Here is a 144,179-nt window from a genome sequence, read left to right as displayed (position 1 = left end):
ACTCTGTATGAGAGACAGCAAAAGAGACACAGATGTAAAGGACAGACTTTTGGACTCTGTGGGAGAAGGCGAGGGTGGGATGATTTGAGAAAATAGCATTGAAACATGTATATTATCATATGTGAAATAGGTCACCAATCCAGGTTCAATGCATGAGACAGGGTGTTCAGGGCTGGTGCACTGGAATGACTGAGGGATGGGATGGGGAGGGAGGTGAGAGGGAGGATCAGGATGGGGAACACACGTACACCCATGGCTGATTCATGCGAATGTATGGCAAAAACCAGTACAATATTATAAAATAATTAGCCTCCAATTAAAATTTAAAAAATAAATAAAATAAAGAAATTCCAGGGACCTCCCTGGTGGGTCCAGTGGTTAAGAATCCACCTTCCAATGTAGGAGGAATGGGTTCAGTCTTTGGTCAGGGAACTAAGATCCCACATGCCTTGCAATAAAATAAAAACAACAAAAAAAGATAAAACAGAAGTGATATTGTAACAAATTCAATAAAGACTTTAAAAATAGTCCACATTAAAAAATTTTTTAAGGAATTCTCTTGTAAAATATTTCTGAAAAGCAGTAAAGGGGACCTACTTTATCTCAAAATAAATAAAAATTTTAAAAAAAATAAAATTCAACATTCAAGAAACAAAGATCAGGGCATCCAGTCCTATCACTTCATCACAAATAAATGGGGAAACAATGGAAACAGTGACAAATTTTATTTTCTTGGGCTCCAAAATCACTGTAGATGATGATGACAGCCACAAAATTAAAAGATGCTTGCCCCTTGGAAGAAAAGTTATGACAAACCTAGACAGTACATTAAAAAGCAGAGACATTGCTTTGCCGACAAAGGTCTGTATAGTCAAAGCTATGGTTTTTTCCAGTACTCATGTGCTGATGTGAGAGTTGTACCTTAAAGAAGGCTGAGTGCTGAAGAACTGATGCTTTCAAATTGTGGTGCTGGAGAAGACTCTTGAGAGTCCCTTGGACAGCAAGGAGATCAAACCAGTCAATCCTAAAGGAAATCAACCCTGAATATTCATTAGAAGGACCGATGCTGAAGCTGAAGCTCCAATACTCTGGTCACCTGATGTGAAGAGCTGATTCATTTGAAAAGAGCCTGATGCTGGGAAAGATTGAAGGCAGGAGGAGAAGGGAACGATAAAGGATGAGATGGTTGGATGGTATCACTGATTCGATGAACATGAGTTTGAGCAGGTTCTGGGAGACGGTAAAGGACAGGGATGCAGTCTGTGGGGTCACAAAGAGTCAGACACGACTGAGTGACTGAGCAACAACAACAAAGTAAAAGATATAAGGAAAATTCTCTATATTGTTTTTGCAACTTTTCTATAAATCTAAAATTATTCCAGAATAAAAAGTTTAGCTTTTAGCGTAGAAGTAAAATTGAGAAATATCAGTAAGGGGATATGCTGAGCCAATAAAAGCAATCTTAATTGAACAGGAGAATGATGAAAGATAATAATTGCAAAGAAATAAAAGAACAAAGTCAGGAGAGAAAGAAGGAAGTGGGGAGGGAGGAAGAAAGAAGGAAGGAAGGGGAAAAGGAAGCAAATTTTTCTAGTTCCTCCTAACCATAGAAATATAGGGACATATTTTCCCTAAAACCACAAACTGTCCAGGTCCTACCGTATGAAGTGTTATTGTTCAGTCGTGTCTGACTCTTTGCGATGTCCATGTCCTAAATTTACTCATTTAATCCTAAAAATACAATGAAGTAGTTGTTTTATTACCCCCATTCTAGAGATGATTGAGCTGAGCCACAGAAAATTTAATTACTTGCCTAAGCTCCTAGGATTTAAACTAGGCTCTAATAAATACCAGTCTTTGCAGCAAAAGAATGACTGGCTTTCCTTTCTATGAAACTCTGATGGACTTGTGCCCTTTAATGATTTACAAAGTGAAGCAATACTTTTCTTTCAGTTTTTGCTTGCAGCCGTTTTAGTTTCCCTACTTATGCAGGAGGCTGAACCCAGAATGGACTTCCTTTAAAATTATTAAGTTTTACTCACAAGTATAGCTTTGAGTGTTGCCTAAGATGAAGTTAGGTTGCTCCAGGCAGAAACTGAGAGACTACCCCACTCTGCATATTTTACCACTTAGGACTTCAAGTAAAATCTCACAAAACCCTCCCAAGGAAAGATCTCTTAAGTTTTTTCATTACAGCTCTCTTTCTCTAAAGCTCAGATTTAGTCAAAGAGGCAGGACCAGGTGATAGATACACTACTTTGTAATTAATCCTTTCCATCTTACTGCTTGCTTCATCATTTTCCATTTTCCTGTCTCTCCTACTTCTATCTCTGGATTTTTCAGTTTCTTTCCTAGAGGCCACCTGATCCTCCCCACATCAACAAAAGCAAAATGGGAGTTGTGGGAGCCAACATGTCAACTGACCAGCCTCTCCAAATCTAGGAGTCACTCAGCTGGGACATCCTCCTTTGTAAGCTAATATGTGGGCAAGCATAAGGTAAAGCAGAAAGGGTAATATTCTTGTGAATTTAAATAACTGTGGTTTCCTAAGAGGCTAAATATCTATGAATAGAAGCATCTTTCTGTACACCTGGAAAAAAATTCAATAAATATCCATTGCTATTTAGCAATTTCAAATTTACAAATAAAGAAGAATGATGTTTGAAAAGGGGCAGTATTTTCCCTAGGGGCTTCAGCTACATAGATACCTGTATTTCCTAACCCTGCTAAAGTAACAAACCCAGAAGACATAGCTCATTAAGTGGTGAAATATATTCACACTTCCACAGCTGCACATGAGCTCAACCCCAGAAGGTCACTGTGAGAATTAAATGAGATGATGTGAAAATACTTGAAAACACTGAAAAGTCTTATCATTGTAAACCATTATTGTTGTTAAAGTACATTTTCTTATCTCCTAGGATTAGTGAGATGGGATGCTACAATGAGATATTAATTGGCAAGTTTTTCTCTACCTTCTTTTTTGCCTTGTGTTCATCTTTCCTTAGGGTACTTTATTACCCCAAAGGTCTCCCCCATTGCAGGCAGATTCTTTACCAACTGAACTATCAGGGGAGACCTGGGTTCAATACTCAGGCTGGGAAGATCTCCTGGAGAAGGGAATGGCAATCAACTCCAGTATTCTTGCCTGGAGAATCCCACAGACAGAGGAGCCTGGAGCGCTCCAGTCCATGGGGTCGCAAAGGGTTAGACACGATGGAGCGACTACACTTTCACTTTCAAGGCCCATGAAGTGGTTTGAACAACTTGCTGGATATCAGAATAAGGCAGGACTGCTGTCCACTGACACTGCAGCAGCTGATCACTGCCCCAGGACTGAAAATTATAACCAAGGAGAAGAAAGACAAGGGGGGGTGGGGGGGGAACCAACTTTAATTTCCTTTTAGTTTAAACTTGAAATGACCTTCAAATAAATCCCTGAGTTGGACTGAATTTCCCCACAAGCATAAGGAGGAAAATAAAAACCTTCTCTGCCTTCAGATGGAATGCAGCTTGAAATAGAAATTAAAATCAGTTATAAAAAAAGGTAGGGAATTCGCTGGTGGTCCAGTGGCTAGGATTCTGTGCTCTCATCCCTTATCAGAGAACTAGATCCTGCATGCCTCAATTACCACTAAATTTAAAAACGAAAAAGAAAAAGTAGTTATATTCTGTATGAAAGATATTATGTGAAAATTAATATTTGCTATGTGTTGGATCATAGAAAAAGCAAGAGAATTCCAGAAAAACATCTATTTCTGCTTTAATGACTATGCCAAAGCCTTTGACTGTGTGGATCACAATAAACTGTGGAAAATTCTGAAAGGGAATACCAGACTACTTGACCTGCCTCTTGAGAAACCTATATGCAGGTCTGGAAGCAACAGTTAGAACTGGACATGGAACCACAGACTGGTTCCAAATAGGAAAAGGAGTGCGTCAAGGCTGTATATTGTCACCCTGCTTATTTAACTTATATGCAGAGTACATCATGAGAAACACTGGAGTGGAAGAAACACAAGCTGGAATCAAGATTGCTGGAAGAAATATTAATAACCTCAAATATGCAGATGACACCACCCTTATGGCAGAAAGTGAAGAGGAACTAAAAAGCCTCTTAATGAAAGTGAAAGCGGAGAGTGAAAATGTTGGCTTAAAGCTCAACATTCAGAAAATGAAGATCATGGCATCCGGTCCCATCACTTCATGGCAAATAGGTGGGCAAACAGTGGAAACAGTGTCAGACTTTATTTTTCTGGGCTCCAAAATCACTGCAGATGGTGATTGCAGCCATGAAATTAAAAGACACTTAGTTCTTGGAAGAAAAGTTATAATCAACCTAGATAGCATATTCAAAAGCAGAGACATTACTTTGCAGACTAAGGTCCATCTAGTCAAGGCTATGGTTTTTCCAGTGGTCATGTATGGATGTGAGAGTTGGACTGTGAAGAAAGCTGAGTGCCAAAGAATTGATGCTTTTGAACTATGGTGTTGGAGAAGACTCTTGAGAGTCCCTTGGACTGCAATGAGATCCAACCAGTCCATTCTGAAGGTCAGCCCTGGGATTTCTTTGGAAGGAATGATGCTAAAGCTGAAACTCCAGTACTTTGGCCACCTCATGCAAAGAGTTGACTCATTGGAAAAGACTCTGCTGCTGAGGTATTGGGGGCAGGAGGAAAAGGGGATGACAGAGGATGAGATGGCTGGATGGCATCACCACTCGATGGATGTGAGTCTGGGTGAACTCCGGGAGTTGTTGATGGACAGGGAGGCCTGGTGTGCTGCAGTTCATGGGGTCGCCAATAGTCAGACACGACTGAGTGACTGAACGGAACTGATGTGCTATTTCTGGTAAGACAATGTTAAAAATGGAATAATAATCTTTCACTCAAAAATTCTGCTTCACATCTCTTGCATGCGTTTCTGTTCTGGACATACTAGCACTACTTTAGCTCATATGGTAAAGAATCTGCCTGCAATACAGGAGACCCGGGTTCAATCCCTGAGTCAGGAAGATCTCCTGGAGAAGAGAATGGCAATTCACTCTAGTATTCTTGCCAGGAGAACTCCACGGACAGACCACAGTGTCCCAAAGAGTTGCATACAACTGAGAGACTAACACAACTGATGTTTTACCTAGTATGTAAGTATTATCAAATCAGTAGATGAAATTTTAAAAAGGAACAATAAAACGATTACAGGGAATTTTCCATGATGTTTATTTAACTAATATTTTGAAAGCCTTGTTCTTCATTTAGTCTCAGCACCCCATCTCCATAATTTTAAAAATTCTCCCCTAAATGTATTCTACTGAAGCCCTCCTTTCTGGAGGCACCAATATATAAAATGGAAACATAAATATCTAGAGAAATTTAATTCTGCATTTAATCTCATTGGTATCAAGTAGTTATTTTTCTTCCCTGCCCCACTTCAGGAAAAGCCACACAGGATGGCTTTGGGCCAACAGGATGTTAGCAAATGTGACACAGAATGAGGCTGGATGGGACCTTGGGTAACTGGTTTTACTCACTTGTGCTTCTGATATCAACACAAGAAGAGCCTCCCCAGAGTACCTACTGCCCCTTCAGCCTGGGCCCAGAATAAACACAAATGGAGCAGATATGGGTTCAACTCTCCAAAAGAGCCAGCTCCAGCTTCATCCACAGCTCAAACTAGAGCCACCCCGTTTCTCTCACCCTCATCTGTTCCTTCCCAGGCCACCCATGTGCTCAGTCACTCAGTTGTGTCCAACTCTGTGCGACCCCATGAACTATATAGCCCACCAGACTCCTCTGTCCTTAGAATTTTCCAAGCAAGACTACTGGAGTGGGTTTCCTCCTCCAGGGGATCTTCCTGATCCAGGGATCAAACCCATGTCTCTGCACTGGCAGGTGGATTCTTTACCACTAGCACCACCTGGGAAGTCCATGGGCAGGAATAAATTGTTTGGCACCTAAATTTTGGATTAGTTTGTTAAATAACAATAACTGATAACATAAGACCTTAGAGTCACTTGATTCTTAACCCTTTTCTTGTAATAATAGTAAATTTGCCCAAAATAGTTGGGTAACTTGTCCATAGTCATTGTTGAGACAGTGGCAGAGTTGAGCTCTATGTACACCTGCACTGCTAATGTTCATAAAGCCACATTTCCCAGAACTGAATGGACAGTTTTATTTTAGAAAATCATAAATAACCAAGGGAGAACTATGTTTCATTTCCCCCAGCACTGTGCATGGGCCTGGAGCCAGCACCACTCCTAAAGGTAAAATCCACATCCAACTCTATTTCCCAGGATCATCTCACATGATGCTCAGTAAGCAATAGAGAGGGGTGCTGCCTCCCACAGTGAAGATTACTCATGCCTTTGCTTTAATTGAAAGGTACAAGTGTACAGTCCTCCCAATAGTGAGCATCAAGTCTTTATCAGGGGGAGAAAGAAAGAAGGAATAGGGAGGAAGAGAGAGACATAAAGAGAGAGGGAGGGAAGAATGAGAAGGGGGAAAAAAAGGAAAGGAGAGGGAAAAGGGGGGAGACATAAAGAATACTGACAAGAATATGTTACGGAATTTCCCTGGCAATCCAGTGGTTAAGCAGTGGGTGTGGATTCCAACACAGGGTGTGTGGGTTCAATCCCTGGTTGAGAAGCTAAGATTCACATATGCCTCACGGCCAGAAAAAAAAGACAGACATAATATAGAAGCAGTACTGCAATAAAATCAATCAAATCCTTAAAAATGGTCCACATCAAGAACATCTTTAAAATATATATATATTTTTTAAATATATATATATATATATACACACAAATATAACGTTACCTTTCTCCAGCTCTACTGCTTTGATGGCAAATAAAATGGATGAAAAGCATGGCAGTCATTATTGTATTTTTGGCAACATACTTGTGATTGTGCCCATGTAACAGAAGGCACCTAGGTGCAAGAATCTGTGTGTCTCAAGAGGAGCCAGGAGTGGGGCTGCTCTGGAAACATGGCTAGCTGGAATAGTGAGTGAGTAGGTTGAGAAGGAAGGAGAAGGCAATAGCACCCCACTCCAGTACTCTTGCCTGGAAAATCCCATGGATGGAGGAGCTTGGTGGGCTGCAGTCCATGGGGTCGCTGAGAGTCGAACACGACTGAGTGACTTCACTTTCACTTTTCACCTTCATGCATTGGAGAAGGCAATGGCAATCACTCCAGTATTCTTGCCTGGAGAATTCCAGGGACAGGGGAGCCTGGTGGGCTGCCATCTATGGGGTCACGCAGAGTCAGACATGACTGAAGCGACTTAGCAGCAGCAGCAGGTTGAGAAGGAAAAGGGAATTTGCATTCTAACATGTCTCATGTCCCATGTAAACATAACCCTGAAAGTTCACAGACTTCAGACATTATCAACATACACACAGACATATGCACAAATAAAATAACAATAAAACAGGGTGAAACATATCATGAAATTGGGAGATGGGAGTCTGTAGGTTCTGTGAAGATTGTTCTCTTGAACTTAAATCTATCTTTAAACAGATGCAAGCTGTATCACTATTCTCTTAGGAATATGATCCTATACTAACTTTTTTCAAAAATAACAAAGATTCTAAGGTGACTAGTAGCAACCTTATATATATTTTGTAACATAAAATATAAAGAATAGGATGAAAATTTGCCTGATATGGCATCCAATCATACCACAAAAAATGAGTTTTAGAAACATTCAAGGAAATAACAAAGGCCATATTTTCCCTTTGCCATGTGTAAGGGATTCCCATTGAAGTCAATGGGATTTTACATAAAAATCAATGGCAAATTATGGTCCTTAATGAAAGAGGAAATTATAATTATAGAGCTGCTAGTAGCATGACTAGAGTTAAGGCTGAGCAGTCTTTTCCATTATCACTTATCAGGATTTAATAGCTCAGCTGTTTTGAGTTCTACTTGGCTGAAATGTGACATTCAACTCATCAGGCTGGGTGTAATTAGTTAATATTATTGTTATTACACAAACAAATATTTTAGTTAGTAAAGCATTTTTTAAATTATGAAGCTTAAAAGGAATGTTTTTTCTAGTGACAGGTGCAAGGGTGGAGAAAGAGAGAGAAAGGAGACATTCTTCAAAGAAGGTAACATGTTGGCATATCCCTCAACTGGAATAACTCACTTTCTTTTGATTGCGGCTTCAGTGTGATCTTCTAGGAAACAGTATCTCCTGGGGGAAGGGGCAGCACTTCCCAGAAGGCTCAGGGAAGACCGTTCGCTGGTTTCTTTCCACCCATTTTTCTATTATGGGGATAAGTTCATGTGCAGCTTCCCTGGTGGTCCAGGGGTGAAGAATCTGCCTACAAATGCAGGAAACACAGATTCGATCCCTGGGTCAGGAAGATCCCCTGGAGAAGGAAATGGCCACCCACACCAGTATGCTCGCCTGGGAAATCCCACGGACAGAGGAGCCTGGCAGGCTATAGACCTTGGAGTCGTAAAAGAGTCGGACACAACTTAGTGACTGAACGACGAAGTGCTTAAAAGAGCAACACACTACGAGGCGCCTAGAAATTCTCAGATCCCCACTTGGCAAGGCCAGTCCTGCTTTGCTGCTTAAAAGTACATCTCCCTTGGCTTATACGTGTTCTCCTGTTGCTCACAGGCTGTAGGAATGTCCATCTGAGATGTGGACAGACCTTAGACCAGAACCTTTTAATAGATCCCAAGCAGAGTTGTCAGCATATGTGGCCAGTATCCTCTCACTCTCCCAGGTGGGTGGCCTTCAGAGACCAAGTTACAGACTCTAAATCAAGCCCAGTGAGGAAACTAGAGCAGCAAACTCTCTCTTTTTTCTTTTTAAAGTAGTTTTTGTATTCACAACCCCAGAGTTTCTGGGCACTTACAAAGGCCACCTGTGGATCCTTACATGGAAATGTTCACAACCTATAGAAGGGGTGGATCAAGGGAATAGAATGTGAAAGGAAAAAAAAAAATCTTATGTCTATTATATGCATAATGCACTTTCCGTGCATTGTTTAATTGAATCCCATAACTACTGTAGTGTGTAGCCTTTCATCCCCAAATGTGTAGCATTTTATTTACAGAAAAGCAAAATGAAATTCAGAGAAATTAAGTGATTTTTCCCAGATGGTTCAGTTAGTCCATGGCAGGGATGAATGTCAGTCTCAAATCTTAGAAGGCAAATCCAGTACTTATCCTATTTCCTTCCTAACTTCCAAATCCAAACCTCTACTCTCTCTTCAACACGGTCCACTGGGGGTTTCCATCCTGTTCTCTTAGACAAGTGGCTCTTGTCAGGTCTACTGACCACCTGCATTGCCAAATCCAGCGGTCGGCATCCATCTTCATTCTTCACAACTTCTTGTCCACACAAAGCAATTGGAAATCCTCTCTGACTCTCTTTTCCAAAATGGCTGCTATCCTGTGGTAAGTTTTCTTCCTGCCTCCCTGAAAGCTTTTTCTCGGTGTCTTTTGATGGCACCTCCTCCCTTGCTCAGTCTATAAATGCCCCCAGCCTCAACCCTCGGGCCTTTTCTTCTCTTTTGTCTTGCTCACTCCTGCCCTAGGGGCTTCCACTCAAACTCTTCTTTTATCTCCGTATAGAAGATAATACCATTCTACACTGAGATGTAGACTTGTATATATAACTCCCTATTCAATAATTCCATGCATTTCTAATAAGCATCTTACATGCAACATTTCCAAAATAAACTCTTACCTCCCGCACCCATTGGAAAAGACTCTATCCCTTCTCTATTTTTCCCATCTGAGTGAATAGCGCTGCCCCTTTTGTTGCTATTGAAACCACAAAAAAAAAAACAGTGTGTCATCCTGTCTTTCTCTTGCCCTCTATTATGACTCTATCAATAAATCTAGATGATTCCGCATCTAAATAATGCCAGAGACTTACCCATGCTTTCCAGCATCGATATTCCAGGTCTGCAATTACCTACTAACTAGGCTCCCAGCTTCCACTCCATTAGGTAGCCAAAGTGACTTTTTCAGCAGGAATCAGATGAAGTTACTTTCAGCCTTTAAAGTGTTCCAAAAAGAAATACAAAGTTAAACACACACACCAAAACTACCCTACAACCTTCAGACTATAATCCAAGTTCCTTTCCAAAATCTAACCAGGACCTCACCCTCCTCATTAGCCTGCCTTATTTCATACATCTCACACTCTTATGACAGACTGTAAGCCAGACACTGGTCCTATTGTTGTCCCTATTCTCTTGTTCCCCCACAAGCAGGATGCCACTTCCACTACCTTGAGGACTTTGCACTTAATGTTTACACTGTCAGGAACACCTTGAGTTTTGCATAATTGGATCCTGCTTGTGATTGATTTCTAAGCCAACTGTCAGCCTCTTAGAAAGGCATTCCAGAATAAGCCTTGTAATGTTGGTCCTGGCACACAAGCCTAAAATATTTATTATCTGCACCTTTGCATTAGTCAGCCCGGGCTGCCATAATAAAACATCATAGACTGAGTGGCTTAAACAACAGAAACATTTTCTCACAGTTCTGGAGGCTGGAAGTCTGAGATCAGGGTACCACTAGGTCACATGCTGGTGAGGGCCCTCCTCCTGGCTTGCAGAAGGCTGACTTCCTGCCAGGTCCTCATGTGGTAGAGAGCACACTCTGGTGTCTCCTCCTATTATGAAAGAGTACTGGTGCTAGAGAATTGGGATTCTACCTTTATGCCATCATGTAACTTAAATTGCCTCCTTAAATGTCCTATCTCCAACACAGTCACATGGAGAGTTAGGACTTCAACACAAATTTGGAGGAGCACAATTCAATTTGTTGCATCAAAGACATGTAGTATTGCCCATCTATCTGAGAAGGGAAGTTTACCAATACTTCATGCTGCAGAATGCATTTGCATTTTCCATTAAAACATTTTATAGATGTAGAGCAGAGTAAGATTAGGAATAGTCATGATGTTGGTTATAAAGCTTGAGCCAGTTATTTTAATTTCCTAAAATTCTCATTTTCGTTCTTTTTTTAAAGCACATTGTTTGAACAAGAGAAAACAAACTTAAGAGTAGAATGAACATAAATATCTCCTTGGTTTTTAAACTTGTGCTTGACAAAAAAAAAAAAAAATGTAAAAAATAGTAATAATGAGAATCAGAAAGCCCTTCTAGAAGGCTTAAAGAAACAGAGCAAAGAACTGAAAATGTTTTTCCTAACAACTGTTTCCTCAGTTTCATTCACTGTTTATCACATTTTTGGAAGCCACTTTACAAAGTGTGTTTTTTCTAAAGTCTGACCATGCACTAAGAGAAGAAAAGAGAAAAACAGAAGATTACCCCCAAACAACCAAGATCTAGTTTTGTCCATCACTAAAAGAATAACCAAGTAATATATAATAGGTATATACTGTGAAGAAAGTTGAGCACTGAAGAATTGATGCTTTTGAACTGTGGTGTTGAACAAGACACCTGAGAGTCCCTTGGACTGCAAGGAGATCCAATCAGTCCATTCTGAAGGAGATCAGCCCTGGGATTTTTTGGAAGGAATGATGGTAAAGCTGAAACTCCAGTACTTTGGCCACCTCATGCGAAGAGTTGACTCATTGGAAAAGACTCTGATGCTGGGAGGGATTGGGGGCAGGAGGAGAAGGGGACGACAGAGGATGAGATGGCTGGATGGCATCACTGACTCGATGGACGCAAGTCTGAGTGAACTCTGGGAGTTGGTGATGGACAGGGAGGCCTGATGTGCTGCAATTCATGGGGCCACAAAGAGTCAGACACGACTGAGCGACTGAACTGAACTGATACTATGGCATAATAATAGCTAGCAGTCAGAAATAATAGCAGCTTGAACATTTCTTAGAAATGGAGTGTTGAGTGAAAACAAGAAACGAAGATCAATGAAATATTACTATTCATAAAAATTAAAAATATATGCACATGCATCAAACACATAGTTTATATGTGTGCATATACTGTCAAGGGTAGGTGTCAACTACACTCCTTGTATACCTATGCGGAGATCTATCTGGAAGTCCAGGGAAAGAAGGAAAATGAGAAAAAGAGACAGATTTTCATCCTGTGATGATGGTAAGCATAAAGTAATTCACTCAGATATTTGCACCTGAGGTTCAGAAGAAGGGATGAAGGGAGAGGAGGAGGGAAGGAGGCAAGAAGGAAGGGGAAGATGAAGGAAGGGAAGGAGGAAGAAAGGGAAATGAGCATAGGGACAGAAGCAGGGAAATTATAATGGTAAATCCGACTCTCTTCTGATCACATCATTTCATTGAGGTCCCAAGTCCCCCGGGATGTGCTCATGGACCCTTCCTGAGTGTGGAATAAAATTGAAGCCATAACTCAGAGGGTCAGATAGGATCAGAGAGGCAAACAGTACAAGCTTAGATCGTGAAAGCAAGGGGTTGCCAAATTACCCTTTTTCTTTCCTTGAGCCTTGAGTCTATCCTGACATATTGATGCCATCTACTGGTCCTTTCAATTAATAGCCTTTGCAAAATTCTTGCTTGACTTGGACATCTTTATATTTATTTGGGAGCCAGTAGTGAGTCTTTTCACTTAAATACTCCATTTCTTGCTAAAGATATCTTCTCTGAAGCAACCTCTTGACCTCATACTGGTATGTTTCATCTTAAGCCTTTTCTTTGTTAAAGAAACTCTGCAGAATTCTTTTGTTAGAAGTACTCTTTCAGGGAAGAAACAGAGTGTAGTTTCAGATAGGGGCAAGAAAATCCATTTCCCAAATTTGCTATAAACATCAGATTTGATTTTCCTTTTCCAAAGCTAGAAACATGTCTTGGAACTTAGATGTCCTTAGGTGTCCTTATAGTCACCTAAAATGTATGTGTAATACTTTCCTGTCTGAATTTAAAAGATTTGCATGAACATTATAATCTTGGGGATGAATTTCTGGGTTTTTTAAATTTAATATAAATTTCTGAACTATAACAATCTTACAGTTGAAAGTGTATTATCAAATGTCTTATTATTTTATAGTCATTCCCCCATCTTTCTTTTAATTTATTATTTCAGACCATTCTCTGGTTCAACTCATAGAGCAAGGATAAACGTCAGTTTCTATAATGCTGTTTCAGCCAACCAGCCAGTCACTTACTTCAATACTGATGGTCCCCCTGAACATGTGGAAGAATCTAGTCCAGTCTTAGACTTGTTCATGAATAGAAGTTATTTATTGTTGTTGTTCAGTCGCTAAGTTGTATCTGATTCTTTGCGACCCCATGGACTACAATTGTAAAATTTCAACCAAAAAATCCTGTCTCATTCCACCTTCCCTTCTTAATGGAATAGCGTATCATATTAAATCATTCCTCATTCATGTTTCAGTTCAGTTCAGTCCAGTTCAGTTCAGTCACTCAGTCGTGTCTGACTCTTTGCGACCCCATGAATCGCAGCGTGCCAGGCCTCCCAGTCCATCACCAACTCCCGGAGTTCACTCAGACTCACATCCATTGTGGCAGTGATGCCATCCAGCCATCTCATCCTCTGTCATCCCCTTCTCCTCCTGCCCCCAATCCCTCCCAGCATCAGAGTTTTTTCCAATGAGTCAACTCTTCGCATGAGATGGCCAAAGTATTGGAGTTTCAGCTTTAGCATCATTCCCTCCAAAGAAATCCTAGGGCTGATCTCCTTCAGAATGGACTGGTTGGATCTCCTTGCAGTCCAAGGGACTCTTAAGAGTCTTCTCCAACACCACAGTTCAAAAGCATCAATTCTTCAGCACTCAGGTTTCTTCACAGTCCAACTCTCACATCCATACATGACCACTGGAAAAACCATAGCCTTAACTAGACGGATCTTTGTTGGCAAAGTAATGTCTCTGCTTTTGAATATATTATCTAGGTTGGTCATAACTTTCCTTCCAAGGAGTAAGCGTCTTTTAATTTCTTGGCTGCAGTCACTATCTGCAGTGATTTTGGAGCCTCCCAAAATAAAGTCTGACACTGTTTCCACTGTTTCCGCATCTATTTCCCATGAAGTGATGGGACCAGATGCCATGATCTTCATTTTCTGAATGTTGAGCTTTAAGCCAACTTTTTCACTCTCCTCTTTCACTTTCATCAAGAGGCTTTTTAGTTCCTCTTCACTTTCTGCCATAAGGGTGGTGTCATCTGCATATCTGAGGTTATTGATATTTTAGAGTCTGCCAGTTAAAGAAGGAGAAAAATCAAATGAATTATTTCTGGAGCATACACTGAGAATAACCACAAAACTCACTAGCCTTCATGTCTTCCTTGATGGTGTGGCTATTAAGTGGCTGAAACTGATTCCAGGAACAGATTGTCCTCAGGATATTTCCTTATATGATCCATAATGCTGTTGTTATGGGAAAACAGTACTGAGTCTCCTGAGGATTCAGAATATCAGGAAGGACCTGAAGCCCTAAGATGTTAGCATGTTAACGTTAATGTGTTAGTCACTTAGTCGTGTCTGACTCTGTGTGACCCCATTGATTGTATCCCACCAGGCTCCTCTGTCCATGGAATTCTCCAGACAAGAATATTGGAGTGGGTTTCCATGCCCTTCTCAAGGGTATCTTCCCAACCCAGGGATCAAACCCAGATTTCCCATATTGCAGACATATTCATTGCCATCTGAGCCACCAGGGAAACCCTGAAGCTCTAAGACAAGGATCAGCAAGCAGCAGCCATGGGCCAATTTTGTACAGTTTGCAAGTGAAGAATGTTTCTTACATTTTAAATGGCGGAAGAAAATATCAAAATAAGAATAATATTTCCTGATGCATGAAACTATGTGAAATTTAATTATCAGTGTCCATGAATAAAATGTTACTTGAACACGGCCATCCCCGCTTACTTACCTTCTGTCTTTGGCTGCTTTAACAATACACCAGCAGAGTTCAGTAACTGCAGCAGAGAGAACATCATCCATTAAGCTGCAAATATTTACTAACTGGCCTCTGTGGGAAAAGGTTGCTGACTCCTGCCTGAAGGTCACAACTGGTGAAAGTGAGGTACGGTGCTAAGAAGTCCTAGGTAGTGTCTCCAACCTGAGACATCAGTGAAAGGGTTTTCAGGGAAAACAAGAGAACCAATGCAGCCAGCCTCTCACTTTCAAAATCTATTGTTCTTTATTCCTCATACCTTTAGTCTCTTCATCATCAGAAACTGGTCTCAAGCATCTTGAGGGTCCTTTACTGCTGTTCCCTTGGTGTGTTAGTTCATCTTAAACTACAAATATGAAAAAAGAAGGGCTTATATTATGTATTTCCCTTACTAATCTCAACTCTGGTGGTCTGTGGAGGTTAGGACCAAACAAAGAATTGAAAAGCTCCAGGTGTATACACAGAAAACAAGCTAAGATTCTTCAAAGTAGTGTTGTTCTTCATTGTATAATGATATGAGGGCAAAAGCCAAGCATATAGATGGTTTTACTTCTCCATGGTTCTGTTTTCTGCAGGACTTTTCCCATGAAGTGATGAGTTCCTTGGTATCTCTGAACTCCTCTATTTTACATCACTAGCCCAGTGAGACTAAAACAAGCTTTAAGCCTTTGCTTTTATTTGGCCTTTGATTTTCAAAACTGTTAATTATCAAGGCCCTCCCTCAAGGTGTAAAAGGTGCAGAGAAAGAAGAGCTCACCTTGCTGTATTTTTTCTTATTTTTGGCTGACTTGGTTTCTCTCCAATAGCTGTTTTTACCTATTTATTCTTCTCTTATTGTATCCGACTTTTATTACTTTTTGTTCCAAGACAGGAAGCTTGTTCTGATGCAAGATACTCTCTTAAAACCAGAGGTAGAACTATTATTTTCTCTCTTTTTAAAGGAAATAATGGTCTCAAGTCTCTTTCTACTAGGATTGCCAAATGATAAAGCTGTCTGCTTTGTTCCAACAAAAAAGTGACTTAAGGCTGGAAATCCCAGGAGATGTCTTCCTAGTATAAAGTATATTTTCACTGAATGTTCAAACAGTGCACTTTACAGTAGCAGATATAATTAATTGTGTGCCGCAGAAGAGGCCAAACTGTAACCTACATAAGAACAGAATTTTGTCCCAAGGACATCTTTAGAAAGTAAAATGCCATTGGGAGACTATAAATCTATGACAACTACTCTGTCAGAATTGCCACTGAGAATCAGAATTGCAGTTGAGTACCATCAACTGCCCCATTCTATCAGGTATTTACGCAAATACTGAGCCCCAAACAAAGTACTCAGAACTGAATTACCTCCACCTTTCTCTCTTCATTATTTCCTCCTGCTTTTCAGTAACCATAGCATGTTTATTGCCCAAAAACATGGAAGTAGAAAATGTCAACATGTGATTAGCTGGTTTCTTAAAGGCAGACCTTGCTGTAAGCAAGTCATAGTCAATGAATGTTTTGATACATGGAAATTCTAGAAACTCTTTAACCTCGTTAAAAGCCTGTTAACTTGAAACAGATTCCAAGAAAAGTAATACTTTCATAGATAAAATAGACCTATCACTATTTCAAGAAAGGAGTAGGCTCACATATGGTGAGGTAAAAGGAAAGAAATAATAATGGTAAAAGCAGAAATCAGTTAAATAGGACACAAAAATATAATGGATGAGATCAATAAAATCAAAATCTGATTTTTAACAATGACTAATAAAATTAACAAGATCCTAGTGGTAAGCACCAAGAAAAGGCAGCATAAAGTAAACTCAAAGTAAAAATAAATAACTAACAAAAGATTAGAGAAAATAATCAATTAAATAGAAATAGAAAAGCAAAGAAGAAAATCAGTAGAACCAAAGCTTATTGTTTGTAATGATTAAATTTATAAAATTAATCAAAATCTAGCTATAATGACCAAAAAGAAAAGAAAAATCAAAAAAGAGATGCATCACTATAGATTTTGGTTCTATTTTAAAAGAATAATAAGGAAATATTATGAATAGCTTGATGCCAATAAAGCTGGCCTATGGACAATATGCTTGAAAGGTATGACTTATGAAAAGATATCCAAAATGAAATAGAAAACATAAATAAACCTATAGCAATTACAGAATTAAAATTATAATCAAAATCGTTATCACAAAGAGAGGCCCAGAAGGATTTAATGATAAATTCTATCAAACATTTAAGGAAAAATAATACCAATCCTACAAAAACCATTCCAGAAAATTGAAGAGAGAACATATTCCAATTCATGTAATGGAGCCAAAATCAGACAAAGACATCTCCAGAAAAAAAGAATTACACACCAAAATCCCATAAACACATACACAAATTTATAAATATACAAACAGAAAAATGTATAATGGCCAAGAATGGCTTATACTGATAATGAATGATCAGTTGGACAATCAAAAATAAATAAATCACCATATAAGTAAAGTAAAGGGAAGAATCCATGTGATCATTGCAATAGATGCAGGGAGAAAACAAGAAAAACTTTAACTCCCATCTATGACAAAAATTTTGAAAACTAGGAATAAGAGGGAATTTCTTTAACATGATAAAAGTCATATTTGAAAATCTTGCAGCTAATATCAATTTTGAAAGGCTCAAATCTTCCTAGCTAAGATCATAACTTAGGGAAGGATGTCTATCTCACTTCTGTTCAACTTTGTGATGGAGGTTTTAACTAGCCAATTTAATCAGGCAAAGAGATAGATGTTAGATAGATAGATAGACATACAAACAAAGAGGGGATTGATTGATAAAGGCAAAGCATAAATATTGGAAAGAAAGACTAAAAATTGCCTTTACTTGTCAAGGACATTATCAACCATGTACACAGAAAATCCCATTGAATTTATACAAAAGCTACAAGAACTAAAAATAAATTTAGCAAGATCACAGGACATAGTCAATAATATAAAGATCAATTTTATTGCTGTAATAATCACAATTAAAAATATTAAAGTAAAATTAGAAACTACCATCATTTACTAGAACATCAAAATATGAAACAGGAGTAAATTTAGCAAAAAAAAAGGAGGGGCCCAAATTTGTACAATGAAAACTACAATATATTGCAAAATTAAAGCACATATAAATAGATATACTGTGATATTGACAAAATATTGGCTTTTGTTTTACTGTTTTATCTTTGACATATTTGGAAATTAATTTGATGATGAAGTATGTAAGATACTTTGATGAATTCATCTAGGAATGGGGTTTTATTTGTGGATAGGTTTACTTTTCAAAATTTAAATGTTTAATAGCTTAATTAAGAATTTAGTTAGGCAGACAGGGCAAATCACCCCTTCCTCCACCTTTATATCCTATTGAAACCCTCAACAGATTGAAAGATGACAACCCATATTGGGGAGGGCAATGCACCTCATTCAGTTTATCAATTCAAATGCCAGTCTCTTCTGGAAATAGCACAGACTTAACCATAAATAGTGCCTAATTGCCCAGGTGGCACAGTTGTTAAGAATCTGCCTGCCATTGCGGGATATGCAAGAGGACATGGGCTCAATCCCTGGGTTTTTAAGATCCCCTGGAGATGGAAATGGCAACCCACTGCAGAACTCTTGCCTGGAAAATTCTATGAACAGAGGGTGTCGCAAGGAGTTGGACATGACTGAGCACACACACAACCACACACAGAGAGACATCCGGACATTCCATGATAAGGTCAGGTCATAAGATAAACTATCATATAGGATATACTACATATAACACAATTTGTCCACTCATCAGTTGAGGGGTATTACTATTATAAACAATGTTGCAATAAACATGAATTTACAAGTCTTTGTATGGACATATGTTTTCATTTCCATTAGATAAATACCTAGAATGGGATTGCTGTATCAGATCATAAAATATGTTTAATTTCATAAGAAGGGGCTTCCCTGTTGGCTCAGAAGGTGAAGAATCTGCCTGCAACGTACAAGACCCGGGTTTGATCCTTGGGTTCGGAAGATCCCCAGGAAGAGGAAATGGCAACCCACTCCAGTATTCTTGCCTGGAGAATTCCATGGACAGAGAAGCCTGATAGACTTCAGTTCATGGGATCACAAAGAGTTGGACATGACTAAGTAACTTACACTTACTTACTTACACCATATTATCTTCCTAAGTTAATGTGCTATTTTGAATTTCCATATCAAGGTATGATAGTTTCAGTTGCTTCACATCTTTTGTGAGAAGTATTGTACATCTTCTTGACTTGAGCCGTTCAGATGAGTGTATAAGGATATCTCACCAACATTTTCATTTGGATCTTCTTGATGACTACTGATGTTGATCATCCTCTGTGATTATTGGCCATTTTTGTGAAATATGCCACACTTTTTGCCTATTTAAAAACTTTTTCTTCTCTTTGAGTAAGAGTCCTTTATATGTTCTGGATAAAGTCTTTGTTTACTTTCCTGATATCAGCACTTTATTGATATAGTTTCATTTTTTCCCTCTCAGTGCTTTTCTTAACAAGGTGCTTCAAAGAGAAAACGTTTTTAATTTTGATCTAATCAATTTTGAATTTTTTTTCTTTTATGTGGCTTTTAGAGTCTATTAAGAAATCTGCCTTGCTCAATGTCATAAAGATTTTGTCTTAAAGCTTTCTTCTAGAAATTTAATAATTTTAGCTCTAGCAATTAATTTTGTAACTCATTTTGAGTTAATGTTTGCATATGGGGTGAGGTCAGGGTTAGAGTTTCTTTTCCTCATTCGTTTATTTATCCATGTGTTCTGGCATAGGTTTTTAAAAGGCTATCTTTTCCCATTAAATAATTTTGGAACTTTGACTGGAAAATCAATTGAACATTTAAGTGTGAGTGCCCTTTATGATGCATTTTCATAGCTCCTGCAAAGAAACACCACATTAGAACAGTGGGTCACCCATTTGAACCAAGGTGGAAACACTCAGGGATTCCCAGGTAGCTGAAGGGTAAAGAATCCACCTTCTACTGCAGGAGACACAAGAGACATGGGTTTAGTCCCTGGGTTGGGAAGATCCCCTGGAGAAAGAAAAGGCAACCCACCCCAGCATTCTTACTGAGAAAATCCCATGGACAGAAAAGCCTGGTGGGCTATAGTCTTTGGGGTTGCAAAGAGCCAGACACAGCTGAGTGAGCACACATGCACACAAACCCTCTTAATGATTCATTTTTAGGAAGAACTCTCAGGCAGTTTTTGTTGATGACATATAGTGCCAAGATCCTACCTGTTCTCCACTGTTTGCATATTCATGTACTTCTTGGCAGGCACCTGAGACAACAAAGTGAAAAATGTTTTTATTCAGATGCTTCAAACTTAGTTTTACTGTGCGCTGATGACTTTCCTTATCTTTGATTTTGGCGAGGGTATTTGATCACCCTTAAAAAATCACTGCAGATGGTGACTGCAGCCATGAAATTAAAAGACGCTTACTTCTTGGAAGAAAAGTTATGACCAACCTAGATAATATATTCAAAAGCAGAGACATTACTTTGCCAACTAAGGTCCGTCTAGTCAAGGCTATGGTTTCTCCAGTAGTCATGTATGGATGTGAGAGTTGAACTGTGAAGAAGGCTGAGCGCCAAAGAATTGATGCTTTTGAACTGTGGTGTTGGAGAAGACTCTTGAGAGTCCCTTGGACTGCAAGGAGATCCAACCAATCCATTCTGAAGGAGATGAGCTCTGGGATTTCTTTGGAAGGAATGATGCTAAAGCTGAAACTCCAGTACTTTGGCCACCTCATGCAAAGAGTTGACTCATTGGAAAAGGCTCTGATGCTGGGAGGGATTGGGGGCAGGAAGAGAAGGGGACGACAGAGGATGAGATGGCTGGATGGCATCACTGCCGCGATGGATGTGAGTCTGAGTGAACTCCGGGAGCTGGTGATGGACAGGGAGGCCTGGCATGCTGCTATTCATGGGGTCGCAAAGAGTCAGACATGACTGAGTGACTGAACTGAACTGAAGTGTCAAGAAACACCTGGAGTAACAGTGAAATTTGACCTTGGAGTACAGAATGAAGCAGGGCAAAGGCTAACAGAGTTCTGCCAAGAGAAAGCACTGGTCATAGCAAACACCCTCTTCCAACAACACAGAAGAGTCTACATATGGACATCACCAGATGGTCAACACTGAAATCAGACTGATCATTCCCTTTGCAGCCAAAGATGGAGAAGCTATATACAGTCAGCAAAAACAAGACCAGGAGCGGACTGTGGCTCAGATCATGAGCTCCTTATTGCCAAATTCAGATTTAAGTTGAAGAAAGTGGGGGAAACCACTGGACCATTCAGGTATGACCTAAATCAAATCCCTTATGATTATACAGTGGAAGTGAGAAATAGATTTAAGGGACTAGATCTGATAACCTGATGAACTATGGACGGAGGTTCATGACATTGTACAGGAGACAGGGAAGCAAGACCATCTCCCAAAAAAAGAAATGCAAAAAAGCAAAATGGCTCTCTGAGGAGGCCTTACAAATAGCTGTGAAAAGAAGAGGAGTGAAAAGCAAAGGAGAAAAGGAAAGATATACCCATTTGAATGCAGAGTTCCAAAGAAGAGCAAGGAGAGATAAGAAAGGCTTCCTCAGCGATCAATGCAAAGAAATAGAGGAAAAGAACAGAATGGGAAAGACTAGAGATCTCTTCAAGAAAATTAGACATACCAAGGTAACATTTCATGCAAAGATGGGCTCAATAAAGGACAGAAATGGTAGGGACCTAACAGAAGCAGAAGATGTTAAGAAGAAGTGGGAAGAATACACAGAAGAACTGTACAAAAAAGATCTTCACAACCCAGATTATCATGAAGGTGTGATCGCTCTCACTCACCTAGAGCTGGGCATCCTGGAATGTGAAGTCAGGTGGGTCTTAGGAAGCATCACTACGAACAAAGCTAGTGGAGGCAATGGAATTCCAGTTGAGCTGTTTCAAATCCTGAAAGATGATGCTGTGAAAGTGCTGCACTCAATATGCCAGCAAATTTGGAAAACTCAGCACTAGCCACAGGACTGGAAAAGTCAGTTTTCATTCCAATCTCAAAGAAAGGCAATGCCAAAGAATGCTCAAACTACTGCACAATTGTACTCATTTCACATGCTAGTAAAGTAATGCTCAAAATTCTCCAAGCCAGGCTTCAGCAATATGTGAACCGTGAACTTCCAGATGTTCAAGATGGTTTTAGAAAATGCAGAGGAACCAGAGATCAAATTGCCAACATCTGCTGGATCATGGAAAAAGCAAGAGAGTTCCAGAAAAACATCTATTTCTGCTTTAGTGACTATGCCAAAACATTTGACTGTGTGGATCACAATATACTGGAAAATTCTTCAAGAGATGGGAATACCAGACCACCCGACCTGCCTCTTGAGAAACCTGTATGCAGGTCAGGAAGCAACAGTTAGAACTGGACATGGAACAGACTGGTTCCAAATAGGAAAAGGAGTGAGTCAAGGCTGTATATTGTCACCCTGCTTATTTAACTTATATGCAGAGTACATCATGAGAAACACTGGGCTGGAAGAAGCACAAGCTGGAATCAAGATTGCTGGGAGAAATATCAGTAACCTCAGATATGCAGATGACACCACCCTTATGGCAGAAAGTGAAGAAGAACTAAAGAGCCTCTTGATGAAAGTGAAAGAGGAGAGTGAAAAAGTTGGCTTAAAGCTCAACATTCAGAAAACGCAGATCATGGCATCTGGCCCCATCACTTCATGGCAAGTAGATGGGGAAACAGTGGCAACAGTGGCTGACTTTATTTTTCTGGGTCCCAAAATCACTGCAGATGGTGACTGCAGCCATGAAATTAAAAGACACTTGCTCCTTGGAAGGAAAGTTATGACCAACCTAGATTAGCATATTCAAAAGCAGAGACATTATTTTGCCAACAAAGGTCTTTCTGATCAAGAATATGGTTTTTCCAGTATGGATGTATGTCATGTATGGATGTGAGAGTTCGACTGTAAAGAAAGCTGAGCACAGAAAAATTGATGCTTTTGAACTGTGGTGTTGGAGAAGACTCTTGAGAGTCACTTGGCCTGCAAGGAGATCCAACCAGTCCATCCTAAAGATCAGTCCTGGTTGTTTATTGAAGGGACTGATGTTGAAGCTGAAACTCCAATACTTTGGCCACCTGATGCGGAGAACTGACTCATTTGAAAAGACCCTAAAGAAGATTGAGGGCAGGAGGAGAAGGGGAAAACAGAGGATTAGATGGTTGGATGGCATCACTGACACAATGGACATGGGTTTGGGTGGACTCTGAGTTGGTGATGGACAGGGAGGCCTAGCATACTGCAGTTCATGGGGTCGCAAAGAGTCAGACACGACTGAGAGACTGAACTGAACTGAAGTATCATATAAATTAATGTGATGATTCAAAGAGTGAATGGGTTACAGTTAGCCCTTGTGAGTTTTTGCTTCATAACCCTGTGCATGCATGCATGCTTAGTTGCTTCAGTTGTGTCCAACTCTTTGCAACCCCATGGACTGTAGCTTGCCAGGCTCTTCTGTCCATGGAATTTTCCAGGCAAGAATACTGGAGTGGGTTGCCATGCCCTTCTCCAGGAGATCTTCCCAATCCAGGGATTAAACCCATCTTCCACAGCTCCTGCACTGGTGGCAGATTCTTTACCTATTGAGCCACCTGGAAAGCCTCTTAATCCCGTATATTATTCTAAATTTCTGCAATAACTGACATTAAGGGGAAATAGCAATAATAAATGTTGTACAGGGAAAATAAAATGGGTATTGTGGCTTTATGACTGATACTAGCTCTAACTCAACCAATTTATTTTGTGACTAACAGCAACAAAGAGAAAACATGAAATGAGCAGCTGAACAGAGGGACCCAGCCAACACACTGATCAGCGATCCAGGTGGGAGCTTCCAGAGACCTGGGAGATCATTCCTTCTAAGCGCAGTCAGATTCTCAGCTTCCCCAGTTCTCTCTCCCACTCTCTGCCTTTTTCTCACTCTCCCCATGGACTGTCATTCTCCTCTCCGCCCCCTTCCCAGCTCTCATTGCCAACTATGAACTTATCTCTTCAGTCACGGACTTAACCTGGTTGAAGTAATGAAGATATTCTCACTTCTCTGGACATACAGTGTTGTCATTTGAGCCCATAAATGAGAAACTGGAACCAATTACAGATATTTGGTGCATCATGTGGTAATCTTAAATGATGTATGAAAATGGTATAAACATGGATCGATTTTTATAACCTACTTTGATTCTACTTGGCTGCAAATGGTGATAAAACTTGTTTTGAATAGAAAACTATGAAAAGGTGAGAGAAAAGTCACAGAAAAAGACTTTGAAACTTATAGGGGCCAATGGCTTTATTTAAAGATTTTTCCCACCACTCGTACAATGAAGATACTTTCAAAATCAAGTTTAATTGCTTAGAATTTCATGTGTCAGAGGGATATCCTTTATAGAGTTTTAACTGCCTGTCCCATATATGCAAATATTTACATCAGGATTTTTATCATTATAATATCATAGAATTTCAGACCTGGAAAAGGGCTTAGAATTAATCTTGCTAAGCCCAAGCTTTTAATTTACAAATGAAAAACCTAAGTCTTACAGAAGTAAAGAAATTAAACTCAAATCTTAGAGCTACTTAACCACAAAGCAAAATGTTGACTGTATGCTTCCAGAGTCCTGTTTTAATGCTACACTCCCCAAACTCTAGAATTGGGGAAAATACAGTACACAATGGGGATTCTCATGAATAACAACCATGAAGGTTGTAAGGAATCAATTTTCTTGAATACAGCTAAGAGCCCATTCTTTTAACACAATTTACATGATTTTCAGGATAAGCATGCTTTCCGTGCATATGGAATGGAGAGAAAATGTAGCCCAGATGACTGCTAAGTTTTAAAAGCAAAATATGCATGGAGAAGGAGCAAAATTAGAACAGTAAAGGAGTAAATCTAAAAAACTCATAGCTTGAGACTTGAAGAATATCTCAAGTTTGCAGAGACTACAAAATATTTGCAAGCTTCTAGATATTGAGATCTTGGAATGACTGAGCATGATACATTGAAATGCATGTTTTTGGCATTGCTATGATGCAGTTAAATTGTGTCATTTTAAATCAAGAGCCCTCAGTAGCCCCAGTCCACATCCCTGAAAAGAACTGCCTCGCCATCTAGCTATCGTTGTGCCCAAACTTTGTGCAGAATGACCCTTCTCAAGACATTTGCATAGTTTACAGTACATAGATATTCAATAAAGAATGGTGTTAAACAGGTGAACTTATCTCCTTCCACAGTGCTGGGAAAGTTGTTATTTGATGCACTGGAAAATATGTGGTTTGACATACAGATACAGCAGATACTGACCAAGCCTCACATTTGTGTTAATAAATCATAACCACTGGTAAAGGAAAAGCATCTCACCCTCTGCAGGCTTATCTTGAAAAAGAGGTAGAAACCTTTCTGTCTTTAGGATAAAAATGATCTTGCAAAAGAAACTCAATGCACTTTTCTCCTCTAAGCAAATTAGAATCATGCTAGGATAGTGAATTCTCCAGAGACAGTGAAGACAAAATCTTGACATCCATTGCAGTTTGAAATTCTCCATGCCTCAGGAAGAAAGTCCTTTTCCTCCCATTTCTGAGTTAACAAAAGTCCTCCCTGGTGTCTAGAGAGAGAGACTATATACCGGGGTCCTTGAGCTGTTAGTAGAGGTAGGACCATATTAGGCAATGTTTTCACACTAATTTGAGCACTAAAGGAAGTGTTGAGCCCATGGGGACTTTTCATCAAACAATAGCCAAATTTGTTTTCAATATTGAGAGAAAAGGACCTACACATGAAACACTTTGTGTGTTAGTTGTTCAGTCATGTCTGACTCTTTGCGACCCCATGGACAGTATCCCACCAGGCTTCTCTGTCCCTGGAATTCTCCAGGCAAGAATACTGGAGCAGGTTGCCATTCCCTTCTCCAGAGGATCTTCCTGATCCAAAGACTGAACCCAGGTCTCCTGAATTGTAGGCAGATTCTTTACCATCTGAGCTACCAGGGAAGCCCTACTGTAAGGCAAAAATTACTGCTGCCACAGAAGCAGAAGCAGAACCAACAGAATTTAATATTGAACTGACAGTATGAGAAATGTTTTTAAATGGTGTGGTATACCAGTTGGACTTTGAACAATTGGTTACATTTTAATAGGACAAAAAGCATAGAGATTTTGTTGTGTGCTGCTGGAATAGTAGTAAAGGCATGAATATGCATCCTGTGTTTAGGAATAACCAGAAAACCAGAGATAGGAATGTAATTTGTGGGAAAGAAAAGAAGTTAGAGAAGGGTCAGCTGCACTTCTGCCTCCAGATCTGTTCCTCAGGCTTGCATCCCATTCCACTCCACTTCGCAGACAAGCCCATTCCTACAGACTGTTTCATCCAGGCTTCCACCTCATCTGATTTATGGCTAAGTTTGGCCAGTGGGAGTTACCAGCTAGAGACTAGAAGGCAGCTGGTAGTGCAGAGATGGGGGCTCTGTCAGCTCCTTTCTTGCCCTTGGGCTTGACCTCCAGCAGCAACTAAGTCCTTATGGCTCCAGCTTCCATGGGACAGTCCACCCTGTGCAGTTTCACTTCTCATCAGGAAGCTCCCACTGTAGTTACAGTTTCCTCCAGAAAGCTTTGGCTTCTTGGTTCTGGTATCACCATCTCACCACATTGTCCTCTCTGCCTGTGTAGGGAGGTAGCAGCTTCCTCTTTCAACAGAAGGAAATCAGGATATGTCACCCCAAAATATGCCTCTCTGATATAAAAATTATTTTGAGGAATTAACAGAATATGAACACTTAGGTGACAATGATGATGACACAAAAATATCTCCTATGGTTCTTGTCCTACAGTTGTTAGGTTTTCACATGAACATACACAACAGATAAGTTTATGAACTGTATAGCATGATGACCATTTACTGTTCATTAAGTGGAAGTAGATCATCATAAAGGTCTTCATGCTTGCCACCTCCGTGTTGAGCAGGCTGCAGAGGAGGGTTGGTCTCACTGTCTCAGGAGTGGCAGGGACCGAAGAGGGAGAGGAGGTGGAAAGGGCAGCAGGAGGGGCAGGCACACGTAGTGTAACTATGGAAATATATCATAACTTCTGTCTGATTCCACTTTTCATTTCTCTCAAAATGTTTCTACACAGACTCAATCCTCCTACCATTCACTTCAGTGCCCAAAATCATAGAAGGGGTCATCCATGTCATAAAAGAATGCAAAAGCAGTCTTGCAAAGTCAGAACCCTTCTGACTTTTGATTAACGTTAGTTTTTCGCTTTTGTTTTTTTCTGGCACTGCTTCTTGTACATCTTCTCCATTGTCTGGCACTGGTTCAGAAGCACTCAGTCATCTTCTGGTAATTCCTCTGGTGTGGTGTCTATTAGCTCTTGAATTTCTCCAAGATCCATATTCTGAAACCCTTCACAACCACCACCCTATCTTTTTTTGCCACATCCACAGTCTCTTTCATAATTTCCTTGGCGAGCTCTGTCATAAATCCTGAGAAGTCATGCACAACATCTGGAAACAGTTTCCTCCACAGGAACTTATTGTTTCAGGCTTTACGTTTTTCGCAGGTAGTTTTTACAATAACGATGGCATCTTTCGTGGTGTAATCTTCCAGACTCTCATAATGTTGTTTCCATCGAGGTTCTGTTCCACAGCATTGACCATCCTTTCCATAGAGTACTGTGTGTAACGAGCTTTAAAGTCCCTAAGAGCCCTAATCTGGAATCTGAATCTGAGACACTGTGTTTGGGAGCAAGTAGACCACTCCAGCACCTGTGGTGCTGAACTCATGAGGTTCTGGGTAGCTAGGGACATTGTCCAATATCAAAAGATCTTTTTAAAAGGCAGTGCCTTATGGGAGAGGTATTTCCTGATGTCAAGGACAAAGCATCAGTGGAACCAGTCCAGAAAAAGACTTCTCATTGTCTGGGACTTCTTGCTGTACAACCAGAAGACTAATAGCTGCTGTATATTCTTTCCTGTCAAGGCTCAGATGTTAGCAGCTTTATAGATACGGGCAGTTGTGATCATAAACCCAACTGCATTTGCACAAAATGGGAGAGCTAGGCTATCCATTCCTGCCTTAAATCCTGGTGCTCATTTCCCTTCTGTATTAATAAATGTTAATAATCCCTGGAGATGCTTTTTCCAGGAAATTGTCTGCTGCCTCTTGGTCAGTGGAAGTTGCCTCTCCTGTTATCTTGACATTTTTAAAGTCAACATCTTTCTAAAACTATCAAACCATCCTTCACTGTTAAATTCTACAGCTTTAGATCCTTTGCCTTCCTTTGGCTTTCCATTGTCATATAATAACTTCACTTTTTTGGAAACATATTAGTCTATAGATATGCCTGCACCCGCATAAAAGCTGCATTTTCAATACAGGATTAAAAGATATTTTGCAAAAAGTGCGAAGTTTTCCTGCTTGCTAATGTAGATGCAGTTATACCTTCATGGATTTCCTTTTTGGGGTTTTTGTTGTTGTTTCATTTGTTTGTTTTTATAATGGTCCTTATGCTGGATTTGTTTATCTTGAAATGGCAGGCAACAGAAGCTGCAGACCTCCAGCTAGGGTACATATCCAGCAATTAAACTTCCTCTTGTAATACCGTCATGACTTTTCTCTGCTTCTTGGGAGCACTTCCAACCTCACTAGCGGCACTTCATATGGGTCCCATGGTGTTAGCCAAGGTTTATAGTATAGAACTAAACATGATGAAAACTACGCAAGAACTGAGAAAGAGCCTTTCTACTGTGATGCGCAATTTACTGGAGAGAGGAACTGCACATACGGAGATGATTAGCATCTCATGGCACTTTACACAGACTCACAACACCTAAGCTCACCTAAACCGCAACAGGAGTGGCCTGTACAGTAGTACAGTGTGTCCTGCAGCTAATTTTACAGCTATGATTTAATACTGCATCGTTACATTTTTTTACATTGTTTTTTACATTTCTCTCGGCTATGAATGGTGCCAAGTATGGTTTTTACATGTTTTAATGTATAAGTTTTGATAAATTTTAAGTTTTCATTATAGATTTGTATGTATTTTATGACCATAAATGATAAAATAGGCTAGTATATTCATATATTTTATGCATTCATGACATACCTACTTTTTCTTCACTCTTTTTTTTTAATATTTCTAGGCTACATGGGGAGAAGGCAATGGCACCCTACTCCAGTACTGTTGCCTGGAAAATCCCACGGGCGGAGGAGACTGGTAGGCTGCAGTCCATGGGGTCTCGAAGAGTCGGACACGACTGAGCGACTTCACTCTCACTTTTCACTTTCACGCATTGGAGAAGGAAATGGCAACCTACTCCGTTGTTCTTGCCTGGAGAATCCCAGGGACAGGGGAGCCTGGTGGGCTGCGGTCTATGGGGTCGCACAGAGTTGGACACGACTGAAGTGACTTAGTAGCAGCAGCAGCAGGCTACATGGATGGTTTATCGGTCATTTTTTCAAACCAGTGCAAATCTCCAAAATTTTGTCCAATATATTTACTGAAAAAGATCTACTATCAGTGGGCCCATAGTTTAAACATGTGTTGCTCCAGAATCAGCTGTAGATTTTTTTATGTTATTCTCAGCTAGGTTTTCAGGTATCAGGTTCACATCCACATAAGTCTTCATATGTTTTCTAATCACTTCATTTAATTCCTTCAAACATTACTGAACATCTATTATTCACAGAAACTGTACTAAGTGAACTGACCACAAAAAGCAGTATGCCCATACATGACCATATAGCTAAATAACATATAGTGTGATAATGCTTGGACAGTGTCTACAAAGAGTCAGCAGAATGCAAATGACAGAGAAATCAGTCCCTGATTGGCAGGTGGTAGAGAGGTATATGTGATGAAATACTACAGAAGGGAAACACGACTAGCATGCCTAGGCTTCCCTAGTGGCTCAGTGGTGAAGAATCTGCCTGCCAGAGACATGGGTTCGATCCCTGCATCTAGAAGATCCTCTGGAGAAGGAAATGGCACCCCCGCTCCAGTATTCTTGCCTGGGAAATCCCATGGATGGAGGAACCTGGCAGACTACAGTTCCTGGGGTCACAAAAGAGTTGGACATGACTTAGCAACTAAACAACAACAGCAACAACATTTATTGTCTACTGTGTTTCTGATACTTCAAAAAGTACTCTAAGTATGCTTTTATTTAATCCTCAAAACAATTCTCTGAGGTAGGTACTATAATTATTCCCATTTGCCAGATGAGAAGACAAGGTACATAGAAATTAAATAACTTCCCCAAAGTAGAAACAATCACAAGGAGATGGACAATGCATAAAACAGTTAGGAAGAGGAAGTCACTCAGTGGAGCACTTGTTTTAGTGTTTGAGATCAAGTATGTCCAGATTAGGAAAAATATCCTAAGAAGTTTGGACATAATGCTGTGTAGGCAAAGGAATTCATCATAAATCTCTGAAAGAAGCATTGGTAGGGAACCAGGGCACATCATCATGTTTTTGGAGCACTGTGCTATTTTAACTAATTTGCAGACTCTTCTTTCATATGGAATAATATTAAATCAAATATAAATGCACATTGAAGGAACATGACTCTTGAAGCATAATGTTTCTTCTGTTCTACATGAATGTAATTTGCCTGCACAAATTAACTCATGTGTGAGCGGGTTCGAACCTCATTATCCAAAAGTAATGTCATTGGGAATAACATTGTTTTAAAGCAAAAGACAAAAGTTCCCATTGTATGTGTTTATTGATCACCATAGGCCTTGAGCATTATACATTCAAATTTCTATTTAAATATGCTAAAATAGGATATGTTAATAATACCTTAGTTTGCAAACACGCATAAACAATGTCTGATATAATGCCAGGAATAAAAAAATTCTAGCACAGAACACAGCATTTCCAAAAGCTGTCATGTATTCAACACCAGGAGAAAATCATCTTCCATTCAATAATGAACATCTTTAACAAAATTATATGTTAAATTTTTTTTCTGCTCTGATGGTTTTCCTTTAAAAAAAACAAAATTAGAAGCCTTGTTTTTATTTGAGCTTCCAAATTCAACCTTCACCGTCTTCTCCATTTAGAGCATTGACCACTAGGGGGCAGAAATGACCCAATCATTTCGTTTGTTTCTGTTGACTGTTTCAGATTTTGAATCCGAGACGTATGCTCCTAAAGCAGTATGCTCCTAAAGCTAAAGGTGTATCTTCTTTAAACTGCATATCAAACGAACAAGCAAACAAAAAGAAAGAAAATTCAATTTAAGTCTCTTTCATTTTTTATGAGTTACCAAGTCCAAATCTTATGCTTGTTTTCAACTACAATAAAATTAAATTTACAATAGAGAGATTGATAGTTGATTATTGGTCTGTTGTAATATAAGACTAGCAATGTCCTTCCGTATCTGGGTTTATGTTTCTAAGTGCCTACACTAATGATTAATGTAGTTATGAATATCACCTAATTCACGTATATTATTAATTACATATATACATATTATACATATTATGTAGTTATGTATATTATCTAATTATGTATGTGCATATATTATCTAATTACATATATTATCTAATGATTTAGTTATGTATATTATCTAATTTAGTGTTTATGACATATCTATGTAAGATGGGGAATTAAAGATTTTTTAAAAGATTGCAAATTATGTGGCATAATAGGGATTTAGATCCAGTTCTGCATAATTCTGAAAGTTTTCTATGATATTAATTTTTTTCTGTGTTGGTATGGCATATACAATACATGCAGGAAAGTACATTAAATACAAATATTCAACTTAAAAATGATATAAAGCAAATATCCATTTCACCACCATTCTGCTCGAAACAAAGGACGCTTATAGCTCCTGCAGAAGCACCAGGTGGCTACTCACTCTTCACAAACCCCCTCCACCTTGGGAGGTAAAGAAATAAAATAGTCTACCTGATTTGTGTATGCTTTTGCCTGTCCAGACCAGTTCGACAAGCAGGGTTTCCGAAAGCGCGAGAGAATGAGAAACAAGACACAAAAATTCAGAGAAAAGCGAGGATCAGGGGACCAACACCGCTCCAAGGTGAAGGTGCCGAAACCGAATCCAAGCCAGCTTTATTATGCTTTCAGCCGGGAATGAAAAAATATGCGGGGAGTTAAACTATAACTCATGTGGCCTTCAGGGACAAAGAAGAAAATGATCATTAACCATTGAGTAATTAAGAAACAGTAACCAATAACAAATCAGTAACTAAGACTGATATTCTTATCTATAGATTTTTCACCGGATATGTAGAACATGTGATTCTGAGAAGCCAGCTGAGAAACAGTCTGGGGTCGCAGGATCATATCTTGTTTTCAAGATTATGAACTGTTCCCTCTGGACTTGTTCCAAGAGTCTCATGCCTTATAGCATCCAGTTTATCAATAATTACAAATTTATTTTGTGGCCCTTGCCAGGGCCTGCTTTTCTTTTATTCTTCCTGTCTCCTACACTTGCCTGTAAAAATATTTCCTTCTTTTTATTGCTGAGTAGTATTCCATTGTGCGGATATACCACATCTTTTTACTTATTCACCTGTCAAGAGGCTATGGATTGTTTCCAATAAGGTTGAGGATATGTAGACAGACCCAATGAGCTAGCAATTTCTCAGTTATACATCTTAGGGACGATTTTTATATGTGCCTCAAAAGATGTGTATAAGAATCTTTGTAGCAGCATTATTCATAACAGTCCCAAATTGGAGATAATCCCCAGGCCTATGAATAGTATTAATAGAACAGATAATAAATTGCAGTACATTACATAGAGCCCCTCTCCACCTTGAAATATCATCACCATCTTCATTTTTATGACCATCATCATTTTTAAGATTATCATTCCCTTTGTTTTACTTAGAACTTCTATGAGATTTATATAAATCTATTCATCATGTATAGATTCATTCATATCTTTCTCCTTTTGGTCAATAGTGTATTTTTAATATTTATTGATACTATTGTATATAGTTATAGCTCTTTAATTTTCATTGCTACATGAAATGAAATCTCTATGTAATATTAATTTGCTACATCCTTGAAGAAGTGTTCAGATATTCAAACAAAAATGGCTTTAGGTTAAAGAATACAACATTAATAGGGACCCAAAGAGAATCAAGCACTTTAGAAATAACATAAGAAGGCAAAAATTAAGACAATATGGGTGAAGGTCAGAAGAAGTTGACAAGTTGTATTAGAATAATCTTTTCCAAAATCACACACACATACCACACACACACGTATGCACACACTCAAGTTAGACTTCAGTTTTACAAGAAGAAACTTTAATTTTTCACAGATACAGTACATAATTTTTAAAGAAATTATTAGTCTTTTATATAATTAATGACTTAAATTGTGCTGTTCCTCTTTATAGGTATTATGATTTTGTATGTAATTTCATTCTAGATTTAGATAAAATATCCCCCTCAGGTTCAACTGCTTCCTTTTTTCCCGTGTTTTCTCATTTCACACTTTTCACTTTTCTATGATGAAATTAAAAGCTTTAATATGCAACGTGCTCACTTATTTTCTTTATTCACATTTGATCATTTCTTTCTTCTGATCTCTGAGTAAAGGAAAACAACATATTCTTAATGGGTTATCCAGGGAAAAGCACAGAGAAGGCAATGGCAACCCACTCCAGTACTCTTGCCTGGAAAATCCCATGGGTGGAGGAGCCTGGTAGGCTGCAGTCCATGGGGTCACTAACAGTCGGACACGACTGAATGACTTCACTTTCACTTTTCACTTTCCTGCATTGGAGAAGGAAATGGCAACCCACTCCAGTATTCTTGCCTGGAGAATCCCAGGGATGGCGAAGCCTGGTGGGCTGCCGTCTATAAGGTTGCACAGAGTCATACACGACTAAAGCAACTTAGCAGCAGCAAGGAAAACCAACCAGTAGGAAGAAGAAATATTGGGCTAAGCCAACCCTGACTTTGGGAGTGCATGCCCCACGAGGAAGAGAAGGAATGGAAAAACCAAGATGGCAGAGTCAGAACTGCAAATGTAGTAATGGTGACAGTTTCCCAGGGGTTTGCAAGTGAGAGAGCCAGAGATAATATGATACTCTGATTTCCCACAAACTGAAATAAGTTTTGAGTTTAGGTTAACACTCCTGCCTTATCTTTGATTGGAACAGTACAGCATGTATTATACACAGGTTGACAATAGGAAATACACATAATACTAAAATCTGAAGTCATAAACAGGAAAAGTACCCACCTCTACCCAGAACTGATTACACTGCATTAAAACAGGCTCTGATAAGGGAAAGCCATTGAAAAGTCAAGTCAAAAAACAGGCATAAGGATAAAGCTCCAAGGAAGGACCAATAATCAAAGATCCCATCTGATCAGAAACAATGCTGAGTCAATCCCTTCCTGAGTCCCAAGCAGCAAAGCCCATTTTGACAAAAGAGAACAAGGATACTGCTTGGTCTGTTAAGACAGAGGTGAATCATTTCAAATTTTCATTTTAAAACAAGACAAGAAGGGGAAGAAATAGTGTAGGTCCAGTATACACCCAAAATGGAAGTAGCCACATAGTGGACACCTTGAAGCTTTCACACCATCAAACACATCTACCTGTTTTCTCAAGAGGCAAATTCTCTAAGAAGTCATCTGCAGCCCACAGCATCTCTTTCAGTGCAGAGAGGATCAGGACATCTATGACAGGCTCCAGTTCCCACTCTGAGGTATAATTACTAACCACAAAGATGTCAGAAAGAGCGAATCCAAGTTTTCTGTGAACTGCCTCTAGCTGCAATAGAGAATGCAAAGCCCAGAAATCTTAAAACAGTGCAAAATACAATTTTATGTCAATATAAATTATGAAAGTATGAACATAAAGTAAGAACTTGGCAATGGTTAGGCTGTTGGAGAATGTAGAGACAGAGATCTGGCCCCATAAAGGGGTTTCTTCAAGAACTTCACAAGTCAAGTTCTAATATCATTGCTAATTTTCACTTAGAATACACATAATAGACTCAGTATGAATTAGAAGTGAAAGGTACCTAATAGTTTCATACAAACTACACTGAAATTCAAGCATTTTAACACCTTATGTTAAAATCTATCATTTCCTTTCATTTCTTTTTTAAATTTCTTTTCAATTTTTATTTATTTGTTTTTGGCTGTGCTAGGTCTTTGCTGCTTTGCACAGACTTTCTCTAGTTGTAGCGAGTGGAGGTTAGCCTCTAGTTGAAATGTGCAGCCTTTTCATTGCAATGGCTTCTCTTGTTGCGGATCACAGGCACTAGGCACATGAGCTTCAGTAGTTGCAGCACGTGGGCTCAGCAGTTGCAGTGTGTGGGCTCTAGAGGGCGCAGGCTCCAGTAGTAGCAGCACTCAGGCTTAGGAGTTGCGGCACATTGGCTTGGTTGCTCCCGGACATGCGGAATCTTCCTGGACCAGGGATCAAACACGTGTTCCCTGCATTGGCAGGTGGATTCTAATCCACTGTAGCACCAGGGAAGTTCCCTTTCAGTTTCCTTTTAAAGGTTATTCTCAGGATAAGTCGGTTTTGCTAGACTAATTTAATGTTATGCTTAATTCAAGCTTAGCCTAGTTTATTTGTGGAACCACACTTCCTATGGCAATCCACTCCAGTACTCTTGCCTGGAAAATCCCATGGACAGAGGAGCCTGGTAGGCTACAGTCCATGGGGTTGCAAAGAGTCGGACACGACTGAGCGACATCACGTTCACGTTCACACTTCCTAGGTTCAAAATAGGACTCTGTCACCTCCTAGCACCGTCAGTAAACTAGCAATTGCTTAACTCTGTGTGCTTCTGTTTCCTTATCTATCAAATGTGGTGATGACAGTGCCCATCTCATAAAGTTGTTACGAAGTATTGAATAAGAAAATACATCACATATTTAGTGCTCAATGGCCTTCCCTGTTGGCTCAGTGGTAAAGAATCTGTCTATAATGCAGGAGACTCGGATTCAATCCCTGGGTCAGGAAGATCCCCTGAAGGGCATGGCAACCAACTCCAGTATTCTTGCCTGGAGAATCCCCATGGACAGAGGAGCCTAGAGGTCTACCATCCATGGGGTCGCAGAGTCAGACATGACTGAAGCCACTAAGCAGCAGCAGTTCTCAACAAATATTTACTATCTTTATTTCCTCCCAACTATGGTTCCCACCTCCAGGTTCCCTCGACTCCAATCTATTCTGCACATAGGTGGCAGATTTTTATTGGCTTAACTTTGGTCATACCATTGCTCTTTCAAAAAAATTGCTGTAATTCCATATAATGCACCTAATTAATAGAATCATCTCATGCAAATGTAACTTCCTCTCTCTATCACTCCAAGGATTCAGCCCTCCCCTAAACTAAACAGTGCCATGCTTCCCATACACACTACCTTTTCCCTTATTGATGCATTGGCTTATTCAGGGCCTCAGTTTTTCCCCTTTTGGTCCCTTCACTTCCTGAAATGCTCCTCCTCAGTACCACCCCAGTAATGAAATCACCCCCCTCCCCTTTAAAGTATTATCTTCCCTTCTCTAAAGTTTCAAAACATTTTATTTTCAATCATTTCTGTTTATCACACTCAATCATATCACATTCTTTAGTCAATTTCTTCTTATCCTACCACCTCCCCCAGTCTCTTTACCTCTTCCTACAAAATTATAAGCTTTTTAGTGCAGGGAAATTATTTTTGTTATCTGTGTATTTGATTGGAGACTCTCATGTTTGCTTGATCATCAAGGTAATTGATATAAGTTGAATACAACCTAACTGAATTAAATTGTAGTGAATGGAAATATCTGTGTCAGTGTAAAGATAAATATATATTTAATTTTTAAAAATTGGAAAATGAACCTGAGTTATCCCAAGCAATTGTTTTAATTCTTCTTAAACTCAATAGGTGTTTGTTTTTATTTTTATACACAGTAATATGTGATTAGAGTGACATAATACCCCAGAAAATATGTTTACAAATGGCATCACCCATTACCTTAAGTTTCACAGGCACACATTTGTATATGTCTATGAGGTCACCTTTTGTAATCAGATCCAAGGTATCCACATGAGTGAGCAACACCACATGGACCACATCTATGCCAAAAAGATTCATATTATTTTCATTATTAAAGACAACACCAATATTTTTCATTTAATCAGCTATCAGTTATGCAATATGCTATCTATGGAGCAATTTCAGAGACTTGAGAAGGTTCCGTATCCCCCACAAAAAAATGTCCCCCTTAACTACTCATTCATACTTGGAATTTGTCTAGCAGAAGAAATATCCTTCATTGCCTCCTAGGGGAAAAAACAAGACTTCAAAAGAAACCACCTCTTGGAAGAGGTAACTAAAATACACTATAGCATTATTGATTGATTTCACATCCTATCCAAACATTTGTGTTTTTATGGAGATTAGAGAAAACCAAAAGAACTCTAACACACAAGATGGGGGAAAAGACGCCTCAAGAAGGAGAAGGAATTTTAGCAATCACCTTCCTGCACACCACCCTTGAAAGCTTTTAAATTTCAGTGAGCAAGTAAATCAATCATTCTCTGCTTCTAACTTAATCAAAGTTGTGACAAATTGGCTCATCTGCAAACAGAATGGAAAACAGAGCCTAGAAAAACCATTAAGGCACTCTAATTCCCTAATCCTATTTACCTTCTCTGAAGCCTTGATGCTACCTCTCCCTACTCAACATCTTACTTTCCGACATCTTTTTCTTACTGAAATGTTCTTTTCTACTTTCTAACCCTTTAAGAAACAAGGGAGAATTTAGGATTCTTGGTAAATAAACACATGCTAGAATGCCGAGGTAGCAGGCAGTGAGGATTATAGTAATCTCTTCATCTATATTGATTTGTTTAATCTTTGTAATAAATCTCTGAGGTAGACTCTATGATTATACTACAATTTTATAGATCAGAAAATTGAGGCACAAAGTCACTCAGCTTGTGAATGATTAATTTGATGGAATCACACTGATTAGCCAGGGGAATATTCACCTATGAGGGCTTCCCAGGTGGCTCTAGTAGTAAAGAACCTGCCTGCCACTGAAGGAGACATAAGAGACGTGGGTTCAACTCCTGGGTTGAGAAGATCCCCTGGAGGAGATGACAACCCACTCCAGTATTCTTGCCTGGAGAATCCCATGAACAGAGGAACTTGATGGGCTACAGTCCATAGAGACTCCAGGAATCAGACACAACTGAAGCCACTTAGCACACACACATTCACATATGCAATTTCTTAAGTTCTTCATCCTGTCCCCAAACCACCCAGCAATATAATCATTTGCCTTAGAAGTGAAGTGGAAAGAGACTCACCAGACTTAATCAACTCCCTTTGAATTTTCTTGATCTTTTCCACCATCTCATGGGAGAGCTCTCCAACAGAGTTGGCATTGAACACAAATGCCACACAATGGATTCTGTCCTTGAGCAATGGGCAGCCTGTATGGTTACCAATGCCTTTTGGCCTTAGTTTCAAGGAATTAAACTGTAAAGTAAAGATAAAGCAACATATTAATTCAATGAATATTTATAAGCACACACTCTGCACCAAGCACAGTTAGAGTGACTGAAACTGAACAAAACAGGCATGTCTCTAACACTAAAGGGCTAACAATCTGGTAGGGAAGACAGCTGTTATTGACAGCAATTGACAGCATTGACAGCAATTAGATGGCTGTCCTTTCATATGGTCAGGTAAAGCTTCTGTGAGGAAAGGTCATATATTTAGAAAGCTAAAATGTTGGGGGAGAGTTAGTCTGATAAGGGGAATAATGAGATGGTAGAAAGCATTCAAGATAGAAGAAGCAATGTGGATAAAGGTGGAAGTGAAAGCATTCAGAAAGAAATCTGGTACCGGCAGAATACAAGGGGTAAAGTGATTAAAAATAGGATGTGTTTACTCTTGAACTAGCAATTCCTATGCTGGGAATCTGTCCCACATATATACTGGCAAAATACAAAGTGATATATATACAAGGCTATTAACTTCAGGACTATTTGTAGTGGCAAAAATCTGATTCATCAGTGACATATAGTATTTTATCACCTCTCTAAGAAAGGAGAAACCACAAATAAACTACAGATTTTTATATGGGTACTTATAAGAAAAGAAAAGAGGAGGAATGTATTTTATGAGTCAGAGAAGAGATGGATTCTTTGAGTACATCTTCTTTTCTAGATTTGACCTTGTATAGATGATAAACATAAATATAAAACTAAATTTTAAAAGCTATCCTTAACTTTAAACAAATAAGCTTTTACATCCAGTGGGATCATAACCACACAGAGATAAATAATTTGACTCGAAAGCATAGTCATTTATATATTTCTGTTACATATTTCCTAAATTGAATATAAAAATCTGCTAAAAGACTAAATTGTTTCCAGCTTTGATTGTATTTATATTATGTTGGTATTAAATATGATCATGATTAGACTGTTCATAGTAGTAATAGAAATTTTGCTCTGAGACCACAGTGAATATTATGCGCAATAAAGCAAATGAGTGGTGATATGATATTCTGCCACCTCTGATGCACTTGAGAATAGGGATTCTCTGCTTGGGAGAAATGAGATACAAATGTAAGATTGCTGTTCAGTGGCTAAGTCATATACTGCAGCACACCAGGCTTTCTTGTCCTTCACTATTTCCCCGAGTTTGCTCAAACTCATGTCCATTGAGTCAGTGATGCCATCCAACCATCTCATCCTCTGTCACCCCCCTTCTCCTACCCTCAATTTTCCCAGTATCAGAGTCTTTTCCAATGAATAGGCCCTTCACATTAGATGGCCAAAGTTTTAGCACTTCAGCTTCAGCATCAGCCCTCCCAGTGAATATTCAGAATTAATTTCCTTTAGGATTATGTGAGATAGAAAAGATTAAGTAAAAATTCTCTAGCCCTGAATTTGAATGGAAATTTTCTTCATGAATTCATAATATATTTTATCATAAGTACATATATTATATATGTGTGTGTGTGTGTATCTTAGCCCTGTCTACAGAAAAGGGCAAGAACCAGTGGCCAACTAAGAAGCAATCAACAGTTCTAATGACCCAAGCAAAGACTCCTTAGAGAAATCCTTGATTTAAAATCTAGAACTGGAAATATACACAATGTGGTTTGAATATCTAGTATATCATAAATAAGAAATATAGAAGATTTTTCAGGTTTCTGTAAAAAAAAAAACCCACTCAGTATCCAAAATGTAGAGGCTTCCACTTGTCAAAAATGGTACATTTGGCATCAAAATGGAGAAAAACATAATAAATAGAAGCACATCAAGTATGTTCAATTCATGAGTTCATATGGATAGTAAAATAATAAATGGTAATTGTTGGCAGATACAAAGAACTAACTTATTGTTTCAAAAGTTTGTAAAAAAGAGAATAAATGGAGCATGCATTTCTGCCTTTCCTATATAAGCCCTACCACTAAATAATCTGGTAATAGGAGAGGGGAAGTTCCTCTTTCCTATGTGAAATGAAGGAGTGATAGAAAGAGAATACCACTGTTTTCACACTTCAGTAGAGGGTCTAGACATTGGACACTGATAAATATCTATATTAGAAAAATGAGAAAACCCAAAGTTGTATGCCTCTTCATGAAAGAACACAACACCACCTAGGAAGTAGAAGCTGAATTTAAACATGCCCCAGGCATAGTTTTGGAATTTTTTCCATGGTTTTAGAAACCCACATCAATTGAAACAAACAGCAAAGTTCAGACTATAGGTTAAGTCTAGAGAACAAACAACTAGATTTCTCAAAAAATTAATTTCAAAGAAGAATACCAGAAGATATAGAGGCAGAGCATACAGACTAAAAGAGGCTGGAGAGATTTATTTGAATAATGTTTCTAAGAAACTGTTTAAAAAAAAAATGCATGATAAAGAGAATTGGGTAATAGTTTGCCAATTAAGAACAAGTATAACTTTTAGATGTGATAAGCATATTATGGCTATATTTAATAAAAGACACATATGTGCCATGAGTGTATATATATATATATATATATATATATATATATATATGTATACCTACATATATAAAACTTTTGACATGTTAAATATAAATTGAATATATATATTAATAATAAATTTAAAATATATATATGTATATATATATATATTCAAACAAAAGTGAAAATGTTAGTCTCTCAGTCACGTCCAACTCTTGGGAACCCCATGGACTGTAGCCTGCTAGGCTCCTCTGTGCATGGAATTCTCCAGGCACGAATACTGGGAAGAGTAGCCATTCCCTCCTCCAGGAGGTCTTTCTCACCCAGAGATCAAACCTGGGTCTCCTGCATTGCAGGCAGATTCTTTACCATCTGAGCCACCAGGAAGACTAGAGATCTCTTCAAGAAAATTGGAGTGATCAAGGGAACAATTCATGCAAGGATGGACGTGATAAAAGACAGAAATGGTAGTACCTAACAGAAGCAGAAGAGATTAAGAAGATGTGGGAAGAGTTCACAGAAGAACTCTACCAAAAGGTCTTCATGACCCAGATAATCCGACAGCGTGGTCATTCACCTAGAGTCAGACATTCTGGAGTGTGCAGTCAAGTAGGCTTTAGGGAACATTACTATGGACAAAGCTAGTGGAGGTGATGGAATTCCAGCTGTTATTTCAAATCCTAAAAGATGCTGCTGCTAAAGTGTGACATTCAATATGTCAGCAAAATTGGAAAACACAGCAGTGGCCACAGGACTGGAAAAGGTCAGTTTCCATTCCAATTCCGAAGAAAGGCAATGCCAAAAGATGTTCAGATTCCTGTACAGTTGCACTTATTTCACATGTTAGCAAGGTAATGCTCAAAATTCTTCAAGCTAGGCTTCAGCAGTAAGTGAACCAGATACACAAGCTAGGTTAGAAAAGGCAGAGGAACCAGGGATCAAATTGCCAACATACGTTAAATCATAGAGAAAGCAAGGGAATTCCAGAAAAATATCTACTTCTGTGTCACTGATTATGCTAAAGCCTTTGACTGTCTGGATCACAACAAACTGTGGAAAATTCTTAAAGAGATGGGAATACCAGACCACCTTACCTGTCTCCTGAGTAACCTGTATGCATGTCAGACATTGAACAACACGCTGATTCAAAATTGGGAAACAAGAACATAAAGGCTGTATATTGTCACCCTGCTTATTTATCTTCTATGCTGAGTACATTACACAAATGCCACACTAGATGAATCACAAAGATGGAATCAAAATTGCCAGGAGAAATATCAACAACCTCAGATATGCAGATGACAACACTCTAATGGCAGAAAGTAAAGAGGAACTAAAGAGCTTCTTGATGAGGATGAAAGAGGAGAGTGAAAAAGCTGGCTTAAAACTCAACATTCAAAAAACTAAGATCATGGCATTCGGTCCCATCACTTAATAACAAATAGAAGGGGGTGGGGAGGAATAGAAGCAGTTACATATTTTTCTTTCCTTTGGCTCCAGATCACTGTGGACAGTGACTGCAGCCATGAAATTAAAAGACACTTGCTTCTTATAAGGAAAACTATGACAAACCTAGACAGCATATTAAAAAGGAAAAACATTACTTTGTTGACAAAGATTCATATAGTCAAAGCCATGGTTTTTCCCGTAGTCATGTATGCATGTAAGAATTGGACAATAAAGAAGGTGGAGTGCCGAAGAATTGATGCTTTCAAGTTGTGGTGCTGGAGAAGACTCCTGAGAGTGCCTTGGACTGCAAGGAGATCAAACCAGCCAATTCTAAAGGAAATAAATCCTGAATATTTATATGAAAGGACCAATGTTGAAGCTGAAGCTCCAATAATTTGGCTACCTGATGCAAAAAACTGATTCATTGGAAAAGACTCTGATGCTGGGAAAGATTGAGGGCAGGAGGAGATGGGGACAACAGAGGATGAGATGGTTGGATGGCATCACTGACTCAATGGACATGAGTTTGAGCAAACTCCAGGGGATAGTGAAGGACAAGGAAGCCTGGTGTGTTGCAATCCATGAGGTCCCAGAGGGTCAGACACAACTTATCAAATGAACAACAACAATAGCAACATATATTTAAAGGCATATTCATTTATGGGTGAAATGTTATGATGTCTCATATATTCTTCCAAATAATATAGGAGAGAAGAATGTGGGTAGACATAGATGAATCAAGTTTGGCTATAAATAAAAAATTTTGAAGCAATGTAAAGGAAAAATTTGTTAAATAGTTTTGTCCACTTTTACATAGGTTTAAAATTCTCTATAACAAATATTTCTTTTAAAGAACATTTTAAAATAAACTTAGCTACCTCTATAAGATAACCTGACACTAAGGAATGAAAGAATCTTGCATGAATTTAAAAATAAAGTATTTTCTGTTTCTGGATAAAAATACTGGATGTGCAAAGATGTATATCAACATGCAATATAAAGTTTTCACATCAACCCAATCAAAGCACTAACAAATCAAACACAGAAACAACAAAATAAAGCACAAACAAGTTCATTTGAAAAATTGTATGTATGAAATAGTCAAAAATATGTGAGAAGTGAATAATGAATGATGTATCCAGTGAGTTATCAAGACACAATTGATTGCCATGGAAATTAAAACAATTAGACAATATAATAAAAAATATCACAATGGAATTGAAATATATATTAATAAGACAAACTATGGAATAAAAATTAATATATACATTTAGAATGAAAAATATGCAAAAACATTCAATGAAAGATGTTGGCACATTTGACTATTCATTTGGAACAAGATGAATTGATAATTAACTTAATTATATAAATGTTTATAAAAAGGAATAGGAACTTTGTTTTTTTTAAAGGCCGACTGAAGTAGTTCTTCTCTTTAATCTTTTCCTTTTTCTTGACTGGAATATTGAGAGTGCTTAGCATGATCATCTTGAGAACACAAAGATTAAAACCATATGTCTTAGCCATCCTGGCCTGCTGTCACAGGTTAGAGAGAAAAACTTCTATTTCTCATAGTTCTAGAAGCTAGTAAATCCAAGATCAAAATGCTAGTAGATTTGGTGTGTGGCGAGAGCCACCTTCTTGCAGTGTCCTCATATGGCTTCTAGAGAGGTCATCTCTTGTGTCCTTTCTTGCTGCTGCTGCTGCTGCTAAGTCATTTCAGTCGTGTCCGACTCTGTGTGACCCCATAGACAGCAGCCCACCAGGCTCCCCTGTCCCTGAGATTCTCCAGGCAAGAACACTGGAGTGGGTTGCCATTTCCTTCTCCAATGTAGGCAAGTAAAAAGTGAAAGGGAAGTCGCTCAGTCTTGTCCGACTCTTAGCCAAGGATACTAATTGCATTTACGAGGGCTTCACTGTCATTATCTAATCACCTCCAAAATTCTCTACCCTCAAACCTCAGCACATTATGGATTAAGCCTTCAACATATGAATGCGGGGTTGGGAGGGCAAACATTATGCCTTATGCTGAGGGATCTCAGAAATGAAAGTCAGAAGCACTCTTGAAATTAATAACCTGCCACACTGCCTACCTTCAGACTTCCTGTTACATAAGAAAAATCACCCATGTGAGTATATTTATGTAGTTAGATTTCTGTTTCACATAACCAAAGCAAGTGAACATAAAATAGCATTCATTGTTATAACAGCTATGACAGAAGAATCCTTTGGATGCTTGGTGTGCTAAGTCACTTCAGTTGTGTCTGACTTTTCATGACCAAATGGACTGTATCCTCTGTCCATGGGATTCTCCAGACAAGAATACTGGAGTGGGTTGCTGTGCCCTTCTCCAATGAATCTTCCTGACCCACGGATAGAACCCAGGTCTCTTGAGTTTCCTGCATTAGCAGGCGAGTTCTTTACCATTAGCACCACCTGGTAAGCCCCTTGGATGTTTTAATTCTTTATAAAATAAAATATCAAAAAGCAGAAAAGGATCATGAACAAGTATAGTTTAACACAGTAAATCCCAATGCACTAGAGTTTGATATTGTCAATTGTGAGCAAAAATAAACATTTTAAGTATCAATTATACATTCTCAATAATTAGCTAAGTCATACCTGGTATCTGTCAGGAAAATGGCCTTCTAAGATACAGTGTATGTCATCCATGTCCAGGCCTTCTTTCTCACTCAGCCCCATTGAGTCACACAGAATAAATGGCAGAGTGTTGTTATCTTTCCCATCCTTAATGAAATATGTTCTGTACTGCAAAGGGAAAAAAGCAGCTTTAAGAACTCTTTTAAAAAAAAACAAACAAACACTGTAAATTGAAATGAACTCTATGTGTAATGAAATTGATCAGCAAAAGACATTTCAAATCTAGTTAACTTGAATGAAGAAGCAAAAGCTGAGTGATCTAGCATGGACTCACCTTTTCAGATGTCCCAGTTGGATTAGAACCCACCAAAGCCTGGTTCGTTACATGGCCTCGGAAAATAGACCTCACTGAGTTGAAAAAGCTAGACTTCCCAGCTCCAACTGGACCCAGAAGCAGAATGCGAATTTTGTGAACCAGGCCTCCATATGGTATATAACTTCTGATAGCACACAATAAGCTCTCCTTGAGCCTGTTTAGATAAGACAAGTTTAAAAGTTGACTAAGGTTAAATCATAAGACCCTACTATAAATTTTCCTAGAATTCAGGCTCTTTTCTTCTGTGTTATTATTTATTTCTAACTAGCAACTTGTATAAAAAGACATGAAACTGTCTTATCTCAAATCCTATTGTAAAAGAAGTAAAAGTAAAAATAACAGTTTTAACTAAAACCAATCAGACATAAAGGCTTTTGGACTTAAGTATATATAAATCTTGGAATAAACAGCAATTATGCTAAACAAGAAGATAAATTATCAATAATAGACTTCAAAAACCACAACACAATATGTGACTTTTGAAGTTTATAGAAGTAGATGGTTTCTAACATGTTCTTGAAGTTCATCATAACTATTCCTGCCCTGCCAACCACCCCTGCCCTAAAATAGTTAAAACTATAGCTCTAAGAATTCTAAGCAAAAATATAGACATTCAGCCAAATAATAATTTCCCTTTAAGTATATAAATGCCGTTCATCCACTCAGTGCTCTTTTTGCTTTAACATTGAAATTATGAAATATTTTATGATTATAGTTTGTTCTTCATGACACACAATTTATATGCTATAATTTACACTACCAATTTTTTTGACAGACAGTATAGTAGAATAGGGTTTTCCAGGTGGTGCTAGTGGTAAGAACCCACCTGCCAATGCAGGAGACATAAGAGACACAGGTTCAACCCCTGAATCAGGAAGATCCTCTGGAGGAGGGCATGGCCAACTCACTCCAGTATTCTTGCCTGGAGAATCCATGGACAGAGGAGCCTGGTGGGCTACAGTCCACAGGGTCGCAAAGAGTTGGACATGACTGAAGGGACTTAGAGGAAAGGATAGTAGAATAATTCTCAGATAATGAACAGAATAATAGAAAGTTAAAACATTGACTTACACAGTAATTCCATTCATCCTCCTTTCGTCCAATAAATCTAGAGAAATAATCAAGGAATAATGAAGATTACAGGTTGTTGAATGATTGGAACTGAATGAATGTTAATGAAGTCACTAGAAAAAAAATACAAAAATTGCCTTTCTGCGGAACTGTATAGTATGGTAAAAAGCAAGTAGAAAATTACAGGAAATCTCCTGAATGCATTTCATTTGAAGAGTCCAGAGCTGGTGGACACTGCAAGATCTTTTCTCACCAAATTATTTAGCAATAGTGTGTGACCCACTCCAACAGGAGAGATATGAGCTGGGGCCTCTCTGAATCAGAGTAGCAAGGCCTAGAGGCATAGACAGGCCAGGGAAAGACTCAAAATACCCTAAAATATCTTCTCCATAAATCCAATAGATCTGAAGGGGATAATGTACAAAGACACACAAATAAAAAACTACAGGCACCAGATTTTCTCTAAAACCTACTATCAACTGTTGGGCCTCTTAGAACTTCCAATCCAATTTATTTTCTTCTTGGTATAAAAAGGAATGTAGTACTTGTGCATAAACAATGAGAGCACAATAAGGGATTCAAGGGTAGACTTGCATCTTCACTGAACCAGTGAGACTCAGGCTCAGCATTCTTTTGTTTCTTGGAAAGGGTTACTCTTTTTTGGTGTATTTAAAACTGAAAGGATTAGATGTAGTGATGCTGGTAACTCTAAATAACAAAAGAATAATACTGTGTGGAACATTTATAGATATAGCTAAATGCATGGTTATAAAGCAATATTCTTTAAATTACCAAAGGTAGAAATAGTGAAGACTGTTCAATGACTACAATATAATAAAACTAGAAAAGAATGAGGGTAAACAAAGAGAAGGGCAACCTCTTAGGATTTCACAAAGCACTTTTTAGATAGCTTTAACATCCCAAAGGAAATAAAAATCACAATTGTAAATGTATAGACTATAAGAATATAAATACTTAATATCAACTTGGGATGTGTATATTTCATGAATAACAAGAAAGAAGGAAAGAAACATAAAATAGAAACAAAAGAATAAAGGGGAACAAGTCTTAGAAATATAAGAATATAAAAAAAATTAAAAGGAAAATTTCCATAAATTGAAAAAGAATAAATTAATATAGTAATTAATGTAAAATATGAAATAAATTACTAACTAGTCTAATCAAAAAAAGCTAAATTCACAAAATGTCACACCACAAGTTGCATACCAGAATGGCTACAAATTGTAAAATCAGTAATAAAAGATTTGGGGAAAGTTTTAGAGAGACAGAAAGTCTCATACACTGCTTGTGGTAATGAAAATGGGTATGACGATGTGGGAAAACTTTGTCAGTATCTACTGAATATGCACATACCTGATGACCAATTTCATACTTATATTCTTCAAAAAAATTATATATATACATGAACAAAAAGACATATACAAGAACATTTATAGCAATATTATTTGTACTAGGCCCAGACTGGAAAACCCAAATGGTCACCAAAAGTGACTTGATCTTCTTTACAGTGTGATGGAATCGCTACAATGAATATTATAGGAAAATAAAAAGGAAAAAATTACTACTATAAATAATACTATGGATGTATCATTAGGGAGGTAGAAGTTAAAACAACTGACCTAGGATACATTCACTCTCTTTACCAGGGAAAGAAAAAAAGTAACTAGGTCTAATTTTCTTATAAATATGCTAGTAGTCTTATCTCCTGGGAAATAAACTAGTGATATTTGCTACAAGGATGGTATTTTTCTCTTGAATATCTTTAACAGTATGTTCCTGGCTAAGAATTATGTGCTAAGTTACTTCAGTCATGTTAAATTCTTTGTGACCCCATGGACTATAGCCCGCCTGGCTTCTCTATCCATCGGAATACTGGAATGGGTTGCCATTTCCTTTTCCAGAGGATCTTCCTGACCTAGGAATCCAACCCAAGTCTCCTTCATCCCCTGTATTAGCAGGCAGATTCTTTATCACTGAGCCACCTGGAGGCCATTTCTAATTACAAATTGATATATTGACATGTAACTAGCTAAAGATTAAAAGGCAGCATAGTATTATTTTAGAGTCCGGAGCAGTATCTGGCCCATAAACAAGCATGTCTCCAACACTTTTGTGGGTAGCACAGACAACTGAAGCTTTTGGAAGGTATCTATCCAAAGGCAAATGTACATAATTCTTAAACAGCAACTCCACTGTTGGGACGTTACCATAAAGAAGTATTTTTGTGTACTTATATGCATACAGATAATACAGGAGCATTGGTTGTAACAGTAAATATAAGAAACAATTTATGTCTTTAGTAGAACAATGGGCAAACTAACTTTGGTCTTTTGATATGATTGATATAATAGGAGACGGCAGCAGAAAGCATCGAGTACCAGCCAAGAGAAGTTCAAGCTCTGGTTTCTTTCTAACAGTCTCACAATCTTCAAGTTCGCTTTCTGTTCTCTCTCTCTCACTTTCACAATATCTCCTCCTCCCTACCCCTTCCCCACACTCCAGAGAACTCTGAATATGTGACTTTTGACCATGTTTGTGTTGTAGAAAACAATTTGGGGCCAGTTTTCAGTCTGGACTTCCTGATGATAAGGACAAGTATAAAAAATTATTGTTCCTTACATGAATGGGTCAGCTAGAACCCTCCAAATGTGAAGGGTTATCCGGTTAAACCTACCTTCACATCGAAAAACTTCACAGTCCTGGAAGGAAATATAATTTTGAAGTAGTCCAAGTTTTTTCTTTGCATTTACACTAAAATACATGGTTTTTTCCTTTAGATGCATACTGACTTCAAGATTTCCACCAGGGTCTTCATCAAATGACATAAGTAGTTTAAATGGTCCTACTTTGCATTCTGTAGTTGTAGTCTCTTGAAAGACAAAAACAGTGATTAAATAGTTTCCTTCCCCATAGTTCTTGTGCATATATGCCGCAACAATCCGATCTTTACTGTAAATCACTGTTAGAGTAGGTCCTTGTCTAGAGCATATCTGAAGCAAACTATTAGTAGAGAATCCATGGACACTGGCCTTATAGAGAAGGCTAAACTGCTTTTCTCCAAAGTAATTTTGCAGCTTTTTTTCTTGCATCCATGTCAAACGAGTTGCCACTGCCATACTTCTCAACCTGGTGGAAAATCAAATACATTTTCCATTAAGTATTGAAATTTTTGCACTGCCAAAACATTTGCATTAATGCTTCTTATTTACTGTGCGTTACAAATGAAATATGTAAACAGAGGGTGAATAAATAGCAAGAAAAGTCATTAGCTAGTTTTTCATTCTAAATGATTTCTTTTTTAATTAAAAAAAAAAAGACAACCGTTTGCAAGAGGCTAGGAAAAGTGGAAAGCCATTTACCTGTTTGGAGGATCTCTTCAAGGGCTGAAGCTGAGGGTAGCTGCTCTGTCTGACAGCTAGGCAGGCACAAAGTGAGACCAAAAACCTTCTCAGCAACCTTGAGGCTTTGGAGAAGCAGCAAAAAAGGAAACTGAAACTTAGCGAGGTCCAGCCCAGTTGGCTCTGTGCTCACTTCCTCTAGTAAGTAAGCATAAAGGGATCCAGTTAATTTTAGATAGTGAAGTCATATAAAAATTATATTAGAAAAATCAAGGAATTGAAGTCAGAAGGAAGAAAGCCTAATAGCTCACTATTTTTTTAATGATTTAAAAAAAATTTTAAGGACAATTCAGTTTCTAAACATGGACCCACAAAAAAAGCAATGTCTATTCTACCTCCAGCATGCATCTCAAATATGTTCATTTCTCTTCATCTCTGCTATCAATATATTCTAAACCAACAAATGCAGATTGTTTAAACAGTTTCCTAACTGGTCCCTCTACTTTTCTGTTTGCCTCCTCTCCAATACTGTCTCTTCAACGGAACCAGTCATTTGTAAAATATTTACTGAATAATGTAAATTTCACACTAAAACCCCTTCTCTGATTCCACATTGCTGGGGGTCAGAAACTTGTGTCCTATAGGCGGAACACAACCTGCAGATTTATTTCATAGGGACAACACAATTCCTTTTCCTTCTTCCACTGTTTGTTTTTTTTTCCCCCCCTTGGTGGGAATGGGGTGTAGGGGTAGATTTTAAGTTTGAATGTTTTTATATCATTCTATTTCCAATTGTCCTCATAAATCCACTAATCCTAGATCTGAAAATCTGTAATTGTTTGCCTGGCCTAAAGAGGAATTCAAGTTTTTTATTCTATTTTAAAAAGCACTATAAAATAAAAATATTTTAGGTAGCTTTTAGGTATTACTTACTTAGCCAAAAAAGTACCAGAAGCTATCATATACTTATTATTTATAAGGCACTATCCATGTTAACTCATTTATTCATTTCAATAATCTTGTGGGAAAAATACCAATCTTGCCTCCAGTTTTCAGATAAATAAACTATTGGAGTTCAATAACTTGCCAAAATTCACTCTGCTGCTAAATTTTAGAGCCAAGAGTTGAACCATAATCTAAGTGAAAGCAGAGTGATAGGGGTTTCACCGGTACATACATTTGTCAAAACCAGTCAAATTATATACTTCCAACAGGTACAATTTTATGTATCTCAATTATATTTTATTATAGCTGCTAAAAATGTCAACAAGTTCCAAACAATATATTATCCTGTTTTCCCCTGTATAGTAAAAAAGTTTGTAATACAGTTAAACTGCCTGGCCACAGTTTAGGGCAATGACATACATAAATACACTTAAATAATTCATTAACATGAAAATAAAAGTAAGAAAGATGCTCTTTTGCAAAAGCCATTAATTATCTGTTAACTCCAGAGTCTCTAGCTATGCAAGGCAAGCTTCCTATTTGTGTTGTGACCTGAGATTCTTTCATTCATTCTTTCTTTCAATATTTATCAGATACTTGCTATGTGCCTCCACTGTTTTGGAGGCTAAAGATATAGCAAACAAGACAAAGTTCCTGTCCTCATAAAACTATAGTTTTTAGAAGGCAGGCAATCAACACAAATGTTATCTAGAGAAAAAAGTTGTGAGGAAAATAAATGGGAATAAGAGAGAGAAGAATAACGAGAGGTGTCTGCTACTTAGCAGCAGTAAAGTAGGTATGGAAGAGACTAACGTCGATCACTCTAAAAAGAGAAAAAATATAGGGCAGCAAGAAGGCTATTGCAGTATCAGGCGAGAAGTGAAGATCATGTAGCCTAGTGTGATAGTGAGAGAAGCAATGAAAAGTGGTAAGAATCAGCATACATTTAAGGATGACAAAAAAGCGGTGAGAACTTATTATAGGACTAGTTGTGATGGGAAGGGAGCAGGAATGGAGGACAGAGGAGAATTTACCCTTTGGAGAAAGGAGAATGGCCCTCACGGATTTTTGTCTTGAGACTGGATAAATGATGGAACCACTTGTTGAGATGTGTATACTGGAAGATTTCTTGAGGGGCTATCATATATTCTGTTTTATACTGAAATCTGTAAGTACATAATACTGCTAGTTGGGTTTATGAGATCAGAGACTAGGAAAGAGGACCAGGTTGAATATTGAATTTGAGAATCATCAGCATAAGTCTACATCTATATATCTGGAGAAGGAAATGGCAACCCACTCCAGTATTCTTGCCTGGGAAATCCCATGGACAGAGGATGTGGTGGGCCACTGTCCATGGGGTCTCAAAGAGTTGGACATGACATAATGATAAAACAATGACAGCAATATCTATATTTATCTATCTAGAAAGCTAAAAGTGACTTTAAATTAATGAGAGCAGTCCTATAGACCAAGACCTACCCCTGTCCCCAACATCTAAAGGTCATATTTATTAAAAGGGTCTATCCAAGAAGAATGTGTGACCAGAAAAGAGAAAAGCTGGAAGAGTAAGTTATACCAGGAACCACGTGAAGAATGAGAAAGTCACTGGCTGCATCAAATAGTGGAACACTTCCCTTCAGAGCCTCCTGCATCTAGACATCTGAAAAGACTCACTCTGTCTCTCAGGATCTGGGAATTTGAGGGATAGTCTCGTCTCACTGTGGCAGAGGCTGTTAGGGTAGTGGCGACTATCTCTTGTCAGGGAAAGGTTGGAAATTGTTAGAGAAGGTAGCTCTGCTGCAAATACAGAAGTGAATCTTCAGAGAAGCTGTCTCCACAGAGCTGAGTGAAGCTGTGGTCTATGCTAGCAACAGAGAGGAAGGCCTCCCGCCCTGGCCTCAGTGAATTGCTCAAGCAGTTCTATTTGGTAAGCAGTTCTATTTCCCTCTTTTCATGCTCAGTAGAGAGGACCTCTTGTCAAACTGGCCAGTCCTGAGGGTCCTGAGTTCTTAGTGCATCAGGGACCACTGTTTTATATGCTGTTGGTGATAAGGAAGACTTTAAAGCTTACTCCAGCAAAAAAAACATAAGAAGGTTTCTGGAAAGCTGTGATGGGAGGAGCAGCCTCAAGCAGAGATTATTTGATAAAATAAAAGGCTTTCAGAGATTAGTGAGGGTTAAATGCAGTGTCACCATGATCTGAACTTCTATGTTCAGGTTCCACTGTTCCCTAACAGGCCCTAAGAGCAGAAGATCCTCTCTCCTTCCATTTTGAAGACTGCCTTAAGAACTCAGACTGGAGCGAAGGGGTCTAATATCACCTGGAAGATGGTTGTCAGCTCAATTAGAAAGATGAGAATCTTAAGGTAATACTTGACACATTCCTTGTATGATCAACAAAACCAAAATAAATAAAGCTTAGCTCTGTAAAAATAAAGAAAACAAGACATGGAGATGGCAGAAGAAATCATTTGGTAGTCAGCACTAACCTCACATTCTTTTGAAAGATGCTGTAGAACTGGCACTTATCAAGATGTAGTTTCAGACCTGCCCTCCTACCCACCCCATGCACACACATTATTGTTGTTCAGTTGCCCAGTCATGTCCAACTCTTTGCAACCCCATGAATTGCAGCTCACCAGGCCTCCACATCCCTCACCATCTCCCAAAGTTTGCCAAGTTCATGTTCATTGAACCAGTGATGCTGTCCAACCATTTCAACCTCTGATGCCCTCTTCTCCTTCTGCCCTCAATCTTTCCCAGCATCAGAGATTTTTCCAATGAGTAGTCTATTCACATCAGATGGTCAAAATACTGGAGCTTCAGCTTCAGCATCAGTCTTTCTAGTGAATATTCAGGGTTGATTTCCTTTAAGATTGACTGATTTGATCTCCTTGCTGTCCAAGGGACTCTGAGAAGTCTCCAGCACCACAGTTTGAAGGCATCAATTCTTAGGCATTCTGTATTCTTTATACACACATACAATAACCCAATAACTTAGACAGTCCTTACTCACAAATTATGTCATTTAAATGAATCAACACCTTCAAAAAGCTGATATTCTCAGCTTTCCTTTCCTTGAGACTTTAAAAAAACTTATTAATACATGCTCAATATGAGCTCAGAGTTGGGATAGATCCCACCCAAAAGCCTGTGTTGGTGTCCCCTCTATCCCCCCCCACCTTGCATACTCCCACTGGTCCTTTTAGCAATAAGGATCAACCCTATATGTTTGGAGTATTTTGAGTGTCTCAAGTCTTTATAAAAAGCTATGCTCCAGCTGTTCAGACAGCCTCAGACAGCCTGAGCCTCAGCCTCACATTTTAGAACAGAAATGTGTCCTTCCATTGGATAATCTACAGATGATTAGATTACCTGTAGGTTACATTATTATAATCAAGCCATTATTAATGAAAGGCTCACAGGCCACATTGACAAGATTGTCAGATACAGTTTCTTCTTTACCATGTAAAGTGTGGGACTTCTTCAAATGGGAATGAAGACTTTGGACATATTGCCCTGGCTTCTAGTCAGTGTCTTAACTTTCACATGGTACTGAGAATTTCCCCCTTTGCTAATGAAACCCTTCCTCTGGTTCTCTTCGATTCTATTTCTCTTGATTTTTCTACAAGTGTTATGGCCAATGTCTCTTCCCTCTTTCTTCCCAGGATCGGTGACTACCTTGTAGTTTCTACATAACTGAGTCCGTCTATTACCTTTTTAGTACATAGCAATTCCATAAATTCTGTGTTCACATCCTTTCATTGCCTGGACTCCCGATAGTCTATATGGAAGTTTAAAAAACTCAGATCACTGTTTCAGGTTTGTTTGGGGTTTTTTTTAACCCCTGTTCTAAATAATCTTAATTCTTAAGAGGAAAATGGACATGACTCTGGGAAATAAGGGATGAAATATACACAGGAAAGTCAAATAACTATATATATATATATATATATATATATATATATATATATATATATATATATATAGTTATTTTAAGAGTTTATTCTAGCTGCATGTGCAACCCATTTGAAATATCTGAAGTCCTACCATGTAGATGAGCTATTTTTCCTCCCTGGACTGGTCAGTCATGGGGACTTGACAATTCTCCCTCTATAAATCTACACTGAGAATAGAACCACTGATTGCCTATCAGGCAGAACAAGGTCTGATACACTCAAAATAACATACCTGTATTTTTATCTTATTAATGGTAAGCTTATTGAAATTATAGTGATCCATTCACATTTGAATTGCTTCTACAACATAACACCAAAATAGAACACAAATGTGCTCAAAAACTTAACTATGTGTGGTTTTCTTTGCATTTTTTATCAATATCAGACTGGCATTCTCATGAAATACTCCAAATAAATAAATCGTCTAAAATAAATTATAATGATTTACCCACCTCTGTTGAGCTCAGCTTGTCGGTCTTTTCCCTGCCTCTTGTGAGTTCCTGCCATCTGTACTTGTAGTTTTGCTTACACCAACATTTCTTCCCTGGGGCCTGGAATAGCTTGAATCTATCCATGTGAGGGGTGTGCAGCTAGATATTGACTATTATCCTAACTATTATCTGACTGACCCCAGTGCCCTGCATTTTCTCCAGCACCAGAAAAAATTTTTGCAGTGGTTTGGTAGGCTTGATTCCATCTTGCTTAGATTGAAGGCAAAAATCAGATGTATTTAATCTACTCTCCTCAATAAATTAGCACATTCATCACATTAAAGATGGAATTTGGGGACATCCAAATTCTCACAGCTTTAGGGATGCCTTAAGACTTTGATCAAGCTTCCCTTGTGGCTCAGGAGGTAAAGAATCTGCTGCAAAGCAGGAGACACAGGTTCAATCCCTGGTCAGGAAGATCCACTGGAGAAGGGAATGGCTACCCACTCCAGTATTCTTGCCTGGAGAACTCCATGGACAAAGGGGCCTGGTGGGCTATAGTTCATGAGTCTCAAAGAGTCAGACTCAACTGAACAACTAACACAAAGACTTTGATCAGCCTTACTATCAAGTGGCTACTTTAGCATCAGATGGAGTTATGTCCCTACAAGATGATTAATCATCAGCTGGTATCTGAATCATCTGAGGCTTACTTGAGTCCCCATCAGTTTTGCCAAATTAGTTATTAGCCTCCCTTTTTTATGAAGAAGCAACATGATAATCTTTTAATGTTAGGTTTCTTTTTTGTTGTTGTTTTGTTTTTAAATTTTTATTTTTACTTTATTTTACTTTACAATACTGTATTGGTTTTGCCATACATTGACATGAATCCACTACGGGTGTACATGCAATCCTAAACATGAACCCCCTCCCACCTCCCTCCCCACAACATCCCTCTGGGTCATCCTCGTGCACCAGCCGCAAGCATGCTGTATCCTGCATCGGACGTAGACTGGTGATTTGATTCTTACATGATAGTATACATGTTTCAATGCCATTCTCCCAAATCATCCCACCCTCTCCCTCTCCCTCTGAGTCCAAAAGTCCGCTATACACATCTGTGTCTTCTTTGCTGTCTTGCATACAGGGTCATGATTGCCATCTTTCTAAATTCCATATATATGTGTTGGTATACTGTATTGGTATTTTGTATTGGTGTTTTGTATTACTGTATTGGTGTTTTTCTTTCTGGCTTACTTCACTCTGTATAATCGGTTCCAGTTTCATCCATTTCATCAGAACTGATTCAAATGTATTCTTTTTAACGGATGAGTAATACTCCATTGTGTATATGTACCACCGCTTTCTTATCCATTCATCTACTGATGGATATCTAGGTTGTTTCCATGTCCTGGCTATTATAAACAGTGCTGCGATGAACATTGGGGTTCATGTGTCTCTTTCACTTCTGGTTTCCTCAGTGTGTATGCCCAGAAGTGGGATTGCTGGGTCATAAGGCAGTTCTATTTGCAATTTTTTAAGGAATCTCCACACTGTTTTCCATAGTGGTTGTACTAGTTTGCATTCCCACCAACAGTGTAGGAGGGTTCCCTTTCTCCACACCCTCTACAGCATTTATTGCTTGCAGATTTTTGGATCGCAGCCATTCTGACTGGTGTGAAGTGGTACCTCATTGTGGTTTTGATTTGCATTTCTCTAATAATGAGTGATGTTGAGCATCTTTTCATGTGTTTGTTAGCCATCCGTATGTCTTCTTTGGAGAAATGTCTATTTAGTTCTTTGGCCCATTTTTTGATTGGGTCGTTTATTTTTCTGGAATTGAGTTGCATAAGCTGCTTGTATATTTTTGAGATTAGTTGTTTGTCAGTTGCTTCATTTGCTATTATTTTCTCCCATTCTGAAGGCTGTCTTTTCACCTTGCTTATAGTTTCCTTTGTTGTGCAGAAGCTTTTAATTTTAATTAGATCCCATTTGTTTATTTTTGCTTTTATTTCCAGCATTCTGGGGGGTGGATCATAGAGGATCCTGCTGTGATTTATGTCTGAGAGTGTTTTGCCTATGTTCTCCTCTAGGAGTTTTATAGTTTCTGGTCTTACATTTAGATCTTTAATCCATTTTGAGTTTATTTTCATGTGCGGTGTTAGAAAGTGATCTAGTTTCATTCTTTTACAAGTGGTTGACCAGCTTTCCCAGCACCACTTGTTAAAGAGATTGTCTTTAGTCCATTGTATATTCTTGCCTCCTTTGTCAAAGACAAGGTGTCCATATGTGTGTGGATTTATCTCTGGGCTTTCTATTTTGTTCCATTGATCTATATGTCTGTCTTTGTGCCAGTACCATACTGTCTTGATGACTGTGGCTTTGTAGTAGAGCCTGAAGTCAGGCAAGTTGATTCCTCCAGTTCCATTCTTCTTTCTCAAGATTGCTTTGGCTATTCGAGGTTTTTTGTATTTCCATACAAATCTTGAAATTATTTGTTCTAGTTCTGTGAAAAATATGGCTGGTAACTTGATAGGGATTGCATTGAATTTGTAAATTGCTTTGGGTAGTGTACTCATTTTCACTATATTGATTCTTCTGATGCATGAACATGGTATATTTCTCCATCTATTAGTGTCCTCGTTGATTTCTTTCATCAGTGTTTTATAGTTTTCTATATATAGGTCTTTAGTTTCTTTAGGTAGATATATTCCTAAGTATTTTATTCTTTTCGTTGCAATGGTGAATGGAATTGTTTCCTTAATTTCTTTTTCTACTTTCTCATTATTAGTGTATAGGAATGCAAGGGATTTCTGTGTGTTGATTTTATATCCTGCAACTTTACTATATTCATTGATTAGCTCTAGTAATTTTCTGGTGGAGTCTTTAGGGTTTTCTATGTAGAGGATCATGTCATCTGCAAACAGTGAGAGTTTTACTTCTTCTTTTCCAATTTGGATTCCTTTTATTTCTTTTTCTGCTCTGATTGCTGTGGCCAAAACTTCCAGAACTATGTTGAATAGTAGCGGTGAAAGTGGGCACCCTTGTCTTGTTCCTGACTTTAGGGGAAATGCTTTCAATTTTTCACCATGGAGGATAATGTTTGCTGTGGTTTGTCATAGATAGCTTTTATTATGTTGAGGTATGTTCCTTCTATTCCTGCTTTCTGGAGAGTTTTTATCATAAATGGATGTTGAATTTTGTCAAAGGCCTTCTCTGCATCTATTGAGATAATCATATGGCTTTTATTTTTCAAGTTGTTAATGTGGTGAATTACATTGATTGATTTGCGGATATTGAAGAATCCTTGCATCCCTGGGATAAAGCCCACTTGGTCATGGTGTATGATCTTTTTAATGTGTTGTTGGATTCTGATTGCTAGAATTTTGTTGAGGATTTTTGCATCTATGTTCATCAGTGATATTGGCCTGTAGTTTTCTTTTTTTGTAGTATCTTTGTCAGGTTTTGGTATTAGGGTGATGGTGGCCTCATAGAATGAGTTTGGAAGTTTACCTTCCTCTGCAATTTCTGGAAGAGTTTGAGTAGGATAGGTGTTAGCTCTTCTCGAAATTTTTGGTAGAATTCAGCTGTGAAGCCGTCTGGGCCTGGGCTTTTGTTTGCTGGAAGATTTCTGATTACAGTTTCAATTTCCATGCTTGTGATGGGTCTGTTAAGATTTTCTATTTCTTCCTGGTTCAGTTTTGGAAAATTGTACTTTTCTAGGAATTTGTCCATTTCTTCCACGTTGTCCATTTTATTGGCATATAATTGCTGATAGTAGTCTCTTATGATCCTTTGTATTTCTGTGTTGTCTGTTGTGATCTCTCCATTTTCATTTCTAATTTTATTGATTTGATTTTTCTCTCTTTGCTTCTTGATGAGTCTGGCTAATGGTTTGTCAACTTTATTTATCTTTTCAAAGAACCAGCTTTTGGCTTTCTTAATTTTTGCTATGGTCTCTTTTGTTTCTTTTGCATTTATTTCTGCCCTAATTTTTAAGATGTCTTTCCTTCTACTAACTCTGGGGTTCTCCAATTCTTCCTTTTCTAGTTGCTTTAGGTGTAGAGTTAGGTTATTTATTTGACTTTTTTCTTGTTTCTTGAGGTATGCCTGTAGTGCTATGAACTTTCCTCTTAGCACTGCTTTTATAGTGTCCCGCAGGTTTTGGGTTGTTGTGTTTTCATTTTCATTAGTTTCTATGCATATTTTGATTTCTTTTTTGATTTCTTCTGTGATTTGTTGGTTATTCAGAAGTGTGTTGTTCAACCTCCATATGTTGGAATTTTTAATAATTTTTCTTCTGTAATTGAGATCTAATCTTAATGCATTATGGCCAGAAAAGATGCTTGGAATGATTTTGATTTTTTTTTAATTTATCAAGTTTAGATTTATGGCCCAGGATGTGATCTATCCTGGAGAAGGTTCCATGAGCACTTGAGAAAAAGGTGAAATTCATTGTTTTGGGGTGAAATGTCCTATAGATATCAATTAGGTCTAACTGGTCTAATGTATCATTTAAAGTTTGCATTTCTTTGTTAATTTTCTGTTTAGTTGATCTGTCCATAGGTGTGAGTGGGGTATTAAAGTCTCCTGCTATTATTGTGTTATTGTTAATTTCCCCTTTCATACTTGTTAGCATTTGTCTTACATATTGCAGTGCTTCTATATTGGGTGCATATATATTGATAATTGTTATACCTTCTTCTTGGATTGATCCTTTGATCATTATGTAGTGGCCTTCTTTATCTCTTTTCACAGCCTTTGTTTTAAAGTCTATTTTATCGGATATGAGTATTGCCACTCCTGCTTTCTTTTGGTCTCTATTTGAGTGGTATATCTTTTTCCAGCCCTTCACTTTCAGTCTGTATGCGTCCCTTGTTTTGAGGTGGGTCTCTTGTAAACAGCATATAAAGGGGTCTTGTTTTTGAATCCATTCGGCCAATCTTTGTCTTTTGGTTAGGGCATTCAACCCATTTACGTTTAAGGTAATTATTGATAAGTATGATCCTGTTACCATTTACTTTATTGTTTTGGGTTTGGGTTTATACACCCTTTTTGTGTTTCCTGTCTAGAGAATATCTTTTAGAATTTGTTGGAGAGCTGGTTTGGTGGTGCTGAATTCTCTCAGCTTTTGCTTGTCTGTAAAGCTTTTGATTTCTCCTTCATATTTGAATGAGATCCTTGCTGGGTACAGTAATCTGGGCTGTAGGTTATTTTCTTTCATCACTTTGAGTATGTCTTGCCATTCCCTTCTGGCCTGAAGAGTTTCTATTGACAGATCAGCTGTTATCCTTATGGGAATCCCCTTGTGTGTTATTTGTTGTTTTTCCCTTGCTGCTTTTAATATTTGTTCTTTGTGTTTGATCTTTGTTAATTTGATTAATATGTGTCTTGGGGTGTTTCGCCTTGGGTTTATTCTATTTGGAACTCTCTGTGTTTCTTGGACTTGGGTGATTATTTCCTTCCCCATTTTAGGGAAGTTTTCAACTATTATCTCCTCAAGGATTTTCTCATGGTCTTTCTTTTGTCTTCTTCTTCTGGGACTCCTATAATTTGAATGTTGGAGCGTTTCATGTTGTCCTGGAGGTCTCTGAGATTGTCCTCATTTCTTTTAATTCGTTTTTCTTTTTTCCTCTCTGATTCATTTATTTCTACCATTCTATCTTCTATTTCGCTAATCCTATCTTCTGCCTCCGTTATTCTACTATTTATTGCCTCCAGAGTGTTTCTGATCTCATTTATTGAGTTATTCATTATATATTGACTCTTTTTTATTTCTTCTAGGTCCTTGTTAAACCTTTCTTGCATCTTTTCAATCCTTGTCTCTAGGCTATTTATCTGTGATTCCATTTTGATTTCAAGATTTTGGATCATTTTCACTATCAATATTCGGAATTCTTTGTCAGGTAGATTCCCTATCTCTTCCTCTTTTGTTTGGTTTGGTGGGCATTTCTCCTGTTCCTTAACCTGCTGAGTATTCCTCTGTCTCTTCATCTTGGTTATATTGCTGCGTTTGGGGTGGCCTTTTAATATTCTGGTAATTTGTGGAGTTCTCTTTATTATGGAGCTTCCTCACTGTGGGTGGGGTTTTATCAGTGGCTTGTCAAGGTTTCCTGGTTAGGGAGGCTTGTGTTGGAGTTCTGGTAGGTGGAGCTGGGTTTCTTCTCTCTGGAGTACAGTGGAATGACCAGTAATAGGTTATGAGACATCAAAGGTTTTGGAGTAGCTTTGAGCTGCCTGTATATTGAAGCTCAGGGGTGTGTTCCTGTGTTGCTGGAGAATTTGTGTGGTATGTCTTGCTCTGGAACTTGTTGGCCCTTGGGTGGAGCTTGGTTTCAGTGTAGGTATGGAGGCATTTGATGAGCTCCTATTGCTTAATGTTCCCTGAATTCAGGAGTTCTCTGATGTTCTCGGGCTTTGGACTTAAGCCTCCTGCTTCTGGTTTTCAGTTTTATTTTTACAGTAGCCTCTAGACTTCTCCATCTATACAGCACCGATGATAAAACATCTAGGTTAAAGATGAAAAGTTTCTCCACATTGAGGGACACCCAGAGAGGTTCACTGAGTTACATGGAGAAGAGAAGAGGGAGGGGGTAGTTAGAGATGACTGGAATGAGATGCAGTGAGATCAAAAGAGGAGAGAGCAAGCTAGCCAGTAGTCACTTCCTTATGTGAGCTCCATAGTCTGGACCGCTCAGAGAAATTTTTGAAGTTACACAGGGAAGAGGAGAGGGAGGAAGTAGACAGAGGTGGCCAAGAGGATAAGAGAGAGGAATGAAAAGGAGAGAGACAAATCCTGCCAGTAACCAGTTCCTTAGGTGTTCTCCACCGTCTGGAACACACAGAGATTCACAGAGCTGGATAGAGAAGAGATGGGGGAGGAAAGAGACAGAGGCCACCTGGTGGAGAAAAAGGAGAGTCCAAAGGAGGAGAGAGTGGCGGATGCAGGCATCTTGTGCTGCTTTTCCGCTGGGGGAGTTACTGTTGGGCTTGTAATCTGTTGGTTTTAATTATTTATTTATTTTTCCTTCCTGTTATGTTGCCTCTGTGTTTCCAAGGCTCGCCACAGACTCGGCAGGGAGAGTCTTTCCTGTTGTTTGGAAACCTCTCTTCTTAAAATTCCTTTCCCGGGACAGGCTTCCCTTCCCAGGACAGAGCTCCCTCCCCACCTCCTTTGTCTCTCTTTTCGTCTTTTATATTTTTTCCTACCTGTTTTTGAAGACAATGGTCTGCTTTTCTGGTTGCCTGATGTCCTCTGCCAGCATTCAGAAGTTGTTTTGTGGAGTTTGCTCAGCATTGAAATGTTCTTTTGAGGAATTTGTGAGGGAGAAAGTGGTCTTCCCGTCCTATTCCTCTGCCATCTTAGGACCGCCCTAATATTAGGTTTCTAAAGAAGACACAGGCTTGCACATCACCCACCATAACTACTCCTCTTATTAAGGTGGATGCTGGATGAATTTGCACAATGCTACAAATTTCTGTCAGAAATAATTACTTTTGTTTTTACTTTTTTTCAAATTTCATTAAGATATAACTGATATAAACCATTATGTAAGTTTAAAATGTTCAACGTGATGATTTAATAAACATATTATGAAATGATTACCATAATATGGTTAATTAACATATCCATCATCTCATCTCAAGTCATTACCCTCTTTGTATGTGTGGTGAAAATATTTAATAACTACTCTCTAAGCAACAACTGAAAATTTGTATCCTTTAACCAACATCTCATTTCCTCCCGCTCAGCCCTTGGCCACCACCATTTTATTAAAATTTAAGTAATGTTATGCAGTATTTGTCTCCCCTATATGACTAATTTCTTTTAGCATAATACTCTGGCCCATCTATTTTGTCTAAAATGGCAGAATTTTCTTCTTTTATGGTTGAATAATATTTCATATCTTTATCCATCCATTGATGGACATGTAGATTAAGAAACATGTGGTGGTATGTTTTAATGCCACAACCCAATCCACTCATCCACCTACCCCACCTACCACACAAAGGTTTTAGCATTGATACTTAAACTGTCTCACCAACATCCCTCTCACTTTAAGACAATATTCTACCTTACATTTCCCCTTGTTTTATCTACTGTGCCCCTTAGCACTATTTCGCTAAGTATTTTAGCAATTTTGGCTGGACTATACAACTAGATGAATTGCAAATTATGTAAAGTTTAAAAAACCCTGAATGGCTTCTAAAATGCAGCAAAATGGTGAGTCCTACTATCTCTCAGGATGGTAGAGAAAGATCAGCAAAATCTACAATTTCAGGGAAAGTCTTCTCTCAGGTAAAAGAGACGTTTACCCCTTTTGAGGCTTCCTGCCATCTCCAATCTTTTCCAGCCTAAACTCCAAATAAACATTTAGTTCCATTAGAGGTCTAAATGCTCCCAAAGTAGTATAAAATCAGAGGATTCAGAATTGTGACATCAGTTATCTAACACTGCCCTTTATAGAAAAAAAGAAAAAACCTCAATATTTACATTCTCAAATAATATTGGCTCACCTAGACAGTCCCTCATTGCTTAAGTCTGTTCATCATTCCATTACGTCCCATCTTTTTCAGCATCTCCTTCTCTCTCATAACAGTATTCCATGCTATCCTTTCAAATAAAGTTCCACTTTCAATCTAATTTTCATCTAGAAAAACTTTCCTCTGCCCAGATTTTTGCTGACTCCACTCTGGAGAAGGATGAAGTATGGCCCTGCTGCTGCTGCTGCTGCTAAGTCAATTCAGTCGTGTCCGACTCTGTAGGACCCCATAGACAGCAGCCCACCAGGCTCCCCCGTCCCTGGGATTCTCCAGGCAAGAACACTGGAGTTGGTTGCCATTTCCTTCTGCAATGCATGAAAGTGAAAAGTGAAAGTGAAGTCGCTCAGTCGTGTCCGACTCTTAGCGACCCCATGGACTGCAGCCTACCAGGCTCCTCTGTCCGTGGGATTTTCCAGGCAAGAGTACTGGAGTGGGGTGCCATTGCCTTCTCCGGAAGTATGGCCCTACAGTTGGTGAAATCAATGGTGGGTCTTGAGTCACCTTCAGTCTTTTCCAACCAACAATAGCTATGGCTTTTTTTTCTCCCTAGAATACATGGAGGCAAACATACCTTACTTTCCAGACCTGTTGTGCCTTACATCCATATCATAACTATCCTGTTTGCCACTCTTAATTTTGTTCCCAACATCTACTTGGGCTCTACTCCTCAATACTTATGACCATTCTATTCCCAAATATTTTCTAAAGAACTTATCCATCGTTTCCATTGAATTATGGCTTCTGGACATTCATTAGAATATGGCATCACCTGTAGCTTTGCTTTAGGAATTATTCCTTTTCCCGTAATTATCCCAAAGGAATTCTTGCCCTTGTAATACCCAGGACTTCCCCAAAAAGATAATAATTCTAAGTTGGATTGTATTAATATAAAGAACTACTGATCCAAAGCATATTCATTTGAAAAAGACAGAAATTTGAAAGGAGTTAAGTAAAAAGAGAAAACTTGATTCTTCATCTTTCTTTATTAATAGTTCTAACTTCTTCAGCTATCCAGTGAACTTTAGAATCATTTGGGAGTACTTGTATAAAAGAACCTTATAATTGACTTGCACTAGTAGACTTCCCTTTTACTTTTCATTTTCATGCATTGGAGAAGGAAATGGCCACCCACTCCAGTGTTCCTGCCTGGAGAATCCCAGGGATGGGGGAGCCTGGTGGGCTGCCATCTATGGGGTCACACAGAGTCGAACACGACTGAAGTGACTTAGCAGCAGCAGCAGCAGCAGTAACCTTATTTGATCACTCTACTTTGGAAATGTGGCTAGGGTGGTTTAGAATTCAATCAATGAAAATCAGGCATGGGTTCATTATAGGAAAAATGTTTGTTTTTTTCTCACAGAAATGAAATGTTAATCTCTTGAGAACACTTGTTTCTTTTAATTAACTTAAATTCATATTTTCATCCAGAGCTAAGCGATACATTCTCCTTCCTTTATTTATTTCCAGCATTTCATTCTCTCACAGTCTTCCTTTTCATAAGGAGAAATTTTTAAATATACGTTATCACACCGGGGAGATTGGGAGATATGCTTAATAGCAGGTATGCTTGCACCCTTCCAGGCAGTGTGCAAATTTCTGTGAATACAAAGACAAGCAAAATCCAAACCCTGCTTCTTGAGAAGGTCACTATTTAGAGAAGCAGATATCTATAACCATTTTATATTCAGTGTGGTTATTACTGACACTGAGTTTTAAACTAAGTGTTGAAACAATTAAGACAAGTAAGTAAGGGAGTAGTTAACTTTGTTGAGGATATATTCAAAGATGTCATAGAAATTAATTTGTAAATAGTGCAAAAATACAAAAGGTGGTTTGCAATAGAACATATGTTGGTCTACAACTGCTCAAGGTTGGCCTTTGTACTTGAGGTATGAATGATCTTAGAAGAAACCATCAGTTAAATGTTGTCAGGGACAGAAAGCAAAACACGAGTAGAAGCAGAATCTCAAAGAGGCTGTTGGCAACTCCAGCTCGGGCCAAGTGTCTGAATCAAGTCAATTGATGCAGAGCTGGAACATTCCTGCAGTTGTATCTGGAAACAAAACATAAAAAGGGTGAGAACAAAACAATATGGTTACATGGCTGTCAGGACTACTGCAGGGAGATGGGTACCAACCATCCAACTGAGAAATAGCTTAGCGTTTTTCCAAAAACTTCGTGAGAGGAGCAGGATGGGACCAGATCACCTGTTTACTCAAGAAGCAAATCCTCTAAGAAGTCATCCACAGCTCGGAACATCTGCTTCAGTGCAGAAAGGATCAGAATGTCCTTTAAAGGGTCCATCTCCCTCCCTGAAGCATAATTTTCAACCACCAATATTCTAGAAAGAGGAATGCCTAGTATCTTGTTGACATTCTGTATCTGTGGAAAAAAGAATTTAATAAATGTAAGTCTTATATCTAAAATTTGACTGAATTTAAATATAATTTAAGAAAGAAACAGTAAACACAATGGCTTAATATTATTTTCTGAATATAATTATAATTCAGATTATTATTTTAAAGTAGAGTATTAACTTCAATCAACCAGCCAATTGATCCACTTCTTCATTTACCTGTGAATATGTAGTATGAACATGCACACACACACACACAAAATATAAAACTATTACAATTCTATCTAGTTGCAAAAAGTATTCTTTACCTGGCTTTGAGAAATCATAGCCTTATTCATCTTTAAGAAGTTGTCTTGAAGAACTTCATTGCAATTATTCACTTTAGTAAGTAATGCTACTTGTGCTACACCTATATCAAGTAGATAAATCAGTTAATTTATATCATAAACAGTAGTGTATTAACAAGGTAATTAAATATGTGTGAAAATAGTACTCTGTAAGATAAATTTAAGATCAGGAAAATGCAATATTCCCAAGAAATCTCAATATGGAACCTGAAGTTCTTCTAATGGGAGAAATTATTTCTTCCAACATGAGAGACTATTTCTAAATGGAACTAAAATTATACTAAGTTGCAGTCAGCTACTATACCATTCAAACAGTGTGTTTTAAATTGGTCGGGGGTGGGGGGGAGTGGTTGCTGGATCTTGAAAACTGAAAAATAACCCCAAGAAAGAGAGACAGCAAGGAGATTTGTGTGAGAGCATTTGTGAACTTGAAGTACACTGATTTCACTGTTCTACTAAGGACCTTGCATTTTCCCTCAAACCATAGAGATAAAAGTAAATAATAACTGGTTGTAACTGAATCAAAGTTCTACTTTACTAATGGCTATTTCCCCAAGAAGGACAGAGAGATATCTCTATAGACCCCAAAGACATAAAAAGCATGAGAAGATACTACAAACAAGTCTACATGTGTAAATTTGACAACTTAGATGAAATAGACTGAAACTATACACTACAAACTACACTACAGCTCATCTAATATGAAATAGATCATTTTAATAGCTCTAAAAATATTTTTAAATTGAACTCATGGTTTTAAAAATCCCTGAAAAAGAAATCTCCAGGGCCAGATGGTTTTATTGGAGAATTCTACAAAATGTTAAAAAAAAAAAAAATTCTATACAATCCCTTCCAGAAAATGAAAGAGGAAAGAGTACTTCCTAACTCATTTTATTACACCAATATTACCTGAGAGCAAACCCTGACAAACACTGCTGTTGATGCTGCTGCTAAGTTACTTCAGTCCTGTCTGACTTTGTGTGACCCCATAGACAGCAGCCCACCAGGCTTCCCCGTCCCTGGGATTCTCCAGGCAAGAACACTGGAGTGGATTGCTATTTCCTCCTCCAATGAGTGAAAGTGAAGTCACTCAGTCATGTCCTACTCTAGCGACCCCATGGACTACAGCCTACCAGGCTCCTCTGTCCATGGGATTTTCCAGGAAAAAGTACTGGAGTGGGGTGCCATTGCCTTCACCATGACAAACACTACAGAAATTAAAAAAAAAAAACTACAGACCAGTATCCCTCATAAATATAGATGCCACATTTCTTAATAAAATATTATCAAATAGGATTCAACAATATATAAAAGGAATTATGCACCATAAACACATGGGTTTTGTGTTATGGAGACAAAGTTGGCTCAAGTTTCAAATTCAGTCAATATGATCCATGATATAAACAGACCACAGAGGGAAACAATTCCCATGATCATATCAGTCTATAGAAAAAAACCATTTGGCAAAATTCAATACCTGTTCATGCTTTAAAGAAAAAAAACTCTCAGAGAAGTTGGAATAAAGAACTTGCTCAAGTTAATAAAGAACAGATATTAAAAACTATAATGACACTAGTTGACATTAAAGTGATGAAACATTTAATCTCTTATCCTAAGTTCAGAAACAAAACAAGGGTATTTTTTCTCATCACTATTCAACTGAAAGTACTAGCCAGGATGGTAAGATAAACAAAAATAAATAAAACACATACAAGTTAAGAAAGAAGAAATAAAATTGTCCCCATTTGAGATGACATGAAATCCTAAGAATTTAATGATGAAAAAAATCTTCCTAGAACTAATAAACAATCAACATCCCATTAAGACTTTTTTTTGTAGAAATATACAAAGTAATGCTAAAATTCCTAGAGAAATGTAAAGGAACTAGAATAGATAAAATAATTTTGACAAATAAGAATAAAGTGGAAGGAATTATTTTGCTCACTTTAAGACTTATAGTTTTTATTATTATATAACCACAGTGATGAAAACTGTGTGATGTCAGTAGAGGAATGAACATATTGATCAAGGAAACAGAACAGAGACGCAGAAATAGATGCACAGAAGTAAGGACAATGGATTTTTGATAATGGTACAAAAGCAATACAATTGAGAAATGACAGTTTTTTCAACAAATGGTCCTGGAACAACTGAATATCCATAGGCAAAAATAAAATAAACCTCGACCTACACTTCACATCCTACACAAAAAGTGACTCAAAATTAATCACATATTTAAATGTAAAATGTAAGACTATAAAACTTTTAGAAGAAAACAGAAAAAAAATCCAAGACTTAAAGCTTGGTGAAGGATTTTAGACACAAAATGAAAACCATGATCCTTAAAAGAAAAAATTGACAAATAAGAGTTCACCAAAATTTTTAACATTTTGTTTGTGAAAGGCTCTGCTAAGATATTGAAAAGACAGCTGAGTACTGGGAGAAGCTATCTGCAAACCATATATCTGACAATTGAATCATATCTAGGATTTATGGATCTTTTAAAACTCAACAGTAAAAAAACCAAACTGTCCAAATAGAGAGCAGGTCAAAGACATGAAGAGATCTTTTACTGAAAAAGACATATACAAGCAAATAAGTACATTAAAAGATGGTCAGTGTAATTCATCATTAAAGTGAAGTCCCTCAGTTGTGTCTGGCTCTTTGCAACCCCATGGACTGTAGCCTGCCAGGCTCCTCCATTCATGGGATTTTCCAGGTAAGAATACTGAAATGGGTTGCTATGTCCTTCTCCAGGGGATCTTCCTAACCCGGGGATTGAACCCAGGTCTCCTGCACTGCAGGCAGACTCTTTACCAGCTGAGCCACCATTAGGGCAATGCGAACTATCACTATATACCTACTAGAAAAGTTAATTTTTTTTAAAAAAAGCAATAATCGCAAATACTAGCAATGAAAGAGATGGGAATACCAGACCACCTGATCTGCCTCTCGAGAAACCTATATGCAGGTCAGGAAGCAACAGTTAGAACTGGACATGGAACCACAGACTGGTTCCATATAGGAAAAGGAGTACATCAAGGCTGTATACTGTCACCCTGCTTATTTAACTCACATGCAGAGTACATCATGAGAAACGCTGGACTGGAAGAAACACAAGCTGGAATCAAGATTGCCAGGAGAAATTTCAATAACCTCAGATATGCAGATGACACCACCCTTATGGCAGAAAGTGAAAAGGAGCTAAAAAGCCTCTTGATGAAAGTAAAAGATGAGAGCGAAAAAGTTGGCTTAAAGTTCAACATTCAGAAAATGAAGATCACGATATCTGGTCCCATCACTTCATGGGAAATAGATGGGGAAACAGTGTCAGACTTTATTTTGGGGGGCTCCAAAATCACTGCAGGTGGTGACTGCAGCCATGAAATTAAAAGATGCTGACTCCTTGGAAGAAAAGTTATGACCAACCTAGATAGTATATTCAAAAGCAGAGACATTACTTTGCCGAGTAAGGTCCATCTAGTCAAGGCTATGGTTTTTCCTGTGGTCATGTATGGATGTGAGAGTTGGACTGTGAAGAAGGCTGAGTGCCAAAGAATTGATGCTTTTGAACTGTGGTGTTGGAGAAGACTCTTGAGAGTCCCTTGGACTGCAAGGAGATCCAACCAGTCCATTCTGAAGGAGATCAACCCTGGGATTTCTTTGGAGGGAATGATGCTAAAGCTGAAACTCCAGTACTTTGGCCACCTCATGAGAAGAACTGACTCATTGGAAAAGACTCTGATGCTGGGAGGGATTGGGGGCAGGAGGAGAAGGGGACGACAGAGGATGAGATGGCTGGATGGCATCACTGACTCGATGGACGTGAGTCTGAGTGAACCCCAGGAGATGGTGATGGACAGGGAGGCCTGGCGTGCTGCAATTCATGGGGTCACAAAGAGTCGGACACGACTGAGCAACTGAACTGAACTGAACTGGGCAAGAATCCAGAGAATCTGGATCCCTCATATATTGTAAAAATAGAAACTGTGCAGTAATTCTTAAAAGTGGTTTGGCAATTTCTTTTAAAAATTAAACACTGAGTCAGCATAGGACCCAGCAATCACACTTTTGGGGAATGATCCCAGGAGAAAGAAAACTTACATCCACACAAAAACCTGCGCACTAATATTCAAAGGAACTTTATGTGCAATAGCCAAAAAAACAGAAGTAATCAAAAAGTCCTTTGATAAAGAATGGTTAAAACAACTGTGGAATATCTATACCATGAATTAGTACTCAACAATAAACAGAAATGAACAACGGATGTACATAACAACTTTTATGTAATTCAAAGGATATTAGACTGAGTTGAAGAAAGCCAGCCTCAAATCAGACATACTGTTGGGATTCTATTTGTATAACATTCTCAAAACTTATGGAGATGAAGGAGAGATTAATTGCTGCCAAAAATTAAGGATGGTGAGGGTTGGGGGGTACTATGACAAAGACTTTCATGGCGATGGACTAGTTCTGTATGTAGTGGTAGTTACTGGAATCTACCCATGTAACAAAATAACAGAGCTATAACACGCATTATGAGTGCTGTATCTCCTGGTGTTAATCTTTCTGGTCTAGTCACTTAATATGGGGAGGTAACTCCTCTATCTAGCCATAGGAAAATCACACATGATGAAAAAATTATACCCATTCTAATCTTTAAGTATTTCAGTAAAGCCTTTGAATGATCTCTATCTGCTATTGCCACCAACCAAACCAGGACTCTGGAAATTGGAAGAAGGGGACATGGGACCTTGCTGTAATCTTTTTGCAATTTTCTGTGAAAATTCAAAGTAAAAATGTTTACTTTATTTCAAAGTAAAAATGTTTTGAAACTCACCACAGTTTATTACTTCTTTTTTAATTTGTTTGAGCTTCGCCATCATTTTAGGGGAGAGATTGTCCGTAGAGTTGATATCAAAGACATAAGCCACACAGTGAATCCTGTCTTTCAGTGATGGAGAGGTGATGAAAGTAGGATGCTTGGGTGTAATTGGTTTTTGGGGACTAAACTGTTATAGAAATATAAGGCAACATTTAAGAGAATTCTTTCATTCATTTAAAAGAATTCTGCTGAATTCTTTCAGATACAATTCATGTTTCAAGCATGATCACCACTAACTTCCAACACAAAACTTCCCTTCTCCCAGACACTACTGCCCCAGATTAGTTCATAACATTCTTTCATACTTCCTCTCCTCTGTTAGCATGGCATCATTATATTAAAAAAAATACAACCCACTTCATTGCTTCGGCGAAATATACATATATATGATTACAACTTAATTATCCATAATGGAAATATTTCAGAAAAGTACAAACAATGTTATTTTTAAAAGCTAATTTGAAATCTCAGTCTCTTCAAATCCCAAAGCACAATTGAGGAAAAGGGAATCACTGCTTAGAAATTGAGGCTAATTTTATTGCACCCAATACCTAAAAGAAAGGTGATAATAATGGTTAACTTTCTGAGAACTTAGAGTTTATCTTCTCATTTAATCTTCTTAGCCACCTATGAGATCACCATTATTATTATCTACATTTCACATATAAAAAAAAAAAAAAACTCACTGAGACAAGCATGTAACTTACATATGGGTATACACCTAATTGGTACAACTAAGAGTAGTTGTTTCAATATTTTGTCTAAGTGATTATAAAAGTGCAAAAGATTATATTACTCTTTTCCTAGTATTTAGAATCATAGCAAAGAGTAATATAAACACAGTTCCTCCTGACCTTTTCCTGGAACCTATATGAGTAAAATCTTGCCTTTTGTTTATATTTCTTAATGCTGTAGAAAATAAGAGAAGTTATCTGCTTTCTTTACATAAATATTTTTTCATTTAAAATACAGTAGTATTGGTTGGTGTTGAAACCACTTTATAAAAATTGGAAATGCATGTGATAAAATATCAACAAAAAGCATTGCTGAAAATGATTTGAAATGTTCTAGACTTTGAAGGATTCTTACCTTATATCTGTCTGGCACACAGCCTTTTAAGATGTGGGGTATGTCATCCACACATAACCCTACTCCCTCTTCCTCATCCAGCCCCATGGAGTCACACAACATAAATGGCAGAGACTGGCCATCTTTTCCATCTTTAATAGAATATATCCTATACTGTAAAACAAAACACAGCAATATAAAAGTTCACTCTTCAACTAGCCTTCAAGATGTAATAATAAGAAGAAAAACTCATTAATATTTATACTGTGGTCCTCAAACATTTTGGTCTCAAGATCAAGTAAGTTTCTTAAAAATTATTGAGGCGTCCAAAGATATTTTATTCATGTGGGTCTTATCTATTTACGTGCAACATACTAGAAATTAAAACAAAAATTTTTAATATTTCTTAAATTATTTAAAAACACAATATGAACCTGTTATATATTAATCTAACAATTTTAAGAAAAAACTATTTTCAAAAAATTATAGAAAAGAGTGGGATTGATTTACTTTTTGCAATTCTCTTTAATGTCTGAATCAATAGAAAACAGCAAGATTCTCATAGTTGCCTCTGCATTCAATCTGCTGTGATATATTGTTTTGATTGAAGTATATGAAAAAAATCCGACCTCACACATACAGGGAGTAGGCAAGGAGGGAGTATTTAATTTAACAGCTTTCAGAGAATTATGGACATTGCTCATTAATAATACATCAAAGCTGAGCAAGTGATAATTTCTCAAAGGTTACCTGCAATGTGAAATCTGTGATACTTTTAACTATGACATTAAGTTCATTGATTTATTTTACACTTTGAATATATTTTTTATCCATCCATGATTTTTTAATGTGATGCATTGGTCATTTGAAGGTATTGGTTCACTGGCTTATCTGGATCTTCCAAATATTGGTACATTTCATTGTACAATATTAAAATATCATATTTGTTAATACCATCATTAATCTCATTAGATAAGTCTTTAAGTTATTAAGTTTTCAAGCTCAAAGTAGTGGATACAAATCTTCCTCATGCTGTTTTTCTTAAAAGCTCAAATGTTATCTTTGACAGCAAACACTGTGGGTTGTTATCCTTGAAGTGATACCCTCATTTCATGCATTTTTCCCCAAAATGTCTACCAAATATCCAAGTATAAATAAGCAAGTCTTTCAGTTGCCTTTTCAGTCAAATATGATATTCCATGAGAGAAGTTCAGCTTACAACCACCATATTTTGACATGCATTAGGAGCACTTTGCATGCAGAATCTGCCTGCAGTGCAGGAGACCTGGGTTCAATCCCTCGGTTGGGAAGATCCACTGGAGAAGGAAAAAACTACCTATTCCAGTATTCTGGCCTGGAGAATTCCATGGACAGTCCATGGGGTCACAAAGAGTCAGAAACAACTGAGGAACTTTCACTTTTCACTTTACAAAGCTTCATTTCTAGACACACTCCATCAGATCCCAAGACTATTTTTCAGGATGCTGCTGCTAAGTCGCTTCAGTCGTGTCCGACTCTGTGCGACCCTGTGCAACCCCGTGGACTGCAGCCTACCAGGCTCCTCTGTCCATGGGATTTTCCAGGCAAGAGTAAAAACTTCATTTATTGGTCAAATACACTTTCAACATAGACTCAACTATAGAAGATTTGGGGAGAATCACAAAGAAAAGGGCTTCTCAGAGACCCCAGATGATACTCAGTTCTTTCAGTCCAAACCAGGAAGTAGAGAATTCCTCTGTAACCTATTGTCGTTTGAGAAGGAGTCAAAGCACCCATTGCTTCATAAAAATGCCTAGAGTAATTCCACTGGAGATTTTGATCTAAGTGAATGGGGTTTATTGGTAACTCAACATGAAAGAAATTAACTCTAATTAGAGTTAGATAATATTCAATACACTAAAATTTCAAGATCAATAGGCACATTCATAGTCCCAATAACCATTAACCTGTTTCCTTTACAGCTTCAATTCTTCAGAAAGAAAGGTCTCTGAGCAATAAAGTATTCCGTTTCCTTCACTAATATGCTGTCTTGTTTTCCTTTAATGTATATAGTATTTGCATTCTTTTTGGAGTTCAGGATCTAATACATCTTCCCTTAAAGCAGCAAGTCGTTGGAGTTTTCAACATAAAAAGCAGGCATAGAAATTCTGTCCTGATGAGTACCACTATTGTAGCATGTCTCACACTGAATAGTACTTACTTGATTATTATCTACATTGGTCTCTGAGCTCCCTGAGTAAAGGGTGTAGTTTTATTTGTATAGTCTCTGTTGCAACACAATATTTAGCAAACATAAATATTTCAATCAATGCTTAATGTACTGAATTGCTGTTGCAGTATCTTGCTTCTGAGGCTAGGCCCATATATCATAATAAAGCCACTGAGTGGATAGAGAATAGCCAACATCCAGAAATAAGATGTGATTCTTAAAAGTCTTAGAAATGCTTTCAGTTATTAAATATGACCTAAAATTAAATCAGCTATGACTGTCTTATGCTAAATTTTGCATTGACAACATACAACATATTCTCAATCAGAAGATAACAATATTGAACTTCAGCAATCATAGAAAAACACAGCTTGATTTTGACATTTTCTATTAATTTCCTTTATTCTTTTTGTTTGATTACATAATATTGACAAGCATAGAATGGAAGCTTCTAGATAAATATTGCACTATAAATCGAAGATCTTTAGCATAACAGCTTTAAAAATGATATTAGTACTTATTTCCTTAAATACATTTATTTACAAATAAGATAGTCTTTATAGGAGCATTGGTAGACTGATTTACCCCATGAAAGTTTTGCTTCTTATGATCATTTTCTATTAAATGATCTCATATAATGCAAAAGTGTTACGATACACAATTTCCATTATTTTATTAGAAAAAACGAGAAAATAATTTCAATCCAGGCAAAACCATGTGGGACATGAGTAAATATATATATAAAATAAAATGGAAAAAGATATCTACAAAGTTTTTAAACATTAATTATTTTTTGCCAATACCAAAAAGCACTCTTCTTAAAACTGCTTATGTCCATAACAATGGAAAGCTTCTCTATCTAATATAACTCATGGAGGCCATTCTAATTCAATTTTTATTCCTGTTTTACATTTGATTTAGCATTTAATTGTTCATAGATTAGAAGGTTAAGCTATTGAGAGAAAATGCCAAAGAAATTAACAGACCTCATAATTGTAACCTATAAAACAAAATCCTCAGGAAATCCTGAAATAACTTACCTGTTCAGTAATGCTGGTGACATCAGATCCCACTATGGCTTGGCGAGTCAAATGGCCTTGGAAAATGGACTTCACTGAATTGAAAAAACTGGACTTTCCAGACCCAGCCGGACCCAGCAAGAGAATACGGATTTCTGAAACCAAGTCTGCATAGGGACTGTAGGCTCTGACATCTGCTAGGAGACTATTTCTGTGCCTGGAAAACTGCAGTAGTTAAATGCAATAGCCAAACTTCCATAAGGAACAATATAATTCTGCTGAGCTTTTCTTCCTGCTAAAAAGCATGTTTTAATGCTTATTTATTATTTTGATATTAGCATCTTCTTTCATATAACTTGAAAGGGTCTAAGGTTATACATTTTGTGCTTGAAGAAAATGTACTTATCTATATCTGACTAAGTTAAACTAACCAGCAACCAAATAATTTCTAAATTATTAGCCTTAGATCCCATAAGTATAATAAGAAATAACAACAACACTGAAAATGAATTTTCAGTAATAATGTTACATTAAGGGGAAACAAAAATAAAATATATGCAATGCAGGTTTTTATCTATAAAGTGGGAAGAGGGTACTTTGTTTTTAAAATTTTCTGAGGTTCTCTGAAAACTCGATTCTCAAAACAAAGATCCAGAGGAATTATCTAAAATAGTCATCTCAACTCTGGAAAACTTTGAATCTAACAGAACCAAAGCGAAACATGAAGTCAAACTGCCATCAGGTGGATCTTAAAAAGTTTCAGCTGGTAGTGGTTTTGTTTTTGTTGCTGTTCTAAATTGTCTTCAACACACTATGTCAGGAGCACTGTAACTGACTTTTATCACTCCAAGTAACACGATTTTTAATCTCACTGTCAGTGCCATTAACACAGTTGCTCTAAATGAAATGAGTAATAGATAGTTCAAGAAACTAACTTACTGTGTGGCTCTTGTTATCCTGTTTATGTAGCCTGCCTCATCCTTAATTCCTAAAGGAAATAAACATGGAATAACAATTTTTAAGCTTGTCTGATTAAATGTGACCAAGTCTAACTTCTAAATAGAGCAGTGAGTCTTTTTGCATAATCCAGCTGAGCTGTTTGGTTAGGAATTAGGGTTGGCAGCATAATGAGATTAAGAGGAGCTAAAAGTATCTTCTTTGTATAAACCACTCTGCAAACTCATATAATTATGCCTAGGAGTCCCAGGGCTAACTCAAAAGGTGTCACGTATCAAAATAATGAGACTTCTCTCTTCTCCATTTCTTCATTCATACTTCTCAACTAACTTTGGTCAAAGCTGGTTATATTTTCTGGGTGATAATCCCATAAACTTTATGCCTTCCATGTTTCATTTTGGAGGTTATTTAAAAATGAGTGGTATGAAATTCACTTGTCTGTCTTCTTTTGTCTTGTTCTTGTAGATTAATTATGAGTTACCAAACACAAAAAATAAAATCAGAATATAGCAGTGTACAAATTAACATACCTTCAACTCGAAAAACTTCACATTCTAAACGTGGGAACATTGGGTTACATTTTACTCTTAACTCTTGCTCTAAAACTCTAGCTATACAAATGCGTTTTCTGTGGAAATTTAGAACTAAATATTGTTTGTCATAACTAGAGATATTGAATTCCGAGGTATTATAAGAAATTGTCACTGTTGAATTTAAAACTACAGTTTTCATTTCCATTGTTTCATTCTTTTGAAGTGAAAAAAAGAAGGACTCATTTGGCTCTATAAAACTTTTGGACTTTTCAGAACTATGCCCAAGCATAAAGATACCAAAAATATTGTGGGAATGATAAATCACTGTTACAATGGGTCCTTGACAACGGCACCTATTCTGCATTTCTACAGTGTTTTCTCCATGGACACTAGACTTATAAAGAAGTCTCAGAGAAACATTTCCAAGCAGCTTTTGAAAACTTCTTTCCTCATTCCATGTCAATGTGGTTGTCACTGCCATTGTTCTGTATCTAATAGGAAAAAAAAATTTAATAGTTTCAGAGAGTAGTACAGTATTATGATTTCTGCTATACTAGTTTCAGTGAGTTCTTTATTCACTGACCCAATTAAAGCATGTTATTTGGATTTGGAGTGTAAAGAAATATATACACACACATACGTATATACAGGTCAGGAAGCAACAGTTAGAACTGGATGTAGAACAACAGACTGGTTCCAAATAGGAAAAGGAGTATGTCAAGGCTGTATATTGTCACCCTGCTTATTTAACTTATATACAGACTCCATCATGAGAAACTCTAGGCTGGAAGAAGCACAAGCTGGAATCAAGATTGCTGGGAGAAGTATCAATAACCTCAGCTATGCAGATGACACCTCCGTTATGGCAAAAAGTGTAGAGGAGCTAAAGAGCCTGTTGATGCAAGCGAAAGAGGAGACTGAAAAAGTTGGCTTAAAGCTCAACATTCAGAAAACGAAGATCATGGCATCCAGTCCCATCATTTCATGTGAAATAGATAGGGAAACAGTGGAAACAGTGTCAGACTTTATATTGGGGGGCTTCAAAATCACTGCAGATGGTGACTGCAGCCATGAAATTAAAAGACGCTTACTCCTTGGAAGGAAAGTTATGACCAACCTAGATAGCACATTGAAAAGCAGAGACATTACTTTGCCAACAAAGGTCTGTCTAGTTAAGGCTACAATTTTTCCAGTAGTCATGTATGGATGTGAGAGTTGGACTGTGAAGAAGGCTGAGCGCCGAAGGATTGATGCTTTTAAACTGTGGTGTTGGAGAAGACTCTTGAGAGTCCCTTGGACTTCAAGGAGATCCAACCAGTTCAATCTAGTTGAGATCAGTCCTGGGTGTTCTTTGGAAGGACTGATGCTAAAGCTGAAACTCCAGTACTTTGGTCACCTCATGTGAAGAGTTGACTCATTGGAAAAGATTCTGATGCTGGGAGGGATTGGAGACAGTAGGAGAAAGGGACGACAGAGGATGAGATGGCTGGATGGCATCACTGACTCGATGGACAAGAGTTTGGGTGAACTCCGGGAGTTGGTGATGGACAGGGAGGCCTGGTGTGCGGCAGTTCATGGGGTCGCAAAGAGTTGGACACGACTGAGCCACTGAACTGAACTGAATGTATATACATATACATTTATATTATATATTTTAATATATATAGCATTAATGGGTAGATATAAAAAATATATATAATTTAGAGATTTAAATATCATTAATTTTTTAAGTCAATAAGAAAAACAAACTAGAGACTGGATTTTAAAAGTAGAGAAAAATTAATGAATTAGAACAGAGATCATCGCACTTTTTCTTAGTAACACACAGTAGAAATTTTAGGATTTGGGGGTCATATTGTTTCTACCACAGCTACTCAACTTAGCCAGCATAAAGAAAAAGCAGTCATAAACAAACTCATAACATACTCATAAACATACTCATGACAGTATCCAAATAGAAACTTTTTTACAAAAATAGATGGCTGGAATGAGGGCATATTTTACCAATCCATGAATCTGATGATAGAAATGAGAAATTAATTCAAAAAACAGTGCACAAAGAAAGAAATTGAAACATGAGAGGATTTAATAGGTAGGAAAGTCCATGATGACTAGAACATTAGCCATCCTGCCAATACTTTCAATAAGAAAAATTAAAAACAAGGATAACTGTGATATAAATATATTTGAAAGCATTGGAGAGAAAACAAAGCAGTAAAGAATTGTATTATTGGCTAAGATTTGGAAAAGAAATGACTGCAGAGAGGTAAGCTTGGCATTGGGGCATCTGTCAAATTCAGAAGCTGCTAAGAAATTCTCCAAAGCAGGCTTAAACAGTACATGAACTATGAACTTCCAGATAGTCAAGCTGGATTTAGAAAAGGCAGAGGAACCAGAGATCAAATTGCCAACATCTGCTGGATCATCAAAAAAGCAAGAAAGCTCCAGAAAACATCTGCTGCTCCTTTATTGACTATGCCAAAGCCTTTGACTGTGTGGATCACAACAAACTGGAAAATTCTGAAAGAGATGGGAATACCAGACCATCTTACCTGCCTTATGTAAGAAAGCAAAGAAGAACCAAAGAGCCTCTTAAACAAAGTGAAAGAGGAGAGTGAAAAAGTTGGCTTAAAATTCTCCATTCAGAAAACAAAGATCATGGCATCTGGTCCCATCACTTCATGGCAAATAGATGGGAAAACAATGGAAACAGTGAGAGACTTCATTTTTTTGAGCTCCAAAATCACTGTAGATGGTGACTGCAGTCATGAAATTAAAAGATGCTTGCTCCTTGAAAGAAAAGCTATGACCACCCTAGACAGCATATTAAAAAGCAGAGCTATTACTTTGCAACAAATGTCTGTCTAGTCAAAGTTATGGTTTTTCCAGTAGTCTTGTATGGATGTGAGAGTTGGGCTATAAAGAAAGCTGAGCATCGAAGAATTGATGTGTGGTGTTGGAGAAGACTCTTGAGAGTCCCTTGCACTGCAAGGAGTTCAAACCAGTCCATCCTAAAATAAATCAATTCTGAATATTCATTGGAAGGACTGATGCTGAAGCTGAAGCTCCGGTACTTTGGCTACCTGATGAGAAGACCTGACTCATTGGAAAAGATCCTGATGCTGGGAAAGACTGAAGGCAGGAGGAGAAAAGAACGACAGAGGATGAGATAGTTGGACAGCATCACCAACTTGATGTACATGAGTTTGAGCAAGCTCCAGGAGTTGGTGATGGACATTGACTGCAGCCTGACATGCTGCAGTCCCTAGGGTCACAAAGAGTCAGACACAACTGGGAGACTGAATTGAACTGAACGGGGAAGAACCACCAGTGGACTGAAACAGACTTAATTCCATCTCTGGTCTTCTCAATCTAATCTATAATAGGTTTAAGACAAATGAGAATTGCCAATGTCTCTAGCTATATAGGACAGATGAAAATAAATTTTGTCTGAGTGAAGAGAAAATTTTCTTAACTTTACATTAGGTCTACATTTTTTTGATATTCGATGTCTCACACTCACCATAAACACCAGATAGCAGACAAAACAACATGATAGAAAACCAAGAGAAAAAAAACAGAAAATAGAAACAAATCCATACTGATAATTGAGTTACCCACAGTGATTTTTAAACAGCTAAGCTTTGTGTGGGCTTCCCTGGTGGCTCATCCATAAAGAATCCGACTGCAATGTAAGAGCTGCAGGAGAGGTGGGTTCAATCCCAGGGCCAGGAAGATCCCCTGGAGGAGGGCATGGCAGTCCACCCCAGTCTTCTTGCTGGAGAATCCCATGGACAGAGGAGCCTGGCAGGTTATAGTCCATAGGGTCAAAATCAGTCAGACATGCCTGAAGCAACTTAGCATGCAAGCTTGGTGTATTCAAATAAGTAAAAGATAAGATTAAATGGCTGACAGAAAATGGAGTGGGTGGGAGTTGAAGGGAATTCTAGACTTTAAAAATAAATATCTGAAATTGAAAAATTGAAAAATAAATTTAACTGAAGGTTAAACACACTTGAAAGAAAGAATTAGTTGGAAGAAGCTATATCAAATGAAAAATTGAAACAAAGAGAAGGAAAAAGAACAAAGGACCAAAGAGAGTAGAGAGTATAGTAAAATGAGTGGATATCTATGCAACTAAAGTCTAAGAATGAGAGAAAGAAAGAATATAGCAGATATCAAAGTAGTCATACAAAGCTCAAAAAGCAAGCAAGTCTCAAAACATTTCAAACATAAAATAGATTCCCTAATACATTAGAAAATAAAGTCTGCCCACAATGCAGGAGACCCGGGTTCAATCCCTGGGTTGGGAGGATCCCCTGGAGAAGGAAATAGCAACCCACTCCAGTATTCTTGCCTGGAAAATCCCATGGATTGAGGAGCCTGGCAGGCTACACACTCCATGGGGTCACAAAGAGTCAGACATGACTGAGTGACTTCACTCAGTACTAGGAAGTCCATTGATCAAATAAGAAAACTTGATAAGATCTGGAAAATTGAATAAATGATCATTATTGTCAAAACTTGTGAAATGAAGCTAAAACATGCTGTAAAATGTGTTTAACTAAATATATGTATTAGAAAAGAAGAAAGGCTGAAAATGAATAATATAAAATTCAGCTTCACAAGTCAGGGGAAAATTGCCAATTACACACACACAAAAGAAATTAAATAGTAAAAGTAAAAGCCAAACTTAATAAAGCAAAAATAAATATACAAAGAGAAGATTAACAGAACCAATGTTAGTTTTCAAAAAGTATAAATAATAAAGTCAGTAAAACAGTGCTGATATTGATAAACAAAAAATGGTTGGGGGGAGGGACAATGTACCAAAATCAAGAACATAGACAAGAATATCAGTACATATGCTACAAACAATAAAAACATTTTTTAAGCTGAAAAAAATTTTTTAAATAAATTCTGAGAAAAACTTACCAAAACTGACTTAAAAATAAATAGAAAAAAAAGAATAGTCCCATAGCTATTCTAAAAAACAAAACTCACCATTAAAGACGTCCCACAAATAAATTGCAAAGATAAGTGGGTCCAATAACTAAATCAAACTTTGAGTGATAAACATTAGAATCTTAAAAAAAACACTTGAGGAGAATAGAGACCAATACATTACAATGGCATTGCAAGCAGGAACACTGCAAGCTAGTCTCACTCCTAAATACAGGTGTAATATTGTAAGCCAATCATCAAGCAATTAAAAATAAATAAATATTTTTTAAATCTTCAGCAAAATATTAACAAGCCTAAAGAAAAAAAAAAGTGGATTTTTAAAATTTATTCACAAAAGCAGCAAATAATGTACCTGGGAGAAATTTTTTTTTAAGATATAAACAACTTCTGTAGAGATAATTATGAGAAGAATGTTATAAAGGACATGAAAAATGACCCAAATAAATGAAGACCTATCCAATTTTCTTAGATGACAAAAGCCTTCTTAAAAATTATGTCAATTCCTCCAAAATATATCTTTCAGTTCAGCGCAAGGGTGATCAAAAGCCCAAGAACATTCTTTCGATTGAATGTAAGAAGATAATCTGAAAGTTCCTGTGATATCTCAAGGAGCAAAGAATAGCCAAGAGAGTTTTAAAGATGAACAAGTCAAGAATTATATAAAATTATGATAATTAGGAAAATGTGACCGTGGTATTAAGATAGTCAAGAGCCCTGAGACTGACCCACTTTCATAGCTGAGGTGCCCTGGAAAACAAAGCTGAATGCCAAGTTTACATGTGTAGACTTTACTGCTGGGTACAATTTCAAAGAAATAAACATGAGATAAAGCAGAAAGTGAAATTAAGAACAACTTAAACCAAATACAAACTTAACACAACCGATTACTCAGCTTGGAGGGGGGGTAATAGCTCTATAGGAAAAAAATTTTTAATTATATCATCCTCATAATCTCATAACATTCTCGAAAGTAAATTCCAGTTGATATAAAGCATTAAATGTGAAAAATATTTAGAAGGAAGTACGAGATATTGTCATTACAACCTTTGCATTGGGAAGGATTTCTAAAATAAGATACCAATAGTACAAACTATAAAGGAAAGAAAAATAAATTTAACTATATTAAAACTTAAAATATTTTACAATAAAAGGTACAACAAATGCAACCTTAAAACATCATATATCTTACAAATACTATCCCACCTATGAACAACAAAGAAACCACAAACAACCTAATAGAAAAGTAGTCAAAGTATGCGAACAAGAGATTCACAAGTGGAAATAACTTAAATGGACTATAAACATATGAAAAAAAAATGTTCAAGAATTCTAGTGACAAGAAACTGTAAATTAAACAACAACGAGATATCATTTCACATCAAACAAAAGCTCAGTGAAACAGATGACCAGGATATAGAAATTCAAGAATATTTACATTGTCCTGATGGACATGCATCATTTTGGAAGCAATGTGCATAGCATCATTGTTTATGGTGATGTTAGAAGATTGGATGTACAAATTTTTGCATATTCATAAAAGGAAATACTAAAGAGCATTGAAGTAACTGAATTAGACCTATTTGTCTCAACGCGGATAAATCTCAAAGAATTCATATTGACTGGAAAGAAACAAGTGGAGAATGAGAATCTTAGTATGATACCATAAATAAACTGTTAATTTACAAAGCAATACTGGAGGTCATTTAAATATACGCATATATACAGTAAAAGAGCATAAAAACAAGCATGACAGTAATTTATGACAAAGTCTGGGTATTTCTCTCTAGGAAGTAAGGGAAGTGAAGAAAATATAAGAGAGATTCATCAATAATTTCAGTGAGATCTGTAATGCCTTGAAGTTTTCAAGAAAAAAAAAACTATTCTTATTAATAAAGCAAATCATTTAAAAAACCAGAACTGTATAAGATTACAGTAAAGTTTATGTATTCTCTGTATTCCCTGTATTTGAAATATTCATTAAAAAGCAAAACCAACAAAAGCAAAAAGCATGATCTTAGTAGCGATTTCACTTGAAACTCTTCTTCAAAGAAAGAAAAACAAGCAAATTTCTTTGCCCACAGCTAGGAAACATTGGATGGCAACAAGTCACTTACCAGCTTTTCAGAATGGGACAAGGCTTAATGGAGTGTTAACTGCTCCATCACACTTATGGGCTAGCCAGAGTTTGGAGACTGAAGGTTCTGTTGAGATCCCTGGCTTCCTGTTTCTGAGAAAGGAAAGTGAAACTCAAGCAGCAAATGAGCAGGAAACAGCAAGCCAACTGCTGTTAAGTTTCTCTTTCCCTAAAGGAAAAAGAGACAGAGAACAAGAAAAAAGAGAGATCTGCTCAGCACAAGAAAAAGGTGCAAAGATGTTTGGTCCCCTCAGTAGCCCACATCTAAGCATGCATGAAATGCAATTATTAATAAGAAATTACAATAAAACTAATAGTTTAAATTTTTTTGTTCATTTAACTTATCTATTTAACTGATCTATGGGACTACATACATTTTCCTAGTTTCTTCCATCTTATACAGTAAACTTTACTAGCATCCATATTTCTCAAAGTATGAAAATGAAACGTAATGACATTCAGAGACTTCGCCCAAAGTAATTGAACTGATAGAGTGGTGCAGTCAGCCGGTATTCAAAACCCAGACTCTCTGCACTGGAAAAAACAGATTATGATTTGGCTTTTCCTGAATGAATATGTAAGGCAGTGAGCAGCCTCTTTTCCCATTTACAAGTTCATTCATTCAACATGGACTTAGACCCTGCAAAGCAAAATGCTGAGTAAGATAAAACCTCCACCCTCAGAGACCATGCCTTGTACTCAGGGAAGCAGGCAGGTAAACCAAGTTTTGTCAGTGTGCCAAGGGCTACAGGAGGTGTCAGGCAAGTGTATGTTCCTCAGTTTTTTTCTTGTCCCAACAAAGATTTGGAGTGATGGACATTAAAGCCCCCTCGGCATGTCACAGCTACTGGGGCTCAGCAGATAGTGCCTTTGGGACATGCTGAGGAGTAGCCTCTCCAGAGTCCTTCAGTTGTGCCCACTGCCACCCACCTGTTCTCAGGAGGCTCAAGGAAACGAGAAACGAGAGTTTGTAGAAGAATTAAGATTTTGTTAGGCATGTCCCTCCAGCCATAGGAGCAAGGACCTCCTACCTTAACCGGAGGTCTTCTGGAATCTGAGACTGAGCTGCGTGAGCTTTCTGCTGAGTTCGTTTTTCAGTCCTTGTTTCCAGCGCGATGGGCCTTCCCCTGCACTGGGTTTCTTCACGTTCTGCTTCTGCTTCTACCACGGGAGCTTTGCTGAGTTGGGCTCCTGCTGTGCTTGGCCTCTGCGCGTAGGTTGTTTCAGCCAGGTTAAACCCAAGTCACAGCACCATAGATGTCACGCTAGTGCATGCTCCTTGGTTCTTTGTCTCTTCACAACAAAGATTTGGAGTGACGGGCATTAAAGCCCCCTTGGTGTGTCATAGCTCTCGGGTCTTGGACAGACCGTGTTATAGCTCTCAGGTCTCTAATGGACTGTGTTATAGCTCTTAGACAAATCAGTGTTACAGCTCAGTGTTACAGCTCTATTTTATTTAGAAGATAGCAGGAAAATCCATCTTCGAGGCATGAGGGCACATCGGTCCAGGGACGCGAAGAGAAGAGTGCCCCAGCACGTGGGAGAGAGAGAGAGCTAGATTTGGCTCCTCTTTTTATATGTTTTTCTCTCCTTGGGCCTGTCCTATGTAAATTGGGCCAGCCAGGAGTGTTGTTTGTTTTACCTGAGGTCCTCACTCCGGTCCTCGTACCTTCCTTTGTTCTATTTTTGTGGGCTTTTCCCTTCCTGGTCTTTTAGCCACCGCCATTTTGGATTCCTTTTCCCTATTCTACCTACCTAACAGGAGGAATAAGAACAGGATTGTCTGGGGACCAGGATAATGGTGGCCTCACATTACTAGTCTTAAGTGAAGTGAAGAGAAGTCGCTCAGTCATGTCCGACTCTTTGCGACCCTGTGGACTGTAGCCTACCAGGCTCCTCCATCCGTGGGACTCTTCAGGCAAGAATACTGGAGTGGGTAGCCATTTCCTTCTCCAGGGGATCCTCCAGACCCAGGGATTGAACCCTGGTCTCCTGCACTGCAGACAGACGCTTTACCCTCTGAGCCACCAGGAAAGCCCTACTAGTCTTAGGGCACTAGTAAAACACTTGCTAAAAGATCGACGTTTAGGTTGAGACAGGAATCACAAGGAAGAAGTGAAGCAGGAGAGAGCGCAGTGTTATGAGACCTCCAATTATTTCAGTCTGACTGGAATGGAGTGACATCAGATTGGCAGGCAACAAGGCTAGAGAGATGATCAGGGTTTTAAAGTGTTAGTCGCTCAGTAAGATCTAACTCTTTGCAACCCCAAGGACTGTAGCCAACCAGGTTCCTCTGTCCACTGAATTCTCCAGGCAAGAATACTGGAGTGGGTAGCCATTCCCTTCTCCAGGGGATCTTCCCAACCCAGGGACTGAACCCAGGTCTCCTGCATTGTAAGCAAACTGTTTACTATCTGAGCCACCAGGGAAGCATAAGGTTCTAAAAAGTCTTATTTAACTTGAATTTTTATCAGAAAGACAACATTCACACTCTGAAAGCAAGGGGTGGCACAATCAAAACTGAATGTCTTAGAAACAAAAGTTCTTCTGTTGTTTCTTGCTTTGTAACAAATAGCATAAACTTAGAGGCTTTGAAACAACTCGCATTTATTATCATACAGTTTCCATGGATCAGGAAACCAGCATGGCTCAATTGGATTCTCTCCTCAGGGTCTCTGACTAAGGTGTTGGCCAGTGTTGGTCTTCTCTCTCTCTGGGAAAGCTCTTTCAGGTAATGCCAGAATTCAGTTCCGAGAAAGTGTAACACTCAGGTCCCCTCTTCTTTACCAGTCTGAGGCCACTCTCAGCTCCAAAAGGTTGCTCCCAGTTTCTTGCCAATGGTCTTCTCACCCATCGGGGGCTTACATGACATGGTGGCAACAGAATCCTCCAGGCCAGCAGTAGAATCTCCCTCACATCAAATCTTCTTCAGAGAGAGCCCCTTTCTTTTAAGGGTTTACCTGATTGTATGGAGCTCACCCAGTGAAGAGAATCTCTGTTTTAAAGCCAACAAATTAATCATGGAAGTGACAGTCCATCATTTTCAGATCTCTCTTGCACTCAAAAGGAGTCAGTAACACAATGATATAGGTCAGAGGGGGCCAGCATAGATTTCTATCACAAAGAGGAAAACTGAGATAAAACTGACCACTTTTTTGCCTTTCCTTTTTTTTTAATTTAATATTTATTTGGCTATACTAGGGTTTCATTGCACCACACAGGATCTTCTGTCTTTGTTGTGGGATTTAGGATCTGTAGTTACAACACATGATCTCTTCAGTTCAGTTCAGTTCAGTTCAGTCCCTCAGTCGTGTCCTATTCTGTGTGACCCCATGAATCGCAGCACGCCAGGCCTCCCTGTCCAACACCATCTCCTGGAATTCACTCAGACTCGCGTCCATCAAGTCAGTGATGCCATCCAGCCATCTCATCCTCTGTCATCCCCTTCTCCTCCTGCCCCCAATCCCTCCCAGCATCAGAGTCTTTTCCAATGAGTCAACTCTTTTCATGAGGTGGCCAAAGTACTGGAGTTTCAGCTTTAGCATCATTCCCTCCAAAGAAATCCCAGGGTTGATCTCCTTCAGAATGGACTGGTTGGATCTCCTTGCAGTCCAAGGGACTCTCAAGAGTCTTCTCCAACACCACAATTCAAAAGCATCAATTCTTCGGTGCTCAGCCTTCTTCACAGTCCAACTCTCACATCCATACATGATCACAGGAAAAACCATAGCCTTGACTAGATGGACCTTACTCAGCAAAGTAATGTCTCTGCTTTTGAATATGCTGTCTAGGTTGCTCATAACTTTTCTTCCAAGGAGTCAGTGTCTTTTAATTTCATGGCTGCAGTCACCATCTGCAGTGATTTTGGAGCCCCCAAAAATAAAGTCTGACACTGTTTCCACTGTTTCCCCATCTATTTCCCATGAAGTGATGGGACCAGATGCCATGATCTTCGTTTTCTGAATGTTGAGCTTTAAGCCAACTTTTTCACTCTCATCTTTTACTTTCATCAAGAGGCTTTTTAGCTCCTCTTCACTTTCTGCCATAAGGGTGGTGTCATCTGCATATCTGAGGTTATTGATACTTCTCCCGGCAATCTTGATTCCAGTTTGTGTTTCTTCCAGTCCACTGTTTTTCATGATGTACTCTGCATAGAAGTTACAGGATCTAGTTGACTGATCAGGGATCGAACCCAAACATCCTGCACTGAGAGTAGGGAGTCTTAGCCACTGGACCACCAGGGAAGTCCCTCCATTTATTTATTTATTTATTCAATCATCTATCCATTCATTGTTTTTTTTAAGTATAGCTTACTTACAATATTGTGTTAGTTCACACATAGAGATTCATATTTTTGCAGACTATATTTCATTATAGATTATTACAAGATAATGGGTATAATTCCTTGTGCTATACAGTAAATCCTTGTTGTGTATCTATTTTATGTATAGTAGTTTGTATCCATCAATCCTTAACTCTACTTTGTCCACCTTCCCTTTCCTCTCCTCTTTGGTACCACAAGCTTGTTTTCTATGTCTGTGAGTCTATTTCTCTTTTGTATATAGTTTTATTTTTAGGTTCCACTTATATAAGTGTTGGACTTTCCTGATAGCTCTGCAGGTAAAAAATCTGCCTGCAATGCAGGAAATACAGGAGATATGAGTTTGAGCCCTGGGTTGGGAAGATCCCTTGGAGAAGGAAATGACAAACTACTCCAATATTCTTGCCTGGTAAAACCCATGGACAGAGAAGACTGGCGGGCTACAGTCCATACAGTCACAAAAGGGTCAGACATGACTTAGGTACTAAACAACACCACCTGAAACTATTATAATGTAAGTCAATTACACTTTTTTAAAAATTAATCAAACAGGGATTAAAAACACAATTTCCAGTTCTGCCTAGAGTAAGACTCTAAATTTTAGACTCAGGCCTTAAAGACTTACATGGACAAAGATTTTTGTCAATTGAGTTATTTCTGTAGCTGAATAGTGGACCACCTCTAAAAGCAATGGGCATCCCCAACACTGAGTGTAGTCAGGAAAACCAGAGAGCCACCACTCTTCTTGAGGAACAGAAAGGTATGGCCATGCCTTCCTTCTCCTTCTTTGTTCTTTGCAGCCTCCTTTTGGTACAGACTCGGGGTAGAGTCAGACACGACTGCAGCAACTGAGCATGCTCACATGCGCATGAGACAGTACTGGGAAGTACTGTCTTGCCTTGAACACTTTGGTTTCCCTCGACTCTACTTAATTTGCTTCCTCATCTAATAGTTTCTTTCTTCTCTACTTTCTGCCTCCTCAGCATTTTTCCTTCCTTGATTTTCTTTCTGCTCCTCTGTGGTTTGTATCCAATTCTGCTTATTTTTCCTTAGCTGCTTAATGTACATTTGAAGAATGAATTAAGTGAAATAGATGTGTAACAATTTAGAAACTCCTAAGATTAAAGAAGAACCCAGTCATGATCGCTGTGACCTGTTTTCTAAAAGGAAAGTAGAACATATTTAAAGAAAAATATCTTTTTGAGAAAATAAAAATAAATATTTTTCTATGATTTAAGAATTTCCTTTCCTTGCGATTAAATATACAACTACGTATTGATTGATTTCTCGTTATTCTGCATTGTAGATGAATAGTGAATGGATTTAAACATGACAGTCAAACTCAGGAAGAACTCTGCAAAGTTTATGTAATTTCAGACTTGGGGCTACCACAAATCATGGTACGATAAATGTCAATTTTATAAAATTTACTATAAGTAGATTTAACTTTTATTATTAAATGAAAAAGAATGTTCTATAATAAAATTTTCACAATAATCATGAGCATAAAATAGAGATATATTTAAAAGAAGCATAAGTTTTCATTCTTTCAACTCACGTGTAAATCATCATTTTCTTTAAATCAACTTGTTCATTTCTGAATCCCACTGCCAGAGTGTCAGGGATTTATGCTCTGGCATTAGGGGGAATGCTCCATTTTTAGAATTGGACCAAGGACTTCGAATCCAGAAGAAGGACAATGTGTATCCTAAAGCAGTTAGGGCATGTGACTTAAGCAAACTATTCCAGTAACAGGAGCTTGACTGGGCCCCTTCTCCCTTGACTCCTGGACAAGTTTAATTCCAGTTTCCCTCTTGATATCCATGTGACACATTGCTGTTCTTTAAGTCAATGAGAGCTGACTGCTGTTGCTTATAAAAAAGGAACCGTAACAAATCTGCATTCACTTCTCTATCAACACTCACATCCTGGGTGATTTGATTCATCCTCATACTTTATTTTTCTTTTTTAAAAGTATATACTACAATTAGTGTTTTTAATTGCAATATGGTTAATTTACAATGTTATGTTAGTATCAAGTGTACAGAATCAAGTGATTCAACTATACAAATACATATAATATATTCTTTTTCAGATTTTTGTCCATTATAGGTTACTATAAGATACTGAGTATAGTTCCCTATGCTATACAGATCTTTGTTGTTTAGCTATTTTGTATACAGTAGTTTGTATCTGTTAATCCCAAACTTCTCATTTATCCCTCCCCTCCCTCCCCCTTTGGCAACAATAAGATTGTTTTCTATGTCTGTGAGTCTGTGTTTCTGCACAAGATGATCCCATCCTTCAGAGCCTCCTGGAAGTTGGGCGGATGGACAAGCCGATGAGTCCCTCGATCCAGCTTCTGAGCTCCACCTCCTCCTGAGGGTCGTGTTCCTACAGGAGCCAGTTCTTGACCTCTGCCAGAGAGTCTGCAGGAGGGACCCTTGTTGAACTGCATGGAGCTCAGGGCTGGTGGAGGGGCACTGAAAGACAGCGTGGACAGAGACCCACTGCCAGGTTGCCAGAAATGCTGGCTAAAGTGGACCAGGTGCTCCACCCCCACTGCTGATTCGATGGAACCACTTTGAAGAAGAGGGAGGGGAGAAAAGAACTAACCTAAGTAATTGCAAAAAACAGTATTTTGGCTAATACTCTAATACTAAAGATGAAAACAACTGTAATGTTCCATTGTATATATGTACCACAACTTCTTTATGCATTTATCTGTGGATGAATATCTAGGTTGCTTCCATGTGCTAGCTATGTAAATAATGCTACTATCTGTGAAGACGTGGAGGGGTGGGATGTGGAGAGTGAGGCTCCAGAAGGAGGGTTAAAAAAAGTAAAACTTTCACTGTTTGCAGATGACATGATATTATACATAGAAAACCCTAAAGATGCCAGCAGACAATAAATTACTAGAGCTAACCATTGAATATAGCGAAGTTGCAGGATATCTAATTAATACACAGAAATCCTTTGCATTCTTACACACTAGTAATGAAAAACCAGAAAGAGAAATTGAGGAAATAATCCCATTCACCCCTGAAACAAGAACAAACTATCTAGGAATAAACCTACCTGAAGAGACAAAAGACCTGCATGCCGAAAACTATAAGACACTGATCCATCCATGCTAGTGCTCAGTCATGTCTGACTCCTTGTGACCCCATGGACTCAGCCTGCCAGGCTCCTCTGTCCATGGGATTTCTCAGGCAAGAATATTGGAGTGGGTTGCCATTTCTTCCTCCAGGCCATCTTCCCAACCCAGGGGTCAAACCCACATCTCCTGTGTTTCCTGCATTGCAGGTAGATTCTTTACCTGCTGAGCCATCAGGGAAGCCCCGACTGATGAAAGAAATCAAACATGACACAAACAGATGGAGAGATACACCATGTTCCTGAACTGGAAGACTCAATGTTGTGAAAATGATTATACTACCCTAAGCAATTCACAGATTCAGTGCAATCCCTATCGAACCACCAATGGTATTTCTCACAGAACTAGAACAAAAAATTTCACAGTTTGTATGGAAACACAAAAGACCCCGAATAACCAAAGCAATCTTGAAAAAGAAGAATGAGCTCGAAGAATCAACTTGCCTGACTTCAGACTATACTATAAAGCTATGGTCATCAAGACAGTATGTTTACTGGCACAAAAACAGAAATATAGACCAATGAAATAAGATAGAAAGCCCAGAGATAAACCCACGCACCTATGGGCACTTTGTCTTTAATAAAGTAGGCAAGAGTATACAATAGAGGAAAGATAGTCTCTTCAATAAGTGGTGATAGGAAAACTGGACAGCTATGTGTAAAATAATGACATTAGAGCAATCCCTAACACCATACACAAAAATAAACTCAAAATGGATTAAAGACATAGATTTAAGACCAGAAACTATAAAACTATTAGAGGAATACATGGATAGAACACACTTTGACATAAATCACAGCAATATCTTCTATGACTCACCTCCTAGAGGAACAGAAATTTAAAAAATAAACAAATGGGACCTAATTAAACTTAAAAGCTTTTACACAATGAAGGAGACTATAAACAAGGTAAAACGATAACCCTCAGAATGAGAGAAAATTAATAGCAAATGAAACAACTGACAAAGGCTTAATCTCCAAAACATATAAGCAGCTCATTCAGCTTAGTATCAAAAAAGCAGCCTAATCAGAAAATGGGCAGAAGACCTAAACAGACATTTCTCCAAAGAGGACATACAGATGGCTAATGAACTCATGAAAAGATGTTCAACATTGCTCGTTATTAGAGAAATTCAAATCAAAACCATTATGAGGTAACACCTCACACCATTCATAATGGCCACAGCAAAAAGTTCTACAAACAATAACTGCTGGAGAGGGTGTGGAGAAAAGGGAACCCTCCTGTACTGTTGGTGGGAATACAAATTGATACTGCCAGTATGGAGAACAGTATGGAGATTCCTTTAAAACTACCATAGGACCCAACAACCCCACTACTGGGCATGTACCCTGAAGAAACCATAAATGAAAAAGACACACATGCACCCTAATGTTCATCACAGCATTATTTACGAGCTAGGACATGGAAGCAACCTAGAAGTCATCGACAGATGAATGGGTAAAGAAATTTGGTTACATATATACAATGGAATATAACTCAGTCATAAAAATGAATGTATTTGAGTTAGTGCTAATGAGGTGGATGAACCTAGACCCTACTCTACAGAGTGAAGTAAGTCAGAAAGAGAAAGACAAATATCATATATTAATGCATATATATGGAATCTAGAAAAACACTATTGATGAACTTATTTTCAGGACAGAAATGAAGATGCAGACATAGAACAGACTTGTGGACGCAGCAGGGGAAGGAGAAGCTGGGGTGAAATGAAAGATTAGCATTGAAACATATGCATTACCACATGTAATATTAGATAGCCAGTGGGAATTTGCTTTATGACACAGGGAGCTCAAATCTGATGCTCTGTGACATCCTAGAAGGGTGGGATGGGGTGGGAGGTGAGAGGGAGGTTCAAGAGGAAGGGGACGTACTTATACCTTTGGCTGATTCATGTTGCTATATGGCAGAAATGCAGAAACCAACATAATATTGTAAAGTAATTATCCTTCAATTAAAAATAAACATATAAATAGAGTGAGGGGATATACATATACACACACTTATAGCTGATTTGCCTTTTTGCACAGCAGAAACAACAACAAAAAAAAACTTTGTAAACTAATGATCTTCCAATTTTAAAAATGTTTAATTAAAAATTATTTTTAAAAATCTGTAAAACATGGTATTCCAGTTACTAAACGTGTTAGCAATAGGGGTTTGGATACTTGAAGATCAATTCTAAATGGATTACAAATCTGAAATGTGAAAGGTAAAGCAATCATACTTTTAGAAAAAAAAATTATATAGAACATTGCCCGACTTTGGAGTAGATGAAGAATTCTTAAATAGAATGCAAGAAGAAAAAAAAAGCTAACTATAAAATCTGATAAAGTGAAAAATATTAAAAACTAAAGGTTTCGTATCAAAAGACACACCAATAAAAACGAAAATACATCCCACAAATTTCGATGGGAGAGTTCCAATTCATATATTTGACAGAGAACTCATATCCAGGATATTTCAAGAACACCCAAAACTCAGGAGAGAAAAACCAATAGAAAAATTAGTGCTTCATAAATGGTGAATAGACATATACAAAATATTCACTGTCATCAATCATCAAGAAAATCAACATTAAAACCACAATGAGATATCACTATTCACCTACCAGATTGACTAAAATGAAAAAGACCAACCAACTGTTGGTTAAAATGTGGCACAATAGCAATTCTGGTTATAAAAGTATAAACTGGTACAACCACTTTGCAAATTAGTGGTCAATAGGCAATGGCACCCCACTCCAGTACTCTTGCCTGGAAAATTTCATGGACGGAGGAGCCTGGTGGGCTGCAGTCCATGGGGTCGCTAAGAGTCGGACACGACTGAGTGGCTTCACTTTCACTTTTCACTTTCATGCATTGGAGAAGGAAATGGCAACCCACTCCAGTGTTCTTGCCTGGAGAATCCCAGGGAAGGGGGAGCCTGGTGGGCTGCTGTCTATGGGGTCGCACAGAGTTGGACATGACTGAAGCGACTTAGAAGCATCAGTGAAAGCAGAACATAGCAGTTCTACCACCTATGCATTCTCCTATGCATTATTCGTCACAGGAAATGCGCAAGAATGTTCACAGCAGCACCGTTTGTAATAATCCCAGGCTGAAAACTCATCAAATGCCCATGGGCTGTAGAACAAATAAATATGCTATGGTATATTCACAAAATGAAATACTGTATAGCAGTGAGAACAAAAGAATGATACCTTCACACGATATACCTGGAAGGGTCCCACAAACATCATGTTAAGAGAAAGAAGCTAGGTGGGGAAAGAATGATCTATCAATGTTCAAGTATAGTCAAAACCTACCTATAGTGTTAAAAATCAGAATAGTGGCCCCCCCGGCAGGAGTAGTGACTAGAAGCAGAAACAAGGGGAATGTTGTAGGTGTTAATATAATAATATTCTTGATCTGGGTGCTGGTTACACAGATATGTTCAATTTATAATAAATTTATCAGCATGTAACTTGTATACTTTTCTATATGTGTTATATTTTTTACCTTGCTTAAATGAGAGAAAAGGAAATAAAAGTAAACATAATGACATGAAATTAATGAATTTGGTACAATTAACACCTAATTCAAATATATTGGGTATGACTGTGCTAAGTTGCTTCAGTCATGTCCAGCTCTCTGCGACCCCATGAACTGTAGTCCACCAGGCTCCTCTGTTGCTGGGATGTTCCAGGCAAGAATACTGGAGCTGGTTGCCATTTCCTTCTCCAGGGGATCTTCCCGACCATGCAGGGATCCAAGCTGGACCTCCTAGGTCTCCTGTATTGGCAGGCAGTTCTTTACCACTAGCGCCACCTGGGTTTAAGATAGGAAAGATTTAAAAATTTTAGTTACAGTCTTCGTTTAGAATACATATTCTCCTGCCACAAGGGGGTACCCTTGCTATAGTCCTTTATTTATGACACTGACTATTTTCTAGATTCTCTTGGTGTTCTGAAGCATTTTATCTATTTATCTTTGAAGGATTCAGCAAGGCACTCTCTTTACAGAATAGAATATAACATGAAGCCTCTCCACAATTACTTTGAAAGTGGTCATCCAGTGGTGGGACATGTTTCTGCAAACTCTTAATCTAATTACTAGAAAATGAATCTTAATCTAGTATTTAAAGCCATCCTTTGCCCTTTCTAGCCTTTATTCTTGCTCTGTCTCTCAGGTCTGAGTTTCTCTGTTTTGGACAGAGTACAAGCTCCTTTTAAGGCAACTGAGGTATTTTTATCCGCTACATTCTGTCTCTAACTTCTTAAACTGACTTTTGGGTAAACACTCACAGATTTTTTTTTTTTTTTTTTTTGGAGAGCAGGTGTTATCCTGTTTAAATATTTTGTACGAATATTTAAACAATATATGTACAATCCCCATGGAGGGTAGCCCATCCTGCTCCATTGTCCATGAGACTTCCCATACAAGAATACTGGAGTGGGTTGCCATTTCCTCCCCCTAGGATATCTTCCCAGACCAGGGATCGTACCTACATCTCCTGCACTGCAGGAGGACTTCCTTTTATAATCTTGTCCACTCATGAATTCAATCATTCATTCACTGAGTGTAAATGGAATGCTAGTAAGGTGCTCAGCACTTTCTAGAAGCTGAGATGTGACAAGTTCCTGCCTTCAAGCTTTGTTTTCAGTGGGAGAAAAATGGAAAACAAGTAATTGAACAAATGAATAAGCAAGCTAAAGTCAGAATAGCAAAAATTCTGGTAAGCTGACGAAAGCAAACTTAGGTAGTAGTAAGTTACAGGGAGTTACTTTACATAAGCCTTCCTTTAGACAGGCAAGACCTCTTTAAAGAAGTACCATTTGAGTTAAGACCTGAATTGTGAGGAACCAGCCACAAAAATGACCCAGAAAAGAGTTGCAGGAACAGAAAATAGCAATCAAAAAAAGATCTGAGGCAGTAACAAGCATGATGAGAAAGAGAGGAAGATCAGAGTAATGTACAGAAAGCAACAGCAGAAATGTGAGATGAGGCCAGTAATGTTGGCAAGGATCAGAGCTGGTGTGGATCAATCAACCACATCAGGGAGTTTCTGTTTCATTCCAAGTGTAATACGGAGCCAGTGAAGGTTTTCAGTGGAAGAAAGATATGATGCAAGGATAATCTGAAAGCATCATTATGAATGCTGAGAAGACAGATGGCAAGGGAAGGTAGCAAAAGTAGGTGACGCATCCAAGTGAGTTCTAATGGATGGACCCAGGGTGGTGATGATCAAGATGGCAGTAAATGAAGAGGGAGGAAGAATATTTTGGAGGTAAAGCCAGAAGACCTTGCTGATGGATTCAATATGGGACTGGCAGAAAGAGAGAAACAAAGAACAATTTCTAAATTTTTGGCTTAAGCAATTGACCATATGAAGGTGTCATTTTCTGAGCCAAAGGGAAATAGGAAAAATCAGATTTGGCTCATGAATCCAAAAGTTCCGCTTGGAGTGTACCAATTTAGATGTTAAACAGATATGTGGGTTTTGGGTTGTTTTTTTTTTTTCAGTTGCCTGTTAGACATACGAGTGTAAAGGAGCTTCTTGGGAATGCCTGTCACTTTGTGGTTTGTTCCTCCTTTTATTCTATCTTCTCTCACTCTGTGAGCTGATTTTTAGAAATCCAGTAGAATGCATTTCCCAGGCTGAATTTAGATAATGTTCAGTGATTCATTCCTCTGCCCCACAATGAACCATGCCCCTAAGGAGCTATTACTGAAAACAGAGAATGTAGTTTAACTTCTGCCTTACATACTGTGGGCTTTCCTGATGGCTCAGCTGGTAAAGTATCTACCCACAGTGCGGGAGATCTGGGTTTGATCCTTGGGTTGGGAAGATCGCCTGGAGAAGGGAACAGCTACCCATTTCAGTATTCTGGCCTGGAGAATTCCATGGACTGTATAGTCAGTCCATGGGGTAGCAAAGTCAGACACGATTGAACGACTTTCACTTTGACTTGCGTATTGTAGAAAGTTGCTGGGAATCAGGAAACATTTCCCGTTGTCAGGAATCAGAACTGTTTTTTGCCTATTTTTGTATTACCTGAAACAGTGCTAGTATTTATAGAAAATAGATTAATTCAACAGCAGTTATGTAAAACAAATGTTATCACTTAAAGACGCTTTTTAAGCCAGCTCAAAGATCAAAACTTTGACAATTTTTAATAAGGCAAATATCCAACATTTGCCTGACTTAGAAGTTTGTTTTCTCCACTAACCTGATGGGTCAACGCACATCCTAGCAGCCAAACCAGTTTGGCAAAATAGAAGGAGAAGATTTATCTAAAGTGAAATTGGAGCCTACCTACATGTCATTCTCACTGGATGACTTCACTTTTTGATGTAAAGAAAACTGCTTCTAAATATCCACATTTTAATTTTAGTCAGAATGTAACATAATGAGAAGACTAGGAGAGAGAGGAAGGGAGGGAGAAAGAAACAGACAGAGTGGCAGAGAGAGAAGAGGAAAGAAACGGATTATAGAGAAATATACTGATTCCTTTTGCAAACATTTAGGACTTTGGGGGATTAAGTTTTATCTTAAAGGTGTTATAAATAAAATCTTTGGGTTTAAAGTTTGTTCAGTGAAACATAGAAACAATATTCAGTCAAAATAACAAAAGTATATTAATAATGACAGTTCTGTATTTTCTATTCATGAAGACTATCTACAAAATAAAAAATGTTAAAAGAATTATAAGTAAAACTCTCTTTTCTTTCTATAAAATAGTCATTAATTCATTTAGTTCTTGAAATAAAATAAAATCATTTTGGATTCCACCAAATCAGCAAACAGCCCTTTGCAACTATTCAAAAATTAAAAGATAAAGAATGATAATAGAAAATATATATATATAAATAAAAGTTTTTCATATTACTTGAAGTCTGATTTTCAATTCAGTGGTAAATATTATGTTATAGAAAACATCAGTGTATTAAAAACAATTCTTTGCAACTAATAGGATTTGCACTGGAATCTTTAGTTCCATTTAGTTTCAATCAACAATTTTTTTCAAATATTAATCCTCTCTCATACTGCTACTTCAGCAAACCATCAAAACTCTACCTACTAAATCTCCTGAACGACTTCCAAGACATTTGAGTGTTGTGAGAATTATATTGATTAAATTGTACATTTCAGTGTTCTAGAAAGCCAAATTGTAAAGTATCTCTTTATCTCTATTATTCACATCATCCTTCCTATCGTGCATCATATTCCAGTAAGTCTAAACCGTGCCATTAAGGGTCAAGAAACAAAGAATGAACAGCTGATTAAAAATGGCAGGGTTGGAGAACTGGGCAGAGAAATTTTAAAACTATTTTCACGTATTATTAATGTACCAAATCTTTATGGACCATCTTTTATGTGCCTGGTTACTGAGCTAAGCACTGAGGGGAGAAATGTGCACAGCAGAGGGTCCTTGTCCTCATAGAGGTTTTCCAAGCAATGCAGACCCAGATTTTGAGAATATATCCACACAAATATATATATATATATATATACATATATATTAAAATTACAGATTATAATTATAACTATTTAAATCAACAATCCTTTTCCTCACTCAATAGAAGCATTTTTTAAATGTATCAAGATAGTCCAAGAAAAGTAGAGTTGAATCCAGTTGGATGGGAAATTTGCAAGCTGGGATATGATGGGATTAACTCACAGACTGGAGAACAGAAAGAGGAAGAACTTCAGACTCTTTGAACTGCAGTGACTTCAGACCATATACTAGCCGGCGGTTCTGAGATATAACTCATAAATCTGTTTCCTGGTGTCTTCTCTAATCTTTGGCACTTGAAAGTTATGTGCAGTGATAACACTGCATCTGAGTATCTTTTGCTTTCAATCTCTTTAAATTTCTCAAGTCCTAGTCACTAAGATTATTTCTGACTCAACATACAATTCTGTGTCTATGACTGATGAAGAATAGTCTAACAAAGTTTTTCTGGAAAATTCAGTTTTGTGTATAGGCCATATAGTCAATACTGGGTAAGCATTGTTTATTCTTTTTACCACACAACAGATAACTTATGAAAGCTTAAAGTCTTTATAATTTCATTCTAAAGACAGCTATACTCCCCAGCTTCCTTATATATTTTCTAATATAATATTAAATGTGCTTGATTTTATTTGACATGGCTTCAGTTAAAATTTCAAGATATCTACAAATTAACTTATATATACTCCATAGTTCTATTATTTTTAAAAATATAACTATTATATTTTTCCATTCTATATAAAGTAATTCACATTGATGAGAATTCACTAACTTTCACATGTACACTCAGTCCTGTCCAATTTTTTGTGACCTCATGGATTAGCCAGCCAAGCTCCTCTGTCCATGGGATTTTCTAGGCAAGAATACTGGAGTGGATTACCATTTCCTTCTCCAGAAGATCTTCCCAACCCAGGGATCTAACCTGCATATCCTGAGGCTTCCACTCAGCAAGTGGATTCTTTTCCACTGAGCCACCTGAGAAGCCCTTCCTTACTCGTCTTAATTTAGAGATATTGCTCTCGTGATTTCATGAGTGCTTGATTTCACTTTACTGGCTATTTCCTTAAAATCTTGATTAGAATATAGCAAAAAATGTTTGAGAATAGTAAATAAAGTACGTGTGTGTGTGGTTGTGTGTGTGCATCATTCTCTGTGCAAAATACAGAATGTTTATTTTAATTAATAAGAATCTAATTGATAGTATGTACAGGCAAATTAAGAAAGTAAGAATCTTAGGCCCATGATTAATCGTCAAAGAAATTCACAAAAAGTCAAGTTCCCAGTCCACAGCACTCCTGGTCCTCAAGGCACCAAACCATCTTTCAGCCACCAGGACAGCTCTAAAAATCTGGTCAACTTTTAATCCTCCCCACTATGACAGTCCTCACATCACTCTAGTTTTCTGCTACCAACACAGCTCAGTTACTATGTCTATTTCCCCTCTAGCTATCAATTAATTAATTTTCTCCATATTTCCATATTTAAATTCTTGATGATGAATGAATCTAGTGGGACCTACTAATTACCATTAACCCCTTCCAGGCCATCATAAAAGTGTTAGTCCTGATATAGTCATGCATGGCTGATAAGGTTATGTGGCATGGAACATGGGCACCTGATACTGTGCTATGTTGCGCTTAGTCACTCAGTCACGTCCAACACTTTCTGACCCCACGGACTATAGCCCACCAGGCTCCTCTGTCCATGGGAACTCTCTGGCAAGAATGCTGGAGTGGGTAGCCATGTCCTCCTCCATGGACCCTGATACTACTCACCTGTAAAAAAAAAAAAGAATGGAATAATATCATTTGCAGCAACTTGAATGGTCCTAGACATTATAATAGTAAATGAAGCAAGTCAGAAAGAGAAAGACAAATGCCGTATGATTTCACTTATATATGGAATCTAAAATATGATACAAATGAATTTAGCTGTGAAACAGAAACAGACTCACAGACGTACAGAACAGACTTGTGGTTAACAAAGGAGAGGAGAGGTGGGGGAGGGATGGATTGGGACTTTGGGATTAGCACATGTAAACTATTTTATATATATATATATATGTTGCTGCTGTTTAGTCACTCAGTAGCGTCTGATTCTTTGTGACCCCATCCTCTGTCCATAGGATTTCCCAGGCAAGAATACTGGAGTGAGTTGCCATTTCCTTCTCCAGAAGATCTTCTCAACCCAGAGACTGAAGCCAGGTCTCCTGCATTGGTGGGCAGATTCTTTACTGCTGACCTGGGAAGTCCAGTGATTCATTATAACTGAATCACTTTGCTATATACCAGAAACTAACAACCAACTATATTTTGATAAAGTATTTTTTAAAAAGAAACTAAGGACAAATTATTTTATGCTTAAAACTACCAGGTGTTCTTATATTGATAAAACCCAATATAGACTTCAAATTCCCATTGTGTTTTCTATTCTTATGAAGTGAACATTGACCACTCAGTTCCCATGAGCTTAATGATTAATACATAGTTTTAAATATTTGTTAAGAGGAAAGGAAGGATTAGTATTTCCCATGAAGATGATATAATGTTACAATTTACACAGTTATTAGCACAGGAAAATTAAGCACCTGTTTTGAAGAACACAAAGTACAGAGATCAAGATCCAACAGATGTTGCTTCTATTAATGCACAAATTGCTTGATTATTTCCTAATTCCCTGTTCCACTGCCATGCCTTTTGGCCTGATGACTTCATTGGAAATACTAGGAAGGCACAATTTGTCTTTCATTATTTATGACCTTGGGAAAGATGAGCTATAGTGAAGCATGAGCTTCTCACCAAGATTCTTTATTTTGACCCAGATATCCAGCTGAGACCACTAAAACATAACGCATTTGGAGGAAGATGTGAGACCACACAAATTTATGCTGATGCTTTGGTACCCACAGAATAAGATTATATTGTGGTGTTTACAATGAGACTCCAATTTATCTTCACCTTAGGAGCTAGCAACCTGCTTTCAGAAGCTTTGAAAGAGTTTTGCAAATATTGGCAGGCTTATATGTATAACATTGTATGAAAGAAGAGATTAAAGAAAGGGTGGGGTGAATTGAAAGAGCAGCATGGAAACATATAAGTTACCGTATGTAAAACAGTGAGAATTTGCTGTGTGATACAGGGAGCTCAACTAGAATGGTGGGATGGGCTGGGAGGTGGGAGGGAGGTTTCTGAGTGAGGGGACATATGTATACCTGTGGCTGATTCATGTTGATATATGGCAGAAACTGGCACACACAAAGCAATTATCCTCCAATAAAACTTGTTTTAAAAGATGGATAACAAATAAATTATCTAATAGACAGGTGGAGAGATAGAGATGTAGTATACAAAAGTATTATTAGACAAAGGGACCAGAGACAAAACAAATCAAACAATGTTTCAAAAAAAGTAAAACAATGAGTCTATATTCTGAAGTTAATTCAGCCTGTGCCATTATAAGAAATTAGTTGAATACTGTTCATTTTTAGCTTTACTGAGGTATAATTTATGCACAAAAGAACTGTACACACTTCATGTATGCAACTCTTGAGTTTGGATATATGTATATTTTCGGTTTTCCAAGATAAATAAGTTGTAGAGATCTGCTATACAACACAGTATCTATGGTTAACAAACCAGTATTGAACACTGCAAAATACTATTCACTTGTACATTGTATGTTGAGACAGGAGAAACTAGGATGAATAGAAACAATCAATTTATCCAGATTTTTTTATATCATAAGCCTGGAACTGTGTGCAGCACTTCTTAACTTTTTAAAGTGTGTTACTCTAATTACTTACTACTGGTTTTAGTAGTTTCTTCTTTATTTCAATTTTGCTTGCTAGGCTTTTCAAGAATATTAGATTATTGGGTTCTCGACTCTTAGACAAGTAACAGACTTTTAGATTTTTATCGGTTGCCATTTTCTATTTCCTGCGTCATTAATCTCTTATTTGTTCTGTATTCTTTATCATTTTTGGTGCTGTGCTCATCCTCTGAGTTTGGGGAATGACATTAATTTTTGATTTCCTACACATTTTCCTTTAGTTTATGGTGCTTTCAATACTTTTGTTGCTGTTGTTCATCTTCAAATACATTGGATAAATGTTTAATTCAATTGGTTTAAATTTCATCTGCTTCAATAATAAAATATTTAAAGTTTTGAATTTTCTCTTGAATGGGCTTTTAGATGTATTTCATATTTAGTATGAAAATTACATCTTCACTTTCTCTAAATAGTATGAAATTGAGTTTGAATTTTATTTTACATCCAATAGTAATTCAAATGATTGTGCATAATAATTTATTTTAAATGTGTTATTGAAATATCTAGCTTTTGGGTATAATTTGTTTAGTTCGTTGGGTGCTCCAAAATTATTGAACAAAATAGAAAATTATTGAACAAAATAGAAAGCCCAGAGATTAATCCACACACCTATGGACACCTTATCTTCGACAAAGGAGGCAAGAATATACAAATGGATTAAACACAATCTCTTTAACAAGTGGTGCTGGGAAAACTGGTCTACCACTTGTAAAAGAATGAAACTAGATCACTTTCTAACACCATACACAAAAATGAACTCAAAATGGATTAAAGATCTAAATGTAAGACCAGAAACTATAAAACTCCTAGAGGAGAACATAGGCAAAACACTCTCCGACATAAATCACAGCAGGATCCTCTATGATCCACCTCCCAGAATACTAGAAATAAAAGCAAAAATAAACAAATGGGACCTATTTAAAATTAAAAGCTTCTGAATAACAAAGGAAACTATAAGCAAGGTGAAAGGACAGCCTTAGGAATGGGAGAAAATAATAGCAAATGAAGCAACTGACAAACAGCTAATCTCAAAAATATACAAGCAACTTATGCAGCTCAATTCCAGAAAAATAAATGACTCAATCAAAAAATGGGCCACAGAACTAAATAGACATTTCTCCAAAGAAGACATACAGATGGCTAACAAACACATGAAAAGATGCTCAACATCACTCATTATCAGAGAAATGCAAATCAAAACCACAATGGTAGCAATCGCACTGCTGGGCATACACACCGAGGAAACCAGAATTGAAAGAGACATGTGTACCCCAATGTTCATAGCCAGGACATGGAAGCAACCTAGATGTCCATCAGCAGATGAATGGATAAGAAAGCTGTGGTACATATACACAATGGAGTGTTACTCAGCCATTAAAAAGAATACATTTGAATCAGTTCTAATGAGATGGATGAAACTGGAGCTTATTATACAGAGTGAAGTAAGCCAGAAAAAAAAAAACCACCAATACAGTATACTAACACATATATATGGAATTTAGAAAGATGGTAATGATAACCCTGTATGTGAGACAGCAAAAGAGACACAGATGTATAGAATGGACTTTTGGACTCTGTGGGAGAGGGAGAGGGTGGGATGATTTGGGAGAGTGGCAGTGAAACATGTATACTATCAGGTAAGAAATGAATTGCCAGTCTATGTTCGATACAGGATACAGGATACTTGGGGCTGGTCCACAGGGATGACCCAGAGAGATGATATGGAGTGGGAGGTGGGAGGGGGGTTCAGAATTGGAAACTCATGTACGCTCGTGGCTGATTCATGTCAATGTATGGCAAAACCAATACAGTATTGTAAAGCAAAATAAAGTAAAAATAAAAATTAAAAAAAAAGAAAATTACATCTTCACTTTTTCTAAATAGTATAAAATTGAGTTTGAATTTTATTTTACATCCAATAGTAATTTAAGTGATTGTGCATAATAATTTGTTTTAAATGTGTTATTGAAATATCTAGCTTTTGGGTATAATTTGTTTAGTTAATTGGGTGCTCCAAAATTATTGTTTCTCTCAAGTTATCTATGTATTTCTAACACATTTTTACGTGAAATACTGTGAGGAAATGGTTTATGACCATGATATTGTTCTTTTAAACCATGCTTATTCATATAAAATTATCTTGTCTTGAATTATTGTTGTTATTTCATAGCTAAGTCATTTCTGACTCTTTTCCACTCTGTGGACTACAGCATGCCAGGTTTCCCTGTCCTTCACCATCTCCTGGAGTTTGCTCAAATTCATTTCCATTGAGTCAGTGATGCTATCTAATCATCTCATCCTCTGCCACCCTCTTCTCCTTTTGCCTTCAATCCTTCCCAGCATCAGGGTCTTTTACAATTAGTCAGCTCTTCGTATGACCAAAGTACTGAGGCTTCAGCATCAGTCCTTCCAATGAATACTCAGAGTTGATTTCCTTTAGGGTTGACTGGTTTGATCTCCTTGCTGTCCAAGGAACTCTCAAGAGTCTTCTCCAGCATCACAGTTCTAAAGCATCAGTTCTTCAGTATGCAGCCTTCTTTATGGTCCAGCTCTCATATCCCTACATAACTCCTTGAAAAATAACTTTGACTAGATGGACCTTTGTCAGTGATGCTTCTTTTTGTTAATACACTGTCTAGGTTGATCATAACTTTTCTTCCAAGGAGGAAACGCATCTTTTACTTTCATGGCTGTAGTCACCATTCACAGTGACTTTGGAGCCCAAGAAAATAAAATCTGCCACTGTTTCCACTTTTTCCCCATCTATTTGCCATGAAATGATGGGACCAAAGGCCATGATCTTAGTTATTTTAATGTTGAGTTTTAAGTCAGCTTTTTTTACTCTCCTTTTTCAACCTCAAGAGGCTCTTTAGTTCTTCACTCCCTGTCATTAGAATGGTATCATCTGTGTATCTGAGGTTGCTGATATTTCTCCCTGCAATCTTGATTCCAGCTTGTAATTCACTTTAGTGAGTGTGAAATGATGTCTTATTGTGGTTTCACAATGTTTTAATTACACTTACATAATAAATTTAATGATTTCTGCTTCAGCAAGTATCTCTTCCTATTTTTTGAAGCAATCAAGCTAATTTATTTATTTTTAAATGATGTTTATATTAATATTTTCAGGTTGAAAACAATTGTAATTTTCACTGGTACTGTGCTATTTTTAGTGATTAATTTAAGGAAGTTTTATATACTTACAGTTTTTGAAGATTCTTTTGTGTATCTTAATAAGATTTTGTATTTTTCATTTAGATTCTGAACATTTTTATTATGCTTATCCCTAGAAATATGACACCCACTGGTTTGGCTACCACATAGGAAAGCTATTACAGACATGTAATTTTATTTTGTTAACTGGTAATCCAAAGGCTGAATCCAGACTAAAAGCAAGATGTTTTATTTTGAATTTTTTGTTTCAGAAACTTTAATTATTCCAGGTCCTTTTGAAAAATTAAAAGATCTAGCCTCTTCCCAGAAGTTGCCAGTTGGCTGGAGTTTAGGTGCAACGTTCCCTTTACATGGGAAATGCTCTTTCCAGTTTACTTTCATCTCCACCACTACTTGTTTTATCCCAAATCTAAGGCTGAGTAAGAAGGATAAACATGTGTTCTTAAGCTGTTGGTGATATAATTTTTCCAATAAAGAGCTAGCAAACTAGAACATTTCCTATAAATGTGTCTTGGTTGAGTTTCTCAGAAAGCATAGCCTGTGACAAGGACTTTGAAGGTGGAGAGTTTACTTGGGAAGGAATGCAGGAAGCCAGAATGAGGGAGCAGGAAGATTGAGCAAGGGAGAGAGAGAAACAAGGGAATACCCTGTACTGAACTGGTTAGTGCAGTAAACAATGGAGGCACAATCCCCCCAAGGACCTCTGAGAACTGTGTAGATGTCCCCTCAGAAAAAGAAAAAAGAAAGTGAAAATGTTAGTCTCTCAGTCGTGTCTGACTCTTTGTGGCCCCATGGACTGTAGCCCAGCAGTCTCCTCTGTCCATGGGACTCTCCAGGCAAGAATACTGGAATGTGTTGCCATTTCCTTCTCCTGGGGATCTTTCTGACTTAGGGATTGAACCCCAGTATCCCACATTGCAGGCAGATTCTTTACCATCTGAATCATTTCTTCAAATAATGAGAGGCTGTTGTACTCATCTGCTGCTTTCCCCATTCTACATTAGTAGAGAGCTACAGCAGGGACACTTCATCCCACCCCCACTAGGGGAAGAATCAGCTCCCTTGGCTTTGGGGAAAGCCCTGAGGCAGAAAAATTGAACAATACTGCTGGTGTTTGAGGCACAAAGCAAGAAGGTATCTATCACAGTCACATCCAAAATCAAAGCTTGAAGAAGATGTGGCTGGGGAAACCCAGTAGCATCCACAAAATCATTTTCCTGTCAAAAGTAGGAAAACCAAGATAAAACCAAATGAGTGTATGTCTGAATAAAGTATCTCAGTGTCAAAAAAGATACAAGACTCCACTGTGAAATAAACTATAGTGACAACTACAGCTGTGGTGCAAAAATATGCACATTACGAAAGTTCGTGTGTGAGAAAAAAGACTGGAATTTGCACTGAGCTTTTTTTAATGCAAATAAAATACATGACGTTGCCATATTTTTTTTTTAAATGATGAATTAAGTGAAAAGTTGCCCAGGCAACAGAATCTCTTTACAGAGCGCAAATTTATAAAAGAGTGGCCATGAAGTACAGAAGAAATTGGGTATCCTGAATTAATTCACAAATTTAGTCCCAATGGAAACATGAGATCAGATTGTAGAAAGTAAGGTGGATAAACCACAAAACATCTTTCATTTCATGTTTTTTAAAAGGTAGTAAATCATTTGTTTCTTCCAACACAGTTAATGTGTACCTAGTTACACATCAAAATACCTGGATCTGTAGTTATTTGCAGTGTCAATGTGTATTTTGGCGAGACTGAAGGTATTTAGGGCATATTGCTCAAGACAGATATAATACACAAAGAAGGCTTATATCTGTGTTGAGAAAATTCTGAATACCTCAGTACAACCTGCTCAGAAATAGTATAGGCACTATGTGCTTAGTCGCTCAGCTGTGTTCCACTCTGCAGCCCCATGAACTGTAGCTGCCAGGCTCCTCTGTCCACAGGATTTTTCAGGCAAGAATACTGGAGTGAGTTGCCATTTCCTCCTCCAGGGGATCTTCCCAAACCAGAGATCAAACTCACATCTCCTGCATTGCAGGCGGATTTTTTACCTGCTGAGCCAAAGTAATATACATAATTAAAAGTGATATCCCTTTAATAATTAAGGTTAACATTAGGCTTCTTAGAATATAAAATAGATAACAGTTATCTACTAGGCAGTGCTAGACACTGTAATGAGTTATGTGTGTGCATACATATACTTTCAGTTCAGTTCAGATCAGTTCAATCGCTCAGTCGTGTCCGGCTCTTTTTGACCCCATGAACTGCAGCATGCCAGGCCTCCCTGCCCATCACCAACTCCCAGAGTTCACTCAAACTCACATCCATCGAGTCCATGATGCCATCCAGCCATCTCATTCTCTGTCGTCCCCTTCTCCTCCTGCCCCCAATCCCTTCCAGCATCACAGTCTTTTCCAATGAGTCAACTCTTCGCATGAGGTGGCCAAAGTACTGGAGTTTCAGCTTTAGCATCATTCCTTCCAAAGAAATCCCAGGGCTGATCTCCTTCAGAATGGACTGGTTGGATCTCCTTGTAGTCCAAGGGAATCTCAAGAGTCTTCAACACCACAGTTCAAAAGCATCAATTCTTCGGCGCTCAGCTTTCTTCACAGTCCAACTCTCACATCCATACATGACCACTGGAAAACCATAGCCTTGACTAGATGGGCCTTAGTCAGCAAAGTAATGTCTCTGCTTTTAAATATGCTATCTAGATTGGTCATAGGTATCTACCCCCATTGAGTTTTCTACATTAAAAAGTATAAATTAAATAAATATAAATATATACTTTTTAATGTAGAAAACCCAGTGGGGGTAGGTACCATTACTACACCAATTTTATAGATGAGGAAAATGAGGAAAAAGGAAATTAAGTCAGTTGCCCAAAGTTACACAGTATGTCAGTGAGGGTTCTCCAGAAGAACACAACAAATAAGATTTATTTTAGGAAACCATCTCAAACAATTGCGGAGCCTGACAACTCCAAAATATATACAGCAGGCTGGCAGACTGGAACCTCAGGCAAGAGTTGCTTCTGCAGTTTTGAATTTAAAATCTGTAGGGAGGGTCATCAGGCTGGAAACTCAGGCAAGATTTTTATATTACAGTCTTGAGGTAGAACTTTTTCTTTCCCAAGGAAACTTCAGTCTTTTGCTCTTCAATTAGATGTGGTTCAACCACCTTATCAAGAGTAATATCCTTTATCTCAACTGATTTTAGATATTAATCATATTTATAAAATACCTTCATTGTCATTTTAATGTCAGTATTGTATTATGCTAATGGTTGATGACTGGAATCAGAGACAGAAATGAAAAATAACTACCTTTCTTTTTACATCCATGAATTGTTTCCTCAATCAATTGTAATTCTCTCCACAATTCAGGAGAAGGAAATGGCAACCCACTGAAGTATTCTTGCCTGGAGAATTCAATGGACAGAGGAGCCTGATGGGCTACAGTCCATGGGGTCGCAAAGAGTCAGACATGATTGAGTGACTAACACACACACTACAATTCAACTGAGAGGCACTTCGAATAATGGGAACAGAGTGGACAGAGCGTCTAAAGGAATATTCTCATTACAGTATATATATATATATATCATTCAGCTTTTAGTGAAAGACATGCCAGTACATTAGACCTTTAAGAGTTGTTATTGTTCAGTCACTAAGTCATGTCTGGCTCTTTGCCATTCCATGGCTTCAGGACACCAGACTTTCCTGTCCTTCACTGTCTCCCTGAGTTTGCTCAAATTCATATCCATTGAGTCAGTGATGCTAATCATCTCATCCTCTGCTCCCCTCTTCTCCTCTTGCCCTCACACTTTCCCAGCATCAGGATCTTTTCCAGTGAGTCAGCTCTTCACATCAGGTGACCAAAGTATTAGAGCTTTAGCTTTAGCATCAGTCTTTAAAATGAATATTCAGGGTTGATTGCCTTTAAGACTGACTGGTTTGATCTCCTTGCAGTCCAAAGAACTATCAAGAGTCTTCTCCAGAATTACAGTTTGAAAGGATCACTCCGCCTTCTTTATGGTCCAACTCTCATATCTATACATGACTACTGGAAAAACCATACCTTTGACTAGATGAACCTTTATCAGCAAAGTGATGTCTTTGCTTTCTAATGCACTGTCTAGTTTTGACACAGCTTTTCTTCCAAGGAGCAAGAACCTTTTAATTCCATGGCTGCAGTCACTGTCTACAGTGATTTTGGAGACCCAAAAAATAACCTGTCACTGTTTCCAATTTTTCCCAGTCTATAGGCCATGAAGTGATGGGACTGGATGCCATGATCTCAGGGTTTTGAATGCTGAGTTTTACGTCAACTTTTTCACTTAAGAGTGCTCACTGCCAAATGCCTTATCTGCATTATATTAAAACATTTCAAATATGTCTCCTTCTTCAGATCTATAATTACTTCGTTCTCTCTCATGTTTCTGCTGTTGAAGCTCAATGTTCAATGGAATTTAAAACCTGTCATTAGCTGTATCCTAAAGGGTCTAAATAAAATAGAAAGTGAAAGTGAAGTAGCTCAGTCATGTCTGACTCTTTGCGACCCCATGGACTTAAGCCTACCAGGCTTGTCCATCCATGGGATTTTCCAGACAAGAGTACTGGAGTGGGTTGCCATTTCCTTCTCCAGGGGATCTTCCTGACTCAGGGATCAAACCCTGGTCTCCCACATTGTAGGCAGACGCTTTACCCTCTGAGCCACCAGGGAAATTAAATAGAGTAATATGCTATTAGATTCATTAAGGGAATGAAAGGGCTTCCCTGGTGGCCTATCTGGTAAAGAATCTGCCTGCAATGGGGGAGACCTGGGTTCGATCCCTGGGTTGGGAAGATCTCCTGGAGAAGGGAAAGGCTACACACTGGAGAATTCCAGGGACTGTATAGTCCATGGAGTGGCAAAGATTCAGACATGACTGAACAACTTTTACTTCACTTCACTTCTTAGCCAATTGCTTCAAAATTGATGGGCAGTGCTTACTAAAAGAGTATACTGACCCAAATTCCTTCCAGCTGGTGAGAGACCTGTAACTAAGTTCTGGTCCTAAATATCAGCAGAAGTGTTTTGTAGGACTTGAGAACAATTGGTTGAAAGATGTTACTAAAGTTAGTTGGAGTTCATTATTTTCCCTTACACTATTCTTCCTTCTGCAACTCAGACAAGATGACTGAAGCTCTTCTTGCCATTTTGGATTGTGTGGTGACCTGAAGAAGGAAACCACACCCTTACGTGGTAGATAATAGAATCAGAGTTTGGCTGCCTAATGAGGGTCTGTGACTGGCATACTAACCTCTGGATTTCATAGTTCTTTCTTTCTTTTCATGCCCTCCAGTCTTCTGCTATTGCCACATGATAGGCTACAGTAGTAGAGAAATCCATGAATCCAGCCCATTGATGTCAACCTAGTGAAGCATAGATTAGGGTAGAGAAAGAGAGAAAAGTAGCCATCATTCCAAGGTGTAAAATTATGTTACAAATGTGAAACACTGATCTCAGAGAAGTTAAGGAGCCTCCCAAATTACAAAGATTATAAACGGTAAGGTCTTGTCTTAAACTCATACTTTTATCCTTTCTATGCTAGCATTAGGATTAATTAACACAGGATGAGAAAGAATAGGTCTAGACAAGCATGCAGTCAACATGGACAAGAGTGGATAAATTATATAGAGTGATGAAAAGAAAAGGAGGGCTGGAGGTGCTTTCCAGAAGACACAAGGTAAATAAAAGATCGTCTCTTAGACAAATCAAGAGTCATTATATCACATTGAAATAATTCCCCTCTGATTGAAAGAACAGTAAGCAGAATTTACAAGCAACTGTCATCGTGTAATACAGCTAAGGTGGAGTGTACAGAGTCTGAAGATTACCTTTACTTAGAAATTCTTAAGACAGTTTCTCACTACTTGTGGTCAGCATAGTCTTTTAGAATGTCTGTTGCTTCTGTCAGACTTTGGATGACGTGAACAACACTATGCCTTCACTTTTGTATCCTCGTTATCTAACGCAGGTCTAGACACATGGTTCAGTTCAGTTCAGTCGCTCAGTCGTGTCCGACTCTTTGTGACCCCATGAATCGCAGCACGCCAGGCCTCCCTGTCCATCACCAACTCCCAGAGTTCACTCAGACTCACATCCATCGAGTTGGTGATGCCATCTAGCCATGTCATCCTCTGTCATCCCCTTCTCCTCCTGCCCCCAGTCCCTCCCAGCATCAGAGTCTTTTCCAATGAGTCAACTCTTTTCATGAGGTGGCCAAAGTACTGGAGTTTCAGCTTTAGCATCACTCCTTCCAATGAACCCCCAGGACTGATCTCCTTTAGAATGGACTGGTTGGATCTCCTTGCAGTCCAAGGGAATCTCAAGAGTCTTCTCCAACACCACAGTTCAAAAGCATCAATTCTTCGGCACTCAGCTTTCTTCACAGTCCAATTCTCACATCCATACATGACCACTGGAAAAACCATAGCTTTGACTAGATGGACCTCTGTTGGCAAAGTAATGTCTCTGCTTTTCAGTATGCTATCTAGGTTGGTCATAACTTTCCTTCACACGGTAGGTACTCAATAAAGCTTGCAGACTAAATTAACACAGATACATTGGTGGTTAGTGTCACGCCCTCTGTAGGAAAAAAAAAAAGGCTAGATTGGACCCAAATTCTACAATTTAAGTTACCTGGAACAACTTTCTTAACTTTTACATTTATTAATCAGTAAATTGAGGAAAATGACATCTTCCTCAGATAGTTGTTTGGAATAATAAATGAACACAAGTAAAACAATGCCTGGAATGTAATAAACATTCAGTGTGTATTAACTTTAATTCTTATATGTTTTAAAATATCTTTTCTTTATTATGTTCCTTCGATTAAAATAATTTTTAGCCTAGTTGAATATGAGTATTTGGGAAAAATAAGAGAATGAGAGAAAACATTTATGTGAGAGAGGAAAATTTGAAAGAGAGTCATTGGAGAGAAGGGGTTAGGACTCAACATCAGAGAAACTGTGAGCTCATGGTGTTGAATACTTGGTTGATGTTGGTGATCAGCAGTCTGTGGCCCCAGTAAGCTGTGCAAATGTGGTGTTCCTCCAGCAACACTCCACTGCTTAAGTACAGATACAAAGGCAGTATGCAATTTGGTTTATTCAATTTTGCCAGTCAGATGAGTTAAATAAAAGAAAGGAGTAAGGGACTGGGAGAACCTGAACAAATGAAAAAGCATGACAACTAGCAAGGTTATGACCAGAATTCCTAAGATTTCAGAGGTGATTCTGTTTTCTCATGATCTATATATCTCAGAGGTATTGGGCAGTGAAGTACAATGGTGGAAAAAACATTAAAGAAATGGAGAGCAATATCTGAGAGACCAAGATATTGGTTAAACCATGGAAAATATCATGGTCAAGGTGGTAATGTTTCCACTACGTAATAATAATGTTTCCACCGAAAGATCTACATTGATTGCAAGAGTGGGTGAAGGTGGCATAACAGGATGTTATAGGCCCTAAAAAGCTGTGGACTTTATAAGAGAAAGGGCTAAGAAACACAGACATCCTTACATCAGCTTCTATATCTAACCTTCTGTATTTAAAATAAGAAGCTCACACAGTTACCTCCAATTCAAACCCATTAACTTAGGGATTATTTTACCCTTGTCCCTTTTCACATTTATAAATCCCTTCTCTGACAGTGAAAAACCTGACTCGCGTGATCCATGACCTTCTTACTTATTTACCTAATCCCCATTGTATGTACGAACTCCAAGTCATGTGAGGTGAAATCTTAGTCCAGGACTCCCAGCTGTCCCTCACTTCCTGATGGGGCAGGGGGGTAGCTTCTGATTAAGACAGTTGGAGGGATAGGGAAGAAGGTAGAAGAATAATGTCCAGCTACAAAGCATGGCTTCAAGGAGTACACTACAACTACTGAGCCCATGCTCTAAAGCCCTTGAACCATAACTACTGAAGCCTGCACACTCTGGGGCCACAACCAATGAGCCCCTGTGCCGCAACTACTGAAGCCCATGCACACTAGAACCAGCAGGCTACAACTACTGAACCTGCGTGCTGCAAATACTGAAGCCCCTGTGCCTAAAGCCTGTGCCCCACAGCAAGAGGAGCCACCACAGTGAGAAGCCCTTGTCCCACTACTAGAGAGTAGCCCCCACTCTCCACAGCTAGACAAAAGCTCATGCAGCAACAAATGCCCAGTGCAACCAAAATAAGTAAATTTTTTAAATTAAGTGAATTTAAAACAAAGTGCGGCTTGGCACTCACTGCTCCCCTGCTCTTGTGCAGAAAGTACTACCTGAGAATTTTGTCTAGAACCAAAATCTCTGCCTCCCCTCAACCCCATCCCAACATGCAGGGCTTGATCTCCATGGCAAGGGAAGAAAATATTTTCTGTTAGGTAAAGTTGGCCCCTTGAAGTCCTTCAAGTGTACTGCACTGACCTCTCCATGTCTTAATTATTAATACTACTCAGTTAGAGATCTTCAACTTAGTAATTAGCACTACTGTTGTTGACTGAGACTAAATTAACTTTCAAAACTATAAATGAGGGTTTGCAAAACTAATATATTTCTTCTTCTCTTCCTATTTCTTCCCCATCCTCCCCAGCTGCTCTGCTTTAGTGCTATGAAGTTCAAGCAGTGGCTAAGTGTCTCTGACCAATAGCTCCTGCCAAGTACCCTCTCCTGCATGGCTCCAGGCTCTTGAACTCAGGTGACATTCATTCCCCTTGTTCCTTCAAGCCTCCATGAGACATAACCTTTTGCCACTGTTGCTGGGCTCCAGGTACTTCAGTATCATTTGTTGGCTCTCTTAACCCTGTCCTCACCTGTGTTAAAGTCTTTTCAGTAGATTCACTAAGTGGAATTCTATTTTCCACCAAGATTCTCACTGATAAAAGATTTAAAAATGAGTGCAAATTTCTTCCTAGAGTACCTTAACACATACCATGTAACTATTAACAGCTCTTATAACTGGGTTATCATATCACTTCTCCAAAGCTTTCAACAGAGCCAAATATGTATCCAGAGACAGGCTTTGAAACATCATTTCCTTCTTATATATTTGAAATACACTTGATATCTTAAAAGTATTTAGGTACAACACTAGTATTTCATGGGCATCAGCAGCTTTTAATGCACACTTTTAAACATACATCTAGGCCATCATAAAAAGACTATTTTTATATATCACTTTAGCATGGGTATACATATTATTTATAAAAGCTTTTAGGATAAGAATAAGGATTAGATAGCATTTATTCTATTGGAATATAAAAAGTTGAGTGACATTTATTGGAGCATTAGTTATGAACCTTACAAAATAAAACACATCCTCCCAAATATTTACAACTTCCCAATAACCAAGTGTCTTAATTTGCATAAATTCACAAGCCTTAAGAATATGAGTTAGTAGAAAAAGCCACTGCATGACTTCTAGCCAATAATAATCCCACATATCCATCCAGTACTTCTAACATACAAACTGAAAGTCAGTTCCCATGTACTTTAACTGATCATGGTATATTTTCTTTTTCTCGCATTCTACTCCATACTCTTAAGAGTCCCCTGGACAGCAAGGAGATCAAACCAGTCAATCCTAAAGAAAATCAACCCTGACAATTCACTGGAAGAACTGATGCTGAAGCTGAAGCTCCAATACTTTGGCCACCTGAGCCGAACAGTTGACTCACTGGAAAAGACCCCGATGCTGGGAAAGATTGAAGGCAGGAGGAGAAGGGGACGACAGATGACATGGTTGAATGGCCTCACTGACTCAATGGACATGAGTTTGAGCACGCTCTGGGAGATAATGAAAGACGTGCAAGCGTGGCATGCTGCAGTCCACGGGGTCGCAAAGAGCTGGGCATGACTGAATGTCTGAACAACAACAACCCTACACCATACTCCTCACTCATCCCTAGCAAATGTGTGTGCATGATCATATGCGCATGCAGACAGTGACTGTTTAGGGGAGGCTACCCAAAGTATTATAGATGAAAACTAAGAATTAATAAATTCGTTAAGTTCCACAGTGGATAAGTAGCTCAGTAGCTTTTGTGAGTTGCGCCTTATACACTATCATCCCACCCTTCCCTTCGGAATGGTCTCTGGATTTTCAGACAACCCAAAGGGTGAATATGATCTAAACACAAAGTTCCTCTTGACTTTCCTTCTGTTGTGTTTCATTGTTCAGCTGCTATTTATTCCCATTGCTGCAGTGTGCCAGAGAGTTTTCACAGTCACAGGAGTGCAGTGGTTGATTTATCAATAGCTGTAAGATTTTCCCAACTGCTGATCAGTTGCCCTCTAGCAAAAAGGAATTGTTCAACATGGGGGACACAGCTACCACCTATACAGCCACCCTATCTCCTTACTAGCCATATAAACTTGTATGAGCCTCTCTGTGCCTCAGTTTCCTCTTCTCTAAAGTTTAGGATTGTCATTATCTTATTGCTGTTGTTCACTCGCTAAGTCATGTCCGACTCTGCCACCCCATGGACTGCAGCACACCAGGTTCCCTGTCCTTCACTCTCTCAATTTACATAATCCTTTCTGTTCTTAAATTTAGATTAAAACAATTCACAAAATCATCTAAACGTTTAGAGACTTGAAGTAATTTCGTCCTTTGCCAATGAAATAAAAATGCTTCATTTGTTGGCAATTTGTTCATTAAAAGCCTCATTAAATCTGAATTGTTAGTTCTGATAAATAACTTCTACCAAAAATTCCTCCCAAATCTCAATGGTTAATTCAGAGGAAGTTTATTCTTCACTCGTGAAACAGTCCAATACAAGGTGGTAGGGGAGTGGATGGAGGGTGTTCCTCTGTGCACACAGTCAGTCAGGAACCCAAGCTGAGGAAGGCTCCACCATCTTCAACACAAACTTCCTAAGGTTGCTGCAGGCAATGATATCCCCAGCCCTGGAAGAAGAAACACAAATAGGATCAGGCAGGAGGCTTTAGGAGCCAGTCCTGGATGCAAGATTGCCGGGAAAAATATCAATAACCTCAGATATGCAGATGACACCACGCTTATGGCAGAAAGCAAAGAAGAACTAAAGAGCCTCTTGATGAAAGTGAAAGAGGAGAGTGAAAAACTTGACTTAAACCACCATTCAGAAAGCTAAGATTATGGCATCTGGTCCCATCACTTCATGGCAAATAGATGGGGAAAAATGGAAAGAGAGAGACTATTTTTGGGGGGGGGGGCTCCAAAATCACTGCAGATGGTGACTACAGACATGAAATAAAAAGACTCTTGCTCCTTGGAAGGAAAGCTATGACCAGAGTACACAGCATATTAAAAAGCAGAGACATTACTTTGCCAGTAAAGGTCCATCTAGTCAAAGTTATGGTTTTTCCAGTAGTGTATGGACGTGAGTGTCAGACTATAAAGAAAGCTGAATGCCAAAGAATTGATGCTTTTGAACTGTGGTTTTGGAGAAGACTCTTGAGAGTCCCTTGGACTGCAAGGAGATCCAACCAGTCCATCCTAAAGGAAATCAGTTCTGAATATTCATTGGAAGGACTGATGCTGAAGTGGAAACTCCAACACTTTGGCCACCTGATGCAAAGAACTGACTCATTTGAAAAGACCCTGATGCTGGGAAAGATTGAAGGCAGGAGGAGAAGGGGATGACAGAGGATGAGATGGTTGGATGGCATCACCGACTCAACGGACATGAGTTTGAGTAAGCTCCAGGAGTTGGTGATGGATAGGGAAGCCTGGCACACTGCAGTCCATGAGATTGCAAAGAATCAGACATGACTGAGCAACTGAACTGAACTGAACTGAAGTGGTAGGTAGAGTTTGAGTTGGAGACAAATGGTCAGCATATGATTTTTAATAATCATTTTATTTGTAATAATTTTAGATTTTTTAAAATTTCAGCTAGTACAGAGTTCCCATATTTCCTCACCCAGTTTCCCCTAATATCTAATATAACCTTGGTAAATTTGTCAAAACTATGAAACCAGCATTGGTACATTACTGTTAACAAATGCCAGACTGTATTAGGGTTTCACTAGTTTGTCCACTAGTCTTGTTTTGTTATCATTGTTCCAGAATACAGTCCAGGACTTCACATTTCATGTAGTTTCTTCTGGCCTGTGGCAATTTCTCAGTCTCTCCTTGTTTTTCATAACCTTGATAGTTTTAAGGAGCATGGATCCGTGATTTTATAGAAAGTCCTACAAATTGAATTCATCTGATGGTTTGCTTATGATTAGGCTGGGGCTATAATGTCAGGAAAAAGTGCCACAGAGGTAAAACTGAAATGCGCTTCATATCACAACATATTAATGAATACATGCTATCAACACTCATCACTGGTAACGCTTATCAAGATCACTTGGTTAAGGCAGTATTTGCAAAGTCATTATTTTCTCATATTCCATCCTTCAGAAGCAAGCCATTAAGCCCAGATCACATTTGGAGGATATTTTAGGTTAAAACTGAGCAGAGTAAAAAGACATTGAAAAACACAATTCTTGTTCCATGTTATTTTTGTCTCCATTAATAGACAATAGATACTAATGTCTACATTACAGTAAATAATAAAAGGCTATCTGTATTTACTGTCTAAAAAGCACTTTGAACCAGATGAATTTAGTGTTGCTTATTCATTGTTAAATTTTAAGCTAGGTCTTTTAGTAGCAGCTGGGAGGGATTGGGGGCAGGAGAAGAGGATGACAGGGGATGAGATGGCTGGATGGCATCACTGACTCAATGGATGTGAGTCTGAGTGAAGTCCGGGAGTTGGTGATGGACAGGGAGGCCTGGTGTGCTGCGATTCATGGGGTCGCAAAGAGTTGGACACGGCTGAGCGGCTGAACTGAACTGAACTGAATACAATCTTAATTGATGCAAAAGTCCACTCATAAAGAATTAGTCTAAGTTAGTTTCTCCTATGAATCAGATGGAATCAATAATGCATAAAGCAGAAAGTGTTAGTCGCTCAGTCACATCAGACTTTTTGTGACCCCATGGACTGTAGCCCACATGACTCGTCTGTTCATGGAATTCTCCAGCAAGAATACTGAGGTAGGTAGCCATTCCCTTCTCCAGGGGATCTTCCCAACCCAGGGACTGAACCTGGGTCTCCCACACCGTGGTCAGATTCTATACCATCTGAGCCACCAGGTCACTCCTAAAATTACATTTTTTAAATCATTCACATTGGCCTTCAAACAATGTTCTTCTAAATTATGTGGAATTATTTCAAAGTACAAACCTTAGTTTAAAATACATTTATATTTATTGCTTAATATTTGCCTTTAAAAGCTTAAGATTTTATTTTGGCAAAATAAACATTTTAAAAGCTGTTTCACATGTGAAATTCTCTTTGATGTATAATTTAATAAAATGATCAACATACATGTGCTTCTACATTTTTTTAAATAACAAGCTCTAAACACCTGGCAAATTGTATTTAGTTTTGTTTGTTTTATTCTGAAAATTTTTTTATTCTCAAGTAGCCGACAAAGGAATGCAGAAATGTCTCCAATGGATGAAACTCAGGATTCTTTCTGTTCTTTACAAAATATATGATATATGTGGTAAATCTATCATTCTTGGTATGACAACCACTATGCTAGGATATCTCAACATTTCACTAGCTGAATGATTTGTTTATTTAACTAATATGTGGGGGTGGGGGGAATACTACAAAAATGTAGTATTGAAATCTCTAAACTCTTCCTCTTCCCCAGATTTGGAATGCTTATTAAGATTCTTCAAAGAAAGTGAATTATTTCATTAAAATATGATGTACAGCAGGCCTTTCCTGAGGTTTACAAAGGTTTGCAAGGCTGTGTGTAGCCTATTACTATTTTATAAGTGGCTGGATGTTCTCTAAAATCAAAACAGAGGGAGACAAGACAGTAGTTGGTCTTGTCATCAAACAGTAAAACAAATTAGCTTTTTGTTGGCTTTTTCTCCCCCTTAAAGTTTCCTTAAATTTCAAAGTCAAAGAAAATAAACTCTCTCTGGCCATCAAACAAGCAGCCTGTTAAGAAAAACAGCTTCTGATGACAGCAAAATGCCAAATAAAGCTCTTTTGATTTGGAGAAGCCTCTCCTCTGTCTCAGGGTAGGACTTCACCAAAACCATTCCCGATCAGAGGATATCAGTTATGTTTTTAAAGATATTCACAGAAGGAAATTTCATCACTGCTCTTAGGAAAACATCTCTGTTAACAAAATACCAATGCAACAAACACTACTGCCTCCAGCCACTGAGGTATGCTTTGTGATTCTATCTTCAGTTTCTGGAGTTACTGAAATTTTATCCTGGAAAGCCGGCAGTAGGAAAAAAATCAGAGAACAACAATATGCAAGTAGCAAAGGATAAAATTGAAACTTGTTCCAAATCTGGAAAAATCTAACAAATTACAAATATTTTTCAGACAATTTAATTGATAACACAGATACAGCTCTAATAACTACTCGTATAGTATTTATGAAATAAATAAATGCCATAAAATATTTACAGCATCACCATGATGTAGATCTCCCCTATCAGCATGATTCTTCCTGTGAGAAATTTATATGTAGCAACAAGTCAGGATAGGAATTTTAAAGAGGAATTTATTTTATTTCACCTTATAAAGATAATGCCACATAATATCTGAAATAACTGACATTTTTCATATTTTAAGCTTTTAGAACAGATGTATTAAAACAGCATAGTTATTTAAAGTGATTTTGCTCTTGCCTTTGAAGTCTTCCTTCCATTTTTATCTCATTAAGTATTTATTCCAAATAACAATGTGGCAGGCAACAAAGATGTTGATAACATGGTGACAGGGGCAGAGGAGCTGATAAATGTTGCTTTCTATTTCTTTACATTTTGTGGCAAAAATTACATAAGAATTAATAATGTGTTATAATCAGTATTTAAGTTCTATTTCTAACTCTCAATAAACTTAGTATCATTTGGCCTCCATTTGCAGAAATCAACAACAGTAATAACCTACCACAGAACTATTATGATGATAAAAGGAGACCATGTATGAAAAATAATTAGTGGCAGTCAGACATGAATTGAGTGTGTTATATATGTTAGGCCCTATGCTGAATTCTTTTCATGTGTTACCTCATTTTCAGTGTTTAAAGAACTCTACAAAAAGAAATTTTTTTCTTTCATGTGTTGCTGTGATTAGTCACTCAGTCGTGTCCAACTCTGCGACCCCATGTTCTATAGCTAGCCAGACTCCTCTGTCCGTGGGGACTCTCCAGGCAAGAATACTGGACTTGGTTGCCATGCCCTCATCCAGGGGATCTTCCCAATCCAATAACCAGGTCTCCCACATTGCAGGCAGATTCTTTACTGTCTGAGCCACCAGGGAAGCCCAAGAATACTGGAATGGGTAACCTATCGCTTCTCCAGGGGAACTTCCCCACCCAGGAATTGAACTGGAGTCCCCTGCACTGCAGTCGGCTTCTTTACCAGCTGAATTACCGCGGAAGCCCCTCTCCTGTGTTAATATGCACATTTTGCATTACAGTAGCTATACAGTAGGAGAAGGCAATGGCAACCCACTCCAGTACTCTTGCCTGGAAAATGCCATGGACAGAGGAGCCTCCTAGGCTGCAGTCCATGGGGTTGCGAAGAATCAGACACGACTGAGAGACTTTACTTTCACTTTTCACTTTCATGCATTGGAGAAGGAAACGGCAACCCACTCCAGTGTTCTTGCCTTGAGAATCCCAGGGACGGGGGAGCCTGGTGGGCTGTGTCTATGGGGTCGCGCAGAGTCGGACACGACTGAAGCGACTTAGCAGCAGCAGCAGCAGCATACAGTATAGATGGGGAAAAAATGGAAACTGAGAGACTTTATTTTCTTGGGCTCCAAAATCACTGCAGATGGTGACTGTTGCTGCCGCTGCTGCTAAGTCGCTTCAGTCATGTCCGACTCTGCGCGACCCCACAGACGGCAGCCCGCCAGACTCTGCCATCCATGGGATTCTCCAGACAAGAACACTGGAGTGGGTTGCCATTTTCTACAGACATGAAATTAAAAGACTTGCTCCTTGGGAGAAAAGCTATGACCAACCTAAACAGCATATTAAAAAGAAGAGACATTACTTTGCCACCAAAGTCCGTCTAATAAAAGCTATGGTTTTTTCAGTGGTTATGTATGAATGTGAAAATTGGACTGTAAAGAAACCCGAGTGCAGAAGATTTGATGCTTTTGAACTACGGTGCTGGAGAAGATTCTTGAGAGTCCCTTGGACTGTAAGAGATCAAACCAGTCAATCCTAAAGTAAATCAGTCCTGAATATTCACTGGAAAGACATACTGAAGCTGGCCACCTGATCAGGTGGCCACCTGATCCAAAGAACTGACTCATTAGAAAAGACTCTGATGCTGGGAAAGATGGAAGGCAGGAGAAGGGGACAACCCAGGATGAGATGGTTGGATGGCATCACTGACTCGATGGACATGAGTTTGAGCAAGCTGCAGGAGTTGGTGATGGACAGGGAAGCCTGGCATGCTGCAGTACATGGGGTCACAGAGTTTGACATGACTTAGTGACTGAACTGAACTGAACTGAGTTTAAGTCCTTCAACTAAATTTTTCTTTTTCAAGATTATGTTGCCAATTCTATAGATCTTTTACATTTCCATATAAATTTTATAATTCATTCAGCAGTTTTTAAAAAATCTGCCTTCTTATAGCTTATTCTAACATAATGTTTATCACAATATATCATCATGATTTGTTTAAATACCTGTTTCTCTTCTACTGCAAGATCCCTCAAAGAAATGAATGTTGTCTTATTTATTGTATTCTTAGAATCTAGCCTCTTATTATAGAGAGTGCACTTTTGAGATTTCTAGTTATTTGTTAACTCACTAATACACTTAAGTCAGCCTTGAGTTGGTTCTCATGGTTTCTATGAAACAGAGTACAATCTTTCTCATAGGTTTTCCCCTAGGAAGCAATAATTTTTTAAAAAAATTGTCCTTTGTATTTTAGCTATTTGAGGCTATTGAGCTTGTCTCCCTACTTCTTACCTACGATAGAATTCATTTTCCTAAATTGATCCATTTTCTCTAAAGATTCAAATTACTGATTGATCTACTAAGGTTAGAACATATTGCCATTTACCCAATAGGTCAAAAATGACCAAGATACACAACACTGTTGAGAAAAATTAAAGAAGACTTATATTATAAACATGCTGTGTTCATCGGTTAAAAGACTCACTGTTATTAAAAATGTCTATTCTTCCAAATTGATCACAGAGTCAACATAATCATTACCAAATTTGATTTGGTAGTGAGAAATTGATGAACTAATTCTAAAATTTATTTGGAAGCATAAAGGATCCAGAATTACCAACATAATCTTGAAAAAGGGAATGTTGAAGTACTAATCTCAGATTTACTGTGAGACTCATTGTGAAGTTACTTTGATACAAAAAAAAATGCTATTGATATGGGGATCTGTTTTGTTCATTCGCTCACTTGTGTCCAACTCTTTGTGACTTCATGGACTGCAGCACGCCAGGCTTCCCTGTCTATCACCAAATCCCAAGGCTTACTCAAACTCATGTCCATCGACCAGTGGACAGGACTCATGTCCAGTGATGCCATCCAACCATCTCATCCTCTGTCCTCCCCTTCTCCTCCTGCCTTCAATCTTTCCCAGCATCAGAGTCTTTCCCTACAAGTCAGTTCTTTGTATCAGATGGCCAAAGTATTGGAGTTTCAGCTTCAGCATCAGTCCTTCATTGAATATTCAGGACTGATTTCATTTAGGATGGACTGGTTGGATCTCCTTGCAGTCCAAGGGACTCTCAAGAGTCTTCTCCAACACCACAGTTCAAAAATATGAGGATAAACCAATGGAAAAAATAATAGAATCTAGGGATAGACCCACATATACACATTCAAATGATTTTCAACTAAGGTGCTAAGATAATTCAATAGCATCAGTGTTTCTAATAAATGACATTGGAACAACTGAATATTCATATGGAAATAAACCTAAGGTATCCCATATACAAAAATTAATTTAATAAAATCCATGTACCTCACATAAAACCCACAACCAAAAGTTCTTAGAATAAAATGTAAAGAAATATCTTCTTTTTCTTTTATTAGGCAAGAATTTTTTGGATAACACACAAAAAAGAAAAAATAATAATAAATTGGACTTCATCAAAATTTTAAAGTTTTTTCCATCCAAAGACACTACTAAAGTGACAATAAAAAGATGAATGACACAATTAGAAAACAGTCAAAACGCTTGAACAGACACTTTACAGAACAAGATATATAATTGGTCAACAAACTCATAAAGATGCTTAATGTTTTACTCCAACTCCTTTTTACCTAAGAGAAATTAAAACATAGATGTCTATCAACAGAAAAGCTTAGCTTTGAATGCTCACAGCAGCTTTATTTTAATAAGCCCCTAACATGGAACAGACCAAATATCCATCAATAGGAAAATAGATGAGCAAATTGTGGTAAGTTCAAAGAAATACTACTCAGTTAAAAGATGGAAGGTGAGGCGAACAAATTACTAATCCGTGAGTTAATCTCAAAAACATTTTGCTGAGTGAAAGAAGGCAGACACGAGAATATACATATATAATTCCCTTCGTGTTCCTTGTGAGACTAGGCAAATTGATCTCCAGTGATACAAGTACACGGAGGATTCCACAAATGAGACAGCCTTCTTGGGGCTCCATTAGCAGAAATGTGATAATAGCAATACTTGCCTCAGAACAGTCATGATGATAAAATAGGACCTTGCATGAAAAAATAATTAGTAGCTGTCAGTAACATGACTCGAGTGTGTAATACGTGCCAGGCACTATGCTCTCCCATTTGCAGATTCTTCCTTATACTTGAATTTGATTGGTTTCCACGCTGATTTCTTCAGATCAAACATGGCTTCACTCCTAACTTCGTGAACTCAGGATTCTAAGCCAAAACTTAGGATTTAATAAGCATTTACGCTCATCAAAACACCTTGAGTTATCCCAAGTACAATAGCACCCCTGACCTAATCTGTTAAATAATTATTACTCCTAAGTTCTCACTCATTTTATCACTGCACAAGATTCCAGATGTATTAAAACACACACACACACACACACACACACACACACACACACTTCAAGTAGATTTGCTGCCTTCATTTCCACTTTTAAGGTTTCCAGGCTGATTTCTAAAGTGCTCGGTACAATATTCTTCACCAGTGAGTTCTGTAATGCATAGTGATGATTAACTGACATTGAAAAGGTACATACCAACAAGATTAGGTTGATTCTATTAATGATTAATGTATTCTATTACCCTATAAAGGATAGGCCTTTTGGGACTCTGGTATTTTTAAAACATCTTTAAAACATCATATGCCTATTCAATATCTTGAAAATATCAAACACTTAGATTCCAGAAATACATTACTGAAGCATTCAAGAGATGAACGCCCAATGATTAAAAATCTTTAGCAAAAGAGTTCCTATCATGGATTTTATTTTGCTAGTTCCAGGATGGGATGGGCAAGGGCTGGAGGAGGGGGCTTGGTAATCCTTTATTTGCCGAAAGCATTTAATAAAACCAATTGCTTTACAAACTAATGAGAAAAACTGTAAGAACAAAGCAGATATTCTTGGAATATTACTTGTAGGATAAATAAGCCTTAGAGTAGGAGAAAATAACATATTCAGACACACAATTCACTTTTTTTGTTTCCAGCAACATACATTATCTGAAAATTGAACTAGTATCGAAGAAAGGCATTCTAGGAAAATGAAGCAGAGAAAGGAGGAAAGACATGGAGAAAGAATAGCAAAGCATTTCTGGTTTTCTTCTTAAAAGAAAGGAGGAGGTGGATGCCAAAGTTTGAAACCTGCAAATCAGTAAAGGACAGACAGACAAATTCTCTTTCTGCTTCAGCCTCATGGAGGGGAATCAAAAGATGTCAGAAAGAGAGGCAGCTGTTTCTGAAAAACAGAGCAGAATGTTATTTCTTCAAACACCTCCAGCACGATAGTCTGAAGTCATTCTATTTCTCCAAGTGATTGGCAATAATAGCAAGGTACCAAAACTATGATATTACAACCAAGATGAAGGTTTTATTTTAGATGGCCTAGATTATTTTCTTGTGTGTCTGACTTTCTGTAAAATTTAATCTTCAAAATTTCCAGAGATTCATATCCTGAAAGAAATCAAATAGGCAATTATAAGAAATAAACTAGGGAACAATATTGGATATCTTGTAATAACCTATAAGAGAAAAGAATCTGGAAAAGAGTATATACATATATATATATATGAATCATTTTGCTGCATACCTGAAACTAACACAACATTGTAAATTAACTAGACTTCAGTAATAAGAAACATTAAAATTTAAAAAAGAGAAACCACTTCATTAGCTTGAAAGAAACATACTACACCTAAATTACTTTCTTCACTTCTTTTGCTCTATTTTCTATCTTATTAGTAGAAGATACAGTCAACACATTGTGCATTTCAACTGAGGTATGGTTGAATAGAGCTAATCCTGGGAACCTGGTTTCATGGACTAGTCATATATATTTTCACTGTTAACTAAGTCTTGTATTTACTTAATTTGCTGTAGAAAAAAGCAGTTGGAAGAATTGGGACTAGCTGAGAGAGAAGCAAGGACAGTACAAACTTTGTGTTTTGTTTTTTTTTTTTCAGTGTCTATAATCAACTTTATTTTAATATAATCTAAACACATATCATTTAGAAAGTACCAAGAAAAATTTATGTACAAGAGTTGATGCTATTGCATTTGAAAAGAGCTGGCAAGTTCCTGCTACAAGCATATCCCAGGAGATACCACTGAGGAAACCTGATATATTGGAGTAGATGTTGTGGCATTTGGCCCAGTTTGATAGCCCTCAGGGTTAACCTGAAGTTGTCAATGTTTGATACTAGATGTAGAACATCTTGTAAAACCACTTCATTGATTTGCAACAAAATCAAAACCCTGCAATCATTAAGACTTCTTATACATATCTAAATTTTTAAGCAGACTGTCATATTTTAAGTCCAAGTTTCCTGGAACAGTCTGCAGTGCTAATCTTGCAAACAAAATATCAATCTCTATCCCATCAAACAGTTTGATAACAGGTACAAATAAATGCCTCTTCAACAGTTCTTAAATCTTTTACTTCTCCCTGTAATTTCAACTTATCATAGAATGAGGTGAAAAAGTCACTTCAATCAACATGTCTTGCTGCAACACACAATGCATCAATATTGGCAGTTTTTTGTATATACTCCTAATCTGTAAGATTCAGGTGTAAACATTTTCCCATCAGCATATTCAATTACAGCTTGTGGAAGATTCTTGCTTTCACTGATTTCTCATATCCAGTCTTTCACCAGGTTAATTTTCCCAAAATTAAAATCTTGCACTGAAGTTCCTCTTTCTCTTCAAAAACCCCAAAGGGCTTCAGAGTCTCCACTAGTTTCTATGTAAGCAGGCAGTTAGTCTCCTTGGGGGCTGCTAAGCGGAAGGGAGAGGTAATGCCATACTGCTTCTGCGGCGGGTGTGTTTGCTGCGATCCCTGCTTTGTACTGGAAAGAGCTTTGTCTCGGGCCAGTCATACTCCGCCCCCCTCGCCTGCAACAGCAGCCAGCCATACTCTGGGCAGGATCCGCTGATATGGGAACGAGGGGCCTTGGCTGCCTCAGCCCTGGTCCAACCTCACTCCTGCTCTGGCCTAGAGAATTTTATTTTAAAATAAAAGTTTTAAGTTTAAAATTTTCTAGCTGCCTTTTTACTAGAGGCACTATAATGTATCATTTAATTCGGAACACTTAAAAAATTACACATAAAATACACTTAAAATAGAGACATCTTAAGTGCATAGGTTGTGAATATTTACATATGGATGGGTGCATCTAAGTAACTGACACCCAGATGAAGGTAAGCTCACCTAATTACGCTGAGACAAGAGGCATAATCAGGACTGATTGCTTCCCTGTGAATAGATTCTTTGGGGCAAGAATATTGTCAGTGATACATTGTATCACTTCAGGAAACACATGTCTGTTTGTACCATGCCTGGTGATGATAAGGTTGAATATCTGGTTAAGGTGTACATGACCAAATTTCAACTGTTGCCTATTAAGATCCATCTTCTCCAATGTAGAGATTTACTTGAGGCATTTTCAAAGCAAATTAATTCCATTCAGTGACTTAGGATTTTTAAAATGTCCCAATCTCATTTGTCTTCTGCTCCCTTAGGGCTGGGCATCTTTGGACAGACAGTCACTTCTGCTTCTGTTTCCCATCAGTTCACAGGCTTTCTATTTTCATGTAACCTTGTAAGCAGGCTGTGCACCCTGGAAGCAGGAAGCATGGAGAGAGTCGAGCGGCCCAGAGTTCAGCTGTCTAAATTCACCGTGGAGTTGACTGTAGTCACTTCTCTATCATTAATTATAATCAGAGCTGTACCCTTTTACTGGTATTATGATCTCACTGCAGGCTTTTTGTTAATACTTTATTCCTGTGTACAGACTCAGGGCACAGCATATTGTCCTCCAGGTGTGGGGGAGGAAAATCACCAGAAGGTATCAGGAAGAATGCGGACACCTTCCTTCGTTTTCCAGGCACCCATGCCTGCCCAGCATGAAACTGTAAATGAACCCAGCCTTCTGTGTTAGCTGGGAGACTTCTCCCGTGGACCACGCACCAGCGGACCTCATAGGTCTCTTGTGATCCTACTGACTCCGTCTTCACGGCCCTGGCTGTCATCTGCTCCAGGAGGCAAACACAGCTTCTGAGTCGGGGGCAGAAGTGGATACAACTGCCTCAAGAGGCGGAGGAGCTCCCTCAAGGGCAGGTGGCCCCCGTGCAAGAGGAGCAGCCCCATCAGAAGATGTTTTCTCAACAGAGCATTCCAGCGGTAGTTCCCCCTTTTCTAGCTTTATCCTTTTCGATAGTGACAGGATCCTGGCCTCCTGTGCTGTGGTAGGAATGTTTTTTTGATGAGGGTAAGCATATTCACAGAGTCATTTATATCCATCTAGTTTCGGGCCTTTGGTGCTCAGTTTTAACTGCTGGCACCAAGCACGAATGACATCCCTGTGGACCAGGTTGACAGGCGGCAGGACTTCAGGTAGAGGGGGGATGGGGATGCGCGTCTGTGTCTTCGGAGGTTTCACACCCGCACAGCGTTGTGATGTGTCTCCTGGACTGCAAGCTGTGCTCTTTTTTGTATCTCTTTTTCTTTTGGTCCCTGTGCTGAGTTTTTTGCTTTCTCTGTTTCACCAGAAGTTCCCTGTCCCTCTTCAGCTTCTACTGATGTGAGTTTGCAACTCGTATGTTCTTCAGATTTCTCTTTGGAGTTGTTCTCCTTGTTTGTGCTCTCCATGCTCAGAAAGGTCAAGGTTGATAAAATGAAGACTCCCCTTCCAAACTTTGTATTAATAATTTTCTATAGGCCAGAAGAAATTTCTTAAATCCGTGTCAAGAATGGTAGTTTTACTTCTCAACAAGTTTCAACTTAACACCTTTTCACTGAATTAACAGCTATCTCAGACATTCAAGGATGAAACCACATCCAAGCACTTCTTTGGAATGTGAGAGTAACAAATATATTTCTCTTAAGGAACAAACAAGTAAACACTGGAAAATAGAGCACCAGATTTATGTGTTACTTCATCTAGTCCCCTAGACAATTTTATTTGATCCTTCCTGGTTATCCTCCTTTTTGATGAATATGAATTTAAGAAGTCAGTAAGCCACTTTGATTTATTCTCTCAAAGACCGAAGGATACAAAATAGCATTGATGATTGTTAGAATTTGCATTGTTTTATGGCTTACATATCTAGAATTTTCCTTATGTAAATAGTATCTAAAATAGTAACGCTCAGAAAACTGTCACAAATTATAAGAACAACGAGAAACTATGTTCTGCTTATCAACATCCTAGCTTCCTAAAAAGATATTAAATGATTTCAGTAAGTACAATGTGCAAGAAGTTTTGTCTCTAGCTAAGACAATTTGCAAACCATTAAATAGGTTTTTATCCCACTGTAGATCTAAACATGCTGTGGAAACAATTCAGAATGAGTTTCTCAAATGTATTTGACCAAGGACCTTTGTTTATATATCAATTAACAATCTTTGATGTGTTAACTTTTGAAGAAGTTCGTATATTCACCTAGAAATCCTAAAGGCACAGAATATCAAAGTCAGAAAGAAAACATGGATATTGTACCACAGCTTTTCCCAGTGTACAAGACAGTTTCCAGATCTCTAGGACTGATTCCTCTAACAGCATCTTGCTCTCCTGCCCCAAGTGCTGACATGGTCAATTCTTTGTGATTTTTCTTTAGATAACCATCATCTGCCCCAGTGAAAGAAAGTGGTAAAAAATTTTTTTAACACTGGTGATTTATAAGCTTCTAGCATCTTGTTGTTTGCCACAGTTTGGTAATTCTCAGAATAAAGTCTTTTAACGTTCCCATTACTTTGCCAACAGAGGTCTGTAGAGTCAAATTTATGGTTTTTCCAGTAGTCTTGTACAGATGTGAGAGTTGGACTATAAAGAAGGTTGAGTGCTGAAAAAGTGATGCTTTTGAACTGTGGTGTTGGAGAAGACTCTTGAAAGTCCCTTGGACTCCAAAGAGAGCAAACCAATCAATCCTAAAGGAAATCAACCCTGAATATTCATTGGAAGGACTGATGATAAGCTGAAGCTCCAATACTCTGGCTACCTGATGTGAAGAGCCAGCTCAGTAGAAAAGACCCTGATGCTGGGAAACAATGAGATCAGGAGGAAAAGGGAACAACAGAGGATGAGATGGTTGACTGGCATCACTGACTCAATGGACATGAGTTTGAGCAAGCTCCAGGAGATGGTGAAGGACAGGGAACTATGGCGTGCTGCAGTCCATGGGGTTGCAGAGTCAGACACAACGGAGCAACTGAACAAAGTTCCCATGACAAAAATTAACTTAGATCTCACGGGGAGATCGACTATCTTTAGATTTCTCTTACCTGCCAAATATGACTTTGTTAGTGCAGTTATCCTAATAGTTTTGGGAGGTTTTGGAGGGAGGGGTACTAACATAATTCCCCACTATATTAATATTTAATAGTAATGTTATGGTATGATAAATACATAAAGCCCCTTGGAGATTTACAAAGCACTTTTTGTTTACTTCAGTTTCATTGTAAAATAGTGACAGTAATATATGTCTCATGGGGTTTTCTTATTTATTTTTGTTTGCACTGGTGCACACTAACTTTCTCTAGTTGCGGGTGGGGGTACTCTTTGTTATAGAGCATGGGCTCTAGATTGCCGGCTCAGCGGTTGTGGAGCAGGGCTTAGTTGCTCCATGGTAGGTGGGATCTTCCTGGACCAGGGATTGAACCTGTGTCCCCTGCACTGGCAGGCAAATTCTTAACCACTCTACAACCAGGGAAGTCCTCAAGGGGTTTCTTTTGAGGGCTAAAAACTGTCCATCAAGTTCAACTATTGGAGTGAAGAACACTCCAAAAATGTGTTTCCCACCCCTCTGTACACACACACATCTATCCCCCTTTATCCAACTGCCCACTTGCAATTAGTGTAGAAGTATATCAACATCAGTAATGTCAAAGGATGTTATTAACCCTAAATTTCTAAGAGCCAATTATCAACTGGAAATGAATATTTCTTTTTAAAAAGGTACATTCATCCTGTACATAAATAGAAAGTATTTATTGTTTTTTTCTAGAAACCATAAATAAAATTTGTTTATTAAATGTACTTACAATGCAGAGTTTCAGTTTAGGAAGGTGAAGAATTTGGGAGATGGATGCTGGTGAGAGTACAACAATGTGAATGTACTTAGTGCCACTGGACTGTATGGTTAAATATGATTAAAATGTTAATATTATGCTTCATATTATGTGACTACTGTAATTAAGAAAAACATTTAAAACATAGGCATAGCAGAAAAAAATGATGGTTGAATATATTTCTAGAAGAAAACAAAGAAAGTGGCAAAATAATGAACTGAATGGATCAAATTCAGATAACTGATAAGCTTATAAATCTAAAATTTCAGGCAAGAGAATTTGATTTTCAGAACTTGATACAGAGGCCTCAGTTCAGTTCAGTTCAGTCTCTCAGTCGTGTCCAACTCTTTGCGACCCCATGAACCACAGCACACCAGGCCTCCCTATCCATCACCAACTCCCAGAGTTCACTCAGACTCACGTCCATCAAGTCGGTGATGCCATCCAGCCATCTCATCCTCTGTCGTCCCCTTCTCCTCCTGCCCCCAATCCCTCCCAGCATCAAAGTCTTTTCCAATGAGTCAGCTCTTCGCATGAGGGGGCCAAAGTACTGGAGTTTCAGCTTTAGCATCACTCCTTCCAAAGAAATCCCAGGGCTGATCTCCTTCAGAATGGACTGGTTGGATCTCCAAGGGACTCTCAAGAGTCTTCTCCAACACCACAGTTCAAAAGCATCAATTCTTCGGTGCTCAGCCTTATTCACAGTCCAACTCTCACGTCCATACATGACCACTGGAAAAACCATAGCCTTGACTAGACGGACCTTTGTTGGCAAAGTCATGTCTCTGCTTTTCAATATGCTATCTAGGTTGGTCATAACTTTTCTTCCAAAGAGTAAGCGTCTTTTAATTTCATGGCTGCAATCACCATCTGCAGTGATTTTGGAGTCCCAAAAAATAAAGTCTGACACTGCTTCCACTGTTTCCCCATCTTTTTCCCATGAAGTGATGAGACCAGATGCCACGATCTTTGTTTTCTGTATGTTGAGCTTTAAGCCAACTTTTTCACTCTCCATTTTCACTTTCATCAAGAGGCTTTTTAGTTCCTCTTCACTTTCTACCATAAGGGTGGTGTTATCTGCATATCTGAGGTGATTGATATTTCTCCCGGCAATCTTGATTCCAGCTTGTGCTTCTTCCAGCCCAGCGTTTCTCATGATAAAGAGGCCTGCTGCTGCTACTGCTAAGTTGCTTCAGTCGTGTCTGACTCTGTGCAACCCCATAAGACGGCAGCCCACCAGGCAAGAACACTGGAATGGGTTGCCATTTCCTTCTCCAATGCATGAAAGTGAAAAGTGAAAGTGAAGTCACTCAGTTGTGTCCGACTCTTAGCAACCCCATGGACTGCAGCCTACCATGCTCCTCCGCCCATGGGGTTTTCCAGGCAAGAGTACTGGAGTGGGGTGCCATCGCTGCGGTCAAATTCAATTAGTCTCAGAGTACAAGCATAATTAGGGGCTTCCCTGGTGGCTCAGAGGTAAAGAATATGCCTGCAGGAGATGTGGGTTCAATCCCTGGGTTGGGAAGATCCCCTGGAGAAGGAACTGGCAATACATTCCAGTAGTCTTGCCTGAAAAATCCTATGAACAGAGGAGCCTATAGGGCTATAATCCATGGGGTCACAAAGAGTTGGACACGACTGAGTATGCAGGTATTCACAAGCGTAGTTATTGGTAAATACATCTGAAAAATAGAAGGGGACTCAGAAATCTCAGAGAAGGTTAAATGGTTTATTGGATTACCCAGACTCTCCAGAAAGGACCCACTAAAGACAAGATAATGAAGAACTTTGTTTGTCATGTTAAGTAATTTGGACAAATTTGATAGTAATGAAGACTGGAAATAATTTAAAATCAGTTTGTAACTGTTGTTCAGTCACTCAGTTGTATACAACTCTTTGCAACCCCATGGCCTGCAGCATGCCAGGTTTCCCTGTCTTTCACTATCTCCTGGAATTGGCTCAAACTCATGTCCATTGAGTTAGTGATGTCATCCATCCTGTTGTCCCCTTTTCCTCCTGCTCAAAGTGTTTCCCAGCATTAGGGTCTAGTCTAATGAGTCAGCCCTTCACATCACGCGGCCAAAGTGTTAGAGTTTCAGTTTTGGCATCAGTCCTTCCAGTGTATATTCAGGGTTGGTTTCCTCTAGGATTAGCTGGCTTGATCCCCTTGCTGTCCAACGGACTCTCAAGTCTTCTCTACCACCACAGTTTAAAAGCATCAATTCTTTGGTGCTCAGCCTTCTTCGTGGTCCAACTCTCACATCATACATGACTACTGGAAAAACCGTAGCTTTGTCTAGACAGACCTTTGTTGGCAAGGCGATATCTCTGTTTTTAATACACTGCCTAGGTTTCTCATGGCTTTTCTTCCAAGGTGCAAGCGTCTGTAAATTTCATGGCTATAGTCACCATTTGCAGTGATTTTGGAGCCCCAGAAAATAAAGTCTGTCACTGTTTCCATTTTTTCCCATCTATTTGCCATGAAGTGATGGGACCAGATGCCATGATCTTCGTTTTTTGAATGTTGAGTTTCAACCCAGCTTTTTCACTCTCCTCTTTATCAAGAGGCTCTTTAGTTCCTCTTCACTTTCTGCCATAAGGGTGGTGTCATCTGTATATCTGAGGTTACTGATATTTCTCCCACCAATCTTGATTCCAGCTTGCGCTTCATCCAGTCTGGCATTTTGCATGATGTACTCTGCATATAAGTTAAATAAGCAAGGTGACAATATACAGCCTTGACGTACTTCTTTCCCAATTTTTAACCAGTCTGTTTTTCCATGTCCAGTTCTAACTGTTGCCTCTTGACCTACATACAGGTTTCTCAGGACGCAAGTAAGGTGGCCTGGTATTCCCATCTTTTTCAGAATTTTCCAGGTTTTTTGTGTGTGTGATCCATACAGTCAAATGCTTTAGCATTGTTAATGAAGCAGAAGTATATGTTTTTCTGAAATTCTCTTGCTTTTTGCATGATCCAGTGGATACTGGCAACTTGGTCTCTGGTTCCTCTGCCTTTTCTAAATCGTTTGTACATCTGGATGTTCTTGGTTCACGTACAGTTGAATCCTATAGCTTGAAGGATTTTGAGCTTTACCTGGTAGAGATTTTCCCTAGTAGTCCAGTAGTTAAGATTTTGCCTTCCAACACAGGGAGTATAGGTTCCATCACTGGTCAGGAGATAAGATCCCACATGCCTAGCAGCCAAAAGAAACAAAACATAAAACAGAAACAATGTCGTAAAAACTTCAACAAATAAAGACCTTAAATATGGCCCACATCAAAAAAAAACAAAGGTAACTAAAATAGAAATATTTTTAGGAGGAAAATTCCACATTCAATGTAAATGGTCAAAGTGGTTATTCTTTGTGAACAAAGTGGTTATAAAAAAAGTTAGGCAGACACAGATCAGGTGAAACGTGATACTTGATTGCAGTGGGAATTATAATGAAGAGCAAAATTTTAAAACTTACATGTTGGGACTCAACAGCCAACTACCCTCTCTTAATCATCAGAGCAAAGAATGACTTGTATTCTAAAGAAATGTGTCAATGCACAAGTGAAGGTCAAACCACACAGGCTCAGATGGTATTAATAGTTACAAATTTAATAATGAGACTCTCACTGACTTGCAAAACTTTTCAGAATTACAACTGAAATGCTGAATTTCAGGGGGTCATCATCTTATAAAGAATTACTGGCATTGCTTATGAGAGTTGAATTATTTCCAAGGGCAGTGTTGTAATATGATGGTGTATCATCATCCATTTCTCTTTTTTAAATTAATTTTTTGGATTATAGTTGCTGTACAATGTTTCTACTATACAGTCTCTACTATATATAGTATATATTCTACTAGTCTCTACTATATATATATAGATATATATATATATCCTCCCTTTTGGACGTCTTCCCATTCAGTTCACCACAGTGCATTAAAAGTAGAATTCCCAGTAACCCACCAGGCTCCTCTGTCCATGGAAGTTTCTAGACAATGATACTGGAGTGGGTTGCCATTCCCTTCTCCAGGGGATCTTCCTAACTCAAGGATTTGACCCGTGTCTCTTATGTCTCCTGCATTGGCAGGCAGTTTCTTTACCATTAGCGCCTTCTGGAAAGCCCAGTAGTATATATATATATGTCAATCCCAATCTCCCTATTCCTCCCACCACTCCACTTTCCTTCTTGGTATCCATACATTTGTTCTCTATGTCTGTGTCTCTGTTTCTGCTTTGTTATTCTTCAGAAAACAGAAGTTTTCTTCTGAGGCTAGAGACAATAAGATAATTCTTTTCCCCTGATGCTTACTTCTCACAAATTAAAATTCCAAAAACATTCTAAATACCTACAAGTGAATGACCGCAATGCCAGAGTATAAACTAAGAGATTGATGCAGCTTCATTAGGTCAGAATGAATTGCTGTCTCACTTCTGAACTGAATCACAACCCATGATAGGGTCTCTTGACAGGTAAAGGCAAGCTGGTCCATAATGTATTTCTATTTTAGTCAGACATAAACTGTAATGGGTTTAAATCAATAGAGGGCCAACAATTTATCATCAAAGGCAAGGAGGATGGACTAGCATGTTTAGGAAAAAAAAGCCAATTGATACCTGTTAGCGATAGCACAAAACCACAACCACCACAGAGATCCAAGCTGCTCTTCACCTCGAGGCCTTGGCACGCAGAGTTCTTGGAACACCCTTCCCGATCACAAGTTTTTGATTAATGCAATTAATACAGGCTGGGAGATGAATGCCGCACACCAGAAAGAGGGTAAGACCCACAGGAGCCACAGTGAGATCATCTGGAGCATGCTCCTTCATGGGAAATGCCACTGTTTCTTAAGCATCACTGAAAGCATCACCCAATGACAATTTTAACATCTGCTTAACCACAACTTGGAAAGCAAATAGCTATGTAGTGCTTCTAATTTTAGCTTCTTTAATTCTCAGGACCTGTTTTACTCTGTGTAGCATTTTCTTTTGAGCGTTGCTGTGAGGAAATCACTAATCTTATAAAATAAAATCATAGAGTGATGACAAATGTCACAATCTTCAGGAAACTGCACCCAGTTGCTGTTTTCACTCTTTAAATAGTGCCATGTTTTACAGATTAGTCTATTTGGCACTGAGATTTCAGAATGATATATTTATTTAAAGACGTGGCTACTTAAAACATGTTTATCTGTTTTTATGTTACTTTGTAAGTCTCCCAGTAACCAATGATATATTGTTCTTCAGAGGAAGGGGATCTTCCCTGGTAGAGCCTTGCCTGAAAAGGCACAGCCTAGGCCTTTGCTTCTGCAGTTTTTTCCCTTTACCTTAGAAATACCATTTATTTGGTCTTGCATAAAAGACCTTGTATTTTAACGCCTTTAGAATGAGATTTTGTGTTCAAGTATTTTTATTTAGTTTTGGTCTGTTTATTGTCTACGGTTAATCTAATTTAATTAACTTGACCCCAAGCATTAGTATTATATTTTATTTGGAAACTGAAACATTTCAGTACCCGCTGGGAAGCCAAAAACTGACTAAAGATTTATTTTACCAAAGCAGCAAATTATTTTAAGATCAACTGATCTCAAGCAAGAGTGGAAAATGTGAGGATCAAAGAAGACTGTAAACATTGAAAGTGTAGGCAGGAAAATACAAAATTTATCCAAATAGCCTTGTACAAGATTTCTGGTTAGGGTTATAAAGGGTAAGCCATATTTTTGGACTACTATGGGAATTTTGCCAGTGTATAACACAAAACTTCCTTTGACACCGGTAAGAAATTTATAACCAGCTAACTGTGGCCTCTCTTATGTCTGCTTTGTCTTTTTGAATATGATTTTTACTGTCAATCTATATCATCCCATATTCTCTTAGCCTCTTTCTGCTAAGTCTGCTAAGTCACTTCAGTCGTGTCTGACTCTGTGCGACCCCATAGACGGCAGCCTACAAGGCTCCCCCGTCCCTGGGATTCTCCAGGCAAGAACACTGGAGTGGGTTGCCATTTCCTTCTCCAATGCATGAAAGTGAAAAGTGAAAGTGAAGTCGCTCAGTTGTGTCCGACTCTTGGTGACCCCATGGACTGCAGCCCACCAGGCTCCTCCGTCCATGGGATTTTCCAGGCAAGAGTACTGGAGTGGGATGCCATTGCCTTTTCCAGCCTTTTTCTAGATAGCTCTTAAATTTTTCAAGGCAAATTTTCTGGGATTGGGGCGAAAACACTGTTTATGAAAGGAATTAAAATATCTGTACTAAAACAGTGATACCATTTTGCCCTGTCAAAAAGTTGTTTCTTGGTTTATTGTGAGTAGTTGATAGACCAGTGTGGTTCTCAAAGTGTGGTCCCCAGACCAGCGTTGCCTAGGGACCTTCCCCTGGATCTTGTTGCTACTGCTGCTAAGTGACTTCAGTCATGTCTGACTCTTTGTGACCCATGGACTATAGGCCAACAGTCTCCTCTGTCCATGAGTCTCTCCAGGCAAGAATACTGGAGTGAGTAGGCATTCACTTTTCCAGAGGACCTTCCCAATGCAGGGATCAAACCCTTGTCTCTTACATCTCCTGCATTGGTAGGCAGGTTCTTGTTCAGTTCAGCTTAGTTGCTCAGTCATGTTCGACTCTGTGACTCCATGCACTGCAGCACACCAGGCTTCCCTGTCCATCGCCAACTCCTGGAGCTTACTCGGACTCATGTCCATCAAGTCTGTGATGCCATCCAACCATCTCATCCTCTGCCATCCCCTTCTCCTCCTGCCTTCAATATTTCCCAGCATCAGGGTCTTTTCCAAATGAGTCAGTTCTTTGCATCAGGTGGCCAAAGTGTTGGAGTTTCCGCTTTAGCATCAGTCCTTCCAATGAATATTCAGGACTGATTTCCTTTAGAAGGACTGGTTGGATCTCCTTGCAGTCTAAGGGACTCTCAAGAGTCTTCTCCAACATCACAGTTCAAAAGCATCAATTCTTTGGCACTCAGCTTTCTTTATAGTCTAACACTCACATCCATACATGACTACTGGAAAAACCATAACTTTGACTAGATGGACCTTTGCTGGCAAAGTAATGCCTCTGCTTTTTAATATGCTGTCTAGTCCGGTCATAGTTTTTCTTCCAAGGAGCAAGCATCTTTTTATTTAATGGCTGCAATCACCATTTGCAGTGATTTTGGAGCCCCCCAAAAATAGTCTTTCACTGTTTGCATTGTTTCCCCATCTATTTGCCATGGAGTGATGGAACCAGATGCCATGATCTTCATTTTCTGAATGTTGAGCTTTAAGCTAACTTTTTCACTCTCCTCTTTCACTTTCATCAAGAGGCTCTTTAGTTCTTCTTTACTTTCTCCATAAAGGTGGTGTCGTCTGTATATTTGAGGTTATTGATATTTCTCCCTGCAATCTTGATTCCAGCTGTGCTTCTTCCAGCCCAGCATTTCTCATGATGTACTCAGCATAGAAGTTAAATAAGCAGGGTGACGATATAAAGTCTTGACTTATTCCTTTGCTGATTTGGAACCAGTCTGTTGTTCCAGTTCTAACTGTTGCTTCTTGACCTGCATACAGATTTTTCAGGAGGCAGGTCAGGTGGTCTGGTACTCCCATCTCTTTAAGAATTTTTCACATTTTGGTGTGATCCACACAGTAAAAGGCTTTGGCGCAGTCAATAAAGCAGATTTTTTTTTTATATTCTCTTGCTTTTTTGATGATCAAACAGATGTTGACAATTTGATCTCTGTTCCTCTGGCTTTGCTAAATCCAGCTTGAACATCTTGAGGTTCACAGTTCATATACTGTTGAAGCCTGACTTGGAGAATTTTGAGTATTACTTTGCTAACATGTGAGATGAGTACAATTGTGCAGTAGTTTGAGCATTCTTTGGCATTGCCTTTCTTTGGGATTGGAATGAAAACTACCTTTTCCAGTCTGTGGCCACTGCTGAGTTTTCCAAAGTTGCTGGCATATTGAGTGCAGCACTTTCACACCATCATCTTTTAGGATTTGAAATAGCTCAACTGGAATTCCATCACCTCCACTAGCTTTGTTCGTAGTAATGCTTCCTAAGGTCCACTTGACTGCATTCTAGGATGTCTGGCTCTAGACCAGTGTTCACACCATTGTGGTTATCTGGGTCATGAAGATTTTTTTGTATACTTCTTCTGTGTATTCTTGCCACCTCTTTTAATATCTTCTGCTTCTGTTAGGTCCATACCATTTCTGTCCTTTATTGTGCCCATCTTTGCATGAAATGTTCACTTAGTGTCTCTAATTTTCTTGAAAAGATCTCTAACCATTCCCATTCTATTGTTTTCCTCTATTTCATTGCATTGATTTCATTGCATTGATCACTGAAGAAGGCTTTCTTATCTCTTCTTGCTATTCTTTGGAACTCTGCATTCACATGGGTATATCTTTCCTTTTCTCCTTTGCCTTTTGCTTCTCTTCTTTTCTCAGCTCTTTGTAAGGCATCCTCAGACAACCCTTTTGCCTTTTTGCATTTCTTTTTCTTGGGGACAGTCTTGATCCCTGCCTCCTGTACAATATCATTAACCTCTATCCATAGTTCTCCAGGCACTCTATCAGATCTAATCTCTTGAATCTATGTGTCACTTCCACTGTATAATCATAAGGGATCTGATTTAGGTCATACCAGAATGGTCTAGTGGTTTTCCCTACTTTCTTCCATTTAAGTCTGTATTTGGCAATAAGAAGTTCATGATCTGAGCCACTGTCAGCTCCTGGTCTTGTTTTTGCTGACTGTATAGAGGTCCTCCATCTTTGGCTGCAAAGAATAGAATCAATCTGATTTTGATATTGACCATCTGGTGTCCTTGTGTATATGTTGTGGAAGATGGTGTTTGCTATGACCAGTGCATTCTCTTGGCAAAACTCTGTTAGCCTTTGACCTGTTTAATTTTATGCTCCAAGGCCAAATTTGCCTGTTACTCCAGGTATCTCTTGACTTTCTACTTTTGCAATCCAGTCCCCTATAATGAAAAGGACATCTTTTGGGGGTGATAGTTCTAGAAGGTCTTATAGGTTTTCATAAAACCATTCAAGTTCAGCTTCTTCAGGATTACTGGTTGGGGCATAGACTTGATTACTGTGATATTGAATGGTTTGCCTTGGAAATGAACAGAGATCATTCTGTCGTTTTTGAGATTGCATCGAAGTACTGCATTTTGGACTCTTCTGTTGACTATAAGGACTACTCCATTTCTTCTAAGGGATTCTTGCCTGCATTAGTAGATATAATGGTCATCTGAGTTAAATTCACCCATTCCAGTCTATTTTAGTTCACTGATTCCTAAAATGTCAATGTTCACTCTTGCCATATCCTGTTTGACCACTTTCAATTTGCCTTGATTCATGGACCTAACATTCCAGGTTCCTATGCAATATTGCTCTTTACAGCGTTGGACTTTACTTCCATCACCAGTCACATCCACAACTACGTGTTGTTTTTGCTTTGGATCCATCTCTTCATTCTTTCTGGAGTTATTTTTCCACTGATCTCCAGTAACATATTGGGCACCTCCTGACCTGGGGAATTTATCTTTCAGTGTCCTATCCTTTTGCCTTTTCATACTGTTCATGGGGTTCTCAAGGCAAGAATACTGAAATGGTTTGTCATTCCCTTCTCCAGTGGACCACATTTTGTCAGAACTCTCCACCATGACCTGTCTGTCTTGAGTGGCCCTACACGGCATGGCTCATAGTTTCATTAAGTTAGAACAGGCTGTGTTCCATGTGATCAGATTGGTTAGTTTTCTGTGATTGTGGTTTTCATTCTGTCTGCCCTCTGATGGAGAAGGATAAGAAGCTTATGGAAGCTTCCTGATGGAAGAGACTGACTGAGGGGGAAACTGGGTCTTGTTCTGATGGGCAAGGCCATGCCCAGTAAATCTTTAATCCAATTTTCTGTTGATGGTTGGGGCTGTGTTCCCTCCCTGTTGTTTGACCTGAGGCCAAACTGAGGTGGAGGTAATGAAGATAATGGTGACCTCCTTCAAAAGGTCCCATGCAGCACTGCTGCACTCAGTGCCCCCAACCCTGCAGCAGGCCACCACCAACCCACGCCTCCACTGGACACTGCTGGACACCCACGGGCAAGGCTGGGTCAGTCTCTTCTGGGGTCACTGCTCCTTTCTCCTGGGTCCTGGTACACACAAGCTTTTGTTTGTGCCCCCCAAGAATCTGTTTCCCCAGTCCTGTGTAAGTTCTGGTGGTTCTATGGTGGGGTTAATGGTGACCTCCTCCAAGAGGGCTTATGCCACACCCAGGTCTACTGCACCCAGAGCCCCTCCCCTGCAGCAGTCCACTGCTGACCAGAGCCTCCACAGGAGACACTCAAACACCGTGCTGGCTCAGTCTCTGTGGGGCCTCTGGGTCCTGGTGTGCACAACGTTTTCTCTGAGCATCTCTGGCAGGTATGGGGTTTGATTCTAAATGTGATTTTGCCCCTCCTACCATCTTGCTGGGACTTCTCCTTTGCGCTTGGATGTGGGATATCGTTCCTTGGTGGGATCCAACATCTCCTGGCTATGGCTGTTCAGCAGCCAGTTGTAGTTTTGGAATTCTCACAGGAGAAGATGAGTGCTCAGGCTTCTACTCCACTATCTTGTCACACCTTGTTAGAAATGTAAATTTGGTGGTTCCTCCCAAGACCTACTGAATCAGTCAGTGGAAGAGAGTCCAGCAATCTGATTCAGCAAGATGTTCAGGTACAAAGGGCTTTCCAGGTGGCATAGTGGTAAAGAATCCACCTGCAGTGCAGGAGGCCTGAATGCAGCCTCCATCCCTGGGTTAGAAAGATCCCTTGGAAAAGGAAATGGCAGCCCACACTAGTATTCTTGCCAGCCCACACTAGTATTCTTGCCCGGGAAATCCCACGGGCAGAGGAGCCTGGCAGGTCATGGGGTCTCAAAAAAGTCAGACATAACATATCAATTAAATAACAGCAAGGTTAGTGAGATCCCCAGGATGGGCCCTAATCCAATATTACAATATTATCTTCATCAGAAGAATATATTAGACACAGACAAAAGACCATGTGAAGATAAAGGAAAGAGGGAGACAGGCTTCATTAGAAATCAACTCTACTGACACCTTGGTCTCAAACATCTAGCCTCCAGAAATGTGAGGAAATACATTTCTGTTGTTTAAGCCACCTAGTCTGTGGTGCTTTATTACAGCCCCAGCAAAATAATATACCTCCTAATTAACCCACTTAACCACCTGGAAACTATTGATGGTCATGGAAGACATATGGCAAACAGGAAAAATGGTATTACATAAATATCTTTACTCAAAAAACAACTCAAAGGCTGAGTCCTACTAGTGGTAGTGGCATTGTTGAATACTAAGGGTAATATTGCTTTTATTATTGTGTGGTCTAGACCACTGTTTCCCATTCTGAGTTAATAATAGAGGCCAGGTGAGCTAAGTGCAATATTTCAAAAAGCCTAGTGGAAATCTATCCAAGATAAGAGGTCAAAAATATAACTTAGAAACAAAATTCTGAAATTACTCTCATGATGTGGGATCTATTAGTTATATATCTGGGATTTAAAAAGAAAAGTTAGAGGCCCATTTCACATGACACACAAACATACATTCCATGAAAACTACACAGTTTAAAGATTAAAAACAAAACTCAAATTGTAGACAATGACATAAGGGGATATATTTACAATCTTTGAGGACAGAAAGTCTTTCTAAACAAGAAACAAAAAAGGAATCCATTAAAGGTTAGTTCTGTCTAAGTGAAAATGTAAAATTCTTATTTGCTGAAAGACACCTTCAATGCAGAAGAAAGTAGCAGCCTGGTAGAAAAGCATTTGTAGCAAACATAGAAAAGTATCAATACCTTTTATGGACACAATTGTGTCTCCCTCCCACCAAATTCCTATGTTTAAGCCCTATCTCCCAATGTAACGGTATTTAGAGATGGGGCATTTGGGAGGTAATTCAGTTTCTATTTTTTAATTAATTTTTATTGGAGTATAGTTGCTTTAAAATGTTGTGTTAGTTTCTACTGTACAGCAAAGTGAATCACCTATAATATACATATATCCCCTCTTTTCTGGATTTCCTTCCCATTTAGGTCACACAGACCACTGAGTTTCCTGTGCTATAACAATAGGTTCTCATTTGATGAGGTCCTGAGGGCAAGGTCTTCATAAGGGAATTAGTGCCCTTAGAAAAAGAGCCCGGACAATTAGCTTCCTCTCTCTGCCACGTGAGGACATAG

At 38.3% G+C, this 144,179-nt stretch overlaps 2 protein-coding genes and 2 pseudogenes across 4 annotated transcripts in view; all 4 read right to left on the bottom strand.

Annotated features, from left to right (window-relative positions):
• The window catches only part of IFI44 (interferon induced protein 44), a 65,881-nt gene extending 16,028 nt beyond the window's left edge, over nucleotides 1–49,853 (bottom strand). The window contains exons 1-13 of one of the 3 annotated variants that reach the window (XM_042250157.2): nucleotides 49,781–49,853; nucleotides 49,096–49,547; nucleotides 46,401–46,437; nucleotides 45,288–45,483; nucleotides 44,975–45,121; nucleotides 38,262–38,433; nucleotides 36,922–37,022; nucleotides 34,540–34,714; nucleotides 20,122–20,165; nucleotides 14,832–14,877; nucleotides 13,107–14,153; nucleotides 9,907–10,028; nucleotides 8,155–8,332 (exon numbers count right to left, since the gene is read on the bottom strand). In XM_042250157.2, the coding sequence (XP_042106091.2) occupies nucleotides 14,083–14,153; nucleotides 14,832–14,877; nucleotides 20,122–20,165; nucleotides 34,540–34,714; nucleotides 36,922–37,022; nucleotides 38,262–38,433; nucleotides 44,975–45,121; nucleotides 45,288–45,483; nucleotides 46,401–46,437; nucleotides 49,096–49,537 (1,431 nt within the window). In that variant the 5' untranslated portion in view covers nucleotides 49,538–49,547; nucleotides 49,781–49,853 and the 3' untranslated portion in view covers nucleotides 8,155–8,332; nucleotides 9,907–10,028; nucleotides 13,107–14,082. Of the gene's footprint in view, nucleotides 1–8,154; nucleotides 8,333–9,906; nucleotides 10,029–13,106; nucleotides 14,154–14,831; nucleotides 14,878–20,121; nucleotides 20,166–30,652; nucleotides 31,144–31,952; nucleotides 33,519–34,539; nucleotides 34,715–36,921; nucleotides 37,023–38,261; nucleotides 38,434–44,974; nucleotides 45,122–45,287; nucleotides 45,484–46,400; nucleotides 46,438–49,095; nucleotides 49,548–49,780 lie in introns of those variants that run through there. The other 2 variants (XM_012174440.4, XM_042250161.1) reach the window with 2 other exon arrangements.
• Nucleotides 49,854–64,605: 14,752 nt separating this feature from the next.
• Nucleotides 64,606–84,183, bottom strand: IFI44L (interferon induced protein 44 like). The gene is made up of 9 exons (XM_027971433.3): nucleotides 84,095–84,183; nucleotides 77,013–77,506; nucleotides 76,465–76,513; nucleotides 75,547–75,742; nucleotides 72,319–72,471; nucleotides 71,185–71,356; nucleotides 66,306–66,406; nucleotides 65,849–66,023; nucleotides 64,606–65,694 (listed from the first exon to the last, which is right to left on the bottom strand). The coding sequence occupies exons 2-8, from the start codon at nucleotides 77,494–77,496 to the stop codon at nucleotides 65,853–65,855; spliced, it is 1,326 nt and encodes a 441-aa protein (XP_027827234.1). The 5' UTR covers nucleotides 77,497–77,506; nucleotides 84,095–84,183; the 3' UTR covers nucleotides 64,606–65,694; nucleotides 65,849–65,852.
• A 6,512-nt stretch (nucleotides 84,184–90,695) lies between these two features.
• Nucleotides 90,696–128,318, bottom strand: LOC101110201 (poly(A) polymerase alpha-like; annotated as a pseudogene).
• A 309-nt stretch (nucleotides 128,319–128,627) lies between these two features.
• Nucleotides 128,628–129,550, bottom strand: LOC101103103 (developmental pluripotency-associated protein 4-like; annotated as a pseudogene).
• Between the last annotated feature and the right edge of the window lie 14,629 nt (nucleotides 129,551–144,179).

The sequence above is a fragment of the Ovis aries genome, chromosome 1 (assembly GCF_016772045.2).
Source record: "Ovis aries strain OAR_USU_Benz2616 breed Rambouillet chromosome 1, ARS-UI_Ramb_v3.0, whole genome shotgun sequence".
NCBI classification, from domain to species: domain Eukaryota; kingdom Metazoa; phylum Chordata; class Mammalia; order Artiodactyla; family Bovidae; genus Ovis; species Ovis aries.
The sequence above is the reverse complement of the archived record's forward strand: the minus strand, read 5'-3'. Positions and strand labels throughout refer to the sequence as shown.

What these genes read in the sequence shown, in the direction of transcription:
- IFI44L (XM_027971433.3), bottom strand. Translation starts at nt 77,496, where the DNA reads ATGGCAGTGACAACCACATTGACATGGAATGAGGAAAGAAGTTTTCAA. An exon ending in AGGATAACAAGAGCCACACA is followed by an intron (nt 75,743 to 76,464) that starts GTAAGTTAGTTT and finishes GCAGTTTTCCAG; the next exon opens with GCACAGAAATAGTCTCCTAG. An exon ending in AAAAGAAGTAATAAACTGTG is followed by an intron (nt 66,407 to 71,184) that starts GTGAGTTTCAAA and finishes TACTTGATATAG; the next exon opens with GTGTAGCACAAGTAGCATTA.